General features: G+C 36.0%; 2 protein-coding genes across 2 annotated transcripts; both read right to left on the bottom strand.

Moving 5' to 3' along the window:
* Positions 1 to 33,275: 33,275 nt before the first annotated feature.
* On the bottom strand, positions 33,276 to 115,650 carry LOC149578435 (uncharacterized). Its single transcript, XM_089829090.1, has 4 exons — positions 115,176 to 115,650; positions 110,962 to 111,032; positions 110,620 to 110,758; positions 33,276 to 33,844 (listed from the first exon to the last, which is right to left on the bottom strand). The coding sequence occupies exons 1-4, from the start codon at positions 115,342 to 115,344 to the stop codon at positions 33,741 to 33,743; spliced, it is 483 nt and encodes a 160-aa protein (XP_089685216.1). The 5' UTR covers positions 115,345 to 115,650; the 3' UTR covers positions 33,276 to 33,740.
* Positions 65,558 to 69,577, bottom strand: LOC149578436 (uncharacterized). Its single transcript, XM_089815345.1, has 3 exons — positions 69,498 to 69,577; positions 65,928 to 66,157; positions 65,558 to 65,793 (listed from the first exon to the last, which is right to left on the bottom strand). Exons 1-3 carry the CDS (start codon positions 69,575 to 69,577, stop codon positions 65,567 to 65,569), a joined length of 537 nt encoding a protein of 178 aa, XP_089671471.1. The 3' UTR covers positions 65,558 to 65,566.
* Positions 115,651 to 144,179: the final 28,529 nt, after the last annotated feature.

Below are 144,179 nucleotides of genomic sequence, written 5' to 3'. Positions count from 1 at the left end.
CCTAATAGCATTCAACTTGGTGGGTGAGTTTGAATTTGAAAAGAGAGGTAAATTTTTTTGAAGCCAAAAAAAAGGAATGAATCTCATTAATTTAATAAGAGAGAAGGAAGAAGACAAAAGAGAAGTGTAGAGCACAAAGCAAAAAAGGAAGAAGATCAATAGATTAGATCAAAGGAATATTTAGAGTTCAAAGGATAGAAGGAAGGTTTAGAATCATAGTAAATTTTTTAATCTCTCTTTCATTCTATAAGTTTATTTTGGTTTGTCTTGAGAAAAAGTGATTGCTCTTGACATATTGTATGCAGCCCTTAGTGCTGCTATAAGTTTAAGTTTTATTAATTTGAAGTATTTTGTATTTTTTTCTAGTTGAAGCCAAATGCTCCCAAATTTGTAATAATTTTTAACCTAGTTGAATAGAAAGAAAGCAGGCATACTTGGCTTATTTTTATCTCCCTTCTATTCATTGTTACATGTTTAGTATTTGAGAAGTTCATACTTGTAAGTTTTGTCAAGTTGTCCTCTCTATATTTTGATGGTGGAAATTCTCATACTAAAAGTGTATTAAATAGCTCACTCGGTTCACTCCTTAACCAAGCTCTTCCTCTGTCATTTCTACCAAGTTCACTTGATGTCTTTGTTGACTAAGTTCACTTAGTCTAGGTAGTTGGTTGTGTGTAGAGCTTTTTGAGCTCCACCTCCTTTTGGAGACCTAGTTCACTCTACAACCACTATGTCAAGCTCCACCTTCCTTTTAGTGACCAAGCTCAGTTGACATACTCTTATGTTGGGTTGCCCTTTGTTTTCAAGTTCACTAGACTTCTTTGTGTGCTGAGTAACTCAACACCTTCTCTCTACCACTTGGCACCCTCTTGGGCCAACAAAATTTTAATTTTGTGATTTATTTTTCACAAGGCCTACAATAACAACTACCTTCGAATGGATTTTATCTCTAAAGTTATCACAAGAAAAATGGTGTTGAGGAATGTAAATCATTTCCATTATTTATAGCATTGTTAATTTCCTTATGAAGATTACTTTTGATGCTATGTAAAACACACAATAGACAATGCATTTCATGATTACAGGTTTTGTAGTATTTAAAGTGTAGTATTACAGTAGAATTTCTTAAACATATATTTATTGACATGTACCATTTAAATAGGGTTGTGTATATAGGCAAGTGGCTATTAGATGTATTAATTTATTCTAGCAAAAGTATTTCAACTTGTTAACTAATCACACTATTTTTTTATCCACGTTATTAACAATATGTTTAGCTTTCAACATGTTGTGAGGAAGACTTGATTCAATAGTGAACACCTATATTATGAATTGCAATATATTTTTAAAAAGAATGTCCTAATAGTTATATATTCATTACCAAATTTCTTTGAAACTCAATTGATGTCTTTAATGAATTCTTTTTCAAGCCATCAATGTAGATTGAAATGGAGGAATGTAAACTATCACAATTACATTTGGGTTGCTTTTTTTACCTAAATTTTTTATGACGGGCCAATTTGGCTTGTCAAATTCATTTTTTTTAAAAATGTGATCCCGATAATGTTGAAATTTTGATGTCACATATGTTTGTCATCAAAATTTTGACATTTTTGGGGATATAAAAAAATGAAAAATGAAACTTCATTTATTCACATGGAAAAGTGTGGGCAAGAGGGTTCAGTGGTGTGACAAAGATTTTTTCATCATCATTCGAGGTAAAACAAAAATTCATCTATGGTGTGACAATGAGGGGATTAAACCCTCATGCATTTGGTTTCTTGGTAATATTAAACCCTCAATTATTTGGTTTCTAAGCACATTTGGAATGCATATAAGGCTAAGTTTTCAGTTTTTCTAATTTGCATGAGAGCTTTCACTCCTAGAGCCATGGCTCATTTGAATCCCATATTTGTTTTGAATTCCCTAATTCCTTCTAAATATTCTTCCCTACAAATATTGTGTTTTCTTTCCTTTCCATGATTTATATCATATCCCTATAATCATACAAGAATTTTTCACTATACAATTTTCTAGTCACACATGTCTCTCAAGATTGTGAGTAGAGTTTGATGTAGCACACCAATCTCAATTCATAGAGAACTTCATGACAAAACCCAATATAAATTCAAACTCTGAATTTTTCATTACTATAAACTACTTCTACATGGATCTCTAACTCCATTAAATAACAAATGACTCCAAAAAGAGAAAATAGGAAATTTCCAAATTTGGTAGATTTTGACAACTAGAAAAATATGCCATTTTTGGTAACTTCTAAAAAATTTCCAAAATAAAATTTGAAGTTTCCTATATCTACCCTTTAAACCATAAATGAAAATTGCCAACTAATCTTCAAAATTTAGAAATAAATTTTGAAGCTGAAATTCGAAGGTCAAGATGGAATTTTTGGCTCTCAAAAAATAAATCAAATTCAGCCCCAATGGAGTTGGCTAAGTTGGAATCCACCTCAACTATATATTTTGAAAAAAACCTAGAAAAATCTAAGAAAACCTAGATCTGAGTCAAAAACTACAACTCTCCGAACACCCTGCATCAGAATTTCATACACTAACAAAAATCAAGCCAGAGATAGAAATGAAATCTTATTATAGGTCTTTGTTATACTTACAAAGGTTCCCTCAAGAATAATCTATTATAGGTTTCCACTATACTTTAGAAGCACAAAAGAAAAGGAAAGGATGTACAAGCAATGAGCATTTGTCACCCTCCAATTTCATGCTTTACTTAACCATCAAATGGTTAAGCTCATTTGATAGACAATATGTTAGGTTTAAACTCAATATATGGTGCTCACATGAAAAAGAGCTCAACATTCCACAAATCACTCATTTATCCACAGAATACTAAAATTTTACCTTTCACCTATAAATAGTGTCAACATTCAAGCATTCATGTCCTTCCTTTTATTGTTATGAAAAGGCTTCAGACAACTAGAAATGCTACCTCAGATAATGACAACATAAAATCAACCTCACAAAAGACTAAGGACAAAATAAATGAATGAAGTCATAAGCCCTCAGAAATGACAACAAAAAATTGAAGTCATTTTGCTAACAGGCATTAGGCTCTAAATCATTGAAAGCCTAAAGTAAAATAACTTAAGTTTTCTTTAAAAAGATTCAAACATGCTAACTAAACTTAATATGATTTAATCAAGTTGACATACTTTCATTTATAGATAGGAATGTTTGCTAATGCTCAATCAAGTAAAAATGTCTTTTTGGCTATATGTAATCACAAGTTGGTTTCAGTAGAGAAGAGGACATGATGCTTATTATTCATTTTGATATCTTTTCTATATCACAAAAGAGTCTATATTATAATAATTGATTAACTAGTATATATAATGAATAAATTTGCTTCAGTGGCATAATCTAAGGCTTTGATTGCATTTGGTTCACAATTGCAAAGATGGCACTTTGAAAGTAATTGTCCTAGCATATTGCAATGATGGAAACCTATGAATTGAATTGCTAACTGAAATGCCTTGATTTTGTACACTAGTGGACGTTGACATGCTTTTAAGTTTATCCTTTATTACTTTCATCCTAAGTTGCTAGATTCTCCCCAGCAATCCTCAAAGTCTGTTTCAATTATGTACAAAGTCTATTCCTTGTCAAATTCTCTCCAAATTCTCTTGCAGAGCTACAAATTTGCTGCAAATTTTGTCAGAAGAACCTAGGTAGAATTTGTAGCAAGTTTTGAAGAATTTTTTGTCTACACCTAGGCTAAATTTAGTCTCGGAACATTTTTCTCAACCCTATTGTGACCACTAAAAAGACCAAAAAAGATGTTTATATGTCATTTATGGATTTGTGTATGAAAATGAAAGCTTTCTTATAAAGGAAATCCAAATTGACAATAGGTGACATCTAAAATGATGATTATAGAGGAATGCCTTTAAAAAGATATGATAGGTTTTAATCTAGGTCTTCAAATTTATATCTCACTTTTTGATAGAGCCTGGTTAGAAATGCTCTAACCAATACAAAATAAAAATTTAGATAACTGCACTTATCTTTTGATAATTCCTTTCATTCTCAAATTTTCCCCATGATATGGAAATATGCTCCATGCATGTAATCAAGCACATGCATCAAGTAGTATGTAGTGCTAAATGATGCAATTAATGTCCTATTGAACTGAAATATAGATTTGCTAGTGTATTTTGCTATGTTCCTATACTATTAGCAGAATCAAGTATGAATTTATTTTTTGTTCAATATATATATACACACATATACTTTTTTTTTTTTAAATATGTTTTTGTATGGATGAACCCAAAATGAATTTGAACCCAAGCCCCAAAAAAATTAGATGAATCTAGAACCCACATTTGTACTAGAATCTGAACCGACAACTTAGCTTTCATTAATTCCAATATACTTGTTGAACTTTATGTAGATGACCCTTCATTCTCGAGTTTTAATTTACATTTTCCTTCTGCACTTGATATATAGGAAAGTGATCAGAAGATGAAGTTATAGATGTTTTCATTGATAAAAATCTAGATTATTGACATGGTCATTTGGTTAGATAATAACTTTTCAATGGAAGTATGTATATGTATATATGTAGGTGTGTGTGTGTGTGTGTGTGTGTGTGTGTGTGTGTGTGTGTGTGTGTGTGTGTGTGTGTGTGTGTAACTTTATCACTTGTAACTATAATTTTCAAATAGTACAAACCATAATAGTTTCTTATAATTCTATGGTTCTCTTTCTAAGTTTATAAAATTGAAGTTTAAAAATTAATTGCATTTATGTACATCTTTTTCAAGTTTGATATTTCTCTTTTTCCTGACTCACAATCCAAGAATAATTTATCAAAACACATACTAACCAGTTGAAGATTGAGCCAAAAAAAATGTAAGAATGATTGTGCCAAAAGAGCTATAAAAAATGATTGTGCGCGATAATCATCTTTTTAGGATAATCATCTTTTTACATTCTTTTTGGCACAATTGTTCTTACATTTTATGAGTTTTGGTGAGAATGAAATTCCAAACTAATCAAGTAGGTGATCTAAAATTAAATCATAATTGGTTGAGGCATGTTTAAATACCTTATTTCACATGTTACTGAATGTTTCTTGAATGTTCAAGGTAGTAATTCCTTACACTCAACTCTTCAGTGAAGTTATTCTCATTGTCACAATGACATTACCTCTAAACCATGCAAAGGATGTTGAATATTGGAATACTTTAGAATAACTGGGGGGGTGAATTAGTTATCCAAGGTCCAAATGTATAAATAAAACTTTTCACAACTTAGTGAACCCATAAAACATTCATATCTATGCATGCATCCATGAGAATAAAATCACTAAAACTTGTAGGTCACTGTCAAATCAACTTGCAGAAATGTAAAGCATGAAACATAATAGATTCATCAACACAATTGACATAATAATTTAAATGGAAACCCAATTTGAGAAAAACTACCAATAACATGTTACTCCATTTCACTCTTCTGAAGTGATGCCCTATGAAAGGCCAACCCTATTAAAGGTTACAATACACACTATTAAATGTGACCCAATTAAGAGATTTCAATCACCCTATTAGAAGTGAGCCTTGTTAGAGGATTTTAGGTCATTCACTTGGAATGTCACTTGATTAAAGGATTTACAGATGACTATTAGGTCAACCTTACTCCAAAGGATTTACCCTAGACTAATACAATTGTTAAAGAGTAGTAGTAGAGCTTTGATTTGATACAACTTACAACTTCTCTTATACATTATAGATCTCTTTATTCAGTCCTCAATTCTTCTTGGCCTTCATACTTTGTAGCTTTGATAGCTTTTTCACCCTTTGAGCATTCATCTCCTCAAGCCTTCTTGCTAAACATGCCATTCCAGATTATCCTCTTAGGTCACTTGATGAAGCAAAACCCTTGACTCCTCTTCCTTAGGTTCTCGCAAATGAAAAAAAATTCTTCATGACTAAACATTCCTATAAATAGGAAATTAAGATATTTTCTTTCTCATTTTCCATTGTCAAAACTAGGGTTTGGATGGATTAGGTAGGATACAATGTATTTACCCCATCTCTTATATCTCTTTGATATAGTACAAGGTAGGAGAATCCTCGAAGGAGATGTCCAAACCCCTAGCAAATAACTACACAGTGAAAACTCAAAAACAAAACAACAATAATGCAAGATTTGATACCAAATCATAATTCTTTATTCATAGATATAACTAATTACTTGCAATATGTCTAGTTGTAAAGCATTTTAGATTAGGGCTAGCTACAAATAGTAATTACAAAATTAGTTCCGCAAGATCCCACAACATCCAACTTACAAATCCAATCCTAGCTAGTCCAGATACACAACTGGATAAGTACACTAAGAAGAATCCACACTTGTACCCTTAGGCCTAACAAGTAATCCTCTAGTTTTTAAGCCACAGACCTAGCTCTTCAAAATTTACATCTACACTTCATCCCCTTCTCCAAGCTGAAATGATCACTTTCCTAAAGACTCTACAGAACCCCTTACTTATACCCAACTAAGCCACAAGTCAACCTAACTCATTACAAACTAAATTAAATCCTTTACATTAGATATAAGTCGAGCCACAAGTTAGCCACAACACAAATTAAAACTCATACATAAATTAAATGTCAAAAGTTGGCTCCCAAACAACTCAACATGAATAGAACCAAAACCAATACTGGCACTCAGAACATATAGGAACTTGGCATTCACTAAGATCTATAGTAACTCAAAATCCACAAGGAGCTACAATAACTCAGCATCCACTAGATGCTACAGTAACTCGGCATCCACTAGAGCTATAGTAACTTAGCATCCACTAAAGCTACAGTAACTCGGCATCCACTAGAGCTATAGTAACTTGGCATGCATTGAAGTTACAATAACTCAGCATACACTAAAGCTACAATAACTCAACATCCACTAGAGCTACAATAACTTTCCAAGAGTTATCATTCTTTTTTGTGAATATCTATGAAAGCTATAACTTATATTTTTCATCTTGTATTTGATCCTTATTTTTTGGAAACCCTGAATCTAACATCCAAAATATAATATCAAGAGATGAAATTCCTAAACTAAAGTTGGATGATGTTATCTATTGTGTCATTCTGAACAGGTATAGAAAATTATTTATATATATCTTAACATTTTGATCTATCCTCACATTGTTTCCTTTTGTAATTATCTTTCATATCTAACCATCCCTCTGTCCTCTCTATTTGTCTCTTTATGTGTTGTCCTCTGCCTCTCCTACCTTTGATCTAGGTGTATCTGGAGGATCTTAACCACTGGGGTATGGCTCTCGATCTGGAGATGCGTAAATGGTGCAACAACTGCTTCTGGTTCAAGGTCAATGCCTATCATTTTATGGGGGATCCTTGCCCGAATAGTAGGGATTCAGCTAAATAATAAGTTGATCTCGCCTTATAATAGTAGGGCCAAACCTAGCTCCTTAGCCTGCAGATTAGATGATCCAGTCTCGATTTAATAAGTGTATCTACCTACTGACTATCGAACTGCAGGAAGAATCTGCTACTTAGTAAATAGGCTCTGCCTTTTATACCTTTGCTCTTAGTGCTGCTTGCCTACCATTTTATAGGCAACGGGTCTTGATCTTAAGCAGGCTATGGAACTTAAACTAATAAAAGAGGTGTTGGGCGAGGTGCCCCCCTACCATTTTATAGGATCTATAGGTGACCGGATCATCGATTGGATTTGGAACTAGGCGAAGGGATCTTGTTGGCTTTCCCATTGCTCCTGTCTGTGCTGATTCAATGGCTGGTGGATCTGGCCCTAGCCTAAAGAAACAATAGGGCTATGGTAGCTCAGGCAATTTAATAAGAATGCTCATATACATAATATAGACCCTCAGATGGCTAATGTCGGGGGTTAAGGAGCATGCTTTCAAAAACAACTAATCCCCCTACTATTTCTAATAAGGCACCCAACCAGACCTGATATAGAGATAGGGCACCCTGCTGCGGTATAACATCAATCCTAACTGTCAACCCCCACTAACTTGAGGAAGGTGGTGGCACCCCCACCCATCGCAGAGATAGTTACACCCGACTTTGATTCCCAAGAACTAGAATATTTGTCCATCGGGATAATCAAATAATAGCTTCCATCCATCCTTTATAGGGTTCTATATGGGCTAGATGTCGATGGACAAATATTCTAGTTTGGCTGGCTAGGTAGAGAGAGATTTCTCACCCACCCCTATATAGTAAAGGGGAAACTAAACCTACTATTTTAAGGCTCGAACCCCTACCTCTATATTGGCAAGCTAGCAGATAGAAACAAAGCCTACTATTTTAAGGTAAGGCTCGAGCCCCCTATAGAATGGTAGGGCCCGTAATCTTCAATGAAGCCCATTATTCTATAGGCACCCCCTGCATTTTTCGCAGATTATTCACCCAGATGACGGACAATAATAGAATAATAGGGGCTACTGGAGCCCACCTACAATTCTATGGGCTGGTGCAAAAGCATGTTACCCCACATTATATAGGGGAATCTGGCCGGCAACTATAGATATAACCCTCCCGACAATAAGTGGCAATAGATAGATATAACTCGGCAATAGACCATAGAATTTGGATGGGGATGCAGGGGATTAGCAGGTGCGAGAGTCTAGGTTCGAATCCTGGATGGTCTTTTTAGGCATAGAGCAGCCCTTAAAATAGTAGGGTGTGACTCCAATGCAGGCGGGTAGGTGTAAACGCCCCCGTGGCTGGGCGTTGGGGCAACTCTGCTATACCTATGTACATCATGCAAATGTAGGGCCCCTACAGGGCAGTTTTTCACAAGAACCACTGCCGGGCCTACATCATATGGATTGTATAAGGAAGGCCAATTCGGCATGCCCTACTATAGATAGGGAAAGTAGGCTCTTTATCATTCCAGTCAGTTTATTGCTCACCTTCACTCCATGAAGGTGAGGGAGTTGGGGCTATCTTTCTGTAACCCTTCGCCCGGTGAGTTTGGTGCTTGCACTCAGCTCGGACAGAGCTTGATTTTTTAATCTCGAAGTGAAGCCAACGGTGGGTGGACCTATCCTACGATGTCTGACCTAACCTAGTAGAATGTGGACAAGGGATTCTGGTAGTTCTTAATGGTGATAGTTGGGTACAAAAGGACTCTGTTGTTCCATAATCGGGTTCCCAAGCGAGATGGATGGCCCAATGAGGAATAAATGAGGTATGACTGGCCTATCTGGAATATTTTCTATTGGTTCATTTCGGAGCTAAACTTGGCCTATTACAATAACTCAGCATGCACTAAAGTTACAATAACTCGTCTACACTAACTAGCTTAGCAGCAACAAAAAATTGGAAACCACTGGCACTCAGCTTCAACATGCAGGATTGCAAGAAAGCCTAGGATGCTCCTACATGAGACACACTAGGTTCAAAAAGATGTTCTAATAACTGGAAGAACATCTTCTGGGATTCAACACATAAATTTCAAATTGGTTCTCCACATACACATCCTCCAAATCTTCAACTTGAACACTCTTTCTCTTGTTCTTCTTCTATTTCTCCACATCCATCTTAGGTATGCTACATGTCTATTTTCCACATTGATCTCCAACCTTCTCAAAATTTTCCAATTCCACTCAGATGCCAATACTCAAGTTCCTCCTACTGAGCTCTTCATTTTGTAAAGGAATTAGGGAAAACTTCATGCCACCTTTCTCAATAGTAAACACATTCTTGACACAATCATGCACAGCCCTGTAATCATACTGCCAAGGTCTACCAAAAAACACATTAGAACTGTTCATGTCCATAATATCACATAACACTTGATCCTTATATTACCCAATCTGGAAATCAACAAGGCATCACTCCCTCACTTCCAAAGCATGTTCACTTTGCAACCAACCAATCCTATAAGGATAAGGATGTCTTACTCTCTTCAAACCAAGTTTCTGAACCATTTCCTCAGCAATAACGTTATTAGTACTATCACCGCCCATAATCACCTTGTAGACTTTACCACCAGACTTACAATAAGTCCTGAACAAACTAGTCCTCTAACAAGAATCCAATTCTCTCTCACCAACCAATACTCACCAAGCCAACAAACTTTCTCCTTGCTTAGGATGACTATGTTGAACTACAAACTCATTCACAAAAACAATTGTCCTACTAATTAGACATTCAAAAGATCTATGCCTTTTTTTTCCACATCTGAAATAATTACCTCTAAACTCACCTCTACTTGTCCCCCTTTTCTGATTAGAAGGTTTTGGTTCACTTTCAACACTTAGTTTAGCTTATGCCAAGCTATCTTGCTTCTCCTTCCCTCTAGCATTACCTTGACTTTTCCTTTTCAACTTATCCTCTACCTTCAGGGCATACTGATAAGCATCCTCAACTAAAGAAATATTTAACATACCAACCTCATCCTGAATATTGAATCTCAAACCATTAATGTACCGAGCTACCTTTTCTTTTGACAATTCTTTATGACCAAACCAAATAGTCAACTTGTAGAAATCCTTCGCATAATCCTTTATAGACATATCTTTATGTTTTAGGTTCTACAATCTCTTAAACAACTCAAGTTCATAATCAGTAAGAATGAACTTAGCCTTCGACCTAGTCACTATCAGTCTTTATCTAGAGATCTTCATTTCACCTTCCTCTTCTATGTCCCTTTGTAATTCCTCCCACCAAAGAGTAGCATGTCCCTTTAGCCAAGTTTGTGCTAATCTTACTCTGAGTGGATCCTCAATATCCTCAAGCTCAAAGTAGTCTTCCAATTTAGCAATCCAATCAATCAGATCTTCGGATTCAAAGTACATGAAAATTTAGAAACCTCCATCTTATGCTTCAACTTCATCTGAGATCCAGGTCTAGTAAATTGACCATCCCTATTTCCCATAGGTCTCTCCACACAATCAATTCTAGCCTTACCACTCAATCCAACAAATTTGAAGTCTTCAACAACTTTCTCATTACCATCTTTAGTACCCATATGTTGAGGTACACCACCTAAAGCATCACAATTTTAGCAATCATGTCACTCTTCATCAATGCCATCTTAGATCTAAAACTAGCTTTAACCTCCTCTATTTCAGATCTAAAATATTCTTTAACCTTTTCTAAGATCCTTTCTTCCACAACATCACTAAGATCATTAATAGCCCTAGGGTCCAATCTTCTCAGAGGCATCTTCCAAGATCTTTGTAAACCCTAAAAAATCCACTTCACAAAACCCTAGTGTAAACTACCTCAACTTCAATGCTCTATCTACACACTTATAAACAACCTTCACTCTGATACCACCTGACATAGTGTAAAGCAGGAGAATCCCCAAAGCAAATGTCCAAACCCCTAGCAAATAACTACACAGCAAAAACTCAAAAACAAAACAACAATAATGCAAGATCTGATACCAAATCACAACTTATTATTCATAGACATAACTAATTACTTGCAATATTCTTGGTTGTAAGGCCTTCCAAATTAGGGCCAACTACAAATAGTAATTACAAATTAGTTTTGCAAGATCCCACAAGATCCAACTTACAAATCCAATCATAGCTAGTCCAAATACACAGTTGGATAAGTACACCAAGAAGAATCCACACTTGTACCCTTGGGTCTACCAAGTAATCCTCTGGTTTCTAAGCCATAGCCCTAGCTCTTCAAAATTCGCATCTAGACTTCATCCCCTTCTCCAAGCTAGAATGATCACTTTCCTAAAGACTCCACAAATCCTCATACTTATACCCAACTAAATCACAAGTCGGCCAAGCTCATTACAAACAAAATTAAATCCCTTATACATTAAATATAAGTCGAGACACAAGTTAGATACAATACAAATTAAATACCCATACATAAATTAAATGCCAAAAGTTGGCTCCTAGACAGCTCAACATGAACAGAATCAAAACCAATACTAGCACCTAGCACATATAGGAACACTTGGCATCCATTAAGAGGTATAGTAACTCAGCATCCACTAGGAGCTATAGTAACTTGACATCCATTAGAAGCTACAATAACTTAGCATCCACTAGATGCTACAATAACTTGGCATCCACCAGAGCTACAATAACTCAGCATCCACTAGATGCTACAATAACTTGGCATCCACTAGAGCTACAATAACTATGCATCCACTAGAGCTATAATAACTTGGCATCAACTAGAGCTACAATAACATGGCATCCACAAGAGCTATAGTAACTTGGCATGCACTAAAGTTATAGTAACTCGACATCCACTAGAACTACAGTAACTCAACATCCACTAGAGCCACAATAACTCAGCATACACTAACTAACTTGGCAGCAACAAAAAATTAGAAACCACTGGCACTCAGCTCCAACATGTAAGATTGCAAGAAAGCCTAGGATGCTCCCACATCACTCTTATAGAAACTTCTCGTAGAATCCATTTGAATTCACCTCAAAAATGGTTTACTCCAAATTTTGTGCCACCAACTCATCATCTTTATCTTCTACTTGGTTCACAAAATTCAAGAAAACAAACTTGTCAGCTTAGATTCAATGAATCTTTAATCTTTAAAATAATGTAGCAACTTGGCATTATCAACCTTCTGATGCTCGGCACATACTACATTGCTCAGCATCAACTATAGTTTACTAATGTTCAGCATCAACTAAACTTTTCTTAGCATCAACTATCTTGATCGACATCCAGTAGAATTTTCTTTCACTCGACTCTAACTTTTTTCTTGACTTGCACTATCTTTGCTCCGCACCTACTATCCACTCGGTTAAGATTGGCAGAAAAACTTTGTGTAACTTTTTCTTATAAACTTTCTTAGTGTAGCCAACATTTTTAACCTTGAGTAGATTATCAATACATCATGTCATCATTGTCTTAATTGATCCTTGTACTTCATTACATAATCATAACTCAACTTTTCCTCTAGGTGCTTTTGTTACATCTTATTGATCAAATCATCTTCATCAATCAACTAAGTGACAATAATTGAATCTTATAAGTAGTTGTCTTACCAGCAAATACCAAGTTTGACATCAGTGACAAAATAATGATTAGAACACATAGTCTTATACAAAAATCTCACTCTTTCAATAATCTCTCTTCAATAATGATCTTTTCAATCATATCTCAACAATCTCTCTCTTTGGCATTGATGGAAAACCAACTGATCAACTAAGTCAATCAAATGATGAACAACTTGTTCAATCAAACTGACTAGGTTAAAATAGTAAGACAATACCAAAAAGAAAATAATTCCTTGTATTGAAATCTCTCCCTCCATCAGCAACATCTATCTTATGATTAGGTTACAAAACTCCTTCTTATGACTCCCTCTAAGTTCCTACTTGTATCTCCCTCTTTCTAGGTTGCTTAGGATTTCTCCCTCAGCATTTATACTGGTTTAATCAGTAGAATATCTCCTTTTGTGATTAGCGAATCTCTTCCTCTTTTCTAACTCTTGATCAATATCTGCTTATCTATTTTGACTCTTGATCAGTAGAATATCTCCCTCTTTGACAAAAATGCCAAGGATATATCATCTTTTCATCTTAAACATATAGATATAGGATTTCGTAGTTATTTCAGTTTCTCCCTCTATCACCTTGTTTGTGACTGATTTGAAGTTTTAGCTATATGATTACTTTAGGCAATTCCTAAAGTAAGATCCTCTATATCAATGTATAACATATGAAGATCAACTTTTTTAATGCAAGGCACTCCTCTTGTTACTTAGATAGCCTTTGATAGGGGTATCACCCCTAGTTTACCTCTTATATACTCATGAGCATTTTTAGCTAATAGTTTTGTGAAGATATCAGCAATTTGTTCCTTTGTATTAACATATTCCATCTTCACCTCTTTATCTTGAACTAACTCTCTCAAGTAATAATATTTGATTGCAATGTGCTTTGTCTTTCTGTGCATCACTAGATTCTTTGATATATTGATAGCACTTGTATTATCACAATAAAGTATCATAGGTTTTGTGATTTCTTCTTTCATTCCTTTGAGTAGTGCATACAATGTGCAATTTATAGCAGTAGCAACATATTTAGCTTTAGCAATAGATTGTAAAGTACAACTTTGTTTCTTGCTAGTCCATGTAACTAGTCTTTTTCTTAAGCAAAATGCTCCTCCACCGGTGCTCTTTATGTCATCAATGTTTCCAACCCAATCTACATCAGTGTAGGCTCTCAATTCAAACTTTTCATTCTTCTTGTAGTATAGACCAAACTCTTATGTTCCTTTCAGATATCTCATTATTCTGTTCATAGTCATTAAATGATTCTCCCTAGGATTAGTAGAGAATCTTGCAACTATCCCTATAGATAATGCAATGTTAGGTCTACTATGTACTACATTTTTCAATTTGCCAATCATAGACCTATACATCGTTTGGTTCACCTCAGTAGAATCATCATTCTTTGACAAATTATGTCTTGTCATCATAGGTGTACTTACTAATTTGGAATCCTCTAATCCAAAAGTTTTTAGCATCTCCTTGACATACTTTGACTGAGTGATGTATATATCATATTTCATTTGATATACTTGCAAACCCACAAAAAATTTGATATTTCCAAATATGGACATTTCAAATTCTTGCTTCATCTGATTTTCAAAATCCTTACATAAAGTATCCTATCCTCCAAATATAATATCATCAAAAAATATTTCAGATAACAGAATACCTTTGTCTTCCTTTGTCTTTATGTACAGATTGTTGTTATCATCCGTCCTTTCAAATCCAATCTTCATAAGATAATTATGAAGTCTCTCATACCATGCTCTAGGTGCTTGTTTCAAACCATGTAGAGCTTTGTGCAGTCTACATACCATGTTCTTATTATTAATATCAAAAAAAAATTCTAGGTGTTCTATGTAAACTTCTTCTTCTAATATGTCATTTAGAAATGCAAATTTAACATCCATCTAATAAACTTTAAAACCTTTGTATGCAACATAAGCAAGTAGAGTTCTTACTCCTTCCAAACTGGCAACAAGGGAAAATGTCTCCCCATAGTCAATTCCTTCTTCTTGTGCATATCCCTTGCAAACTAATCTTGCTTTATTTCTTATAACTTCATCATTCTCATCTAGCTTGTTTATGAATACCCACTTGGTGCCAATCACATTTTTCTCTTATGGTCTAGGAACTAGTCTCTATGTTTTGTTCTTCTCTATTTGTTCAATCTCATCTTCCATGGCTTTGTACTAGTCAACATCTTCTAGTGCATCTTTCACTATTTTGAGTTCCTTCATGCTCAACAAACATGATTCACTTTTCAATTTGTTTCTTATCATTGGCCTAGCATCTTTATCTTCAATGATTTGAGTAGCAGGATGATGTCTTTTTACTTAAACAATCTTGGTTCAGCTCTTGTTTTTTAATTTTGTCTCTCAACTTTAGAATCACTATGTATATCTTTGTTAGGTATCTCAGCATCTCTTTCATGTGTACTAATCTTAGAATCTGAATATGTATCTTCTTCATTCTATAACTCAACATCTGAATGCAGCTCGGTTCTTGAATGCAAATCGGCATTCACAGGATGTGACTCAAAAGTCACTGAAACTTGTGGTTGGTTTGTAACTTGATTTGCAAGATCTTCTTTAGTAGGCATTCTTTCATAAAAGTATACAAATGATTTATATTCTTCTGGCTTTTTCATAGATTCACCCTCATCTACTTCTGTATATTCATCAAAATTCATATTTACACTTTTCACAATTTTGTTAGTGTTAGTATTCAAACACTTATAAGGTTTACTTCTTGTGGAGTACCCTAGTAATATACCTTCTTCACTTTTTGCATCAAGGTTGCCATTTCTAACATCTTTTAAAATGTAACACTTACTTCCAAATACCTTAAAGTATTTTACATTAGGTGGATATCCATACCATAGTTCAAAAGATGTTGAATGAGTACCTTTCTTGATTTACACACGATTCAAGGTATAGATAGCAGTACTTATAGCTTCTCTCCAATATTTGAGAGCAACATTCTTCTCCATCATGAGTGTTCTACCAAAGTCCATTGTAGATTTGCTTCTCCTTTTAGCTATTCCATTTTGTGGAGGGGTCCTAGGGGTAGATGTCTGTCTTTTGATTCCTCTATTATTACAAAACATCTCAAATTTGTTTGATGTTAATTCTCCTCCTTTGTCAAATCTCAAACATTTCAGACTTTTACCTATTTCCTTTTCAACTCTTGTCAAGTATCATTTAAACATTTGAAAAGCATCAGATTTCTAAGTCAAAAACATAACTATCATCATCCTAGAATAATCATCAACAAATAGCATTATCCACTTATCTCCCTTATAGCTTTTACATCAATTGTTCCACTCAGTATGAACAATCTCTAGTATTCCTTTAAAGGTATAAGTTTTACTCTTAAAACTTGAGAAGAACCTCCTTATAGCAATATCGTGAGAATGCTCGAAATAACAGAATACAAAGTGATAGCAGAACTCAGAATGAATCTACTGATCGCAGGCCACTTCGAGGGGGTAACCTCCTTTCAGCAAGCTCAATACAATAAATTCGTCCGTGCCCATCAAGGGCCTCAACCTATTCTTATATATTGGGTACGATCTAGAAAAGTAATACTACCTATGCATGTGGGATAATAAAATATACTCACGGGACGACTTACAAAGCATATGCGTCCAACAACACTACTCTAACAAAATAAACAGAAGGAACACACAGGTTCCTAACATCCCCTCTCCCTTAGAAAAAAGCTTTGTCCTCAAAGCTTAAGGTGTGGAAATTGTTGTTGAATCTGAAGAAGGGGTTCCCAGGTAGCATCCTCTGGTTGCATGCCATGCCACTGAATCAAGACCTCAGAGATGGAGCGAGAGCAAAGCTGGCGAGTGCGCTGGTCAATGATTGCCACCGGCTCCAGGATAATGGATCCTTCCGTATCCATTTCAGGGAGAGTAGTTTGTGCTCTGACAGTGGTACCCAGAACTTGCTTTAGACAAGAAACATGAAAGACTGGATGAATGCGGGAAGAAGGAGGAAGTTCCAGTTTATAAGCAACTGAACCAATCTTCTGCAGAACCTTATAAGGCCCATAAAATTTTGGGGCCAGCTTATGACGCCCTTTCAGCTTTAGGGAGGATTGTTTGTATGGCTGTAGACGAAGAAAAACCATATCCCCAACTTGAAATGAGCGCTCAGAACGGTGTTGATCTGCTTGCTGTTTCATCCGATTACGGGCCATGTGAAGATTATCCTGTAAGGTACGAAGAATCTGATCCCTGCTGCGGAGAACTATGTCAACTGCCTGGACTGGTGAGCTGTTGGGAGTGTAGGGAAGGAGCACTGGAGGTGCCTGACCATAGACTGCTTCATATGGAGTCATTTTAGAAGTAGTGTGGTAAGAGGTATTGTACCACCATTCAGCTAAAGGGAGCCACTTGGCCCACTGATGTTGCTGTTCGAAAGTGAAGCAACGAAGATAAGTTTCCAAGCATTTATTGACAATTTCAGTTTGACCATCAGTTTGTGGGTGATAGCCCGAACTCATCTTCAGTTTGGTGCCAGTTTTCTGAAACAGTTCAGTCCAAAAATGACTGGTAAAAGTTGCATCACGATCAGAGACAATGGAAGAAGGGAGTCCATGAAGACGAAATATCTGGTCCATGAAGATTTGTGCAACAGAGGAGGCAGTATAGGGGTGGCTGAGGGCACAAAAATGACTATATTTCGAGAGACGATCAACCACAACCAAGATCACTGTCTTGCCATCGGATTTAGGAAGCCCTTCAATGAAATCCATAGAAATATCAGTCCAAATCCGTGTAGGGATGGGCAATGGTTCGAGCAAGCCAGGAAGGAGGGTCGTTTCACCCTTGTGGCGTTGGCAAGTATCACATTCAGCCACCATCTGTTGAATCGTCTATTTCATCCCTTTCCAAAAGAAGTTTCTCCTTGCTCGCTCATAAGTTTTGAGGAAGCCTGAGTGCCCTGCTGAAGGAGAAGCATGGAGTTCATAAAAAATAGCCTGATGTAGAGCTGGGTTCTGAGGAAGCACTAGCCGACCCTTGTATCGAAGAGAAGCACCATCCCAAGAGTAATGTGGTATAGCAGAAGGATTATTGGCTAGCTGGTGAATGATTTGAGATAAAGAAGAGTCACTGTCATAGCCCTGCTGAACAGACGCTAACCAATTGGGAATGGGCATAGAAATAGCGGAAAGGGAAGCTTGATTATCAAATGTGCGAGAAAGAGCATTTGCCACAATATTCTCCTTACCCTTCTTGTAGGTGATCTCATAATCATACCCCATGAGTTTGCTGACCCATTTCTGTTGTGTAGGAGAGGATACCCGTTGTTCCAGGAAGTATTTCAGACTTTGGTGATCGGTTCTGATGCAAAAATGACTCCCTAAGAGGTATGGCCGCCACTTCTGTACAGCATGCAAAATAGCCATCATTTCTTTTTCATAAGTAGAGAGGGCTAGATTCTTACCAGAGAGGGCTTTGCTAGTGAATGCAATAGGATGGTCATCTTGCAGGAGAACAGCACCCAATCCATTGCCGCAAGCATCACTCTCAATAGTGAAGGGTTTGGAAAAATCTGGCATCGCGAGAACAGGTGTACTGCACATAGCCTGTTTCAGTTGTTCAAATGCAGTCTCAGCAACAGGGGTCCAGGAGAAGGCATCCTTTTTTAACAGAGCTGTCAATGGTGCTGCAATTTTCCCGTAATCTTTGACAAACTTGCGGTAGTAGCCAGTCAACCCCAAAAAACCCCGAAGGCTCTTGATGCGGCCAAGTTTTCATGGCATCTATTTTTGTAGGATCCACCCGCACTCCATGGTGTGCAACAATATGCCCGAGATACTCCACTTCCTCCTGGCCAAACACACATTTAGATAGTTTTGCACAGAGTTGATGATCAGAGAAAAGTTGCAAGACAAGCTCCAGATGATGGAGATGCTCAGCCCAAGTTTTGCTATATATGAGGATATCATCAAAGAAGACCAGAATGAATTTCCGGAGGTATGGTCGAAATATGTTATTCATCACTGCCTGAAATGTTGAAGGAGCATTCGTGAGGCCAAAGGGCATGACTAAAAATTCATAGTGACCATCATGTGTGCGGAAGGCAGTTTTAGGTATATCCTCCTCATGAACCCGAATTTGATGATACTCAGAACGAAGATCTAACTTGGAGAAAAAATGAGCCCCATGAAGTTCATCGAGAAGTTCATCAACAACTGGAATGGGAAACGTGTCCTTTATAGTGAGATGATTAAGTGCTCGGAAATCAATGCAGAGTCGCCATGACCCATCTTTTTTGCGAACAAGCAGAACTGGAGAAGAAAAGGAACTGGTACTAGGGCGAATAATACCTTGCTTCAGTAAGTCACGGACAAGTATCTCGATTTCGGTCTTCTGATGAAATGGGTAGCGGTAGGGCCTGATGTTGGGCGGAACACTGCCAGGAAGGAGCTGAATACGGTGGTCCTCTGGACGAGAAGGAGGTAATCCCACAGGTTCAGCAAATATACCAGAATACTTGCCCAAAATGTGTTGGAGATCGGCAGGAGTGCTAGAGACTGCTGATGGCTGCATCTGAATGGAATGGAGCTGAGCGATGACACCATGTGAATTCTTCTTAAGAAGTTTTTCCATACGGTGTGAACTGATGATGCTGAGAGACCCTGGTTGTAAGCCTTTCAAAGTGTGTTGGTGCCTCTCGGCTGAAAACTGCATCCAAAGTTCAGCAAAATCCCAGAGAATGGGGCCAAGAGTGTGTAACCATTGGGCACCCAAAACCACATCACAGCCACCTAAGGGTAAGGCAAACATGTCAGAGCGCATGTTATAATCTCCAATAGAGAGACGCACATTGCGACATTTCCCTTTACAAGGTAAAGTGCCCCCATTGGCAATCATGACTTCAAAGCTAGAGCAGGGATGGATAAAGCAATCAGCCTGTTTGGCTATTCGTGGATCAATGAAGTTATGAGTGCTACCAGAATCAATGAGTATAGTAAGAGGGATCTTCTTGAAGAAACCCTGGACCCGCATGGTTTGTGGAGTAGTGACTCCTGCCAAAGCATGGACAGATATCTCTGGTGGAGCTTCTGGTGAAGGAGGTTCAGGCTGGTGAGGCTCAACCTCATCATCCACTGTTTCCTGAGCATCTACATATTCTTCCAGTTCCGGTGGAGAATCCACATCCAAGAGATAGAGCTTTTGCTGAACACATCTATGGCCCCGAGACCATTTCTCATCACAATTATAACAAAGCCCTTTGTCTCGCCTGACTCGCATCTCTGTTTCAGACAAGTGCTTGATCGGAGTAGTTCTGGGAGCTGGTATGACTGGAGGGTTGTGAGAACCTGTATTTCTGAATGGAACAAAATTAGATCTGGAGCGTTGTAGAGCACTAATCTTGTCTTCCGCTAACTTAGCCAACCCAAGGGCTTCCATCATTGTAGTAGGTCGAAACATTTTGACTTCTGAGCGAAGTGCATCCTTCAGACCACTGACAAAACAACTACGGAAGAATTCATCAGACAAGCCCTCTGTGTGATTAGCTAATTTTTCAAACTCTGTCTGGTATTCTCTTACAGTGCCTGTTTGACGCAGTTTAGTGAGTGCTCCTGTGAAATCATCAAAGGAACTAGGGCCAAAGCGCTCCAAAATGAGGGTGCACAATTCTCTCCACGTTGGGCCTACATTAGCCTTGATGTACCAACGGAACCATTGAAGAGCTTCATGTTCCAAATGAAAAGATGCAAGGGGGACTTTGTGGTTATCCAAAGTATTATGCAAGCTGAAATACTGCTCTGCCCTATAGATCCATCCAGTCGGATCAGAACCATCGAAGCGTGGAAAATCAAGCTTTGGTCCACGGAAATTGCCAGAAGAGGACCCAGTATCTCCTGAATGGTTTCGGCTCATGGCTGACTGCTGAAAGTTAAGATCCAAAATTTTGTCATCCAGATCTTGAAGTTTGGTTTTGAGGGATGCAATTTCCTCTTCCATGATTTTTGCTCCTGTACACGTAACAACCATAAAACAAGGTTTTTTTTTTTTTTTTTTTTTTTTTTTTTGGAATGGGTAGAAGATGAGAAACAAAAACTTTTTTAGTTACGGCAAACTTGGATTTGGGTAAAACTCATATAGGAAATGGGTGTTCGACGGGTGGTGGGAGACTATCTGGGGACAAGGGAAAAAGAAAAATGAGGGTTTCAAGGGTAGGGAGGCGAAATGAGGCGAACAGTCCAAGAGGGATAAGGGAGCAAAATGAGGAATTGAATCTTGTGGCTCAGTTTGGTGGCGATTGGATGAGAGGTGAAAAAGATAGGGCAAACCCTAAAATTAGATAAATGAGGGATTTAGGGCTTTGATATGTAAAATTTGGGGTTGGGTCGCCAAGGAAGGAAGTATGCGAAATGATATTGCAGACGTTCTGCAGAAGTATGAGCAGAAACAGAAAGCAAACAAGGAAGCTACGACTAAAAAACAGAAAAAATTTTACTCTTTTTTTTTTTTTTTTTTTTTTTTGAACAGTCGACTTAGAAAAATTCACTCACAGACAAAACAACTGAAAAGAGTTATTGCAATAACAAGAGATATTAGAAGTGAGAGGAACCTGAAGGCCACGACAGAAAAAAAATTTGATGTAATTTCCACCCAGCGAGCCCAAGAGAGTGCTCTGATACCAGATGAGAAGAACCTCCTTATAGCAATATCGTGAGAATGCTCGAAATAATAGAATACAAAGTGATAGCAGAACTCAGAATGAATCTACTGATCGCAGGCCACTTCGAGGGGGTAACCTCCTTTGAGCAAGCTCAATACAATAAATTCGTCTGTGCCCATCAAGGGCCTCAACCTATTCTTATATATTGGGTACGATCTAGAAAAGTAATACTACCTATGCATGTGGGATAATAAAATATACTCACGGGACGACTTACAAAGCATATGCGTCCAACAACACTACTCTAACAAAATAAACAGAAGGAACACACAGGTTCCTAACAAAACTCGACTTTGTCATTTTTCCTAATTGACATTATCAGGCTTCTTCAACTTAGGTAAACCTCTAACTTTCTTCATGTTGTTGATACTAACCAAGTTATCAAAATTAACATAACATAACCTTTTGTGCCAAAGCCATACATCATCAAATTTTGCAACAAGACAAGTAGCATGATCTATATCAAGATAAAATAGATTGTTTCTAGTTTGATCACCTTTTCCAATTAGTTCCCCATTTATGTCATATATCTTAGCAATCGTGTTTTCAAATTCAACCTTGCATCCCAAATTGTTCAATTGTGACACACTCAACAAGTTATAATTTAATCCTTCAACATAGTAAGCATTGTCACATGAAATCTTATCTCTGAGTTTTCTAGAACCTTTTCTTTTTATCAAACATGGTGTATCATTACCAAGTCTTACACTATTTCCATCATAACAATTTAAGGTAATGAAATTACTTTTGTCTCTAGTTATATGATGTGAGAATCCACTGTGAATGATCCATCTATTATTTTTGTTCACACAAGTCACAAGTGTAGTTGCCTCATCTTCATCAAATTTGTCCTTCATTGCAACATACACCACTTCATCGTCATGTTCATCAAAATCATCCCTTGTTTCCTCTTTAGAAATATAGTATGACTTTTTGCCTTTATCTTTGTAATCTTTGTTGTCATCTTCTCTTTTGATCTTGTACTTGTCACTTCTATAGTTTTTCTTCTATGTACATCTTGCAGCAATATAACCAATCTCATTGCAATTGAAACAAATGATGGGTAACTTACCTTTGAACTTGCCTTTACCGTTATGGAATCTTTTTTTGAATAGTGCCTCTAGTTGTTCAACATCCTCCTCATCTATATCACTATCACTAGATACATATTTTATCTTTATCTTCTTCTTCTACTTCACTTCATCAAAGTCCTTCAATAACAACTTAGCTTTGTAAGTAGATTCAAGACTCTCAAGTTTGTAATTATCAAAAAGATAGCTGAAAAGTAGTGAGTCTACCTACCAGACCTTCAAGAGTTAGATTATTTCCTAGAATACACCTCAATTCTTGAATTACAGAAACTCTAATAGCATAAATAGGCAATAGTGTTCTCAAGACTTTTTTTAACACAATATCATCATCTATCTAACTAGTAGCTCCTTTTATTGCACTAATAACTTCTTTTATTCTAGCAACATATTGAGCAATATTTTCACCTTCTTCCATTCTCATATCATCAAACTTACCTCTGAGACTCTCAGATTTGGCTCTTTGAACATTTTTGTCACCTTCATAGATGGTGGCTAGGGCATTCCACATCTTCTTCGCACTATCAAGACCTTTGATATTGTCAAATTTAGCATAGCTTAGGGCAGATGCAATCTCCAAAATTGCCTAATTGTGTTCTTTCTTTTTCTTCATATCTTCAATAGTTAAAACTCCAACTGGATCAACATGTTCCACAAAAATAATAGATTGCACATGATCTCCAAGTCCTCCAAGGTGTAGCTTCATCAAACTTTGTCATGCAGGAAAGTTATCTCTATTGAGCTTGGGTACTTCTCGTTTAGACATCTCGATCTTTGTGCTTCTAGTACGTTGAAAATAGCTCTAATACCAATTGTTGGAATACTTTAGAATAACTAAGAGGAGGGTGGTGAATTAGTTATCCAAGGTCCAAATGTATAAATAAAACTTTTCACAACTTAGTGAACCTATAAAACATTCATATCCATGCATGCATCCATGAGATTATGCAATCACTAAAATGTGTAGGTTACTAACTATTAACTTACAAAAATGTAAGCATGAAACATAGCAAATTCATCAACACACTTGACACAATGATTTATGTGAAAATCCAATTTGAAAAAAATCACCAATAATATGCTACTCCTTTTCACATTTCTGAAGTGATGCCCTATAAAAGGCCAACCCTATTTAAGGTTACAATACACATTGTTAAATGTGACCCGATTAAGGGATTTCAATCACCCTGTTAGAAGTGGGTCTTGTTAGAGGGCTTCAAGTCATTCGCTTGGAATGCCACCTAGTTAAAGGATTTACAAATGACTATTAGATCAACCTTACTCCAAAGGATTTAACTTAGACTAATACAATTGTTAGAGAGTAGTAGTAGAGCTTTGATCTAATACAATTTACAACTTCTCTTGCAGATTACAGATCTCTTTATTCAGTCCTCAATTCTACTTGGCCTTCATACTTTGCAAGTATGATAGCTTATTCACCTTTCAAGCATTCATCTTCCTTAGCCTTCTTGCTTAACATGTCATTGCAAATTCTCCTCTTAGGTCATTTGATGAAGCAAAACCCTTGACTCCTTCTCTTCCTTAGGTTCTTGCACATGAAAACTTTTGCTTCATGACCAAACATTCCTATAAATACGAAATTATGCTATTTTCTTGCTCATTTTCTATTATCAAAATTAGAGTTTGGATGGATTAGGTAGGATACAATGTATCAACTCCATATCTTATATCTTTTCTAGAAACTTCTCCTAGAATTCATTTGAATTAGCCTAAAAAATGGTTTACCTCAAATTCTATGCCAGGAGTTCATCATCCTTATCTTCTACCTGGTTCACAAAATTCAAGAAAATAAACTTGTTGGCTCAGATTCAATAAATCTTAGATCTTTAAAATAATGCAGTAGCTCAACATTATCAACCTTTTGATGCTCAACACATACTGCATTGTTGGGCATCCAATGTGAATTCACTCAGCATCAACTAAAGTTTACTGATGCTCAGCATCAACTATCTTTCTCGGCATCTACTGGAATTCGCTTTCACTTGGCTCCAACTAACTTTCTACTTGGTTGGTACTGTCTTTGCTCGACACCTACTATCCACTTGGTCAAGCTTGGCAAACAAACTTTGTGTAACTTATTCTTCTAAACTTTCTTAGTGTAGCCAACATTTGTAACCTTAAGTAGATTATCAATACATCACGGTGTCACTGTCTTAATTGATCCTTGTACTTCATTTCATAATCATAACTCAACCTTTCCTTTAGGTGCTTTTGTTACATCTTATTGATCAAATCATCTTCATCAATCAACTAAGTGATAGTACTTGAATCTTATAAGCAATTGTCTTACCAGCAAATAGCAGGTTTAACATTAGTGACAAAACAATGATTGAAACACATAGTCTTCTACAATAATCTCACTCTTTTAATAATCTCTCTTCAATAATGATCTTTTCAATCAGATCTCAACAGTTGAAGTGGTTCCCAACCTTGAAACACTCTTATAACTTAAGAAATGGCAAAGCAAATGGCTATGCAATACATGACAAAATGCACAACTTGTAGTCTTTATATAAATAGAGAGATCTTTTTTAAGTTGCTTATTACATATTAGCACAACAACAAAATTGTTCCACCTGCATACATATTCTAGAATCTAAATAATAAAACAATAAAACTCACTCAACCTGTGCTAAGTAACAAGCCATAACCTAGTTCAATTGATGTAGTTGTTGATTAGTTGTGTTAATTACAAATTCCTGTAGAACTGTCATCAAATTACGTACAATAAAATGAACAATCAGTTGTTCCCAACTAGCATTAACTTGACTAGTCTATTTAGACCCATTGGTTATTCTCACAAGCTTTTAAACATAACTATATAAGGAGTGAGTTAGGATGTATATAGGTTAATCTTACATTAACTATAAACTACAACACAAAGGTTGCACCAAGGTTTTAAAGGATTGTAATTATAGAAAACTGTCTGATTTGTCCGAGTGGGTGTATGATGGTGAAGAGTTGTATTAGGTGAGAAAATCTCACCAGTGGTTATAGGAATACAGCTACATCAAAATAATTAGAAACCATAACTACATATTCGTTAGAGTGAGTAATTCAAGGGTCTGGATCCTATGTATATGTTATGTAGGCAGCCTAGTAGGCAGACTATGCACCTTGGACATAGTTAGGTAGCCTTCGACATAGTTACGTAGAACTTAACCATGTATGTATGTATGTATGTATGTAACTATTCTCTACTTAATAGTGTCATCCACATGGGGGGGGCAATTGAGCTTGCACCTTCAACAATACTTCATTTCCATTATTTGTGCTCTCTAAATCAAAGGTATATAACTTTATCACTTGTAACTATAATTTTCAAATAGTACAAACCACAATAGTTTCTTATAATTGTAATGTTCTCTTTTTAAGTTTATAAAATTTAAATTTAAAAATTAATTACATTTATGTATATCTTTTTCAAGTTTGATATTTCTCTTTTTCCTAATTCATAGTCCAAGAATAATTTTTCAAAACACATACTGACCAGTTGGAGATTGAGCCAAAAACACATAACCTTCTTCATTCTCTTTTATTGTTCTTCCTCTAAATACAATTAACATCTTCACAATTCTACTCTATCCTATTTGGTATAGCCAATACATTTCAATTGATTTTGTATGCTTATCATGACTTATTGCTGACATAGTTGATCTGAATTTTTATTGTTCCCTTTGTTTATATATTTATTATCCCATAATAACTTCATTACAGTTGACTCTAATATTGCTCCAACAACAAATCTTTTGTGTACCCCATTAATATGTATACTTTATTTGTTTCTGCATTTGTCATCAGCTATCTTGGAGAAATAGAAACTATGATGTTGATGTGTTGACTAGAGTATTGAATGCTCTCTCAAATTATCATTCAGATGTTGACTTAGAAACTCTTTCTTGTGTAGCCTTAGTTCATCCTTTATTTCCAACTTCATAAGTGCTAAGCTTTATGCTTAGTCGCATACATGTTCAAATTTATTATAATGCCTTAGTTTCTATCACTTGTATTTATTCCTAGTGAAGGTAGCAACATCATACTAGTTGTAATGGATGGTAATTATTTATTCTCTTGTTTGAAAGCATTCTTGTGTGCTTAATCCTTTCTTTGTCATTCCTTGTCTTTTGTAGTTGTCTTATACTTAGTTTTCTCTAATACTTTTACTTAGTAGCATATGTTTGTTATATCTTGTGATTAACCAAGTACAACTCATATTATATCTTTATCTTTTAAAGGATATATAAGATATATGAAAGTGCAAATAATTCATCGTTCTCTACTCTTTACTTAAACTCATCTCTTGAGCTAATGGGAACATGTTTTGTTTAATTGTTTGTGAAATTAACTACGTTTATGCAGAGTTATCATTGTTCTGTTTATATGACAACTTTTTGTCATCTCATTATTGTGCAATTCAATGCATTTCAGATAAATAACGAGAGATTGACATGCACTACGTACTTAAATTATTTTTCTTCCTTTCTCTATCATGTGATGTGAATAAAGTTCTATAAATTTCTACAGATGAAGAAAATAAAGAGCTAGGGTATGTTGCACTGAATATTTTGTAATGAATTTGTGGCAAGTGGTGTCAAATTGATCTTGTGTTTAGTACGTTTATATGACATTGGATTCTTTTTTTGTGAAGTAATTATCAAGTTACAATTTTCAAGTTTTTCTCCCCTTGAGCTCCACAATGGTTTGGCAAAGAATGATTTCTCATTTTGTTTAAAAGATAATACATAATGAATAGTACAGGTAATAGATGATACACATGATAAGAATAAATTTAGCAAATCAAGACCAACGATGTTGTCAAAATAATAAATTTAAATTATTAAAGACATCCATTTTTAGCAAAAGATTGTGTGATGGACTGGGGATATGGGATTTTCTAAAAAATGCATATAAGTTTCGAACAACCCAATCCATGTCAATGTCACTAGTCAAAACCTCTTCAACCAAATCAGCATGCCCCAACTTCTCCTCCCTAAAGTGTTCAATATTAGCAATGGGTAAACAATTGGGCAAATAATGCAACAAAAGATCAGTGATGACATATGGTAGAATATTCTTTTGGATAAATAGCATGTTGCATTCACTGGCTTTGATCTTCTTTATCATACCCAAAATACAATTTCTCTCCTCCTTCAAAATTCTATCCATTATTGTATAATCAGAGACTATAATGTTCTGCTCAATGTCTGTCTTGGGAGGTAATATATGGAACTGTATTATGCCAATCTTTGCATTCTCAATCCTAGTGGGGCCTCTAGCCATATGGCTTGCCTTCTTATTAAACACCAAACCCTTAACCATCTTTGTATCATCAACAATCCCGCCCAATTTTTGTAAAACTTTGATGTCCCTCAAATCTAGAATGTCAGGGTTTGCAGGGTTGACAACATTTAGGATGGCATCAATAGCAAGCAGGGCCAATAAGGTAGAATATTGTCTAACAACCTTACAATTTAACAGGAATAGTCATGGAAGTTAAAACCTTGACGGCCTTCTCAGAGGCCTTGTGAAAGGCCCAAGGCCTCTGACATAATGGTAGGATAAACACCCTTAGCCAACAAATTCACGCATTGTTTAAGAATTGCACCAACAATGACAATAATTTTTGTTGTCCCATCACCAACAACAATATCCTGAGATTTTGAAAACTATACAACCATTTTAGCTCACTGGCACTACCCACGGGTGTTGCACTGCGGTTGCCATTTTTAACTTCTTCCCAAACTTCTCTGTGTTGTTTGCTTCGCCTTTCAAACCCCAGCAGCAAATCAATAAATCAAATACCCTCTAATGAAACTTTGAGTGTCAGATTGAATCCCTCTCACTCGAACAAGTTCAATCTTACTTCTCGCTGCAGTCAGTGGAAAATCCAAAGATTACATGATGAGCTCAATGTGTTGAAGGCGTATTGCAACCCAATCATTATGCTAAAGGATTCAATATGCACTGAAGGCATATTGCAACACAATCATTCTTTTTAAACTCTAACTCTTGTGAAAATTTTGACATAGTTTATCATCGATGGTATAACAAACTCATTGAATCATCTTTGGCTGGCATCAATAGTTCAACAAGGTTTTTCGTTGATGGTATAACATACCCATCAAATCATCTTTGGCTAGCGTCGATAGTTCAATGTTTTGAATAAGTTTTCTGGCGCTAGCATGTGACATAAATGGGGATGATTTTCAATAGAACTTCCCATTGATACATTGACGCTTGTGGAATGCGTCAAACTTTCGATGCAATTATAGTGATGATGACTTTCGATGTTTTACTATCAAAATTTTGACCAGAATTACGTCGAACAATAGGTCGAAATTTACTAGTTTGTGAATTTGCACAACCATTTTGCTATCTAAGCTTAACTATTGTCATCTCACCTCATCATTATCTTATTTGACTATGGGACTTGTCGTATATCATACTTTCCAGTTCAAGCACACATGACAACATTATCAAATGCATATTTTTCAAATATTAAAATTTAGATGTATTTTTACAAGTTGTTGCTATCTACAACTACAACTCCACTCTAGTGATCTATTTGGCATTGTTCATTCTAAAAATGACATCTATCTAATAGTGAAGATGTGTAAGAACCAAAATCCACTAGCATTGCCACATATGGAAAAAAACCATAAAAGAAGTCGTCTAAAAGTTGAAAAGTCAAATTTTGACTACATATGCATAAGCACTTGTTCCCACTTTATCAAAGTTGAATTTAAATTACAGCAACATTCAAATGAGTTACAAAGATGAAACATGTCATCATAAATATCATAATTTGAACATATTTAATGTCATTTGAATCTAATACAAAGCCGGCCACATGGTGGTACTACAAATATATAAAAATGAAGAAATATACATATAACATGTCGATCTTATGTCACAAACTATGTTGACCTGCACACCGAACATAAGCATAGCTTTAGTACATCATATGGTATAAAACTTATGATAACATAAAACACATAAAATAACATGCTATCGGATCTACGAGTCCATCTACATATAGTCATGTCTCCAAGCCATCGGAACACTGTCCATTTGCTATCATGAGATGGAAGAGTGGCTCAGGTGATTTTACTACCCAACCATGGAATGGTTAGCTCCCTGAGGTTCTCTAGTTAAGAAGAACTCCCCAACCCTAGCATGAAAAATTTAGCAACTCGGCACAATTGGATCAAAAGGATCTGGTGTAGCCAAGTGATCTAATTCTACTTTACACATATGCCTAGTAGAAAATATACACATGGATGTGGAAGAGGGAAAACATAAATTAACCACGCATCTCAAACTTATGCAAAAAGTTTTCATGAGCTTGGCCAAGCATCAAAACCAGATAAATATAAAAGCCTATCGGGTAGCAAATGAGGAAAAACATTACAAGTTTTCTTATTAGTTTTACCCTCCCTTTTATGCAAACATTTAGCACCCCTCCTATTCAACATGTTTTTTTTTATTAAAAAGAAATTAGTTGTAAAGTCAAAGCATCACTACTTCCATATTTCCTTACATTCAAAGTTAAGATCCTATTCAAAAGATATTTAAACATAAATCATCAAAATTTGTATCTCGTTAATGTCTCGATTTGACTGTAAGATGATACACCATAACTTAGATATTATTTAAATCTTGTGAAAACATGAATCCATTTCTTAGATTTCCTCTTTTCCTACAACACTATTTTCAGCCAACTTCCAAATATAAATATACAACCTTTCTAAAGAGAAATTCACTTTTCCTTGGTCATTAAAAAAAAACACAATGTCATTTGTAGTTCATCAAAAAAAAATTAGCTATGAGTCTGTTTTGCAGATATAACTTATTCAAAACAGAATTATCAATATAAAAATTCCTTATGTATTTAAATGGCAACAATACTATTGTACAGAATTTGTTTCATATCATTTCCAGACAATGTGAAGGTTATGAATAAAATAGAAAGCAAATTTTTTTTTATCTATATTGTTATTAACTTGCAACATTTCTCACTTGTTTGGTTAGGATCTACTACTTTAATTTCACAGGCATACACGACTCCCGCAAAGTCACTATGGTTTGGTTGATTAAAATTTAACTCTGAATTTTTCTATCTCTTGGTCAAGATGAGACGGTTTAATGGTCAAGAAATATTGGAAACTGCATGCAACAACAACAAATATTTCTCCACTTGATAATCAAAACTCACCCTTTTGGTCCTTTTGGAGATTTCCATTTATTTGTTAATTATTGATTTCTGCACCACCCAGAAACTCTAAAGTAATTCAGAGAATATACCAAAATGAAAACTAATCCCAAGCATGCAGATTTTGCTGCTACTCTTCAAAAATAGCAATACTCAAATACGCATTCGATAATCACAATGAGGAAAAACAAATATACTCTCTAATCTATATGGATCCAAAACATCTGCACTATCAAAAGGATTATTCGTGGAAACAATTCATGTTGCTCCTTCATAACATTGATTTAGTAGTTCTGAGTTTATACGACATAGCAAAGAAAAACCAAGCTAAGGAATATTATTTATCCAAAATAATGAAAAAGCAATTTGTAACAGACAACAAGACCATTTCTGATCAACACACTATCAAATAAATAATCTCTTGGAGTAATATAACGTTAAGAAGCTGGAATGTTTGTGGAAAATGCAAGGTCTCTTCAGGAGTCAATTCACCCACACGAGCCTACTCTTCTTTTTCCCCCCCTTCCTTCCAAACCTTTAACACTTCTCTTCCACTAAAATTTTAGAGATTACCTTGCCAAGGAAAACGTCTTCCACCCCTCCCATTTGATAAGAAGCTCGATTTCATAATTGTGTCATTCCTTCCATTTCACCGACATTTGTAAAATTTCCACTGATTTTTGAGAGCAACTCCAGTTAAGATTTTGTATGACAAATTCACTCTTTGTTCTATTAATTGACAATAAATTTCTTCAACTAATAACTCTCATTTCAAATTAAGCATGTAATTACTACTTGAAAAATTAGGAGCATAATATTTTATTTAAAAGTCTAATCTATAATAATTCAAAAACAAATAGACAAATCTACTATTTTTTGTTTATTACTCTATAAATGTAAAAATCTGAAGAAAAATCATAACAAATGACTTATTCAAAATAAAATAAATTAAGAGTGTGTGCATACACCAATCAATCTCATACCAACCCTACCAAAGAGCCAAACTCCTCTACCTCAACACCCTTCGGCCTTCAGTACCTGCACACTCACAAACTTGCACAGGCCAAAGCACCAGTTCTGCCAACATAATAATAAGATTACATCATAAAATCAAATATGATATCTTATAACAAAATTCATGATCTCAATAACATTTAATAACATGAATTTTAAAATTCATCATTCGTTAACACCAAATTTGCACATGATTTAAAAAATCAATCATTTTCATAATCTAACCACAAGATATAAACATGTAAAATACAACCAAAACATTAACCAACATGTCACTAACTCATAATCAAATATATAATGACTATCATAATGAAAAGTAAATTAAATTACCCATTTAATAACATCGACAATAAAAGTCTAATCAGAGTCTAAAGCATTTGACTCAAGTCAAGTTATACATAGTCAAACATAGTCTAAGAGTCAAACTCATAACATATCCTAATAAATAGCATGTTGAAAAATGAGTCATGACAAGATGATAAAAAATAGTTCCATTTTTTGTTTTTTTTTTTTTTTTGGTAATTAACAGATCCACAAACATAAATCTTATCACTATGCATGTTAACAATGGCTACTTCTTCCCAAAAAACAATAAAAAATCCCCTTCCATTAATAGGACTAGTCATACCCTCAATTCATTCAGAAATCCACATTTTGTTCCCCTTCCACAAAAAAATCAATGTACCTATTGCATTCCAAGGTGCAATTGCTAATTTAATTGTAGCTAATTTTTTAGTTGTGTATTGAGAATGATTAAATTGTTTTGATAAGTTTGAAAGAATTAAATTAAATCAATGCATAAAAGTTGTATACAAATTGTTGACTTTTACTAATCTCTTTGGCTGATTCATTCATGCACTTGTGGTTTATCATATTCAAACATTTTATAGACTTGTTTTTTTCAATCTCTTGTTTTGTAACTAAACAATATAAAAACATGATTGTATAATTATTTTAAATCTAAAAATATCTATTATATTTTCTTATGCTGAAGAACATCTCAAAATCTTGGTAAGTGAATCTAAAAAGTTTTAGATTTAATGTAATATATTCATCATAAGATAAGCTAACCTCAAAAAATATTGAAAAGATTTTTAGTTTTTCTTTTACAAAGAAATTTCCTCATCCAAGAACAATTCACACAATTGTTCTATTTTGCGTCATATCAGAAAGTTTTACATCAAAAGACTTAATCGCAACAAGAGACCTTTATTTTTTTTACAGTAGTTATTACTATATGTTTATCTAACAAATGGACAAGCACACCCTTCAATTAGACATTGAAAAGACAATTAAGATGTAGTGCCATATGATGTCCACAAATAGGATTTCCCAACAAAACAAAAAAGCCTCGCCAATGGCAAAGCAGAATAAAATGGATAGCAGCACAGCACTCAACTTTCACCCCAAAAGAAAACAATATTGTATGCTCAAAAAAATATACGTACAAATAAAAATATATATGCCTCAAAAGTTCCAAAACAAACAAAAACAGCTGTTGTTTCCAAGAATACCACTAAGAAGTAATGTATCGAGCTGACAGCTATAATCAGGAATATGCTTTCGAATTCAACTGCTGAAGTGAAATCCTTTTACTAGGCTGCTAAACAAATCATCCTCTTAAACAAGAACTCAAATGGAAATTTTTCATGTGCTAGTGCTTCTCCCTTATTATGCCTGTATTAGTACTCGTAGCATTTTTCCCCATTTCTCGTTTCTTTGCCCGTTCCATTTTCCTTTTGCGCCATTCCTCCAGAGCTGCAAAGAAACGAAAATCATTTTAACACGTGCTACCATAAATCTAACTGAAAGGCATTCACATATCTTGCAAAACTAGCAAGATAAATTCGTCAATTTCGCAAATTTCCAAAACCGTTATTTAACGTAGAGATGCTAAGCTTTGCCATTTGAAAACTGAAGAAGTTTTAAACATTGAAGAAAAATACAAATTAACTCTTTTCAGACAGTATGGCAACCAAAAAATAAGGCTAAAAGCCACATATGTTCCACTGAATGGAAATCGAACATGTTCACAATACAGACTAAATTATCAAGTCTGCATTGTGAAGGACCGAGGGCTGACAAATTGGTGAAACCAAACGCTCCCAGCCTGCACTGAAGCAGCTGCTTTTAAAATGTAACTTTCTTGTACCTAACAAAATGAAACAATGTAACACGATTCACAAACTTCTAGTATCCAAAAAGAAAAGAAAGTGAAAATGTTTGGAGATGTTATAAGGGAGTTGTCCCAAATCCAATTATGACAGCTGTAAAGTACTGTGCATGGTTACCCTAATCCTCAACCTCTCTCATGTCCCCACCATGAAAAGCACAAGAAAAATTGTATTATTTTTAAGACGGCACAATTTTCGGTAACCCAAGCGATGAATCCTCTTCATAATATCATTTATCAATAATACTCTAAGCCAAGAAATAAATACAAGGAATCAACGTAACATTGACGAGCAATCCCCTTATGCATTGTTTGATTAACAAACATGGTGATTAGAATCGTTTAAGGAATTAGACTGGTGATTAAACTTAATGCTATCCAAGGAATAACAGCAATTCTATTTTAAGATGAAGCGATGGTTAATATAAAGGAAACAACATTCTCATCATGCTAAAACCAATCAATAACTAACAATGATTAAGAGAATTAAAGAAGTGATTGGGTTGGGTTACGAAGAAGCATGGTTAAGAAAGGTTATGACCACTCTAAATGGTGAGCAACTTCCAAAGGCCACCTTTCTTCAAAGAGTCAGAAAGATATAAAATAAAAGCCATTGAAGAAGAACAAGGAAGATTGAATCCGACAAGCAACCTTACATGTAATCTGCAGACATCTGAAAACAGTTAGATCAAATCATCAGAAATCCTATATAGTCTCTGTTATGGGAATTACCTTTTTGGTATGCAGCATGATAATGTTTCTGAACATAATTATCACATAATATGTATACATAGGCAATAATATATACTATCTACTTCCAGTATTGCTGCAATCTATCATGACAAGGTTAGTAAGGGAGACTCGCAAGAGGAAGAGAAGAGATGAACTTCCTTAATTGACCACCCCATGTCGGATGTCCAATGTGCCTGCCTCTTGGGTTTGGATGAAATGTTTTGGGCACCCTATTACGGCTTCCTCTCCAATCCATGCATTTATTGATGGTTGACAAACTTACATGTGGGTTGATGGATCAGCACGAATAGGAAAGGCAGAGATGGGCTCCACCACTGAGTAGACCACCCCATGCTGCATGTCCAAAGTGTCCGCTACTTGGGGCCGGTGCAAACTCACACCCTTGGGCTTAGATGAGGGATGTAATGGGTGCCCTATTGTGTTGCCTCATTCAACCCTCCAAATGATTGATTAGTATATTTAAGTATGTTGTTTATTAATTAAGTTCAGTATATTCTAATGTTATTACAAATGACCACTAATGCAACTGATTATATATGCAGTTATTGTGTATTAAGCCCTAACCCTAATAAAATAAAAGGAGTGATGTTTTTTAAAGAAAAAAATTGTGAGGGGCAGGTGAATTGCCAAAGTCCTCCTAGAAGTGAAATCATTATTTTGGGTCCTGAAAATAATGTCCATGTTATAATAGACAATGCTAAAAATTGTAGGGTAATATCTTTATTAGTGAAGGCAACATGTCATAGCACCTTTTTTTGGGTGCAACTAGAAAGTACTGGCATTGCTATTTAAGTTTCATGCTCATATATATGTGCATGTTATATAACGCAATTGTAACATCATGATCTGACATGTAAGTTTATAAAATGAGAGAGAACCCTTGTCAGTTTGATCGGTCAATAACATATATTTGTTTGCATTACTTAATTAGTGTTTGGAATTATAGTGGGAGGCATTCACTCTCCTCTGCCATAACAGCTATAGGAAGTACTAGTCTTCAATGTGCTTGGTTTTTGGGGATTTGTGGAGGAAAAGCAAGGACTGAAGAGCTATTTTAGGGGGGAATCCTTTGTTTGTACTTGGGGTCAAGGAAGGTTGATGGTTGGACTGCAAGTGATTTAGAGGAAGGGAAACTTAGGGTGTAGTCATCATGTTGGCGAAGTGTGTTTGTGTTGGTGACGAAGAACCAAATTGCCAAGTGGTCTTCTATCATTAATCTAAGCCTTATTTGAAGTAAAGCTCCTTGCTGCCCTAGTCTTATAAAATTAAACTGACCATTTTAGTGAAATATTCCATTTTAACATTTGTTAACCGTGTGTAGTCTTCTGAAAGCCTATGCTAAACATGTTGGATGAGGAAAATGTTGTTAAACTGTGATACTTTGTGTTAAGATTATGAGACTTATGAACAAAGACTCTGTATTGATAGTGCTCTCTTACAGGACCAAACCCGTTATAAGTCCTGTCTTTTCACACTGTCCATGCAGTTTATGTAAGTTTTTAACTTAATTCTACTTCTGTTCAAACCAGTTTGTTGCCCTGTTCGGGATTTCTATGATGAATGAAGTTAGCTTTTGACTTCCTTTTGTGGCTAGCTGTTAATTATTCTGTTCTGGATTTCAACATTAAAGGAATTAAGTTAATTTGGTCACAGTTTGATGTGGCATTTCAAACTCTAGCTAGACCTGGTCCGATTTGTCAATATTTTTTCCAACACAGGTATAACCCATGATTGTATGTTGGTATCTTCACCTACAATTTCTCTATCTTAAATGTAGTTGTTGAGGTTGTCAAGAGTTTGATAATTCCACTCTTAGGTGCGGCTTTTGGCTGGTTGTGCATCATTACTCATGGTCAACTTAGCCCCTCACACTCCCTTTAAAGATTATTCCATGGTTTCTTCAGTGTTGCAAACCTCATAACCTTGGAGGGAGTGTGGGGGGCTAAGTTGACCCTGAGTAACAATGCACAACCAGCCAAAAGCCGCACCTAAGAGTGGAATTATCAAACCCTTGATAACCTCAACAACTACGTTTAAGATAGAGAATGCACAAACACATCCCACTGTCCCCTGCCATCCCCATCCTGGAAACTTGTAGGAGAAAACCCATCCTTCTGAAGCGTCAGCTGGTAATCAAAATGTCATCTACTGCTCTTTCAAAATAGTATTAGGTTTGCATCACTGAAGCAACCATGGAATACTATTTTGAAAGAGTAGTAGATGATTATTTGATTACCAGCTGACACTTCAGAAGGATGGGTTTTCTCCTACAAGTTTCTGGGATGGGGCCGGCAGGGGACAATGGGATGTGCTTGTGCTACGAGGATACTTTTGGACCATTGTTTAGGGTATAGCTGTTAACATATAGGGATTATTTTTAAAATATAGAGAAATTTCAAATATGCACATCATAACATCGATAAAGCATTCATCGTGGATATTGAAGAAGCTTAATACATTCAGAAGTATTTGGAAAAGTAATTATGATTCATCGTTGTAGAAATTTCATTTTTTTCTATTAGAAATAGTTTATGAATAACATCATGGATTTCCACATATTTATCTAAAAAGCTGTCAAAATATATTATCTACGAATTGTATCAACTATGCTACTCATTCTACACTAGCAACACCATATTACATTACATCAAAAAATGGTAATTATTAAGCAAGTTCTAATTATAGCTAAATAAAAGGAGCTCTGGTCATCATCAGCCCCATGATCCCAGTATATTATTGCTTTCTTCAGAATGATCAGTGTCAAATGTGCCCAAAGGTGGAACAATATCTGGTGCAGCACCTTTATCCCAACTTGGTGCATCCTTTTGCTTTGGTTCTTTATTCTTAGCCTCAATCTCTGGAGATTTTGTCATCTTGTAGCACCTGTTCAGATGCTTCTATTTCCTCTTGGTCTCGTGTGTTTTTACAGGCATTGAAGAAATGAATCGATTTGACATCGGACTTATATATCAGCATCACTCCCTGTTGGGAAAGAATCGTAAATCTTCTTTTTGTAATTCAATAACTACAGATCCCTGTGTCATAATGAAAAGATGGCTGAGTTTATAATTAAACTTGGTAAGCCTTCTCTTATTCTGAAAGATTTCCTCGTTCCTTTTGGATCACACAAACAAAAGTATCTCACAAAATAAAGCAGTTTAAACCATGTTAAGAATGTCATAAAAAATGTGTACAAACCCAGCCAAAACATAAACCTATTGGTTTCCAAAACCGCAGATTGGAAATCTAAGAACTTGCCACTTCTCCAATAGGATTGCACAATCAATTTTGGCCAACGAATGAGAATCACCTTGATTCTCCTGCACTTTAGGCTCCATTACACCCAGGCGAGTAGACCTTCACCTTGAACACTGACTAGTTCAAAGCATTTCTATAGCGAGTTTAAGCTTTTTGAGTTCTCTAGTTGGCTAAGTCCTTGAACTCAATCAAAATGAATTTATGTGCTCGCTTGAAATGAATGTTTTGTATAAGGTTTTTAACAATAGATTTGATGCTTGTAAGAAGGAAATTATAGATTTTCTAACTTCAGTAATAAAAAGACCAATGCCTCTGCTCATTTGGGCAATAGAGTCAACTCCAATGAAAATTATCACATACAACTTTATAAAAGTTCTATGCACTAATACTGTCAACAACTTAATAATCAGGATGCAACAGACCAAATATGTATGCAATCTTAAATTAGTCCAGATTGAACTTTAACTCCTCTGGTAGGGAGACAAACTGGACACAAATATGGAAACAATTTGATATTTCATTACATCTATGCTGATCGCTTTCAAGATGCTAAATGACATTTAAATTTAGATTTAGATTTTATGAAATTTAAAGATAAATATAAAGGATGAATCAATTGCAGTTTAAGTCTCCATGCCTTGAATAAAAAAAACAAAGGACCATTTATTTTATTATTAAAATAAAATAAATGAATTTATGTTATTGTAATGTCCCTTTCTCTGCGCTAGGCCTTTCTGGAGCCTTGTTGGTCTATCTTTCCATCCGGATAGGCTAAGGGCATTAGCCTACAAGATGCCAACCAATAACAAGAATTTATTTGGTTTCGTTTAGAAAAATATTTAAGTTGAGGAGCTTTCTATAGTTAAGTCACTTAATTTTATAAAATGGATTTATAAAGTTACTTTATGACTTAAAGTCATTTTTATAACAAAAGTAACTTAAGTGACTAGAAGACAAAAATGGTTTTTATCCCACATTGCCTAGTTGTTAGTACTTCCCCTCATATTGAGGTTATAAAAGCAATGAGCTTCCTTGAGATTGACACCATGAAATATATCAACATATTGAAAGATGAAATTGGTTGCTTAAATGTGACTGGTTTTCTTAAGGACGAAACCCCTTAAGAAGAGTTGAGAGGTTGGATGTAGTCCCAGCACCTCATTTTACTTCACTCAAGCTCGAAATTGGAGGCAACATATTGAAGTCGACAAGGATCACTCTTAAGATTGTGGTAAGTTTTGCGTTTAGTTATTTGGCAAGTGCAATTTATACTATACAAATGCAACATTCCAAGCAAGTTGAACATTCAAATACGAGGAGGGATATGGAGAGGTTTACTTCATCAAAGCACCACAGGCAGATTGGGGAAGTCGACACGGCACTCGAACAGGGAGTTCCTTTGGCAAGCATTGGGGAGTTGGCATCATATCAAGTCCACGAGTTAACAGGACGTGAAAGTGAGGGACTGGTTGTAAATGGTGTAAGCCCGGACATGAGAGTGGATAGCATGTTCGAAGCCAAGAAACCCATGGTTCACAAGGCTTAGCTTCGAATCGAAATTCAAGGGAATGAATGTGATGTTAAAGTAGTTATTGCGTGGAGCAGTGTCCGAGGTTTATCGCACCTTTAGAGCAGACCATGGGAAGTGTGAACAAGCAGTCAACCTTGTGCGAGGAGTATATACAGATGTTCACCATCCCTCCGGAAGGGATCCAGAGTAGTTGGCAGCTTGAGCAAGGGAAAGAAACGAACGAGTTTGTTTGACGAACTTCTCTCTCAACAAAACCATTCCAGGTAGACCCAGCTACATACAAGAGTGGTTTGCCGGCATGATTAAGTTGGAGGAATCTCCTAAATCGCATGTTGTAACTCCAAAATGACTCCAACCCATAGATGAGGCAATACACATCCTATCTGTGCTCATATTGTACTTACTCTAGATGTTCGAAACCGATTTTGTGGTAAACCAAATTGCATTTCCGAACATATTATATACTATCGCATGTGTCTATTATTAAAAACATTGGAGATTTGAATATATGGTTGAATCATTGGCAATAACTGGCAAAAGAAAACAATGAGTTGCACCCACTGTTTGACAAAATACAAAATTGACACCAATTCATAACTCAAAATTATTAAAAATATAAAGTAGAACAGCAAAGAATAGTATAATGGTATCAGAGCCACAAGACTTGCCAACTTGTGGGTAAACCATTGGAATTGCAAGCTGGATGAAATAGGAAAAATGTCAAACTAGGTATGAATAGGGAGCTAAGTTTAGACATATCCAACCTAAACAAATAGAATCTTCAGACTAGATTGATATTGAGGATAGTTATACAGTTGATGAGGAGTCAACCCTTAAGACAAGCATACAGAGTTAACAGGTTGAACAAGCTGAACAGGTACAAGTCACTCAAATGGCTCAAGATGCTAATGATTAGGAACGGGAAATGAGGGAAACCTTGCACGCTATTAGAGATGGACAGAATAATATCGCTATTGTACTTCAGAAGCTTCTAGGTACTATGCAGCAGCTAGCATTGATACACAAGAGAGCACCAAGTCATCATAGTGGAGGTGGTAGTGTGGCAGGATCACCTTGGGCTGCTAAGGCCTCCACAGAGAACACTAACAGGCCATTGATGCCCATTTTCACTGAGAATAATGCCAAGGAAGAGGTAGCCCAACTTGCGGCAATAGACTTACTTCTAGATAATGTTATGGCTATGTATTGTGAGTGGGATCTGTTCCTTGATTCAGTTAAGTAGGATTTGACCTTTATTCAATACATGAATAAAAAAAGAGAGTCAGAAAGGACACAACAAGACAAGAGGCCTAGGGCACCAAATAGAGACTTGAAGCACGCCATGAACAAGTTACCCTCCCCAATTTTGATGGCAGCTGTAAGACGTCAGCTAGGGCCTGGATTCACAAGTTAGATACACTCCTAACACTCAAACCCATGTCGGAAACAGAAGCTATTAAATTTGCCACAAATGAATTTAGAAGGAGCAGCATATGATTGGTGGCATCATGGACTAGTCACCCAAGATCATGGTCTCATTACATCTTACGAGACTCTTTTAGCTCTAAGTTGATCAGTCATTTTGAGAGGAAGGAAATTGAGGTTTACTACAGGGATTTAGTGCAGTTGCGACAGAGTGGATCTTTAGATGACTTCATTGATGTGTTTCAGCGGATCTTTGTTATGGTTCTGGATATGACAGAAATGCGTAAGGTAATGTTGTTCACAAAGGGTTTATAGGATAGATTGCGAGGTTTGGTAAAGGTATTTAAACCAGATACTTTGGATGATGTTATTAAGATGGCACGTGATCCAAACTCACCTTATTCAATACTATAGCCTCCTAAGAAACCTTATAAGGGGTCCACTTCGATCTAGAGGAACAAGAATCAGAATAAGACTTTCCCCCCAAGGTTGGATTTTGAGACATGGAATGAACTGAGGAGAAAGAAGTTATGTTTCACTTGTAGGGAACCATGGACACCGGATCATAGGTGACTTGGCAAAGGTAAGATACATTATCTTGAAGTTCTCTTGAAAGAGGAGGATGAGCAGCAAGGAGGCAGCGATATTGATGGCAGCGATGAGGAAGGAAGTGAGGAGCAACCTCTTAAAGAGAGGAAGGAGTCCACTCCTGGGCAGTCCCCTTTTATGACCTCCCTTTCTAGTGATTTTACTAGTCACCCCTTTCGTTTGAAGGGCATAGTTAGGGGGCAATGTATTGTGTGTTTTTTAGATACAGGTGCATCATATAATTTCATAAGCACATGCTGGATATCAAAGAGAAGGTTACAGGTTGATGATATACCTGAATTTGAAGTTAGGGTAACAGGAAATGATAGATAAAGGTGCACAGGGAAAGTGCCAGGGCTTTCAATTCACTTTGATATCTTCTAGAGGCAGATTTTTATGTTGTTGATTTGGATGGTTTAGATGCCATGTTGGGTAGGTAGTGGTTATAGACTATCGGCAAGTATACAGTTGATCATGGTAAGATGCAGCTGGAATTCTTACATGATGGTCGACAAGTGATTCTCAAGGCCATGCCAGAGGGTGAACCCAGAGTGATTTCAGCTCACAGGATGAAGACTATTATGAGGCATGATGACATTGAATGTGCGGCACATTGTTTCATCTCCTCTAAGGCTACATTAGATTCAGGACAGCAGTTTCACTGTGATATTTAGCCGGTGCTTGATAAGCACAAGAGGGTTTTTGAAGACATGCCCCCAGGTATTCCCCCAAATAGAGGGTTTGAGGCTTGAGCATATCATCGAGTTAGAGGAGGGCGCCAACCCCATCATTACCACCCTTATCATCACCCCAGGCACTATAAAGAAGAAATATAGAAAGGACAATTAAGGAACTCTTAGACATGGGACATATCAGAACCAACTCCAACCCTTTTGCTTCTTTGGTAGTTTTGGTGAAGAAGGATGGTACTCTTTGCATGTGTATTGATTACTGTGCTCTCAACAAGAGGGCCATTAAGAATAAGTACCCTATTCCTCGCATTGATGAGTTATTAGATGAGCTACAAGGAGTAGTCTATTTCTCGGAGATAGATCTTCGATTTGGACACCATCAAATACGTGTTCGTGAGGAGGAAGTGCATAAAACAGCCTTCCGATGCCACTACGGACACTATGAGTTCTTGGTTATGCCATTTTAGCTCACTAATGTGCCGGCCACATTTCAGTCATGTATGAACCATATTTTTAAAAAGCAGTTGCACAAGAGCGTGTTAGTATTCTTTGATGATATCCTGATTTTTAGCAAGACTTGGGAGGAGCATTTGTAGCACCTAAATGAGGTACTTAATATTATGGAGGAGCATTTATTGTTTGCGAAGGAATCAAAGTGTGAGTTTTGATTCACTAAGATTCTTTACCTTGGACACGTGATTGGTGCAAATGGGGTTAAGGTAACCAGGAAAAGATACAAGCAATCCTAAATTAGCCGCCTCCGAGGAATGTATCAAATTTGAGAGGCTTCCTTAGTCTTCGCTCTCATTATTGGAGGTTCGCTAGAGACTTCTCTCAGACAGCAGCTCTCCTCACCTATCTTACACGAAAAGGGGCACTCAAGTGGATGGATGATGCAGAGGTAGTCTTTGATAAGCTCAAGAAAGTGATGAGCACATGCCCAAATTTGGCACTTCCCGACTCCTCTCGCCCTTTTGTCTTAGAGTGTGATGCTTCAAGGAACGAAATTGGTGCAGTTTTGATGCAGGATACGCATTTGATAGCTTATAAGAATCGGATGCTCAAGGATAGTGAGAGATTGTACTCCACCTATGACAAGGAAATGTGAGCCATTATGCACACTTTAACTAAGTTTAGACAGTACTTGGTGGGTGGAAAATTCACAATTAAGACAGACCACAACAACCTACGATATTTCTTAGCATAGAAGGACTAGAATGAAAGACAACAAAAGTGGGTCAGCAAGATTCAGGCCTATGATTTTGATATCGAGAATGTTAAGGGTAAGAACAATATAGTTGCTAACGCTCTTTCCAGGAGACCTTTAGTAATAGAGTGTTGTGTCATTTCAGAGATATCAACAGATTGGAAGTCCCAATTATTGGTTAAGTATTCTAGGAATACTCAAGCTTGTCAGATCATGGATGGGCAACTTCAGGACAGAAGGTGCAAGGTACTTGATGATATGATTTTTTCTAAGGATAGAATTTACCTCATGCCAAAGTCTAAGCTCAAGGTAAAAATTATGAATGCCCTTCGTGACGTGCCATCAGCTAGACTTCTAGGTTTTTTCAAAACCTATAGACAGGTCAGAGAAAGGTTTTCATGGAAGGGCCTCAAGGACAATGTCCTTCAACATGTTAAAGAATGTCAAACTTGTCAGCAGAACAAGTCAGAGCATGAGTTTCCAGTCAGATTATTACAACCTCTTCCTATTCCAGCATAGAAATGGGAGGGTATCTCCATGGACCTTATTATAGGATTGTTGAGAGTCCAGGGCAGAGATTCCATTTTTGTGGTTGTGGACAAATTGACTAAGTTTTCTCATTTCTATGCTATAGCGGCAAACTGGTCAACCTCTCAGGTAGCCAAGTTTTTTCGGGAGGTTTTCCATCTACATGGTCTACCTCGAACCATTGTGAACGACAAGGATAGAAAAATTCTCAACACTTTTTGGCAAGAATTATTCAGATTGGCAGGTACGAAATTGACACCCAACACAAGTTACCACCCACAAACGGACGGGCAAACTGAGATAGTAAATAAATGGGTGGAGGGTTATCTCCAAAACTATGTAGTGGGGCAAAAGAGAGCCTGGGTTAAATGGTTGTATTTAGGAGAGTACTGCTACAACTCCTACTACATGTCCATCTCGATGACACCATTTCGAGCTCTCTATGGTAGCAAGCCACTATCATTCGTAGATCTAGCCTTATAGGACAGCAGAGCACCGCTAGCAACAGATTGGATACAGGCCCAGCAAGACATTCTCAGAGCTCTTCAGGAGAACATCTTACAAGCTTAGAATCAACAGAAGATGTACGTTGATCACCACCGGACAAAGTGGAGTTCTCAGTCAGGGGACATGGTTTATCTTCGCCTCCAACCTTACATGCAGAGCTCCTTGAAGAAGAGTGGATCCAAAAAGCTTCACCCTAGATTTTATGGTCCCTATTGCATTACAAGGAGGGTTGGCGAGGTTTCTTATGAGATGGAATTGCCAAATGACAACATAATCCATAATGTTTTTCGCGTGTCTTGCCTCAAGAAGGCAATTGGTCAACATGTAGTGCCTTCCATTGGATTGCCCCCACTTGAGGTGGAAGTGAAACTAGTTTTGGTTCCAGTCGAGGTGATTGACATTAGAGAAAGGAAGTTGCGTAATAGATCCATCAGGGAGTATTTAATTTGTTGGAAAGATTTGTCATATGAAGATGCCACTTGGGAGGGTGAACCAATCTTGCAACATCCGGCACTGAGATTGCTTGAGGCCAAGCAATCCCAAGAAGGGAGGACTATAATGTCCCCTTCTCCGCACCAGGCTTTTTTGGTGCCTTGTTGGTCTATCTTTCCATCCAGATAGGCTAACGACATCAATCTAGAGGATGTCAGCCAATCACAGGAATTTATTTGGATTTGTTTGGGGAAATATTTAAGTTGAGTTTTTCTATAGTTAAGTCACTTTATTTTATAAAGTGTATTTATAAAGTTACTTTATGACTTAAAGTCATTTTTATAACAAAAGTAACTTAAGTGACTAGAAGATGAAAATGACTTTTATCTCACATTGCCTAGTTGTTTGTATTTCCCCTCATATCGAGGTTATAAAAGCAATGACCTTCCTTGGGATTGACACCATAAAATATATCAACATATTGAAAGATGAAATTGGTTTCTTAAATGTGACTGATTTTCTTAAGGATGAAACCCCTTAAGAAGAGTTGAGAGGCTGGACATAGACCCAACACCTCATTTCACTGCACTCAGGCACAAAACTGGAGGCAGCATATTGAAGTCAGCAAGGATCACTCTTAAGATTGTGGTAAGTTTTGCATTTAGTTATCTGGCAAGTGAAATTTATACTGTACAAATACAACATTCCAAGCAGGTTGAACATTCAACTATGGGGAGAGATATTGGGAGGTTTACTTCATCATACCACTGCAAGCAGATTGAGGAAGGAGACACGGCACTTGAACAAGGAGTTCCTTTGGCAAGCATTGGGGAGTTGGCATCAGATTAGGTCCATGAGTTGACAAGACATGGAAGTGAGGGACTGGTTCTAAACAGTGTAAGCCCAGACAGGAGAGTGGATAGCATGTTCGAAGCCAAGAAACCCATGGTTCACAAGGCTTAGCATCGGATTGAAATTTGAGGGAATGAATGTGTTGTTGAAGTAGTTATTGCGTGGAGCAGTGTTTGAGATTTATTGCACCTCTAGAGTAGACCACGCGAAGTGTGAACAGGGAATCAACCTTGTGCAAGGAGTATATATAGAGGTTCACCATCCCTCCAGAAGGTGTCCAGAGTAGTAGGCACCCTGAGCAAGGGAAAGAAACGAACAATTCTGGTTGACGAACTACTCTCCCGACAGAGCCATTCTGGCTAGACCCAGCTACATCCAAGAGTGGTTTGCCGGCACAATTAAGTTGGAGGAATCTCATGAATCGCATGTTGTAACTCCAAAACGATTCCAACCCATAGATGAGGTAATACACATCCTGTCTATGTTCATATTGTATTTACTCTAGATATTCTAAATCGAGTTTGTGGTAAATCAATTACATTTCCAAACATATTATATACTGTCGCATGTGTCTATTGTGAAAAAAATTGGAGATTTGAATATATGGTTGATTTATTGGCAATAATCGGCAAAAGAAGAAAACAATGATTTGCACCCACTGTTTGACAAAATACCAAATTGACACCAATTCATAACTCAATTATTAAAAATATGAAGTAGAATAGCAAAGAATAGTACAATTATAGTCATATTTAAGCTTTTCATTCCTCCTTACAAGTAAGATATTTCTTCTAATTGCTTATTTTCGAATATTCTCTTTTTGGAATGTCTTGTATTTTTTTTTGTCTTCTCCCCATTTTATATTTTAAATATAAAGGGACATGACCTTTTACATTCAAAATCATACCTCTTTGAAAATAAATCGCACCTCTTCTTATTTAATCAGTTTCTCAAAATCATTCCTTATTGACCTTAATAGATTTATTTGAATACTTCATAACTTTGATTTTGAATTAATCTTGATATTTTCTTGCTTCATATCGCCTCTTTACTAAAATAGCTTCTCTCATGGAGATCATTGGCAACACATTCTGTATTCATTTTCTTTTCTGCAATTCCTATAGACGACACATTAGAAATATAGGATGTCTTCGAAATACTTTTGATGATATTTTCCAGTACATATTGTTGCCTTATAAAGTGGTCTATGCTTGGACAGTAATCATCGCTTCACTTTTATCGTAATTGTTACTGAGAACTAATCCCTTTTCAACTCTTAACGATATATGCCCTCTGTTCAGATTATCGGGAATCCATCACAGTACACTCGCTAATCCCAGATTTGATGAATTGTCCTCTGAGGTTTCTTCAAGAATGACGTGTGCTTGAAGTTCAGACAGATAGAATTTGACGGTTTAAAGTCTCTAGTTGTGTATCATATGTTTCTTGGCTACATCTCGAATACATGTCTTGAATCGTATGTATGTCTTCATATAACCTCCTCATCAAAAATCAGGGACGTCGCAATTCCATTTCTTCTCACTGGTGTGTCTCCCTCTTAGATTGGACATTTTGGTTTAGGGCATGGACACTAATCAAAGTATGGTGCCTAGGATTTACAAAATTATGATTTGTTGAAAAGACTTAATACATTCAAACAAATATAACTGGTGGGTGTGGATTCATTCCTCTATGCCATTTTGAGATCGTTGCTTTGACCACTCTCCATCATTGTCTGGGACTGTTCTGCTAATTCTTGTTTGTTGTTTAATACTGAATTTCTTTTCCTATTAAAATACAATGACCATACTCCTTTTATTTGTTGGATGTAGACAAATATATGCTACTTCAATTCATACATTCTGACGGCATCATTGTTCTCGTCTCATACTAATGAATATAGATGAGGTATCTCATCATATATAGCATTCTCATGTATAACTATATCCAGCTCTATAGACTTGAACTCTTCATAATTTCACCAATTTCAATCATCTATATTAATATCTGACTTCAGTGATAAGATTTCTAATAGTCTCCTACATTATCTCTCAAATGGAGGTCCCAAATTTTGCATAACTTTAGAGCTCCATCACAAACCATGACAACCCAGGAGATATGTTCCAAACCACTAGCTGACCAAGGAAGAGAGATGACATCTGAGAAGCAAAGGAACACTCAATAAAAAAGATGACTCATAGTCCCAAGTACATTACACAAAGAACATGTTCACAATCCAAGGAATTTAAAACATCACACATAACAACCTTTTTAAGTAGAATCTGACACCTAAGACAGGGTTCTTTTGGTTCACACAAACTCTTCCACATCCTGCTCAGAACAAAATTTCACTTAGGCTCAGACCAGTGACGACCCCAAGATGCATTGATCCATGCAATAATCTGGGCTCCATCTCTTTACATCTAGTAAATCCCATTCACCCTGATCTCAGTAAAAGCCTAAAAGGAGTCTTATTCATCCACTTCAACTGATCCAGAAATTGCTAAGTACTAAGAATTTTCCCAGGAAAAAAGGAACCAATGGCTTTTCTAATCAAAGAAAAGGTCTCATTGTGGTATGGTGAGATGCCATTCTTACAACACAATTCCTCCCAAAAACACAGCTGATTGTTTACCATGATATCCCTAATGGATTTGACACCCAAAGAGTACCAAACTTTTGCAAAACAACACTGAGTGCAAGAGGTTTATTATTAAGCTCCACCTCCCACCAAATAGATATATACACAACTGAATAAGTAGGAGAGTGGCTAATGGCCTCTTTGTGAATCAATAGGTGTCTAACTTTAGTCCATGCCCAATAAGGAAGCAAAAAATTGGAGACACAAAAATTTTTAGTTCAAAACTGCCCAATAACATAAGATGTATGCCAATGTCTTTCCAAAATTCACCGTTCTTAAGTCTTGATAGACAAATGTTAGTTCTAGTTATGATTTTCCATGGTTCATTTCCAATCAAAGCTTTGTAAATCCATTTACAAGCCAAGGAAATGTCATGAGCTTTCAAAACTCACAGCTCAAGACCACCCATATGCTTTGGACACAACACCAATCCCAAGAGATACTGTCTCTTTTGATTCCCTTGATCATCTCTGACCACTAAATATCACTAAGAATTCTTTCCAACTTATTGACCTATTGGTTGGAGAAGAACCAGGTAGATGTGAAATATATAGCATGTGAAGAAAGAACCTTTTGCACCACTTGTATCCTTTGTAAGACCCCTCCTTGTATGTACTTATTTAAATATAAATTTCTTTATTAAATCCTTTATAGGAGATTTGAATGGATATATGAGCACAAGAAGGCAATGGTATGGGCAAATGTTGTTTTTCTTGTTGGAAACCATGTAGAGGACATCATGATAAATTATGGCTATCTTATCTATAATAATTATGATGATGGATATGAATTAACGTTTTATGGTTTAGGTGTCCTAATGGAAATTGAGCTCAATTGATATGCTCATATTTTGATACCCCTTAATTCGATACTTACTACATTGTTCGACTATTTAAGTATTTGATTTGTACTAACGATGATATGAGCCGCTTCATCTTGGGATGATAATGTTAATTATGGTACTTGATGATTAGATTATATGTATTCAGATAGTTCAATACGCTCTATTGATGATGTTATGATGTTTTGAGTATATGTATGCATCATGATGATTATTTCAGCATTTTTAATTTAAATTGATGAATATGCTATAATGATTTAATTATGAGATTAGTGATGATTAAATATGCATGTAGAAATGAGAAAAGGTTAATTAAAAAGAAAGTTTTTTTAATATTTTGATCAATGTAATTATGCAAATTTGGTTTAAATATATGAATGTGATGTTATCGAACTACTGATATTCAAATTGAGTGTGCAGGATAATTAACCATGGAATTAAACGTAAAATTAGTAATTGACCCTATGTGCAAACTGTAAGACTAAAGTTGAGTCCAATAAAATTATTTGAACCTCATTGTCAAGTGTCTAATTTGTATCATAATCTGAATGTGTGTATCATTATGTATTTTGTGACATGTTGAATGTTTTGTAAAAATAAATCTTATAGTGTCACTTGACACTCGTTATATGCATGTGTGCCGACATGTCAAATTAGGGTTAGCAGAGTAACCCATTAACTTGAGATTGATTAGTTACTAACCTAGATTAGCAGAAAGGTTACATCCTTAGGGTTTTTTAAGATCAAATATTTCAAGCTACTTGTATAGGTCCTAAAATGATCCTAGAGGCCAAATCTAATGTTATTCAAGTGCCCAAGTGGTATGCATATGGCTTGGGGACATTTTCCACCCTTCTAGACCTTCCTAATAGCATTTATGACACCTAAATATCTCAATTTTCCCTTTGTGCGAAAATGGATTGTCCATGAGGCTAGTCAAGTACACTTCTCCTGAAAGGTTGTCTTGATGGTAGGAACAAGTGGGAAGACCATTGAAGGCTTAAGTCAAGTTTGGAGTTATTGTCATTTTGAGTAGATGGGTTTAGAAGTTATTTAGTGATCATTTTGAGAGTTGAAGGTTGTTCACCCATTCTCTACATTTAGAGAAGTCAAGTTTGGAATTGAAGAGGAAGAAGAATTTAGCTCATCTCAAAACTCCATTGCCATAACCTTTGCGAAGGTAGGATTCTCCATTGTCATGTTCTTCATGCATTGTTCATTGCTTGTTTATGTAAATCTCTTGCATGTATGTGTTTTGTATTTGTGTTGTAACAAGTAAGGGATGGGTATTTGTGGGTTTTTTGTTTGTTTTCCTTTCATGTTTTACTTTTGGTTTTGTTGGAAAATCTATGAAGGGTGTGTTGGCATTACTCACCCTCGGATAGGGCAAAAGTGGTCATGTACACGAGATGGGCTTTAGTTGGACTCCATGTCAGTGCAGAGTCTCTCCTCGTGTTGAGAAGAGGAAGAAAGTAAGGTGTCATGGGCCCTTACTTGTTAATACAAACTGATTTTGTTTTGGAAAAACAAAGAGAGATGGAAATAGAAGTTTATTCTTATTTGGTAGCCTTGGAAGAGGCATATGATTTGTGTACGTGATTGACATTTCCTACTTGGAAAAATCCACCTTCTCCCTAGTCATAGGTTCATTACGAAACCTATTGTGCAAACCTTGGATGGAAACTATATGTTTAGTATGTCAATGCGATTGTTTCTGAATGTCACCCAGTCAATTGTTGATTCTCCTAGCTCAGGCAAATGTGGCCTCACATCAAGGCCTTGGTTGGGAGGTGAGCTCTCCATAGTTGCCTTTGCTTGTATGCAAATTGTTTGGAGTAGAACTTGTAGTGGAGCAAAACTAGATTTAGAGTCTTCTTAGTGTTCTTGAGTTCATTCTCATGGAGACTTCTCCTTGTGGTGATTCCATTGAATCTTGTTATATGCTATAAGAAGAAAGTTGGATTTCTATTGGATCTATTGGATTTCAATCTTCCTCATGTAGTTGTTATTGTAATAAGGGGAATTATGATCTTGATGCATAAAATTTGATAGTAGAAATGAAAACATGTTAAACGGATTTTATTGTAAATCTCTTGTAATTGATTGGTATAGGATGAATGCAAAAATGTAGTTGTTTCACAATTCACTTCTTGAAACACTTGTTGTAACCTTGGAATTCAATTCTGAATGCAGAATGATTGATTGTGTTATAAGTATGATGTTATATGAAGAAATTCAAATTACATTATGATAATGTTCCATAAGAAATTGAAATCAAATTTGATGATCAAATAGTGTGCTTACTTTGGTTGCATTTAAATTTATAAATTTGATATAATGAAATTATCAAAATATGGTTAAATCCAAAAAGAAAAGAAAAAGAAAAAAACATAAGCTAGCACACTATTAATATACTCTAAACACATGAATAAGGTTACTAATATCACTTAGCTATGTTGAAACTTTACCCACAAAATCATCTTGAAAAGTTCTCATAAAAAAATAAGTCTTCAAAAAAAAAAACCCTAATGAGCATCTACAGGATGCTCGATAATACATGGGGGCATTTTAAATTCAAAACAGTAACAGGGAATATTCCCTAGATACCTTCATCTTGTTTTCAAATTAGCTTATTTCAATAAATTATAATATCAAATACACACACACACACACACACAAGATTTGTAAATACTAAATACTTTGGAATTCCTAAACTTGCCTACTTTACTTTATTCTTAACTACTCTGCCCCCCCCCCCAAAGTCTCCATCTACCCCTTCCCACTTGGTTTCAAAGCTTCATTGCATTCATCTCCCCTTAGGCCTTGGGATTCCCACGCATTTATCTATGGAAAAAGTCTTGATTTGCACGTTCACTTGGAGGAGGGTAAATATGGCACATTTGGAAAAAAACATTAAGTTAAAAAAAAGACCTTATTCTTAAAGGCTATGTTCCTTGCTACAATATGTTTCAAACCTTGCATTTAAGTATTCCATGCATACCATTAAGAGGAGACAGGTCCAAGCCGTGGGCCACACACTCACTCCCCTCCCAATCTCCCACGTGTCAGGCTGGCCGATGAAGACTTAGGAAGGAGGCCATAAGTGGTTTGCAATTCTCTTATCCCTCCCTTGTTTTATTTCATTGGATCTTGTGTTCTAAGCAAGTGGGCGGGGGACAAAACAGCTGCCTTGGGCAGCCAGATATGCCTTGGTCAGAAAACCGCAGGTTTGGGACTGCGTGTAAGACTTGGGGACCACCCATGTCATGGGAGAGGGGTTAGTGGCCAAGTGGCCTTAGGTGATAGGGGTGGTAATAAGGGGTTAGTAGGTGTTAGTGCGTTAGTTAGGTGTTTGGTTAGGATTAAGATATTTTAGTTATTTTATCATTTAATTTAATTATTATTGCTTTGGTTTAATTCAATTTTGATAAATTGTGGTCATGTCATTTTTTTTAAAAGGGTAATAATTAGGTGTGTTTTCATAAAAGAGAAGGGATAGGTTTAGATATGTTTGGGAAATGGTTAGAAGTGACATGTTAGAGTTTATTTTTAATTTAAATGTTTTATTAGGGCTTTTGAAAATTAAATTTCTCCTTTATAATAGATTACAATAAGATTTTAATAAAATTGATAATTACGAACATTAGTCTTAGGTTTAATGTTAGGGTAGAATCAAGATAGTGCTATAAGTCAGAAGTTATGCTAGGTATTTATGTTTAAAGTTTGATTCGTTATTAAACGTTGAATTAACATATGAAATGATATTATATTGTTTAAAAAGTAATTAAATATTATTTTAATGTTTTTATTCTTCTACTCCAAAGTTCATTTAATTTGTATTGCAAGGGTTATAGGATCAACGGGTCATTAAAAGGACCTTAGGTTGATAGCCTGATAATGATTAGGGACATGATCTAAGTATGAAATGAATGTTGTGGATAACGTAATAATCAATATTTAATGATTTCAATTAGTATAATAGTATATTTTAATAATGGGAGTTAAGGATTAAGGTATTTGATAAACTTGTCGAAGATGCAAAACTGGTTCACATAGGAGATTGAACTAACTTACTGAAAACAAATAGAAGATGAAATAATAACCTAATGTATCTTATGAAATTTAATGAACACAATATTTTGAAATGCTAAGTAGTCAAGAAAGGTTGACCTGATCAACAATTAGGGTTTAACGAACCTGAACTCGGTGTTCCTATAGCACCTTGACTTAAATGTTCTGAACCCGTACAGTATGGTTGAAATGTCAACTCTGCATCTTATTGAAAAATAACCGAAACTCACTTTTAATCCTTTGTCAACTTTCCATAACCTATTCTTTGTAGCATGTATTTATTACAGAAGTAATTGGTAAATACTTGCTTGTTATTAACAAAAACTGAAAGGTAAATTTATACAAAAGAATAAAGCGATGTTTTCTTAGGAAACTATCAAAATGAATAGAAATATTCTATTCTAACAGATAAAGCTAAAAAAGCAAAAGCTAACTAAATATTTACAATAGATAACCATTAACTAATAATAGACGACTTATCTATTATTGTAATACCCTCCCTTAATGGTTAATCTATCTAGAACACCAAGTTATCCTCTGAATTTGACAAACTTATCAGGACCAAGAGGCTTGATGAGAATGTCTACAGTTTGATCTGTGGTACGAACATACTAAAAATCTATAGCCCCATCTTCAACCAGCTATCATATGTAATGACAGTGAACATCCACATGCTTGGTTCATTCATGGAAGACTAGATTTTGTGTGCCTCTGTAGAGGAGAGAGAAATTGCATGTTGCTTCTTACTAGTCCATGGGACTGCACCGGATCCCAAACTGAACACATATCCAGAAGTTGACTTTTTATTGTCGACAGAGCCTGCCCAATCTAAATCTATGAACACACTGAGTTTAGGATTAGAACTTTGCGAGTACGTAAGTCCATAATTTGAAGTGCCCTTCACATAACGCAGCACACACTTTGCTGCCATCCAATGATCAGCCTTAGGAGCTGTCATAAAACGTGAAATATAGCTAACTGCAAAGCTAATATCAGGCCTAATAGCAAAGAGGTAAATGAGGCTGCCTACTAGTTGCTTGTATATAGTATCATCAACAAAAGAAGAATCAAACTTTGCTGATAACTTGAGACCTTTCTCCATAGGTGTAGATGCAGGCTTACAATCCTGCATACAGAATTTGTCTAACAAGACCCTGGCATATTTGGACTGAGAGATGAATATACTAGAAGATTGTTGCCAAACTTCAACACCTAGGCACTAATGCATGAGCCAAAGGTCAGTCATATCAAAAGACTAGCATAAAAGTTCTGTTTGATTCCTTGAATCAAAGATGCTGAGATGATGTCACTGTCAGTAGTCTTGATATATAGATTTGAGTTTGAAGAACTCCTCTTGAAGCCTTGATTACTGAGGTACTTACCAATTTTTATGTACCATGCCCGAGAGGCCTGCTTCAAGCCATAGAGGGTTTTTACCAATCTAAGGACATGATGGTCTTTACCAGCAACCTTGAAACCAAGAGGCTACGTCATGTAGACCTCTTCATGGAGATCATCATTCAGGAAAGCACTCTTGACATCCATCTGATGGACCTTTCAGCCAAACTATGCTGCCATGGCTAGGACTAATCTGATGGTGCTCATCTTTGCAGTAGGAGCAAAGGTCTCAAAATCAATGCCTTGATGCTAAGAAAAGCTATTTGCCACTAAACGAGCTTTGCACTTATCCAAAGTACCATCTGATTTGTATTTGATTTTGTAGACCCATTTGCAGCCAATGGGTTTCTTCCTTGGTGGAAGATCAGAAAGTACCCAAGTGTTGTTCTTTAGCGTGTTCAAATGTCATGGCCTATCCCCACTCTGGAATTTCTTTAGCCTCAAAATATGTTTGAGGTTCAAACACACTGTGAATGTTGGCCATGAGAAAAAATTTAACAGAATCTATAGTTTTTCTCTTTTTTCGAGTAGTTCTCCCATCAATGAGCTCATCATCAAGTGTCTTAACCCACCACTTAGGCCGGATAGGAGAATGACCAACATTAGTAGCAGGAGATCCTGCAGGAGAAGCTAGAGGTGTCTGTACAGGTATCACTAGTATAACTAGAGCCGCAAGAGCTATTGGAGCCCTCCCATCAGGTGGACCTCATAGAAGCCAAACTCCCAAATCATGATCCATCATAGGCTGGTCTGTTGGATCAGGAACAGGAGAAACAGGCATGAATGGTCCTCGCTGCTCATCAAAGACTACATCTTGACTATAGATGAGACGAGATGTCTCAACATCGATCGGGCAGTAGGCTTTGTGAAGACTACTATATCCAGCAAGCATCAGTTTCTGACTCTTGGCATCCAACTTGGTGCATGATACATCAAGGATCCAAACAAAAGCAAGGGAGCCAAAAACCTTCAGGTGACAGATTCTGGGCTTACGACTTGACCAAGCCTCTTCTGGAGTTTTACCTTTGACTACCACTGTGGGTGACCAGTTCAACAGACAAACTACAATGTTAACTGCTTCTACCCAAAACTGCTTCGGAACATGTCTGTATTCGAGCATGGATCGAGCCATCTTGGTGACTGTCATGTTTCAATGTTCAACTACACTCTTTTGTTGTGGCGTATGGGGTGTGTTAACTAGCATTTGATGTCATGTGTATCCAAGAAATTGGAGAAAACATTAGAACAAAATTCCCCCCCGCCCCCCCCCCCCCCCACCATTGTCTAATCTAAGAGTAATAATAGATTTCCCAGACTCTTTTTCAACTAAAGATTTAAATTTCTGAAATACAGAAAATGCATCTAATTTCTTTTTAAGGAAATACACCCACATTTTTCTACTGAAATCATCAACAAACAACAAAAAATACCTGGACCCAAGAACAGAAGGAGTGGCCATAGGGCCGCAGATATCAGCATGTACAAGCTGAAGTACCTAAGAAGCTCGCCATGAGTCGCCACTCGTAAAAGGTGTGCAATATTGCTTCCCAGCTTGGCATGCGTCACAAACTCCAAGTTGTTAAGTCTGAATCTCTGGCAATCCAAGAACAAGCTCATCTTGAGCAAGCTATGAGAGATGATGCACATTTAAGTGCCCATATCGCTGATGCCAAAGTGTGCTAACAGAAGACCGCCAAGCAGCCATAGCTAAGTCCTGAGAATCACCAGAATCAGTAAGTCTGGAAAGACCATGATCCTCAAGACCCACTGCAATAGTAGACTTTGTCGCCCAATCAGTGATGGTGCACTGATGTGAACTAAAGGTGACTGCCAAGTGTGGAGAATATCGCGACAATTGACTGACTGAGAGTAGATTTAGTTCCATCCCTAGAACATAGTACACATCAAGGAATATGAGATTCCTCCCAATAGACTGAATATGAATGTTGCTTTTACCGACAACCATGTACTCTTCTCCACCACCAAAAATAACAGAATATGAATAAGGTTGGTAGTCAGTAAACCAGTCTTTGCGGTGAATGAAATGACGAGAGGCACTTGAATCAATGTACCAAACAGATGACTTCACATGATCTCCAGGTCTTTTAGCCATGAAGGCATAAAAGGCAGATTTCGCTTGCTCAGTGTGCTCTGCACTGTTTGCTTTGGGTTGCGAACCTGATTGCTTAGACTATGCAGCTAAGCATTTTCAAAATTCGACCTTCATGTGCCCAAACTTATGGCAATAGTTGCATTGAATGTTCTTCTTTCAAGAACCATCTGATGCTAGAGCAGAAGACTTCTGTTGAGATGGTTGTTGAAACTTGCTTTTATCCTTCTGAAAGGATTTCACAACAAAGGCTTGCTCTGTGGAGGTGGAACTGGAATTGCTACCGAATTGTTGTTTCCACCAATCTTGCTGAAGCAACAGTATACAGAGATCAGTGAAATTCAAATTAACACCAGAAGATATGATGTTGAGAGTCTCGATAAAATGCTCATAGGATTTTGGTAAACTCCGAAAAGTGATAACCACAATATCCTCTTCCTCCATCTTGCAACCAAAGGCAAGTAATTGATCACGAATTTCCTGAATCCGATTCAGGTGTGCCTGGAGCGAGGTGCGCTCATCCATGACAATAGAAAACAAAGTGTTTTTCATAAAGAAGGCTCTGCTTTTGTCAGAAGTTTCATGAAGACTTTTGAGATGTGTCTAGATAATATATGTTGTTTTACATCTCTTGCTCTATTTTCATCCTGATGATGGATCACGCAGTGTGATTCGAAACATTGATGGTAAAAATCTCTACACAATCAAATCCAAAAACAAATATATTATGCAATGGATTGTGGAAATCTGATCTCTTTAATGTGTCTAGATCTCAGCAGTTGTCTTGTCGGATGGAATCTAAGAAAGTTGATCATCAACCACGGATAATTTGAGAAGCATCACTGCCTCTCAATTATTCAGATCCCATGTATCTTGATTATTACCCGAAGAAGTCGGATGCTTCATAACACCTAGAACAAGTTGATTGGTGTTCCGATATTCAAAAATTGAGATGATCCGCTGCTTCCAGATGCCATAATTTCAACCATTGAATTTGGAGTTATGCTTGAGCAGAATGTTTCTCAGAGATGCCATGGCACGTTTTCCAATGGAAATCTATTAAGGCACGTTCTTTGAGGCAAAAATCGGAACACCCAGAAAAATTAGAGAGGAAGAGAGCTCGAAAAACCCAAAAGGAATATGTTGTCATTTTCTAGATCCGTTGGCTCGAAAATTAAGGCACACAAAAAAACAAACGACAACCTAGTTGAGCTCTCGAAAAACCAATCAAGAATCTGAAATCAAAATATTTTTTCAAGCTTAGAATTTAGGGTTTTGAAAAAAATACAATCGGCAGCCATGGAGGTAAAAATGGCTGAAAAAGGACATTTGCAGGCAAAAAGATGCCTGATTTGTTCCAGAACAAAGGTGTTTTTGCAGGGACAGCACAGACCAAAATGCCCAAGAAAATAAGCCTTTTTCTTCAAATGAATTCGCAGATTTTTGTCTCTGAAACCCTAACCGTGACTAGGTATTACAAAGCACGTAAAAGACATCAGAAAGAATTTTGAAAAACAAATTTGAAGCAAATAATTTCTAAAGAAATTATTAAAAAATTGAAGTCTAGGCTCTGATACCATATTACGGAAGTCTAGGCTCTGATACCATATTAGGCTCTGATACAAAAGAATTAAGCAATATTTCCTTAAGAAACTATCAAAAAGAATAGAAATATTCTATTCTAACATATAAAGCTAAAAAAGCGAAAGCTAACTAGATATTTACAATAGATAACCATTAATTAATAATAGACGACTTATCTATTATTGTAATAGTATTAACATGGTGGATTAATTAACTTTAAAAAAAAATCATGTGTTTTTGCCCCGATATTTTGGGCATGACATTTTGGCATCAGAGCCCAGTTTTGTGACACTTGGGCAACAATGGGTCCATGATTAAGTATGGAAGTTTAAATGTTACTATACGAAGTAGGGATTTCTCATTGTAGAATTTTAATAATCAAATGTATCCTTTTTAAACTGTGACACTGAGGAATAAACCTAAGCAAAACTTGAAATTTGTATCAAACAATTGTAAATGATCATCCATAGCAAATAACCAAGTCTTATTGACTTGAAACAAATGATTAGATGCAAGAATGTTGTAGTTATATTAAGGCAAAGTATGATCTCATAAAGTATTCAAAATGATATTGAACATGATCACCTTGGGAGAAAACTAAGCTAAGAGCCCTAAAACATTTTTCAATCATGTAACTGGAAGTGAGCAAATAACCTAGAAATAAAAGAGAAAGTGTTTCTCATTATCTTTTAGTAGAAGTCAGACTAAACCTGACCATTACACTCATAAAAGTACGGTAGTTCGTATCAAGTATGGAAGTGACCAAGTGGACTAGTATTGATTTAGACATTGCCACATAAGTAAAGGAAACCTACAATCTTCATAATTTAATTTTGTACCTTCGGATTAAAATTTTGAATAGATAAAATGAATGGTGAGTAAATAAGAGGGTAGCACTTGAAAAGTATATCATGTTATCAAGTTGTTGGGATACCTCTAACCTATTACGAATTAAAATGTATTGTTCTAGTAATTCTTTGGAAAGAAAATAGGAGCTTAATTTAGATCTGCAAGTAACCTTTGGAAACCTCAAACGACAGGATTATTAATGCGAAAAGCTATTCAACAAGCGGAGTTAGCTAGGAACACACAAATAATGGGAGCATCTCAATCTACTATGAAGAATAGAACCCTAAACGGGGAATAAATCTATCTAAATATGATGGTAAGAACGTAATTAAATGGTGAGAAATACGTAACATATAGTATTAAACCGGTAAGATAGAAAACATAAACTTCTAAGTCAGGGTTATGTGCATCGATTATGTTAGCAGGCTTATTGTATAAGCATTTGCGATACTAAATTATAACTACTAAGTGAATACTCTTAGACACTAGTGTTGAAATTATTGGATCAATTATAACCCTATAATATAAAGAACGTAAAGTCACAATGAGATTATCAACCTAATATGTAATAAAGGTTCAAGTTTCTGAATTAAGTGATAGGATGATTCGAGCCATGAGGCACGATGGTAAAAGTGATGACGACCTATACCTTTGGTGAGGAGAAAGTTAAAAGAGTGGATAAGTAAACATTGACAACATCCTAATAATGGTTTTATACCTATCTAGTTGCAAACCTACAACCTAAGGATGAATTCATAAGTCATTTATGACTAGGAGAACATGAAGTATGGATTACTAATAAGCGCAACAACATTCAGTGCATTCTCGAATGATAATTAGAACTTGCGTAACCAATGAAATAAATACAGGATAGTGATATATATACAGGATCAGACCAACTTTGGTGAATTTGACCTAAGAAAGATTGTGCGTAGATGCCCAACATGTAATTATAGTGAATTGAAGATAAGGGATTGGTATTATAACTACAACTCACAGTACAACTCTATTGTCACTAATGTCCCCACATGTTTAGATTCTTCGAAAGGAGACCCCTGTAACAACAAAAAGAATGAAAGGAAACTCATTTTGGTTATCCTTGCATTTGCACTATCGGTTTGGTTCTGGTCTAGACACACCTCTTAGTACAGCAAACCCTAACCATAGGGTGATGTCAATATAGATAGTTGTATAGTTAGTATGTGGGATCAATCATAATTTGAGAAAAATGGTCTTTAGACCATCATCTAATTTCAATTCAAGATCCCTACAATGTATTTGGAAGAGTATAGCCGCATTATGTCAAAAATGTAAATTTTGTATAATTGGATTTATTTCCTTATTGTCTAATTTCAAATTTCAGTATTTTAATATTCTTTTCTTCTAGCCAACAGTGTGACACGGGGCTGCTTAGCCAAATGTATTATTGATGATTCTATTTTGCCTCTAGGACATACCTTCATTTCTTGATTAAAATTTTACTATTGTGGCCACTCATGATTTCTTTTGTTTCATATTTTTGCGATGAATATTTCATCTTTGATTTCTGAGTTTAAATTTTGAGGCACCTTCTTGTCAATTATGTTGGCAAAGTGACATATGGTAGGCCTACCAAATGGATTCCTAACAATCAAGTGGATGTATAGCATTAGGGCATGGGATTATTAGTGAGAGTATTTGTGCTGGCCTCTCCTAGGGCTTCGAGTATAGGACTAGTGATTATCTGTTGACTGCTATGAGCAATGGAATTGCACCCCAATATAAACTAGTTAAGGTTACGAGTTAACCTAATGGACTTTTAGATGCAAAAGTTGCATGTGTAGCAATGGACTATTTAGTGTCCTATCAAGGAATCAGTACGCAGTGGAAACCCTAAGGTAAAAGTGTTTAACCTTTAATAAAGATCCAACTTGCATTATTAGAAACCTCATTTGAGGGAGTCTCGTACAACTATTACCCCAATGAGTGAGTATATGGAGAATTTAGAACACCTTACGGTATTATTATTATTAGACTCTATAAGTATATTCATACCAATTTAGAATGTTACATATATATGTGACCTGTATGTTTTAGGAAGATTTTGACCCTGGGAAACGTACCCACATCGAAGTATGGGCTGAACTTGCTTTTCATAGGGATAATTAGATAATTATGTTATCATCCCTGAGTATGTATATGAATTATTAATCATTCTTTTTATAGGAGTAAATTTTGGGTATAAGTTTAAACAAGGTCTATCTTGGGATGAACATCTCACTTTGTGTGAACCCCAAGAGGAAGTCAAAGGCTAGTGGGGGAGGATGGAAGACCCCTCCTTGTATGCACTTATTTAATATGAATCTCTCTATTAAATCCTTTATAGGAGATTTCAATGGATATATGAGCACGACAAGGCAATGGTATGGGAAATGTTGTTGTTCATGCTAGAAACCATGTAGAGGACATCATAATAAATTATAGCTATCTTATGTATAATAATTATAAAGATGGATATGAATTAATGTTTTATGGTTTGGGTAAACTAATGGAAATTGGGATCAGTTGATACGCACATATTTTGATACCCCTTGATTCGATACTACATTTTTCAACTATTTAAACATTGATTTGTACTAATGATGATATGAGGTGTTTCATTTTGTGATGATGATGTTAATTATGGTTACTTGATGACTAGGTTATATGTATTCAAATAGTTCAGTACGCTCTATTGATGATATTATGATCTCTTGGGTATACGTATGCATTATGATGATTATTTCAATATTTTAATTCGAACTAATGAATATGCTATGATGATTCAATTATGAGATTAGTGATGATTAAATATGCGTGCAGAAATGAGAAAGGTTATTTAAAATGAAAGTTTTAATATTTTGATCAATGTGATTATGCAAATTTGGTTTAAATATATGAATATGATGTTATTAAAATATTGATATTCAAATTGAGTGTGCAAGATAATTAACCATGAAATTAATCGGATAATTGGTAATTGACCCTATGTGCAAACTGTAAGACTAAGGTTGAATCCAATAAAGTAATTCAAACCTCATTGTCAAGTGTTTAATTTGTATTGTAATCTGAATGTATGTATCATTTTGTATTTTGTGACATGTCGAATGTTGAGTAACAAATAAATCGTATAGTGTCACTTGACACTCGTTATATGCATGGGTGTTGACATGTCAAATAGGGTTAGCAGAGTAACCTGTTAGTCTGAGACTAATTAGTTAGTAACTTAGATTAATCACCTTAATTAAGGTTTAGTGGAAAGGTTACATCTTTAGGGTTTTTTAAGATCAAATATTTCAAGCCACTTGTATAGGTCCTAAAATGATCCTAGAGGCCAAATCTAATGTTATTCATGCCCAAGTGGTATGTATATGAGTTGGGGACCTTTTTTGACCTCCTAGAACTTCCTAATAGCATTTATGACCCCTAAAATTTCTCAATTTTCCCTTTGTGCGAAAATAGACCATCTCCATGAGGTTAGTGAAGTTTAAACTTCACCTAAAAGGTTGTCTTGATGGTAGGAACAAGTGGGAAGACCATAGAAGACTTAAGTCAAGTTTGGAATTATTGTCATTTTGGGTAGGTGGGTTTAGAAGCTATTTAGTGGCCATTTTGAGAGTTGAAGGTTGTTCACTCATTCTCTACATTTAGAGAAGTCAAGCTTGGAATTGAAGAGGAAGAAGAATTTAGCTCATCTCAAAACTTCATTGCCATGACCTTTGTGAATGTAGGATTATCCAGTGCCATGCTCTTCATGCATTGTTCATTGCTTGCTTATGTCAATCTCTTATATGTGTGTATTTTGTGTTTGTGTTGTAACCATAGTTATGGGACTCGAACTCACCTCTGACTTGGAAAGTCAAAATCTGACTTAGACTCGGACTCAGACTCAACAACCAAACTCGGCAAAGACTTAGCAAGGACTCGAAAATTTGAAAAACCCATGAAATTCAAAGATTTTTAAAGATTTTAAGATTGTTTCATGCATCTTTCAGTCAATTAACATCAAATACACATTAATTGAGATAAATAGAAGCTACTTAATACACACACAATTTTACATTAGTATAAAAGCGAATTTCTAAAAGAAAAAAATTGAATAACACAATATAAAGTTATAAACTATAAAGTATAAACTTAAAATAATAAACATAGTATCACTCCAATGTCAAAGACTCAAATGTCTACAATATTCATGGATTACGAAATCCATGGTATCAAAAGTTCAAAACATGTATCAAAATAACAACTAGAAGACAAAGGCTCATAGTAGTCTATGTCCTCCTACAAGTGTGCCTAAAATAAGTCATGGAAGACTGTAGAGCCATCCTCTCTCCCTGTGTCTGAGGCTAAACCTCATCCTCATCCTCATCATCATCCTCATCCTCACCCACATAATCCTCATCATCAAACTCGGATCCATCACTCCTAGCCTCAGGGTCCTGCACTCTGTCTCCTCGCACTCTAGCCTCCTTGACTGCCATCGCTACTGCCTTAGCCTCCCGATCCACCTGATCTACCCACTCCACATCTTCATCACTGAAGACAGGATCAACAATCCTGTGTTCCACTCTACATGTGGATCAGCATTCTCTAATACAATCGGTGATGTATTAGTGCCAAGGATCTATCTATGGCGAACGCGAAGGTTGTAGTGAACAAAGACAATCATTCAATTTTTTCACTGCCAACCTATTACGCTTCTTCAAGTGTATGTGCTCAAATAGACTCCAATTACGTTTGCATCCTAATGCACTAGATGGCTGGCTCAAGATGCAAATTGCAATGCTCTATAAATTTGGCACCTTTGTGCCAAACATCTCCCACCATACATTTGAAACAAGAAAATTTTAAATCATATCAATAACTTTGACTTTATCAAATTAAAATGGTAATAGAATTAGAAATCAGAATGTAGAATCAAAGATTTTTACCAAGCATCAATTCTATCCTATTTTTCCTGCACAACATCCTTGCAAATAAGTCCCCTTGAGCTTTCTTAAACAACTCAATCTCACAAACTCCAATTGTTCCAACTCTTGAATCAGGTGACATTCTCTCTACAACATCGTAGAGGCCGCTCCACACCTCTTCATCAACTTTGAAATGTGGACTGAATTGGTATGTTGCATTAAGGAAGTAGGTCGTTGCATGTATAGGCCTATAAAGTAGATTGTGCCAATGTCTATCAATGACATCTCATATAGGCCCATACCTATCTGGATTCCCTATAAAAAAAGAGTGAATGGCCTCCTTCACCCTAACCATGCCCTCATAAATGTAGCCCCTTGAGGGCTTATCTCCATTAGCAGTTCGTAGGAGAACAAGCGGCTTTACAAACTGCAATCATTATGAAAGTTGGAAGAGAAATAATCAGCTTTAAGTTTTTCTTGTTAAAAATGAACAATAATTTATAAGATCTATCAGATTTCCACAATCTATGAAAATGAGTTTTACTTTCTGGATTTGATTGTGTAGAGTTTTTTTACCATCAACGTTTTGAATCATACTACATGATCCATCATCAGGATGCAGGAGAACATGAAGAACATAAAATGATGGATCGTGTAGTATGATCTGAAACGTTGATAGTAAAAAAACTCTACACAATCAAATCCAGAAAGTAAAACTCAATAATTTATAACATAATTTCATAAACAAAATAAAATTGAAATGAGGACAAAAAAGAAAATTATCATCACAATATCAGCAATCAATGTCCAAAAGGAAGCCTCATCAAAAACATGATCAGCTGCATCAATCCTTGCAGCGGTCTTTGCATATGATGATGCAATCCACTCTTCACTAACAAACATGCATATCAAACCTCCCTTTGAATCAAACAAAGATTTCAATGTGAAAAAATTGGTTGCAAATCTAGTTACCCCTACACGAGACAACTCCTTTTGCTCATTGTGTTTTCTCATGAGGTTGAGGACCCATGTATGATTATATATGAATTTGCATTAACTCATTCCTTGCTCTATAATTGTTTTTATCCAAGGGAGTTTACCAAGATTCTCTAACATGGGGTCAATGCAATGAGTAGCCAAGGGGTCCAAAATATGTGAAGGTGTCTCTCCATAAGAAGTTTTCCTGCAGTAACATAATTTGTTGCATTATCTATAACTATCTGGACCACATTCTCCTCACCCACGTCCTTTATCACTTCATCCATTACTTCACAAAAAAATTCAGCATTCTTTGTTTTTCCTGAGGCATCAATTGATTTCAAAAAAATCGTGGCACCTGAAAAAAAAGAAACAAATAAGTATAATGATTAATGATGAATCATAAATTATAAATTCATAATTTATAAACTTAATCACTTAAATACAAGTTCTACAATTAAATTTTTGATGTCTAAGACTAAGTACAATTACCTAATAAGGAGACAAGAAAGTTGAAGAGTGTTCTACTCCTATTAGTCCAACCATCAGTCATGATGGTGCAACCCTTTGTCTTCCACACCTCACACTGCTCCTTAATTGCACCTTCTACATCAGCCATCCTTTGAGTCAAAATAGGGCCTCCTAACTCGTCAGCACTAGGGGCTTTGAACCCTAGACCACAAACACTAACAGCATCGATTGCAATTTGCCAATAAGGGGACCTAAAACAAATTAAATAAAATTTAAAGTTAAACAAATTAGTATATTATAAATAAATTTAAAAACAAAATACAAATTTAAATAAACAAAATAAGCATATTATTGTCTCTTGAAAGTTGAAACTTGAAACTTGAAAGCAAGAGAAGTAAGACATAAATTTAAATTTAGATAAATAAGTACCTTGCTGCATTGAATGAAATGTTGGTGTAGATGAAGAAGTCTCCAAGTGACAATTTTGCATAATCATACTTCTCCTAATTCCAACCCATGCTCTCAAGCGATGGTTTTGCACCTGGAGCCATGTGTGGAACAAACATGGAATCAAGTGTCGATATTTGCTTACAAATGTGAGACCTAATTTTCACACTCATAGAAGCAGTGGCATCCGTTAGGTAGAGTAGGGGATAATGGAGAGCAAAAACTAGAAGATCCCTGTTGAGCTAGTTGTGTCATTTCTTCTTGTTGCTTCTTTTTCAATTCTTTTTTCTCCATTTTTACTTCTAGAAGAGTTTGCATGTCTCGCATAACATCTTGGGTACATCTTTGCATTTTTTAGCATCATGCCTAGGTATATGTGCTAGGTGATACTTCAATCTATTTGTTCCTCCCCCATTATATACTACACCACAATGCCAACATGTAACAACTCCCTTTATGTGCCCTGGGATGGCATGTTTCCAAGCCCTATCCCTTGCTATTGCACTTGGGTCTATATCAAGGTTAAATGTAGGCCTAGTTCCACTTTGCCCACCCTGAGGTATTATGTCAAATTTCAATGTGTTTGCTGCTAGCCTACTGCAATGTGAATATATTATAAATAGAAAAAACTTAGCATCAAATCAGATTTTTAAACTTTAGGGCCTTCTTACTTTGTTATCAACATAAATTAAAATAAATCTAGATTCTAAATAATAAATAGTAAAAGTAGAGAGTAAACAAATGTAAACAAAATGGGAAGTGAAAAATATGAATGTAAAACATATTACAAAACAACACAAAGAAATGCAACTTGTTGCTTACCTCTTAAAATTTGCACAAAGTCAAGCAAAGGAAATGCAAGCAAGTTTGTAGAAGCCTCCTCCAAATGTTTCCTTAAGCTCTTCTCATTGCTTAAGTACAAGCTACAAAGTTGCACAAACCATCAACAATCGATACAGGAGAGCCAACCAATTTGTTGATTTCTCTCTCAAAAACCCAATATTCTTCTCTAACCCTTTCCTCTCTCTCACAAGCATAAGCAAATGGTGGAATGATCTTTGTAGGTCAATTAGATGTTATAACAACTAGAAAAATGCAACTTAAGTCAATTTTTTTTATGTTTTTTGCACTTTGTGTTTGTTGTTGGCGAGAGTCCTAGGCTCGGGACTCGACGAATCTGGCAAGTCCCTGGACTCGGCAAGTCCACGTGGACTTTGCCAGAACTTGACCGAGTCTGAGTCCAGAGGCCAATTACCTTGGAAAGTGGGACTCTGCCTCAAACTCAAAGAGTCCTGGTCAGACTCGTAGAGCCCTATTACACTAACATGTGAGGGATGGGTATTTGTGGGTTTTCTATTTTCTTTCCTTTTATGTTTTCTTGTTTGTTTTGTTGGAAAATCTGTGAAGAGTGTGTTAGCATTACTCACCCTCAAATAGGGTAGAAGTGGCCATGTATGGGAGAAGGGCTTTAGTTGGACTCCAGGCTAGTGCAGAGTCTCTCCTCATGTTGAGGAGAGGGAGAAAGTAAGGTGTTATAGGCCCTTGTCAATACAAACTGATTTTGTTTTGGGAAAATAAGAAGAGATGATTTGTATTCGTGATTGACATCTCCTACCTAGAAAAATCCACCATCTCCCTAGTCACAAGTTCATTACAAAACTTGTTGTGCAAATCTTAGATGGGAACAGTATGTCAATGTGATTGTTTATGAATGTCACCTGATGGATTGCTAGTTCTCCTAGCTTGGGGTGTGGCCTCACATCGAGACCTTGGTTGGGAGGTGAGGTCTCCATGGTTGTGTATAAATTGTAGTGGAGCAAATCTAAATTCAAAGTCTTCTTGGTGTTCCTCAGTTCATTGTCATGGAGACTTCTCCTTGTGGTGATTCCATTGAATCTTGTTATATGCTATAAAAAAAAAAGTTGGATTTCTATTGGATATATTGGATTTCAATCTTCCTAATGTAGTTGTTATTGTAATAAGGGGAATTATGATCCTAATGTATAAAATTTAATAGTAGAAATGAGAACATGTTAAACGGATTTCATTGTAAATCTCTTGTAATTGATTGGTATAGGATGAATGCAGAAATGTAATTGTTTCATAATTCACTTCTTGAAACACTTGTTGTAACCTTAGAATTCAACTATGAATGCAAAATGATCGATTGTATTAGAAGTATGATGTTATATGAAGAAATTCAAATTAGATTATGATTATGTTCCATAAGAAATTGAAATCAAATTTGATGATCAAATAGTGTGGTTACTTTGGTTGCATTTAAAATTGTAAATTTGATATAATGAAATTATCAAGCTATGGTTAAATAAATAAATAAAAAATTTAAAAAACATAAGCTAGCACACTATTAATATACTCTAAAAACATGAATAAGGTCCCTAATATCACTAAGCTATGTTGAAACTTTACCCACAAAATCATCTTGAAAAGTTCTCACAAACAAATAAGTTTTCAAAAAAATACCCTAATGAGCATCTACAGGATGCTGGATAATGCATGGGGGCATTTTAAATTCAAAAAGGTAACAGGGAATATTCCATAGATAACTTGACCTTGTTTTCAAATTACTTATTTCAATAAATTATAATATCAAATATATATATATATATATATATATATATATATATATATATATATTAGATTTGTAAATACTAAATACTTTGGAATTCCTAAACTTACCTACTTTACTTTATCCTTAATACCCCACCCCCTCTACCCCTTCCCCCTTGGTTTCAAAGCTTCATCGCATGCATCTCCCCTCAGGCCTTGGGATTCCCACACATTTATCTATGCAAAAAGTCTTGACTTGCACATTGACATGGAGGAGGGTAAATATGGCACATTTGGAAAAAATTAAGTTCAAAAGAAAAACTTTTTCTTAAAGGCTATGTTCCTTGCTACAATATGTTTCAAACCTTGCATTTAAGTATTCCATGTGTACCATCTAGAGGAGACAGGTCCAGACCTTGGGCCACGCACTCAGTCCCCCCCCAATCTCCCACGTGTCAGGCTGGCCGATGAAGACTTAGGAAGGAGGCCTTAAGTGGTTTGCCATTCCCTTATCCCTCCCTTGTTTTATTTCATGGGATCTTGCATTCTAAGCAAGTGGGTGGGGGACAAAACAGCTGCCTTGGGCAGCCAGATATGCCTTCAGCAGCAAACTGCAGGTTTGGGACTGCATGTAAGACTTGGGGACCACCCATGTCATGGGAGAGGGGTTAGTAGCCAAGTGACCTTAGGTGATAGGGGTGGTAATAAGGGGTTAGTAGGTGTTAGTGCGTTAGTTAGGTGTTTACTTAGGATTAAGATATTTTAGTTATTTTATCATTTAATTTAATCATTATTGTTTTGGTTTAATTCAATTTTGATAAATTGTAGTCATGACATTTTTTTTTAAAGGGTAATTATTGAGTGTGTTTTCATAAAAGAGAAGGGATAGGTTTAGTTATCTTAGGGAAATGGTTAGAAGTTATATGTTAGAGTTTAATATTAATTTAAATGTTTAATTGGGGCTTTTGAAAATTAAATCTCTCCTTTATAATAGATTACAATAAGATTTTAATAAAATTGATAATTACGAACATTAGTCTTAGGTGTAATGTTAGAGTAGAATCGAGATAGTGCTATAAGTCGGAAATTATGCTAGGTGTTTATGTTTAAAGTTTGATTCGATATTAAACGTTGAATTAACATATGAAATGATATTATATTGTTCAAAAAGTAATTAAATATTTATTTTAATGTTTTTATTCTTCTACTCCAAAGTTCAGTTAATTTGAATTGCGAGGGTTATAGGATCAAAGGGTCATTAAAAGGACCTTAGGTTGATAACTTGATAGTGATTAGGGATATGATCTAAGGATGAAACGAATGTCGTGGATAACTTAAAAATCAATATTTAATGATTTCAATTAGTATAAAAGTTTATTTTAATGATGGGAGTTAAGGATTAAGGTATTTGATAAACTTGTCGAAAATGCAAAACTAGTTCACCTAGGAGATTCAACTAACTTACTGAAAACAAATAGAAGATGAAATAATAACCTAATGTATCTTATGAAATTTAATGAACATAATATTTTGAAATGTTAAGTAGTCAAGAAAAGTTGATCTGATCAACAATTAGGGTTTAATCAACCCAAACTTGGTGTTCCTATAGCACCTTGACTTAAATGTTCCGAACCCATACAGTATGGTTGAAATGTCAACTCTGCACCTTATTGAAAAATAACCGAAACTCACTTTTAATCCTTTGTCAACTTTCCATAACCTATTTCGTGTAGCATGTATTAACATAGTGGATTAATTAACTTTTCAAAAGAAAAAAAATCCGTGTGTTTTTGCCCCAATATTTTGGGTATGACATCAGCCAAGGAAAGTAAATGAGTTTGTCATTTTTGGTGTTTCTTCTCAATTTTTGCATATAATCACTCCCACATATGTTTAGTAGATGGACTGAGAGAAAAAGGAATCCCCAAATATCTGATTATACTTTAGGTCCAGCCCATCCCCACCTTTTAGAAGCCAACCACAATGGAGGTACCTCAAACCATCCAATCACTATTAATCTATGAGGGTCAATGTTAGCACCAAAAGATTTGCAAAAAAAATGGATTCTATCCACTGCAAGATCAAAATTTCCTTCACTAAGTTCTATAAACAGAGCAGTATCATCAGCAAATTTTCATTGTCAATGTGCATACATATTATATTCAAATTATAACAAAAATGCCTAAAGGCTCCAAGTTTCAACCATGAAATGACATAAATTGCAAGCAATAAACATAGTGCTACAAAAATATAATAATATATTGCTGCCCATAATCAAGTAGATTTGATGCCCTACCCTCCTCTTTCAACTGTTGTTCACTCCTTGACCAGGGGCTTCTTCTGTTGCTATTCTTCTCCTTCTTTTCAATGTGAATATGATTTTTTTTCCTTCTTATTGATTATTTTATGCTTAGATTAGGCTTTGGTATTCTGTAATTTGGTATGGGTGTCCTTCTAGACATGACCAGCCTTTTATTCAAATTAAAAAATGTTTTATTTCAGAAGTGGCCTGCCAAAAGTGGCTAGGGTTGTAGAGGGCAGATAGAAGTCCCTGAGATGGCTAGGGAATGCCTAGGAGTCCCTAGCCATCTTGTAGACTTCTGTCCATCCTCTATGTCTCCAATCACTCACATAATCATCACGAAAATGTTTCCAGAATTCTGAACAAATTGGGAAAGGCAAAATACTTCAAATTTCAAAATGTTGTCCTTCCATCCCCATATCATCCCTAGTACAGGAATGAGGGTAAAAGCACAGGGGATTGATCTTCATGGAGCATAGCTTTTTGTCAGATTGAATACAGTTGTGTAACATTGCAATAGTTGTATTGTACTTGTAACTAGATGTCTACAACAACCTATTGTGAAAGCAATGGTTTGACAAGAATCACCTTTGAATTCATCATGATGGCTTGAACTAAATTAGCAACGTGATTTAAATCTAGTATTTATTAAACTGGAGATTGTGAACAAACCTGTCCTAGTATGGACTTCCCTGTGTTTGAATTACAGTAGGTATTTGCCCATGGAATGGTAGATATTATGTACTTGTGATCAAAATGTATTTGGACAGAGGACTCGTAAATGGAATTGAGACTCTCTTTCATTGTGCAAAAAACCTTAACAGTTGATTAAGTTATTGTAAATGGCAATTTTAAATTTTCAGAAGGTGGACTTATTGTTTGCAAGCCAATATATAATTTATATAATGGCCTCCACCAATGATTCCTGCCTTCTGAAATGATATATTGGACCATATTCCTGCCTTCCAAAATGATTTATTCAATGGCCTCCAGCCTCCAACTCGACCATGTTATGATCTATCCATTTGATTTCATGTGTGAGCCTTTGAAAGTATCGTAAAGTGTATTATAGATAGCATCATAGCACCAAGTATGCAAGAATCATGAGAAGAAGCCATGTGATATGTGGTCATATGCATGATTTAAACCACTAATACACCCTTCCAAATATTTTCTTTGAAATTTAAACCCCTCCAATCTTTAATATGCAGTCAAATCTAAACTCTTGCTTCCCTAATATCTCCGAAGAAAACTAAAACCCACCTTCAACAAAATTTTGATCTCTTAAGCCTTCATACACCCTAATTACAGTGTTCACTAATCCAAGGGATTCAAACTAACACCTCTATATTCCAAATAATAACTAAAATCCATAAACTGCAAAACCTAAATGTCTACTCACCAAACATGTCTTTCTTGACCAAGCAAATGCCAAGGGTTGTTGGGCATAGTATGATATTGGCTGCAACAATTTAGTATTATCTTCTCAAATGCATACAGTTTAATAAAACAGAAAAGAATAGTATGATCCAGGTCTTTGCTATCACACCACTTCACAGGAACAAAGATCAATCAATCAAATCTGCAGCACTCATTTCCCCATGCGCAGCATACACAATTTTTTCAACACCACAGTGAATGTAATGGATGCAGATAGACTTCTGATGTCTGGTCATAAACATCTCCTCATGCTCAAAAGCTAAGTCACAAGGTTCGAATTCGAATTCGAGTTCGGGAACTATAAAATTCGAATGAAGTTCGGGAAAGAGTAAAAATTCGAGGAAAAATTCGAATTAAATTTGCCTTGTACAATTTTAATTATTTTCTAGATGTATGTAATATATCTTATCAATTATCAAAAATAGTAAAAATTGCTAAATAGATCTCACAACTTCATAAGCTTGATGAGACATTTATTAAGTACAAAACATGAGAAACATGTGAAATCACAATAGCAAAGATATTATTTTGTTACGAAGGTACAATCAAAAGTCAAGACTTCATAGCTTCAAGAAAGCTCGAAGTCATCAAGAGCACTTGGCTCAGATGGTGTAGCATCATCATCAGTATCACTACTTAATTCTTCCTCAAAAAAATCAGGCTCATCTGCGTCTAGTACTACTGTGTCTTCTAAAGTTTGTTGTTGTGAAGATGACTCATTTGTTGATTTGTTCATAAGCAATTTTAAATTGCTGCGAACATAGACAAGATCTCCCAACTTTCCAGACAACAACTTGTTCCTCTTTTTGGAATGGATGTGGTCAAAGCAACTCCAATTTCTCTCACAAGCTGATGAACTTGCTCCTTGACTCAAAATTCGAATGGCAAATCGCTGAAGTTCAAGAGTTTCTGCCCCATAGCTCATCCACCATCTATAACTAGGTACCTCATCTCGTGCCATATCATATTTGGCTGCTCCTATTCCAAACATCCCTTCCGCTTTTCTGTATTTCCAACATTGTTCTCTAATTAGAGATGCAATTGCTGGATCTGGTTCAAATCTACTAATGGCTTTATAAAAACCTGCCATAATTTCAGCATCACCTTGTCTATTAATGTAAAACAGTTTAGGCTCCAAATAGCAAGCTGCTGCATGTAAAGGAGTGTGCATCATTTTCCATCTTGAATCAACAGTCTCCCATATTTCTATGTACTCTGCTTCCACATTATTTAGTGCTCTCTGAATTGCGTCCTTGCAACAGTCCATGCTTTCATAAAGCATTCCAAGACAAGGAGTGTCACCATCAACCATGCGAAGCACGTCGACAATTGGACCGCATATATTTAAAACCTTTGCCCCACTTTCCCAAAAGCTACTATTTAAAACAATTTGCTCTATAATCTTCCCCTTACCACTTTTTGAGAGAGTTGAATTTTCCCACTCATTGGAACAAATTACAAATCTTAACGCTGCTTTCTCTTCAACCACTCTTCTCAAAGTGATATAAAATGAAGCAAATCTTGTATCAGAAGGCCTCAACAACTCTCTAGATGCATGTTGCCTGTAAAGGCTCAATGTGAGAAGATGATTTCGTATGAAATTCACAACTTCTCTTCCTCTATGAATTACTTCATGTATCCAAGGGAATTTTGCCAAATCATGAAGCAATAAATCCAAACAATAAGCTGTACATGGACTCCAATAAATTTTTGGGTACTTCTCTACAATCAACTTGCCAGCTCCCACACAATTTGTTGCACTATCAATAACCACTTGAACCACATTTGCAACCCCTACTTTAAGAATTGCTTCCTCTAATATCTGAAATATATATTCAGAAGTTTTTTTATGATTCATAGTGTCAATAACCTTCAAAAATACAACACCTTCCGGACAAGCCACTAAAACATTAATCAATGGTCTTTGACAGATATCTGACCATCCATCACTCAATATAGTGCACCCCGTTGCCTTCCAAGAGGCTTTGACCACAGCTAATTTATCAGTCACTCTTTCTTTTGACCTCTCTAAGAGAGTTGTTCTCAAAGCCTCAGAAGAAGGAGGCATGTACCCTTTGCCAAACTCTCCAGCCTTTTGAAATACAACACGATAAAGTGGATTTCTAGCTACATTGAATGGAATTGCACTAGTATAGAATAAATCAGCTAGTAAATCATCAACTACTTTTTTCTCACATGGTTTCCAAAAGCTATTTAGAGTTCCGCTCTCTTTTGTTGGCTTTACAACATGAGGTAGACATGAAGATGAAGGTATAGTGGAAGTGAATCTAGGGACATCTTCAATTCTTTGTTTCTTTTGTGCCGTCTTCATCTTTTGAGAAATAGAAGATGAATGCTCTTTCTCCAAAATCACTCTAAGCTCTTGGGTCACACCTAGGCATGCAGTAACACCTCCACCTTTACCTGCCGTAATACCAAGCAAGTGATCCATGACCCTTGTTAAACTTCCAGTAATAACTTTTGGACACAGGTTACACTGAGCTTTATTAGGACCATTTTTAGTCACACGTTTCCACGCCTCTGAAGTTGATTTGTTGGGGGGCCATATTACAATCTGTAGAATTAAAAATAAAATAATATATTATTATTTCAAACTTTAAAACAAAATAATTCAATAAATAATTTAAAAATGTTAATTTAAAATTAAACATATTAAAGGTCAACTTTTTACAGTAATAATTATATCATTTAAAAATTGAAATATAAATTTATAATTTATTAAACATAACAAATATATCTATTTATTTATTAAATTATAATAAAAATTATAAACTTACAACGCAAAATAAAGTAAACATATTAATATATATTTGATTGACTCTAAACTCTAATATTTTAAAAGATTTCGGAATTATGTTAATTAAAAATTAATATATCAATATTTTAAATCAATTTTTAAAAATAAATCAAATATTAAATTAACTATTTTTTTTAATCGGTAAATATTAAATTAACTAAGTCTATTACAAAATAGATTACAAAGAATTAAAAAAAAATTTAAATTGATTACAAAAATTATATAAATTGAAATAAAAATTTCATACAAATTACATTATGTAAAAAACTATATACTAATTATATGCAAAAATTTTATAAACAATCAAAACAAAATATAAAATTAATAACTATATGAAAAATTAAAACTCTATACATATTAGAAAATACAAACTATGTAATTTGTAATACAAACTATACGATTAAACTTAATACATATTACAACCAAATAACTATACAAATACATAATAATAATACATAATACATTACGTGTAATACATATTAAACTTAATATGTAATCCCCTACAGTTCTGAAACTATCCAAATGCGAAAAATGAATCTGTGGCGTGCATTTAAAATGAAACTATACAAATCAGAAAAATGAATGTGCGGCGCCGCTTTACACAGTCATTGTCGCTTCACACAGACGTTGCCGACGTTGCCACTTCGAGCAGGACAAAGGGCCAGGAGAGGGATTTGCAAGGCAGAAAAACGCTGAAACTTTGCTCATTCACACTCGCAGGGTGGATTCTTTGAGAGTTCGAAGAACATTTTATAGAGTTTTCTACACAACAAAACCCTAAAACCTGTGCAAACGGCAATTTCTAAATACATTCGACTCTGAATAGAAAGTCCATTTTTTACGGCCGAACCAACAGCGGATTTTGGCAATTTTTTTAGGCAAGTTTCATATTCGGCAATATCCGAATATCAAGCTTGATATTCGCCGAACCTTGTGACTTAGCTCAAAAGAATTCATGCTCCTTTACACACTCATCCTCATTCATTAACATTTCACATAGTCAGCTCAAATAATCACACCATTTTTAGTTGCTTAATGTCTCCTGTTAGGACATTAAGAAATTGCAAGTCAATTAATAAAAATATTAAATGTGACTTAATTAGAAGCTGGATGCAAACTATTAAAGAGTCGTTATAATATTAAAAGGGGAAAAGGTGACGAAAGAGGAAGAGGACAAAAGATAGAAAGGGGGAAGTTGAAGAATCATGTCTTGGGCATTAAAAGAAGAAGACTTGATTCCAATCAGCATGCATGGATATTGGATTGGATTTCAATTTTCTTTTGGGGAAACTAGGGAAGTTTTCAGCTTTCATTTTCAAATACTTGAGAATGGAAACCTTCAAGCTTCTAGGTGGATTGGACGGAAACCCAGTTCATCTTCTGTGGTGGACTTGCAACGGAATTCATAGTTGTATTTCAGATTCCTTTCTAGTTTTTACTTTTTACCAATCTGACTGTATTGTTGTTTTAAGACTGGATGATATTATGTTATTGTATTTCTGGTTATCATGAAGGAATAACGATTATGATGGTGTTTATCTGGTCATTTTCTGGTTTATTACTAGTTATTTTGAAATTTGTCACATATGTTTTATCTATTAATATATCTGAAAATTATTTGGGAGTTTTGGGGCTAAATATCTGATAGGGGATATTAAAGTGGTATCAGAGCAAGATATTCCTCCAACCTGTGAGGTAAGAAAAGATAATATTGATACTTTCTTTTCCAAAAGCATTATTTGTGAATTCATATAGCATTTGATTTTATCGAAGGTTTTATTTAGTAAGGACGTTGACTTATAATCCAGAAAGAAGTGACCTATTTTGATGTTTACTATTCTTGTTTGAAGATTTAATAAGAAAATGGTGGATTGTATCGAAATACATTATAGATGCTTATGTTTGGCAGAGATTCATATTTGCGGCAATGTTTTGATGCCAAAAACTTAATTGGAACCAAAGAATATTTTGACAAAAAATCATGGGTGTTTCAAATCAAGTGATTAATGCTGTATTTGTTGGGTTTGATTAAAATCTTATATTTTCTTGAAGATATTTAAGAGCATCGGTTGCTGTATTTGGGAATCATCCTGGAGGCCATTGAATAAATATATATTTCTTGTGCGTCACTTTGGAGTCTTAGCGGATTTTTTCAATGCTGGCTATATTTAAAGGAATGAATATTTTATTCTCTTGCTGATGCAAAATGAAATTTTCACTACCTGAAAGATTATTGAGAGGCGAAAATGTATAATTCATCGGCATCCTTTAGATAATATGTATTGCAACATCCTCTTTTTAGGAGAGAAAGCTTTATTATTTTTCTACCATTACTATTGAACGTTGTGGGTCCCAATATTTAATCTTTCCTTATGCCACGACATAAGTAGTTAAGAATAAATTTTCACATTAAGGCCAAAGCCAACTATATGGTTTTTGGTCATATATACATTGATATGACGCCACAAAAATAAGGTAAAGTTTGATTAAAAACGTTGAGTGCTTAAGTTTGGAAACACTATTCAATATGGGTGGACATTTATTAAAATCCAAATAATTTCAACAAGACTACAGTGACCCATCAATTAAGGAATTTTTTTGTAATATATATATATACATTGGAGGACATATGTTTTTGAAATATAAAGCGACCAAAACAAGGAGGTCATCCCTTACAAACAAAATGTTGGCAACCAGCACACTACCAGCAAAAACAAGGAGGCATCACTACAATAGAGAACTACACAAACAACCAAGAAACTACTAGCTAGCAGAGAATTAACCAAACTAAATTAACAGCTATAGCACTGACCATACTATGATTGTTCAAAGCATAAACCATTGGCATAAGCAAACCAACCCATCCCAGAACTAGCACACTACCACTTACATCTATCAGAGTAACATCTATTCTAATGCTGAAATCTATATTAATAATCATACTATTAAAGTTCAGAATATAAAACTGTTGGCATAAACAAGCCAACCCAAGTCTAAGTAACAATTGTAAACCAGCAAACCAGATAGCAGCCAAAAACAACAAACAACTAGGGTCATAATACCCTTAAAAGCTACCACGTTATATTTCATCCTTTTCCTTTCCTTTCCCAGCCAAAAGCACCCTAGCCCAATCCTCAACTAGAAACTTATAGAGGAGCTTGTTATCCTCCATGTACAGCCCCATATCGTCCTTCTCCTACGCCAACAATTGGAGGGTGGTAGCAACAGCATGAGTAACCTTCAGTGCAGATTTAGTGGATTAGAACCCCTCCTCTAAGGATTTGACCATTTTTTCCAACTGTGCCTTCTCATTCAGTTCCTCCTCTTTCTCCTTGTTTTCTTTTTCATCATTTTTATAAACCTCTTTAGTCATTGTCAAGGGCTGGTTCTCATCCTGCAAAACTTGAGGGTTAGTAAAAACATTGATTTTTTCCTTTACCAGAGAGGAGATGGTGATAGGGGAGGTGTCCACTTTGTTGCTGTCCTTACAGAAGGTAATAGGCTGCAAGGTAACACTCGCTGACACATGTGTGGTCTCAGTGGTATTGACATTACTAGCAAACACTTGGGTATTACCAACAGACACCTAGATATTATCAACAGAGTTTTCACTTTTTCTTTCTCCTCATTCCCCTTTTCTCTCTTGGAGTCAGAATGTTTCTCCTCCTCTAGTTCTCTTTCATTATTTTCAGAACTCACCTCCTCCGCCTCATCAACCCTATATCTATTAGCCTTTTGTTTATGCCTTGCCTGTGTTTTTGCAAGCCTTCCTGACCTTCTCCTACCCTTTCCACCTCCTTCCTCTTCCGACTCCTCAATTTCCACCTCCACTAGTTTTTCAATTTTGATTTTTTTTACTACCCTTTTGTTCAATAACCAGTTCTGGGTTTTTCTTTTTCTTATTTTCTCTACTAGGGGAAGGGCATGGAGTGTGGATTCTGGTACCAGTGCTGGTACTCGGCGGGGAATTCTGGTGGTGGCACTGATGTTCAACCACAACAACCCTAATAGGGGGGCAAAGGGCAAGATGGAACTGGTAGAGTCTAAAAATCAGGCCCTGGTGGATGATGGTAAAATTATTACCCTTACTTCTCTTCTCCCTAACATCATTAATAATATCCTCAAGGGAATGTAACAAAAAGAATGGAATAGAAATGAAGTCTCTATTTCTAAAATGGTTCATGAGGGGGAAGTGATAATAATAATAAACTCCAAACCTACCTTCGAGCGTGAGGTACTTCATTAATACCAAACAGACATCTTCCCATGGAGCTGGTAGCTTATCCCTTCAGAAACCTCCTCTATAGCAAACATGTTCATCTTCTGCAAAAAAACTATTCATGTTGGCCTCGTCTACCATTTTCATAACCTTTTTCCATTTCTTCCCCTTCATGGACAACCCAGTAGCCATTGCAATAACATCCTCATTAACTTGAAACGTAATACCATTTATGGTAACCCTACGATCATTCCACCTGTTCACAAACTGAAGAGAACAATTTTCATCACACCCTGCCATTGCCTACAGATAAGGAAGAAATCCCCCTTCTTTTAACAGGAACCAAGTTGCCATCCTATCTTTGAAATTTTTTATCTTTGTTGTCTCCAGTCGATTCAAATCTCCACCCATTTCTTCCCCGCTAACCCCCGATCCACCAACTTTAGTAATTTGCATTTGAACCTTCTTGTCGTCAATCTTTCTGTCAACAATGATATTATTAAACATCAACAGCACAGCAATGATGCAAATAACCTCTATAGGGTCTTTAAACTTCCCGCAAGCAAGTTTTCGGGGTGCTTCAAAATCCCATTCATTTTCATTATGGGATTCATGCGTACTCAGCATCATTACTCTACCATCGCTGAAATCTCTGACAGCATCCATAATTATATCTTTCGTACTTCTGAAAAGGAAATAATTTAAGTTTCACAACATGTTACCATAATGGCGAAGTAACTCATATCTCAAATTGCAACTATTTATTATCCAATCTGTACGACGATGTCTCATCATCTTTCCCTTATTCTTTTTATTAAATTTAGCAAATTTCGCCTTCCTAGATATAATACTGCCAAAATTGGCACTAATCTTTATTTGTCTAGCCATGCTTAATTTTTGTTCCCCCCTCTTTCCTTGCAAATCAGGGTCTTAATTTCCTCCTTTAGGATATCCATGCTTCTCCAACACGTCATTTCCTTTAATTCAACCCCCATGGCAGCTGCAGCATCTGCCACCATATTACCTTCCCTATATGTGCTGCAACTAGACTTTTTCCATCCCATCTATGATATATCTGATATCCATAATGATATTTTGGATATTCCAACTAGGCTGAGAAGTTTCCTTCACCATATCAATTATTAATTTGGAGTCTCCTTCTATAGTTATTTCCTTTATTTGCATGTCACTAATCAATTGTAGACCCCAAAGTAGAGCCATCGCTTCAGCCAAATTATTACTTCCTCCACCAACATTCCCAGAGTAGACTGGAGGACATATGTTGCTATAGAGGTAATTTGTAGAATTTGAAGGAATCACTGGCTACTAGTATAAGCAACAAAAACAGTCGTCTATGAATTATCATGTAGCCATTCCTGAATACGGCTATCATTTCTTCATGTAACACCTTGCATTGAAACGCCTTTGTCATATTTGAAGCGGCAATATTCCTATGAATCTTGCTTGTTGAGAAATTACTGAGCATTGGTCAAAATGAGGCCATAACCAAGATGTTTATTTCATGCAAAACAAATCTCTGGAAGGACTGTAATGCCCCATCGTGAGTCATCTATGAGTAAATGACTAATTGAGAAATAATCTAGAATTGATCTACTGGAGAATGAGAGAATTTAAGCTATTTCAATTATGTTACTCAATTAGGAGGAATGTCGAGATATAGTGGATTGTGTGAAATCAACATTAATAGCCTTCATCAAGGTTTTTAAGGATCCAAGCCCTTAATCCCATCTTGGTTAATCCTCAAGGCATCTTATAGGGATGTTGATCCTTACCCATCTCAAAATGTCCTATCAGTTGGATTAAACAGTCCTACACTATATCCTAGTTCTTCCAATTCAGAATTGTAATGAGTATGAAGTTATTCATCAAATTAAAATTGGTGTTAGAGGGTGTGTGTGGGGCACTTACCTCAATGTATCCAATTCAAATGGGCGAACAGTGCATCTGTTATGTGTTCTTGTGTTCTTGTGTTCGTTTGGTTATACCAGACAAAGATAATTGTTTTGGAATTTACTTAAACCTATTAACTGCAGTCTTATTGATCTGCACCACATGAAGTTCCTCTTGTTTTCTGGGGAATCTACCTACTAAGCACAATAGTATATGTTGTTCCTTGTCTATGCCTTTTCTCTTCATTTTCTATTCGATTGATAAACACATTATTGTCTCTTGTTTTTTCATGCGATGCTAATGTTATAGATATATCAATATCTGATGGTTACCAATTATACTTAGCATGCAGGTTGAACATATATGTGTTGTTATTGGTTAATCTGTATTAAGATTCGTTTTTGTATGTTTCTTCATTATTCCACTAATTATCCTTTGACTCCCCTCCATTTGCTATCTTTATATTTATTTCAAAAGGCATGTTTGTGCATTCATAGCACATAGCATTTTATGGTGTCTTCTCGATTATTCTCATCATTGTTCAAACCTTGTGCTCATCGTAACTTTTCATCTTTTCGTTGTGTGGTGGATTTGTTTTTGTGTGGGACTCAGCAGCCATATTTAGGGTGGATGAATCTGTCTTAGCATATGTCAGCCACGGCAGTTGTTCTGTTGGTTATCGATTCCATAGTTTTACTTCAGAATAATCATCATATAAGAATGGATACAATTTATAAAATAATGAATATTTTATGGTATTAAAATTGTGATTATTAGTGAATTTTAGTTTATTTATTAATTAGCAATAATATAGATGAATAGTATATTAACGTATTTTACTAAATGATAGAAAAAGCTTATTACAAGTTGGGGGATCTCATAAGGACTTAGAGTATTCATACCAATGGATTTATTGAAGAGCTAGAATTCGCATGATCTAGTGTGTGATGTGAAAAAAGGGTGGAAGTCTTCAAGAATGTTGAGATTGTTTAATTGCATGTTGGGGTCTTTGTAAAGTATCATTAGCAGTTGGAGTTTAGGAGAGAGTTTGACGTCTGATTGTGGGAGATTAATGTGTTAGAGGTTTTCAGGTTTCCAAAGGCTTTTCTCGGACATGGTCAGGACTTTCCAGTATCATCAGTTGTTTCCTAAAGGGAGAGATATGATAATATATGTAAAAACAGTTCAAGGCAGCAGAAAATCAACGAGCTTCTACTTTCATTTTGTATACTAGTAAGCCGTCCATTCTGAGAAGAGGGTATCATCTGGAAAAGTTAAGATAATATTTGGAATTGAATATTGTATATGAACTTGGCAACCGAGTAAAGGAGAGATAAATTACTAGTTGTTGTGAATGAGAGCACCTTAGTAGCATTGTGCCTTGTGCAGCATATCAGATTTAGCGTGGAAACGTGAAGTGAAAGCAACTGAAGGTACTCTTATTATTGTACATTGAAGCGGTTCATTCTGAGCAGAGGATATCATCTGGAAAAGTTAAGATAATATTTGGAATTGAATATTGTATCTGAACTTGGCAACCAAGTAAAGGAGAGATAAATTACTAGTTGTTGTGAATGAGAGCACCTTAGTAGCACTGTGCATCATGCAGCATATCAGATTTAGCATGGAAAGTTAAAGTGAAAGCAACTGAAGGTACTCTTACTATTGTACATTGAACCTATGATATTATTGTGAAAATGCTAAACTTCATATTGAGTCTTGATGGAGTTACTGTTACATCAAACTAGTTCAAATAAGCCCGGTTCTTATTTTGTTAATAGTCTTACTTGTAATCATGAATGTTTCCAATGAGTTCATTTACCAATTGTAAAACAAAACAAAAAACACCAGGTTCAACTAAACTCAGAAAAAATCAGATTGTATGTAAATTGTTCAACAAATTTTCTGTCAGAAGGACAAAATAAAGGAATATTAGTACATAAATTTCAGTGGGAACAAAGGTAAATCCATCGGTGCATCAGTTTGGGTGGAAACAAATCAAAATTCGTACAATGGAAAATTTAAAAAGCAATGCCTTTTCCAAGGAATTTAATGACACATTTGACGGTGAACAATTAAGAAACTTGCAAAAAGAAGTGGTAGGGAATGAATTGTACATCATTGGATTGCAATTGAAGTCTATGAAAGTATGGATGGTAATCTTACCAAGCTGGAAGAATTGAATTCATATCTACCCAAAATGGATCAGTCTGATTGAAGGCTTTTGAATTGGGCTTTGTAGCCCTCAATAGTTGCCTTAGTGAAATTATCAAGATAACAGCCCCTATTACCCCTTACAATGATAGCATTTTGAAGCTTCTGCAGTTGATTGTGGATAGCCTAGGTGGACTACATGACATCAAGAGCTCTACTTTGGTAAGAAGGTCAAGATTTTGGAACATATGGCAAAATATAGATTTCTTATCATCATATTGGATCTCGGTTGTGAAAAATGATTCAAAATTGTTTCAATGTATCCTAAGGTAATTTAGGAAGCGACATCTAGACCATGTAAAAGCTTGCATAAAAACAATCATTCCATTAATCTTGGATGAGGATGATGAAGTATGCTAACAGTTGCGAGATTTGTTGGCATTTTGGAGATGGGAATATAAAATATCACTCATGGCTTGTGATCTCACGTAGGAATTGATTGAGCATAAGATTGAGAGGTTCAAGGATCACATGACGAAAAGTGAGCTGATAGGAATGGGAATACAAGTTTCAGGATCTTTCAAGAGTAGAAACCAAATGAGAGAAGAACAATTATTTTTTACATGCCAAGAGTCTTGGTCACTTGAACATGTTTGTGGTGTTAAAATATGGATCAGATTATAGGTAGAGGTATTTTTAAAATTTTAATATAATATATACTATGACAGTTATGATATCTTTTCAATCCGGTATAATTCTTTCTTTCGTTGCAGAGATATACAAGAAGATAAGAATGCAGATCTGTAAGTATATTTTGTAGATCTGATATTATATATATATAATGGCACTCAATGTGTATTGTATGTTTTTTTCAAGAACACTTTAGTCAATATATATCTGCATATAGAGGCATGTCTTAATGTACACACGTCTCTACATGAATCCAATTCATGTAGGGACATGTCTCTACATTGAGACATGCCCCTACACATAATACTGCCATTTCATTACAAGCATTAATGGTAACCATTAATCGGCTAATATGTCGCTAAACTCAATGAAAAACATATTGGAATATGTATATGCAATCAGAATATGTGCCATGATCTGCAATGTAATATATTCAAACACTCACACACATATATTTATTTATTTATTTATTCGAACAGCAATATGTTCGATCACATATAATTGGCTTCTTAAAACAGCAATGTTATTTTATCATATATATATATATATATATATATATATATATATATATATATATATATATATATATATACATACATATATATATATACATATATATATATATATTTTTTATTTTTTATTTTTTTTGATCATATATAATCTACTTCTAAATCAGTCAATCATTATGTTTATTCAGATCGATACTCAGAGTTTAATATGATTGGCTAACCTCATCATTAATGATATTATTATATAATTAATATTAATTGGATTAACAAGAACACATAATTAAGACATATCTATATGTATGTGTATATGTCAGTCCAATAAACATTGATTATTAATAATATACATAACAATATAACAAAAAATGGATAGAGATCAAATGTATAAGTGTTGTAGATCATGTAATGATTTGATTTTAACGATTGGACTTATCCGAAAGAAGCTATAAATCAATAACACCCCCTCTTAGCTAGGGAGGATAATTTCTATCATCTCAATATTATATACAAAGAACATCACCAAATTTCTATCATCTCAACATTATATACAAAGAACATCAATCCATTATAATAGATGTTACCTCACAATATCATTAGGAGTATGGTATGACCCTGAATATCAACCATATGATATTCATCATACTCTTTTCCAATATGTGCACTGGCATCAAGTCTTATGATGCCTACCGAAGAAGATATTTGTTCATGGCATATACACAAATACTATATCTCATAGCATCCACCATGACATATATCAGTAATACAGCATATTGTAGTTTCATTCTACTTAGTCAGTATTAAGTAAGAGATATGGATTATCATGATATATGCATAGATATCAACCATATGATATCCATCATGATAGTAGGTTAAACTATTGTTAAAGTTGTCACTTTACAATACTAACCACAAATAAGCATTGAAGAAAGACCACCACCTTTCATAATGTTTCTACAAGATCATGTAGTAACATGCATGATAAAAGAGTTTATTAGTATAAAATCTTTTAAATATTTTTACAATAGATTTATAGACTCAACCTCAAATAATACTTACAATTTTACTATACCAAACTTACCTTTGAAGTGATCCACTTTTATCTTAGAGAGAGGATTGGTTAGAATATTTGTGGTTTGCTCATTAGTGCTAATGTATCTCATTTGTATAGCATTTTTATCCATCATGTCTCTAATATAATTGTAGGAATTCAATGTGATTGAATCTATCATGAAATACTGGATTCACAGAAAGCTTTATACAGCTCTGGTTATCACAATGTATAATTATGAGATCCATGGTTTGTCCAAACAACCCCACCAATAGTTTTCTCAACCATGCGGCTTTTCAAACTCCCATGGATGTTGCAATGTACTCAACTTCTTTAGCACTTTGTGTAACTGAGGATTGCTTCCTGCTAAACTAGGAGATCATGGTTGATCCCAAGCTAAAACAACATTTTAAAGTACTTTTGCAATCAACAACATTTCCAGCCTTGTTTGAGTTGGAATATCCATACAGATATGTGATGATTCTTACTTTAATGTATACTTAAAAGAAAATACTAAACTGAGACAATTTATTAGAACCTTGTCTTGTAGTCTGAAATGCACTATAGGAAGATAAAGTACTATGAATTTTATCGAAATTGGATATGCAAAGAATAAATTCACCAAGTAAAGTGGATGGAACGAATGCAATGGATAATGATAGTGCCAATAATATTCAGGAAAACTCTTATTGTAATTTTCATTTGTTACAGGTCCTAATTCGATTTAACCAATTGTGGATAAACAGAGTCTAAATTTTAACATATACAACTAAAACAACATTCAGAACCTGGAATAGCCGTCTCCGTGGGTAGTTTGAATGCATGCAAATTGACCACTGATTAGGGTATGTTCCCAATCAATCCGAAAATAGGGATGCCGATGCTGCTAGAAAATTTCCGTACGGGACTAAGCCAGGTTGTGATCGGGATTGAGTCGGAATGCTGTTTTTAAAGACGGAATCTAAGCTGCAGATCTTGCCGATTCGAAAAGGAGTTCGAATGAAGTTTCGGGACTGACATAGCCTTCTTCCTGCATGGATATTGATATCGCTGAAGTAATGTCGCTGCCGTATGGGGTCTGCGCTAATTATAATCAGAATCCGTCTGCTCTTGCTGTCGAATTCATACAACTTGTGAGATTTTCAATTTATTATTTCCAGCTTGCGTTACTGCGGCCCTTTGAGGTAGAGTTGATCCGCCTGGTTTGTAGGATGATATCACATTGATTGGCATGTAACTTGGAGACGGATATGAGGGACTAGTATCCAAAAAAAGCTTTCCTGCTTCTCTTTAAATTCTTCAGTTCCAGGACTCCAAGAAATCGTCACCCTTCAAAAATTCCGAATATGCAAATAAGCCCAACATGAAATGGCTAAAGACCACCTCCAATGTGCAACCCTTCGGGGGATATTTCACCTCCTCAGTTATGCAGATCCAAGGGAGTTTTCGTTCCCAGAGACCTAATGGAAATTTGCAGACCAATGACTACAAATTGCCCAATTGAAAGAGAAATCGAATCCACAAAACCGCTTGTCCAAATGGGTGCCTCTTGTCCTCTATTTATTCACTTTTTTGAGAAGTCGCTGGAAGCTTCCAGAACAACTTATTATAATAACTTATTATAATGTATTTTATTATTAATTAACTTTATAAAAGTAAATAAATAACTTTATAAAGTTAAAGTACAATCTCAATTCGACATTAAGACAAGTAGGCCCCACTTACTGGATAATAACTTTCTGAGAGCAAGAATGTAATCATCTGTCAACAGAATGACTCTCTCTTCCAAAATTATTTGCCTACGAGAGTCAATGAGAGCCAAATCCCTGGTAGAAGTTATGTCGCTAGAAAGGGGACATGACAGTCCGCCCTTCCTGAAATTGCTTGTCCTCAAGCAATCTTAAAGCTGGATGCTGCAAAATTGTTTCATTTTCCCAAGTGGCATCTTCAACTGGTAGATCTTCCCATTTAACCAAATATTCTCTGATTACCCTTCTGCGGAGCTGTTTTTCCCTACTTTCCAAAATGAATTCCGGTACTAAGATCAATTTCCCTTCATCATCCAAAGGGGGTAATACTGTAGAAGGTACCACATTCTGTCCCAGCGCCTTTTGAGACGCGACACATGGAACACATTATACACTTTGCTATCTGCTGGAAGCTCAAGCTCATAAGCTAATTCCCCTATTCGTCTGGTGATTCTGAAAGGCCCATAATATCTAGGCTTAAGTTTTTCTAACCCACTTCTTTTAAGAGTAGATTGCCGAAAGGGCTGAAGCATGAGATAAACCATGTCACCAACCTCAAAGCTTCTCTCAGTTCTCTTCTGATCTGCATACTGCTTATATTGATTTTGGGCCCAAGCAATGTTATCCCGAAGAGTGCTAATAATGTCTTTACTCTCTTGAATCAAATCCCCGGCACGTGGAACCCGGATATCCCCCATCAACAAATCAATAAAGCTCAGTGCATCATACCCATATAATGCTCGGAAGGGTGTCATCTGAATTGACATGTGAAAAGTAGTATTGTAACAATATTCACACAAATAAATCCATCTTACCCATGCCTTCTGCTGATCAGCCACGTAGTTCCTCAAGTAGCCTTCCACCCACTTGTTTACTATCTCCCTCTGTCCATCAATCTGTGGGTGATAACTAGTACTGGGTGTGAGCTCAGTCCCACATAATCGAAACACCTCCTTCCAGAAATGACTCAAGAATCTGCTATCCCTGTCACTGACAATACTGCGGGGTATCCCATGTAACCTGAGAACTTCTCTGAAGAATACCTCAACTACCTGTACTGTTGTATAAGTTGTGGTGATGGGAAAGAAATGAGCATATTTCGTTAGTCTATCTACCACCACATAAATGCAATCACGTCCCTGAGCCTTGGGCAAACCTGTAATGAAATCCATGGATATGCATTCCCACTTTTGCCTCGGAATGGGAAGTGGCTGTAAGAGTCCTGCTGGGAAGGTGTGCTCCTATTTATTCTGTTGACAAACAAAACACTCACGAACATACTGCAACACATCCTTCTTGAGTCCTTTCCATGTAAACTGTTCCCGCACCTGTCTATATGTTTTAAAGTACCTGGGATGACCAGCTATGGGTGAATCATGAAGAGCCCGCATAATAGACCGTTTCACCTTCGATCCTGGGACTAAAAAGATCCTGCTTTTGTAAATGATCAAGTCATCCACAAGTGAAAACCTAGTGTCAACAATTGTCCCATCAACTATCCCAGATGCCCAAGAGTCTCTAACATACTCTGCAATAATCAGATGCTTCCAATCCTCAGAGATCTCAATCATCGAACTAAGGTGTGGCCTGCGTGACAAGGCGTCTACTACCACATTCTGAGTGCCCTTAACATATGATATATCAAAGTCATATGCCTGTAGCTTACTCACCCATTTCTGCTGTCTATCATTGAGATCTCTCTGCCCAAGGAAATGCCTCAGACTGTTGTGGTCAGTTTTTATACAAAACTTACCACCTACTAAATACTGCCTGAACTTAGCTAATGCATGCATGATAGCTAACATCTCCTTGTCGAAATGCTGAATGTTTTCTCTGGCCCACGGAGTTTCCTGCTCTCATATGCAATAAGGTGTTTGTCCTGCATCAAAACAGCCCCAATACCATCTCCTGAGGCATCACACTGAAGTTCAAATGGCTTCGAAAAATCGGGCAATGTTAGTACCGGGCATGAAGTCATGATCTCCTTAAATCTGTCAAAACAAGCCTGTGCCTTTGCTGTCCAAACAAAAGCTCCCTTTTTAAGCAAATCTGTCATAGGAGCCGCATGTCGCGAATATCCGCAAACAAATCTACGATAGAAGCCACATAAACCAAGGAATCCTCTCAGCTGGGTCAGGTTTTCAAGAATAGGCCACTCCACAATAGCACGGATCTTATCAGGATCCATCTGTACTCCTTCTCTACTGATAATATGACCTAAGTATAACAACTCGGTCATACCCAAATCACATTTGGATTCTTTGGCATACAAAGATTCTGCCTGCAAGATCTTCAATACTGTCTCTAAATGCTCCATGTGCTCATGCCATGTCCGACTGAATACCAAGATATCATCAAAGGAAACCAACACAAATTTCCTCAGCTGATGATGGAAGACCTTATTCATGGTGGACTGGAAAGTAGCTAGTGCATTGGTCAACCCGAATGGCATCACTACAAACTCGAAATGTCCACAATGACATCTGAAGGAAGTCTTCTCTATGTCCTATTCTCTGACTCTAATCTAGTGGTAACCGGATCTCAGGTCTATTTTACTAAAGTAGCATGCCCCATGTAGTTCATCGATCAACTCATCAATTCGTGGAATAGGATATCTATTCTTAATAGTCTTCTTATTCAGCATTCTGTAATCAATGCACATCCGAAGAGAACCATCTTTCTTTTTTACCAAAACTACTGAAGAAGCGAAAGGAGACTTACTGGGTCTAATGTGTCCCATTGCGAGAAGCTCCTTGATGTTTTTTTCTATTTCATCTTTGAGCCTCTTTGGATGCCTGTATGGAGTGATCATAACTGGTTTAGCACCTTCTTCTAATTCGATGATGTGCTCAATCCCTCTATCAGGTGGTGTACCAGGCAGAATATCGCTGAATACCTTACTATACTTTTCCCTCAATATCTAGATATCTGGATGATATTCTGTCTTTTGTTGTTCCTCCTTTGTGGGCATGAGGGTACACGCGGCTGCCCATTCAATATCATTATGCCTCACCAATCTTTCCAATCGCCTGAGAGAAATGGTTCGTATGTCACTATTCCTGATAGCTCTCAACACATGTTGCCTCCCATTTACCTCAAACTTGATCTCCATGTCCTTGAGACCGAAAGTGACTTCGCCCAATAAACGTAACCATGCCATGTGACCACCAGTCATGAGCTACGCCTTCCAAATGCAAGGTGGCGTACCTGATGGCATCTATCTCAGACATAGGCCTTAATGCTAGGAAAGTATCCAACTTATGAACCCAAGCTTGCGCTGTCATATGACCACTACCATCGAAAGATGGTAAAGTGAGTTTGCTAACAGCTCGCTGCAACTCACTATCATGACCTCCTCTAGACCTCCTAATCTGACGGCTGCTCCTCATGTGCTCTCTCCTTTGGTTTAGATAGCGGTCAAAGTTCAATAGTTCACGCACATGCAAGGGTAATGCTTGCCATTCAGCAGTAGCAGCTCTGAGATCATCCTGAAAATCATCTGGCAATTCGTCTTCTTCTATTTCCTGAGCCTCCTCCCTTAGGAAAGTGGGACGAGTAGGCCTATTTGCTGTCCATGATTTGCACCTAGGAGCACCCTGTGAGCCTGCCACACTTCTATTATCATGATCAGGTGTACCCCTACCTTATTCCTGAATCCTGGGCTGAACAACTCTCTCCATTATGGTAGTCAAAGCTTGTAATGAATGAGCTATTTCTTGCTGTCCGATAGTCATGATTCTATAAAACTCTCTGGTTTCATCGTCATCAACTCTGGGAAATCTAGGGGGACTCTGTGACTATCTCTCACCCATATCTCTGCCTTTAAATATTGTTCTCCTGCGAATATAATATCTGGAATAGGGTTGCATAAAATATTTCTACCCAACAGGATGGCAGGTCAATGGCTCTGATACTACTGTGATGATTCTTACTTTAACGTATACTTAAAAGACAATACTAAACTGAGACAATTTATTAGAACCCTGTCTTGTAGTCTGAAATGCACTATAGGAAGATAAAGTACTATGAATTTTATCGAAAATGGATATGCAAAGAATAAATTCACCAAGTAAAGTGGATGGAACGAATGCAATGGATAATGATAGTGCCAATAATATTCAGGAAAACTCTTATTGTAATTTTCATTTGTTACAGGTCCTAATTCGATTTAACCAATTGTGGATAAACAGAGTCTGAATTTTAACATATACAACTAAAACAACATTCAGAACCTGGAATAGCCGTCTCCGTGGGTAGTTTGAATGCATGTGAATTGACAACTAATTAGGGTATGTTCCCAATCAATCCGAAAATAGGGATGTCGATGCTGCTGGAAAATTTCCGTACGAGACTAGGCCAGGTTGTGATCGGGATTGAGTCGGAATGCTGTTTTTAAAGACGGAATCTAAGCTGCAGATCCTGCCGATTTGAAAATAAGGAGTTCGAATGAAGTTTCGGGACTGACATAGCCTTCTTCCTGCGTGGATATTGATATCGCTGAAGTAATGCCGCTGCCGTATGGGGTCTACGCTAATTATAATCAGAATCCATCTGCTCTTGCTGTCGAATTCATACAACTTGTGCAATTTTCAATTTATTATTTCCAGCTTGCGTTACTGCGGCCCTTTGAGGTAGAGTTGATCCGCCTGGTTTGTAGGATGATATCACATTGATTGGCATGTAATTTGGAGACGGATATGAGTGACTGGTATCCAGAAAAAGCTTTCCTGCTTCTCTTTAAATTCTTCAGTTCCAGGACTCCAAGAAATCGTCACCCTTCAAAAATTCCGAATACGCAAATAAGCCCAACATGAAATGGCTAAAGACCACCTCCAATGTGCAACCCTTCGGGGGATATTTCACCTCCTCAGTTATGCAGATCCAAAGGAGTTCTCATTCCTAGAGACCTAATGGAAATTTGCAGACCAATGACTACAAATTGCCCAATTGAAAGAGAAATCGAATCCACAAAACCGCTTGTCCAAATGGGTGCCTCTTGTCCTCTATTTATTCACTTTTTTGAGAAGTCGCTGGAAGCTTCCAGAACAACTTATTATAATAACTTATTATAATGTATTTTATTATTAATTAACTTTATAAAATTAAATAAATAACTTTATAAAGTTAAAGTACAATCTCAATTCGACATTAAGACAAGTAGGCCCCAATTATTGGATAATAACTTTCTGAGAGCAAGAATGTAATCATCTGTCAACAGAATGACTCTCTCTTCCAAAATTATTTGCCTATGAGAGTCAATGATAGGCAAATCCCTGGTAGAAGTTATGTCGCTAGAAAGGGGACATGACAAGATATTTTTATCCATAACCAATAGTCCCTCGTAGGTATCTCATATGTTTTCTTGCAATAAGATGTGTTTTTCTATGTTTACACACGAATTGGCTAAGTGCATTTGTCTAGTCTAGTGTTTACCAAATACATCAAGGATTCAATTATCTGTCAACCAAGAGTACAATCAGTAGGCTCTGATTCTTATGTTACTTCTTTTAGCTTATGTAGATTTGTCTCCATGGGTGTAGACATAGGCTTGTAGTCCATCATTTTGAATCTATTTAAAACATCAATGGTATATTTACCTTGACTTAGGACAATACAATTTTCTTCTTGACATACTTCTAAGCCAAGAAAATAGTGTAGGGTACCCAAATCCTTCATGTCAAATTCAAAAGCTAGTACTTGTTTATGGTAATTGTATATTCTTTCATACCAAGCTTGAGGAGCTTGTCCAAGCCATAAAGTGTCTTCCTTAACTTACAAACATAAGAGGCGGTATCAGGGCAACAAATCCTTCTGGTTGTTCTAACTATACTTCCTCTTCTATGATATCATTGAGAAATGCGGTCTTTAGATCCATTTGGTGAATTTTTCACCATTTTGATGCAGCAATAGCAATTACTGCCTTGAATGGGGTGTAATGAGCAACCAGGGTAAATGTCTCTCCATAGTCAATTCCTTCCTTTTGTGAGAACCCTCTGGCAACAAATCTTGCTTTATGTTTTCAATACTTTTGTTTATTGCTTGCTCGATTTTAAAGAGTCATTTGGATGAGACAATTGACTTTCCTTTAGGTCTAGGTATTACGAAGTAATTGGTAAAATACTTGCTTGTTATTAACAGAGACCGAGAGGTCTATGTATACAAAAGAATAAAGCAGTGTTTACTTAGGAAACGATCGTAAAGAATAGAAATATTCTATTCTAGCTAAAAAAGCTACAGCTAACTAAATATTAGAAACATCCTAATATTTACAATAGATTACAAATAGATTACCATTAACTAATAATAGACGATTACCTATTATCGTAATACCCTCCCTTAATGCTTAATCTATCTACAACACCAAGTTGTCTTCTAAATTTGACAAACTTATCAAGACCAAGAGGCTTGGTGAGAATGTTTGCAGTCTGCTCTGTGGTAGGAACACACTACAAATCTATTGTCCCGTCTTCAAACAATTGTCGTATGTAGTGACAATGAACATCCACGTGCTTGGTTCATTCATGGAAGATTGGTTTTCGGGCTAACTTAATAATGCCTTCGTTATCAACAAACAGAGTAATCGGTCCTGCTAGGGACATCTACATATCCCCAAGCATCCGACAAAGCCAAACAGCTTCACATCCTGCCTTAATAGTCCCTCTGTATTCAGCCTCTATAGAGGAGAGAGAATTTGCCTACCGCTTCTTACTGGTCCATGTGATGGCATTGGATCCCAAACTGTACACATATCTAGAAGTTTATTTTTTATCATCAACAAAGTCTACCCTTTACATAACGAAGCAAACACTTTGCTGCCATCCGATGATCAGCCTTAGGAGCTGTCATAAAGCGGGAGATGTAGCTGACATCAAAGTTGATGCCAGGCCGAGTAGTAGAGAGGTAAATAAGGCTACCTACTAGTTGCCTGTATGTACTATCATCAATGGGAGGATAAGCAAATTTGGCTGATAAATTGAGGCCTTTCTCCATGGTGAAGATGTAGGCTTGCAATCCTGCATACTAAATTTTTCTAACGGAGCCTTGGCATATTTGGACTAAGAGATGAATATGTCAGAAGACTGTTGCCAAACCTCAACACCTAGGCAATAATACATGAGCCCAAGGTCAGTCATATCAAAAGATTGGGACAAATCTTGTTTGATTCTCTACATCAAAGATGTTGAACTACAAGTGATGATAAAATCATCTAAATATATAACCAAAAGGATGATGTCACTATCAGTAGTCTTGATGTACAAATTTGAGTCTGAAGAACTCCTCTTGAAGCCTTGATCACTAAGGTACTTATCAATTTTTATGCACCATGCCCGAGGGGCTTGCTTCAAGCCATAGAGAGATTTTACCAATTTGAGAACCTGATGATCTTTACCAGTAACCTTGAAACCAGGAGGCTGCACCATGTAGACCTCTTCATGTTCGGGAAAGCACTCTTGACGTCCATCTAATGGACCTTCCAGCCAAACTATGCTACTATGGCTAGGACTAATCTAATTGTGCTCATCTTTGTAGTAGGAGCAAAGGTCTCCTCATAATCAATGCTCTAACGCTGAGAAAATCCCTTCGCAACTAAACAAGCTTTGCACTTATCCAAAGTACCAGCAGATTTGTGTTTGATTTTGTAAACCCATTTGCAACCAATGGGTTTCTTCCCTAGTGGAAGATCAAAAAGAACCCAGATGTTATTCTTCATTAGGCTCTGGTGTTCAGATGTCATGGCATGTTCCCACTTTGGAATTCCTTTTGCCTCGGAATGTGTTTGAGGTTCAAACATACTGTGAATGTTAGCCATGAGAGAAAAGGTAACAAACTTTGTAGGTTTGCTCTATTTCCGAGCAGTTCTCCCATCAATGAGTCCATCATCACAAAGATCAGCAAGTGTCTTAGCCCACCACTTAGGCCAGAGAGGAGAACGACCAACATTAGTATCAGAAGATGCTTGGTAATCAGGTTCCTCATCAGAAGAATCTGGATTGAACTCAGGTGAAGCATCTATAAATAGAGGTGATCCTGCAAGAGAAGCTAGAGTTTTTCGTAAAGAGATCATTGGTATAACTGGAGCTGTAGGAGCTACTGGAGCCCTCTCATCAGGTGGACCTAATGGAAGCCTAACTCCCAAATCATGAGCCTTCAAAGGCTGGTCTATTGATCAGAAACTGGAGAAACAGGCATGAATGGTCCTCACTGCTCATCAAAGACTACATCGCGACTATACAAGAGACAAGATGTCTCAGTGTCGATCAAGTGTTAGGCTTTGTGAAGAATACTGTATCCAACAAGCATGAGTTTATGACTCTTGGCATCCAACTTGGTGCGTGATGCATCAAGGTCCAAACAAAAGCAAGGGAGCCAAAAACCTTCAAGTGACTAATTCTGGGCTTGCGACTTGACCAAGCCTCTTCCGGAGTTTTACCTTTGAGTGTCACTGTGGGTGACCGGTTCAAAAGATAACCTGCAGTGTATACTCCTTTTACCCATAACTTTTTTGGAACATGTCTGTGTTCGAGCATGGATCGAGCCATCTCGGTGATTGTTATGTTCCAATGTTCAACTACATCATACTATTGTGGTGTGTGGGGTGTGGTTAACTAGCGTTTGATGCCATGACTATCCAAGAAGCTACAATCATCAGAACAAAATTCCTCCCCATTGTCTGATCTAAGAATAATAATAGATTTACCAGTCTTTTTCAACTAAAGGTTTAAACTTTTGAAATACAAGAAATGCATCGGATTTCTTTTTAAGAAAATACACCCACATTTTTCTTCTGAAATCATCAACAAACAACAGAAATTACCTGGACCCAATAACAGAAAGAGTGGCCATAGGGCTACAAATATCGGCATGAACAAGCTAAAGTAACTGAGAAGCATGCCATAAATCGCCACTTGTAAAAGGTGCACAATGTTGCTTCTTAACCTGGCGTGCATCACAAACTCCAAGCTGCTGAGTCTAAATCTCTGGCAATCCAAGGACAAGCTCATCCCGAGCAAGCTGGGAGAGATAATGCACATTTATGCACCCATATCACTGATGCCAAAGTGTGCTAACAGAAGACTGCCGAGCAACCATAGCTAAGTCCCGAGAATCATCAGAAAAGACCATGATCCTCAAGGCCCACTCCAATAGTAGACTAAGTCACCCGATAAATGATGGTACCCTTGATGTGAACTAAAGGTGGCATCCAACAATGGAGAATGTTGCAGTAACTAACTGACTGAGAGTAGATTTAGTTCTATCCCTAGAACGTAGTACACATCAAGGAAAATAAGATTCCTCCTAACAGACTGAATCTGAATGTTGTGTTTGCTGACAATGTTGTACTCTTCTCTACCACCAAAAATAACAGAATCTTAATAAGGATGGTAGTCAATAAAATAATCTTTGCAATGAGTGAAATGACGAAAGGCACCTGAATCAATGTACTAGGCAGACGACTTTCCATGATCAATGTACTAGGCAGCTAAGCGTTTGCAACATTCAACATTCATGTGCCCAAACTTGTGGCAATAGTCGCATTGAATGTTTTTCTTCAAGGAGCCACCTAAAGCTAGCGCAGGAGACTTCTGCTGAGACGATTGCTGAGACTTGCCTTTATCCTTCTGAAAGGATTTAGCAACAAAGGCTTGCTCTGTGGAACTAGAGCTGGAGCTACTACCGAACTATTGTTTCCACGGATCTTGCTCAAGTAGAAGAGTGCAGAGATCAATGAACTTCAAATCAACACCAAAAGATGTGATGTTGAGTCTCAAAAAAAAGCTTGTACAACTTTGGTAAACTCCGAAGAGTGATAACCACAATGTCCTCTTCCTCCATCTTGCGACCAATGGCAAGCAACTAATCACGGATTTCCTAGATCCTATTCACATGTGCCTAGAGTGAGGTTTGCTCATCCATGATAATAGAAAACAAAGTGTTCTTCAAGAAGAAAGTTCTGCTTTTGTCAAAAGTCTCATGAAGACCTTTGAGATGTGTCCATATCTGGGTAGTTGTCTTGCCGGATGGAATCTGAAAGAGCTAATCATTAGCCACAGATAATTTGAGAAGCATCACCACCTCTCAATTATTCAAATCCCATGTGTCCTGATCAGTACCAAGAGCAGTCAGATGCTTCGTAACATCCAAAACAATTTGATTAGTATTTTGATATTAAAAAATTGTGATGATTAGCTGCTTCCAAGTGTCATAATTTCGACCATTGAATATTGAGTTGTACTCGAGCATAATGTTTTTCAGAGATGCCATGACACGTTTTTCAATGAAAAATGTGAAAATTTGTGAAGGCATGTTCTTCGAGACAAAAAAAAATGGAAGACCTAGAAAATTTGAAAGATAACCCAGAAAGGGAGCTCAAAAAACCCAAAAATAATATGTTAGCAGTTTCGGGTTCCGCTGGCTTGAAAATCAAGGCACCCAAAAGAAAGAAACGACAACCCAGTTGAGCTCTCGAAAAACCCACCAAGAATCTCGAATCAAAAAAATCTCCCAACTCAAAATTAGGGCTTTGAAGAAAACACTAGTTGACAGCCATGGAGGAAAAAAATTGTAGAAAAATGGCGATTTCTTGGGAAAAATTGTCGATTTTTGTCACAGATTGCAGCTACAAGCAAAGGCAGCGTGGAAGATTGGTGTTTTAACTCCAAACAATGGCGGATTTTGTAGTCGTGGGCATTTTAAAAAAGGACAAAGCCGTCTGTGATAAAATGCGAGTATACACAAAAATCCACAATTGAGGTCACGATTTGCTAGAAAAAATACCAGTGGTAGAAGTTTCTAGTTCCAAGCTTGTAAGGAAGAGAGAAACCTGATTTTTGAGACAAGAAATGACCAAAAACTGATGCCATTTGTGCAGACGCAATTTGGAGTTGTGATTTGCAGTCATTTCCAACTTGCGATTTTGCTCTTGCTTGGAGAAAATTGTGATTTTTGGATCCTCAAACCTTGGACGGTACGTAATAAACTCAAATAATTCCAAAAATTTTGTAGAAGATAATTTTGAAAGAAATTATAATATTTTCAAAAAATATTGAAGTATTGGCTTTGATACCATATTACAAAGTAATTGATAAAATACTTGCTTATTATTAACAGAGACCGAGAAGTCTATATATACAAAAAAATAAAGCAATGTTTCTTTAGGAAACGATCGTAAAGAATAAAAATATTCTATTCTAGCTAAAAGGGCTAACATATAACTACAGCTAACTAAATAGTAGAAACATTCTAATATTTACAATAGATTACCATTAACTAATAATAGACGTTTATCTATTATCGCAATACAAAGAAAGAGGCATAAAGTTGAAATAGAAAAGGTCATTAAAGAGTTGTTGGAGATGGGTCACATAAGGCCAAGAAAGAATCCTTTTGCTTCTTTTGTGGTCTTAGTGAAAAACAAAATGGGACCATACACATGTGTATTGACTATAGAGCCTTAAACAAGAAAACAATTAAGAATAGGCACCCCATTCCTCGCATTGATGAGTTGGTCGATGAGCTACATGGAGCTTGCTTCTTTTCAAAAATAGACTTGAAATCCAGGTACCATCAAATCAGAGAAAGAGAAAGAGACATGGAAAAGACAACATTTAGCTATCATTATGGGCACTATGAGTTTCTAGTCATGCCTTTTGGGCTGACTAATGCACTAGCCACCTTTCAATCTTGCATGAAACGAATTTTCATCAAGCAGCTCTGTAAGTTTGTTTCGATAATTTTTTATGACAATTTGATATATAGTAAAACATGGAAAGAGCACTTGAAACATTTAGAGGAAGTATTCCATATTTTGGAGAAAGAATCTTTGTTTGGTAAGGAGTCTAAGAGTGAATTTGGCTTAAGGGAACTGTTGTATCTTAGTTCCATAGGAGTTAGTGTTGATCCTAAAAAGATTAAGGCAATCATGGATTGACCTCCTCCTACAAATTTATCTCAGCTGAAAGAATTCTCTGGTTTGTGTGGCTTTTATAGAAGGTTTGTTAAAGGGTTTTCACAAGCGGCTGCTTTATTAACTGATTTGACTAAAAAGAGGGCCTTTGCATGGTCCAATGTGGCACAAAAATGTTTTGACCAGTTCAAGAATTTAGTGAGTTCATACCCCGTGTTAGCAATCTCTGATTTCACTAAACCATTTGAGCTAGAGTGTGATGCATCAGATGAGGGGATAGGTGTTGTCCTAACACAAAATAAACATCCTATTACTTTTTAAAGCAAAAGGTTGAGAGGAGCTGAAAAGAGTTATTCGTTTTATGGAAAAGACATGCTAGCAATAATTCATGCCCTTGCCAAGTTTAGGAAATATTTAGATGGGAGTAAGTTCACCGTTAAAACTGATCATAACAACCTTAAATATTTCTTAAACCAACAAGATTTAAGTGTGAGAGAACAAAAGTGGGTGCATAAACTGCAAGCATATGAATTTGACACTGTTTATGTGAAGGGAAAAGGAAATGTCATGGCTAATGCCTTGTCAAGAAGACCTCATTTCAGTTCCTTGGTAGAGGTGACAACTGATTGGGAGGACATTAGAGCTGAATAGGCCAAAGATGCTTGGGCTTCAAACCTACTTGAAGGTAAAATTCATGATGAAAGTTATAAGGTGCAAAATGAGTTGATACTTTTTATAAGGCTAGAATTTTCTTATTGCCTAATTCCAAGTTCAAATTTAAGGTTTTTGAGGTCATTTCATAATGCCCCTATGGCTAGTCATCCTGGTTTCTATAAAGCATACGAGCAAATTAAAGAAAGATTCAGTTGGAAAGGACAAAAGCTTGAGGATCAGAGGTTTGTACAAGAATGCCCCACATATTAACAATAAAAACACAAAAACGCATACCCAGCTGGTCTATTACAGCCCCTTGCCCATACCAAATCAAAAATGGGAGAGCATTTCTATGGACTTCATAACAGGCCTACCAGCTGCGCAAGGTAAAAATAGCATCTATGTTGTGGTTGATAGATTGACTAAATTTGCACATTTTTTGGCCACATTAGCTACATATACAGCAGTAAAGTAGAAGATCTTTTTTTTTTTTTAAATTCAGACTTCATGGGCTGCCTAGGAACATAGTTAGTGACAGGGATAGAAAGTTTGAGTTTGTTTTGGCAAGAGTTATTCAAGTTGTGTGAAACTGAGCTCACTCTCAGCACTAGTTATCATCCACAAACTGATGGTCAAATTGAAATTGTAAACAAATGGTTGGAAGGTTACTTGAGGAATTTTGTTTTAGGACAGCAAAAAGTGTAGGTGAGATGGTTGCACATGAGCAAGTATTGTTATAACTCCACGTATCATATGTCCATCAAGATGACACTACACATGGCCCTATATGTTTACGAGCCACCAAACATCTTGGATCTGGTTCGAATGGACAGTAGAGTACCCAACATTGCAGATTTATTACAACAGAGCCAAGACATAGTGAAATCGCTGAAAGAGAACATTCAGCAAACTCAAAACCAACAAAAACAGTTTATTGATTAGCACCGAGTGGGGAGAGAATTTGAAGTAAATGTAGTGTGTTTATGTTTGCAACCTTCTAAACAATCCACTCTAAAAAAAGAAAAGCTGAGAAACTGAAGCCAAGATTCTACAGACCTTATCAAATTGTTAGGAAGGTTGTCGAAGTAGCCTATGAGTTGGAGCTTCCTGCAAGCAGCAAGGTACACAATGCCTTTCATGTGTCCTAGCTCAAGAAGGCACTCGGGCATAATGTTACTCCATCAACCATCCTACCACCATTATATGAAGAAGGGAAACTGAATTTGATTCCAGAGGCAATCAGTGACACTAGGGAGAGGACTTTCAAGAAACGGGTGATTAAAGAGTACTTGGTGAAATGGAAGGATTTACCAAGGAAGATGCAACTTGGGAGGATGAGCAGATTTAGCTTCATCCAACTCTGAAATTGCTTGAAGGCAAGAAATTCTTGGGGAGGGAGGACTGTAATGTCCCTCCCTACTTCCGAAGTATCTAGGAAGAATTTATTGAATTCTTCTTTTTTTTTTGCCTCTTTTCTTTGCCTTTAATATATTAAATATTAACATATATATTTATATGTGCTCCAAGTTAAGTGTTTAAAATTTTATATATATATATATATATATATATATATATATATATATATATATATATATTGAGAAAAACACAAAACAAGAAGAATAAGGAGCGCTAGCCAATATGGCTACGTGGCTCAGGAAGTCAAGGAGGTCTGAGCATTACATAGACTAAGGTATTTGAGCTGTCATAGTGCTTTTTACTAGAGGAGGGAAAAAATTGGGAGTTACAGAATACAGAATTGCAAGGAATACTACAAACGTGTTCGCCAGAGAGGTTGTTTGCAAGGCTAAGAGATGCTCTCTAAATAGCCAAGGCACAATGTGATAGTCTATAGGCATCCAATTTGCCGAGCTACTGTGATAACAAGGTCTCGCTAGGGGAAGCCACTATCTTATCTTCAGAATTGTAACACATACACAAGATAGTTTCGAGTCATTCAAACAAAAATGAGCAAATAACTCGTCGTGGTAGGAGTACTAAGAATGAGAGTTAATCACCAAAGCAATTAACCAAAAAGGTTACCAATTGGGCATCCTACAGGTTTGAGCAAGATGGTCACCATTAGGATGCATAGTCAAGTGGAGAGAGTGTAGCATGTAGAGTGTTCAACATAGTAAGGGCATGTTCACCTGCACGAACAGTGAGCAATCAACAAAAGGGATGATAATTAATAATAATTATAGGCAAAGGAGCAATGATATATATAGAGGTATAACAAAGACAAGAATGCGAAGGAGCTAAAGATTAAGATTGTGAATGCTATTGTATCAGGTAATTCTTTTGCATTGCGATTACAAAAAGTTATCTCAATTATAAGGTAGAAATTGCTATCATTTCAAAATTTTGCATATTTATCGAGAGGGTAAGTAACGCAGTGGCTGATTCTTTGTCCAAGTTGGCATAATCCACGTGATAGGATGAGGTGGACAACACCATCGTGGGGTGAGGTGGTTAACATCATCACAACTAGGTTGGTGGATGTGACATGATGGGTGAAAGCAGGCAATATTTCATTTGATGTTAGAGGTGGCATAATGTAGTGTCCTTTGATGTTGTCTTTGTACATGCTTTGTGCTTTGCATTCAATGCAAGGGAATTATGGTACCCCATACATTCCCCGATTCACAATACCACATGCACATTGTTGTGGGTGATAAGAGAAGCATGTGGTCTGAGAGGAGTGGAGAGAAGAGAGGTGTTGTGGAAGCAATTTCCTTCCTTTGAAGCCACGAAACAACAAATGGCCTTCAAGGGGTTGGTGCTAGAGGAAAGATTGATAAGGGTCTTCAACTCTACTCACCTTTTTTTTTTATGTGTGCAGGGCTTTGTTGGGCCTTGAGTATGTGGTTCAAATTTTTGATGGTGTACCAACAAAGATATTCAAGCTCTATTCTATGTGTGGGGTTGCATTTTGGGACAAAGGATTGGGTGAAGCAAATCATGGAGAGATGTGTGCACCCCATGTGGAGGGTGGCTTTGAATGAGATCTTGTAATGTGTTGTTCTTGGCAGGTTTTGTGACAGCGCAAAGTGACTAATTTGGTTTTCTTAGAGTTCCTACAATGTGCATCCTTTTTTGATGCACAGAGCCTTGGGGATATCCCAAAAAGAAAGGAGGATGCTTGGAAAGCTTGGGTTTTTCTAGTAGATTTCATGCATGAATAGTAGTTGGAGTTGGCAATTAGGGTTCCCAAAAACCAAATGGGCCCTTCCCTTTTCAAATTGAAGTTGACACAAGCTTGGTTGGACATGGAGGATCAAAGGAGGGCAAGAAGATGGAATGTCCAAAGCAGAAGTCATGGTCATGCTAGGAGTGCTCATGGGCATAGTCATGAAGGAGCACATGGAAGAGGTTGCTCGTACCACACGAAGAGGGCACAACCAAACTTGTGATGCTTTTGCTGAGGTGGGTGCTTTGTGAGATGAAGGAGCTAGTAGTGACATGGGTCGTCTCCCTCGTCGTGTTTATGGTGAAGCATCTAGTCGTAGTGGTGTTGATAACAAGGGTGATTCCTCACCCCTAGGTCATGCTGCTTTGCCAAGTTCTCAAATTTCATCAGGATGTTTTTTTGTTGGTTGTGTAAGTGTAATATGCCTTTTCAAAGGCAATGGTGCAGTCTTTTTTGTATAATTTTGGTCTGAAGCAGTTGGTAAATCTGCAGGGATGATAGTTTGTATATGGATTCCATCCAATTGGTCACTTTGGGTATGTATGGTTTGTAATCAGGTAGTTGGGTCTGGTGGTTTTTTGGGTTTTTACAGGCAGAAAATATCAAGGTATACATGTAATGATCATCATATATTAAATAATAAAATAACCTTCTACCAACTTCTAAAATAAATTTAATAAATTGATTTATTTTATCAGAATTTGGGGACATTACAAAAAAGGTATCCCTTTGCTGAATGTGGATTTTGGAGGCTGCTGAGGAAGTCTTTTGAGCTCATTTTATCATGCTTGAAGTTGATGATTTGGAGATTTCTCATGTTGGAAGAATTTGCTCACCTTGTGGCTTTGTGAGGATGAACATTCCTGCAAGCAGCATCTTCTACATTGATGAAAGGCCCAATCTAGAAGATTAGTGATGGTTTCATTCAGAGATCACAATTTGGCTTCATTATTGGATTGAAATAATCCCTTGGATTTGCAGAGAATTAATGGCAGATTGGAAGGAGACTACTTGGAGCACATCGAAGGAGTTTTTATCAGTGTTTAATAGCATATTGTGCTCCTTTTTCTGACCTTACCCGTCTATGGAGGCATGAGAGTTCGCTCGTTATTGGTTGCTAAGGTTTGGAGGAGAATTATTGCTGCATTTGAGGCGTCTATGGCTGGAAAGCATATTTATGTCAGTTTTGTGAATTCCAGTTCAGTTCTAGAAGTCGGCATGCATCCTAAAGGCCACTGTAGCTGGTCTTTATTGTTGACTCCAACATTGTATTTTGAGGGTATTTCAAGGAAAAACAAAATTGAAAGGTATTTTGATGCTTTGGGTTGTCTTTGTTTTAAAAATATATTGTACCTTTAATTCAGAAATCACATCTGAATTATTTCTGGTTGTGAATTTACCTCGATTTTGTACTTTGGGAAGTTGTTTATTTACTTTATTGCTACCAGTACTGCTATTGCAGAAGTCATCTTCTGTATCTCCATCTTCTTCTATTAAACACCTCAAATCAGAAAAAAATACAATAAAAAACAAGGGAGTACGTTACAGTGGTATCAAAGCAATATCTTGCCATTGTAAGGGGTCCAAAATGATATAGCAGTTATATGTGAGGGTTGGAGCAAGCAAATTTCACGCATTACTATAACACTTGTGGGCCAGGTCATTTACTAATTTGTAGTATAAGAACAAAAAGCAATAGAAGAAAAGAGAACAGCCAACATGGGTAATAGGAATCCAGACGGACAATGACTCTGAACATGCTAAACGCTCTTCTTAGAGGGCAACAGTGTGCAAAACAGAGAGCACAAGAATAAAACTAGTGTCTTGGACGGCTAGTTCAAAACTAATGGCTCAATAAATGGGACTGAATAGTAATAGAGGCAATAATGGACATTGGGGTGGCAGCAATGGTTACAATGGATAAGGGGATAACTCAATCAATAAAAAAGAATGCAAATCAACGGGCAAGAACAGTTAATTCCAGACCCCTAATGACAATTTTCCCACCCAGGGTTCAACCATGGGCTGAAAATGAACATCAAGTTGCAATTTGCAGAATAAATTTATGCAATACTGGATGGATGGAGGTCCATATTTTCAAGTTGTTAGATCGCTCAGAGTCTACCTTGATCTTAGAATGAAGCATAGACCACATTCCGGAAAGAGAACAGATAATTACGACTTGCAGAAAAAGATTGGGAAACTAAGTCTTGACTCTTTCCTAATATGATGGTATAAAGAAGACATCAGCTACAGCTTGGTAAAGAAGGTAAATACCTATTTTTAGCTCAATGTTGTGGATGTATAGCATCAGTAGAAGTAATGATCATCTGTGATGTCCTATGTGAATCCTATTCTTCATAAGGCCCCCAATAATAATCACAGTTATTACAATGTCTGCCAATAACAATACTGAATGTTATGATAATAATCCAAATGTATACTTATTATATGTAATATACATTTGGATTATTATTATTATATATATATATATAATCCAAATGTATACTTATTATATATAATATACATTTGGATTATTATTATTATTATTATTATTATAATATTTATATATATATATATATAAAATCCAAATGTATACTTATTATATATAATATACATTTGGATTATATATATATATAATAAGTATATTTATTATATATATATAATAAGTATACATTTGGATTTTATATATATATATATATATATATAAAATCCAAATCTATATTATATATAATAAGTATATATTTGGATTATTATCATAACATTCAGTATTGTTATCGGCAGACATTGTGATAACAGTGATTATTATCGAGGGCCTTATGGTCTGGCACCGATTGCATAAATTATGATATTGTATAATGTTGTTTACATAAACTAATAGTTAGTTATGCCTCCATAGAGGCATGAACCTACCTAGCCAAAGGCCACGTAGAGTCATGACATGACTCTATGTAGGCATGGCCCTTCACAAGTATGATAAATATGTATGCAGATTGCTGGAGACAATAATCAATACACGGCATTACAAGTCCCAGCAATCTGCATATTCCCCTTGCAAGATTAAGTGATCTTCATTGAAGGACGGTCTGCATATTCCATCTGCAGGATAATTCTCTGCAATCTTCATTGAAGGATTTTCTATCTTCATTGAAGTTTAAAGATAAAGACTCACTGATCACCATTCGAAGAACAAATTTTGCATCACTGGTTCAGCAATTATTCAAGTCAGGATATCCATTATTGTTCTCATCTACTGTAATAGTTTTGTCTATCAGAGATCACTAAAACTAACATGGTATCAGAGCCATTTTGATAAAAAACTCTATTACTCAGAATTAAAATCTAAAGTCTCAGATTTATAAATTTTAAATTATATGCTTAAATCAAAATAGTGAATCATGTAAGACTAGAGGATAGACTTGAGGGAGCATAAAAATTTTCATCATGGAAAATTTGAGTCATGATAATATTAAGAGAAATGGAATTAGAGGAGTATATAGAAACAAACAAATCCATGCCTAAAATGATCCAAATAAAACGACATGGAAAAGACACATTAACAAGGCAATGAAAATTATAATAGATTTTGTTAAAGATCATATTCTTCCATCCATATCTAGTCTCAAGATTGCATTTGAGAGGTTTTTTACTATCAGAGATACATTTGAAATCAACAATACTAGTAGATTGTTAACCCTAAAACAAGATCTACTATATATAAAGATGAAAAATGGAGAATCTATTACATCCTATTTTCTAAGGATTTCTGAATTAAAAGATCAACTTGCAACAATGGAAAATTGAGTTGATGACAAAGAACTTAGCATGATAGCGTTAAGAGGACTTCCTCTATTTTGGAAAACATTTATTCGAGGCCTAAGCTCCCAATCCAAGCTTCCTAAATTTGATTTACTAAAAAATGAATGCACACAAGAAGAATCAAGATTAGTCTCAGGAGGACTAAGTATAAATCAAGAGGGAAACATTCAAGCTCTTCATGCAAATTCAAACATAATAGAAGGAAAACTAACAAATCATATAAGAAACATGATTGGTCCAAAGTTAGATGTTTCAAATGTGATAAAATTGGTCACTCGCATAACTTCTGCCCTGAACAAAAGAGAATTCAAGCAGCACTAGCAAAAATCAAAGGAGAGTAAGTAGAGAAAGAAGAAAAAAAAAACTAGGCATTTTATTTAGCGCTTTCAAGTGAATTAAACTCAAACAAGAACACTTGGATTATAGATAGTGGAGCATCTCGGCACATAACTGGTTTTAGAAACAAATTTGAAACCTTCTCAGAACACTCCTCAGAAGAAGTTAATATTGGAGATAAAACCACTCATCCTATCATAGGTATTGGTTCCTACTCAATTTACTTAAATTCAGGAATTACTCGCCAACTCAAAGATGTTTTATATGTACATGGAATAAAAAGAAATCTGGTCTCTATTTCTGGTCTTGCTGATCAAGGATTCAAAAAAACTTTTCAAGAGGACAAAGTCCTATCTTGGCCAAAGAACTCTAATATCAAGAAAGTCATTTCTATTGGATTTAGAGACGGAAGTCTATATAAACTTTGTAACAATCAAAACTTAGCTCTAAGTCATGAAACATCAAATTCTACCAAAATTTGGCATAGGAGGCTAAGTCACCTTCACTATCATGCATTATCATCTATAGGAAAAATTGTAAAAAGTTTACCTAGTCTCAAGTTGAACCTAATGAAGTGATATTGTTGTTTAGTTGCATCAGATATGTAATGAAAGGTGAAGATCTTTCATAGACATATATATTCAAAAGGTAATCATTTGTAAGGTGACGATCTTGCAAATGATAGGCCTATTATCATGAAAACAACTCTAGATATTGTTTCGGACAATTAGAGATCATAATATATGTTATGATAATGTTCATTGCACGGTGATTTTAATTATTTGACTAGTCACTATTTCAAAGTGTTAAGATCACATAATGTGCTTAGATATTCTATTCTAAAATCTATAAAAAGGTGTATTACTTCTCCCTTGCTAAGAGGGAGTGTTGATGTATAGCATCAGTAGAAGCAATGATCATTTGTGATGTCCTATGTGAATCCCATTCTTCAGTTGTGTGTATATATACACACACACACACACACACATTTGGATTATTATCATAACATTCAATATTGTTATCGGCAGACATTGTGATAATTGTGATTATTATCGAGGGCCTTATGGTCTGGTGCTGATTGCATAAACTGTGATATTGTATAATGTTGTTTACATTAACTAACTAATAGTTAGTTATGCCTCGTATATAAATGTTTATGCAGATCGCTGGGGACAATAATCAATACACGGCATTATAAGTCCCAGCGATCTACATATTCCCCTTGCAGGATAACTCTCAGCGATCTTCATTGAAGGACGGTCTGCATATTCCATCTATAGGATACTTCTCTACAATCTTCATTGAAGGATTTTCTATCTTCATTGAAGTCTAAAGATAAAGACTCAGTGATCACCATTCGAAGAACAAATTCTGCATCACTGGTTCAGCGATTATTCAAGTAAGGATATCCATTATTGTTCTTATCTACTGTAATAGTTTTGTCTATCAAAGATCACTAAAACTAACAAATGTCATCCTAGAAGAAGCAATCAAGTATACAGTGATACACATAGATGATTTGCTCATGAGCGATGGGACCATACGATAATCACTATGCATTATGATTAGATCACCTCTTGCATTGAGTTCACACAGAGGCTCATTGAGAGATTTGACAAAAAAACTCTATCCTGAAAAATTTGTGATGGCCCAGAGTTGCACTGCAAGAAATTGGCTTAGCTGAAACAATGGAGTTCAAAGATGCTTATGTGGCTGGTTTTTAGAGACTTTTTGTGTTAATCACAGATGTTTCATAGAGGAGGCTTATGGTTCTTTTTATGAATGTCCTCATAGACCCTTAGTGAGACCGAGCACTCAATCCACCTACTTTGCGGGAAGCCATCGAGAAGGCTAGAGACATTGAGGCTGCTACTTCTAGAAGCAAGTTTCAGTCTAAGGAATTCCCTAACAAGAAGGTTGAGGATAAGAAACATATTCATACAGAATCAAATCAGTTATGGAAAGAGTATAATAGGTTGGTTGGTAATTATTTCTTGTAGAAATAGATAGCTTTAAAAGTAGATTTATTTTTTCTTTGGCAATGGATAGAGATAGGCCTATTTTTTTTCAAACATCCTTATGCAATTATTATATTAATATTTTATCCCTTAAAAGTTAAAACAGCCTCTCTAATACATATAAATATTAATTAAGTGTCTTGGGCACACAGATGAAAAGATATTAAATCGTCAACCTCTATTTGTCATTGTATCTAATGACAACACTTAGAACTTTTGACATATGAAATGAGAATTATAGTTACCTATTAGTAAACACATTTGCACAACTTCTTTAAATACCAAGGCTTTCAAAACAAAGTGCCATACCCAATCCCTAAAATTCATGTCTCAACAAATTTATAATGGCAGGATCAGAAATTGGCATGATGATACCATGATACTTTACACAATTACAACAAGGTAATATAAGTATTTTTTTAGTCTTATTTGGCATCTTGGAAGAGCAAATGTTCTACTTGAGCCCAAACTTATTGTTGTAGTTTTGCATTTGTTATCTTCTATTGCATTTCTCTGAAAAAGATATGTATGTCTCAGAGTAAAAGTGTATTTAACATATAGATAGTCCACATTCAAACAAAAAAGAAAAAAAGAAAATTTGTTCTCTCAATAATTAACAGTTCAATATTTAATAAACTGCTCTTAAATATTTTAATCTGCAAAGATGTTCTCAAAGACACAAATTGAATAAACTTGAGGAAAATCCAAACAATGAATGTCCACAATTAGCCTAGAAAGTCAAAAACAGATCACAAACTAGAAAAGACATCGACATTTTAAAGCATAGAATACACACTGGCTTGAATAAGCCAAATCTACATATTATGTCAGATTTCTGCTATAAAAAATTATTCTGATTCAGAAAAGTGTTGATGAAATATCAAAAAGATCGACAAATTTTGTAAAAAATGATACTTCCAAGTATTACCCAGCTAATCACCTTTTTGACTATTTTGGTCAGTAGATGATCGCAAATCATTAAGACGCTTGGAGATCTCAGCAGCACTGTTTTGCCTTGATACTTTCCTTTGTATTTGGTTACCTGATGTAGATTCTGACTCTAGTTGAAGTTCTTTGATCTGAAAACTAAAATTGTGACCTTTAAGTCTACCATATTGTTTCTGACTGCAACTATTTACAAGTTTATATCAAAAAACATAAGTAATTCTAAGACTTTAATGACTAGAGATGCTAGTATTCACTTACAAATAGAAGCAATAACACACTCTTTTGAACCAATTCACTATGAAAAACTAATGAATAGTGGTTACGGTGTTCTCACTCTTTTAATTAGATCCACAGGTTCCATAACTCGACGCATTTCTTCACCTGCTGTTACAAACTTTGCATGCTCTGGGATTTTGTATCGAAACATCAAAAGAAAATCTAGTCAAGATAGGATGCTCGGTAAATGTTCTTTTTCCTTTACAAACTAGTTTTTGCAGCTACAAATAATTGTTAGAACAAAAACACATTCTGATGTTTGAAATGAATGCAGATAAATCCCCAATCCGCATCATATATTGCTTTATTCCTGATCAATTGTAAGCATAAAACAAAGTAAAATGAATAATTCAATGTCTATAAAATTAATATTCTAAACTCCCTGATTTATTGTCTATTGTACAAATTCAGGCACAAATTAGTGTCAAATCAATAGTTCATTGTCAGTGCAATACATATTATAACTTCCCAACTTACAATTATGAAAACATCAAATCAGGGCTTTCTTACCAAAATTACCGCTGATTTATTTCTACCAAAGAAGCAACTAACAAATATAAACAATTTTTGAACCTAAACAGATAGCTATATGAGTAAGCTTTATTCCTTTTATTACAAAGGTACTTCATGATCATTGATGAAACAAATTGAAAAAAAATCCACTCACGCAAATCCAGCGGAAGCACTGAGAAAAATGCAGTGGATGGCAAACAGCTTTCAGAATTCATTTCATGGACTTATCAGTTTTCAGGAAAGAAACATAATAGAAAGGTGCAAAGAATTTCCATTTAGCGTTTTAAAAGGTACAAAAGCACGCAATTGCTTACAATTAATAACGTTTAAACTAAAATCAAAGCAATAAAGGTCACATTGTGGAAGAGAAAACCAATAGAGGTGTGTAGCAGGCAGGTACTTGTGGTTGACTGCTCTCATTCGCTCTGGTCAGAATAGTAGCATCAGAAGCATAGTACCAAATAAAGGGACTTTCAGAAAGAAGAAATAAAAGAAAAACTGTAGTTACCAGTATATGGCCGTATGGACACAGTTGCAGCTATTGGTCCTGATATAGCAGTTTTTCAGGGGATTTCCTATATTATATTACACAGACACAAACACATATATAGAAAAAGGAGGTTTGAAAAAGAAAATTAACAAACCAAAGTTACCAGTATACAGGGGTATGAACACAGAAACAGCTATTGCTACTGATATAGCAGTTTTCTGGGCAACTTGCCAAACGATATTTCATAACTTATATGTAGCAAGAAAACATGTTTTTAAAAGAATAAAATTTTAAAATGATATTAGTAAATTAGGAGACAATAATTAAAAGCATTACTTTTTCAAAGGAAGCTTATGATTGTTCTCTTCTAGTTCCAACCCATCTTAATCTGAGATGCAAGTCTACCTATAATTATTAATAAAAATTATCATGAGCTTTGGTGTCCTTAATTTTAAAATGGTTGATGCCATGCTCATAAACATTCAAAAGATCTGCCAATAGTGGTATGTTGTGATGGTTAAGTTGTTGTGTTGTTCTTCTCATTAGGGTTCAAATCCCATTGGAGATGAGGTTCCACATTTGTGGTCTCACTAGTTCATAGCTCTGGTCAAAGCATTTTACCTACCTTTTAAAAATAGAAACTACTTTCCTTTACATGAAGACAACTTCTTCAAGTAGTTTTCTTAGTCTCCAGAATCTCTTTAAACCTAAGTTACTGATGCTAGTTCTGATGCTGATGCGAGTGCAGGGTGCTGATGTGCGGATGTGCAAATTTCATTTTTGGGAGATTTTGGATGCGTTTAGGTGCGTCACTATATATATGTGTGTGTGTGTGTGTGTGTGTGTGTGTGTGTGTGTGTGTGTGTGTGTGTGTGTGTGGAGATATATGTAGATATATATATCTATGTGTACATGTGTATATATATATTTACATATATATGTATATGTAAATATAGATGTATATGTACATATATATTTACATATAATATATATGTACATATACATCTATATTTACATATACATATATATGTAAATATATATATACACATGTACATATATGTGTATATGTAGATATATGTGTGTGTGTGTGTGTGTGTGTAGATATAGATGTGTGTGTGTGTGTGTGTGTGTAGATATAGATATGTGTGTGTGTGTGTGTAAGCTATTGTCTGAAACATGTAGGCTGTTCAATATATAAGGTATCGTCTTCATCAAACACCCAGAATTGACCATTTGCTGCTTGTTAAGGTCAGACAATTAATTGCAGATTTATCTCTGATTTTAGCTCTGTGAATCGGTACTGAAGTCATCTATAAAATAGATAAAGGTCACTTCAGAATTCTTATACATAGCTATTTTGTTATGAATAATCTGCCCTCAATCAAAAGAAACATTATAGATTTTGTGATACAGATGCTCTCTAGTTGCACCCGGATGCAGTATGGGTTCCCTCCGGATGCTTTCGGACGCATCCCGCACACATCCACAGATGCTGGAAGAGCTTCCCGTGTGCATCAGTGCAGCACCCAAACGCATCTGCCCATCCTTAAGCACCTATCTTTTAAAAATAGAAGCCATATATATATGTACATATATATATCTATATGTACATATATATATATATGTAGATATATATGTATATGTAGATATATATATACATATACATATATATCTACATATACATATATATCTACATATATATATGTGTGTGTGTATACACACACATATATGTATACATACACACACACATATGTAAGCTATTGTCTGAAACATGTAGGCTGTTCAATATATAAGATATCGTCTTCATCAAGCACCCAGAATTGACAGTTTGCTGCTCGTTAAGGTCAGACAATTAATTGCAGATTTATCTCTGATTTAGCTCTGTGAATCGGTACTGAAGTCATCTATAAAATAGATAAAGGTTGCTTCAGAATTCTTGTACATAGCTATTTTGTTATGAATAATCTGCCCTCAATCGAAAGAAACATTATAGATTTTGTTATACAGATGCTCTCTAGTTGCGCCCGGATGCAGTATGGGTTCCCTCCAGATGCTTTCAGACACATCCACAGGCGCTGGAAGAGCTTCCCGTGTGCATCAGTGCAGCACCCAAACGCATCTGCGCATCCTTAAGCACCCGCACCAGCATCCAAGGAATTCCTGAATGCACTGTATCTAAGCTTTAAACAATAAGATCATCCGTAGTAACTAGCTGACTAAAACCTATAGATTGAGATATGTTTGGATTTCCTTTCATGTCAGACATGGAAATTAAATTAAATTCCCTGCATTCAACTGTTAGAGCAACTGTAGAAAATATCCAACCTACATTAGAAATTCTCAGTATGTACTTAAATTTTAGTGGGATTAGTATTCCTTGAAGCATTTATTTTCCATACACTATAAACAGTATTCATATTATCTATGAATTAGTTAAGCATCACCTACCTTTTTGCAACAGCCGTCATCTAGTTTTTCTCATTGTGCTGTTCTCCAGTAAAATAAACACATTGAAAATCTACTTGTGGTTTTTTCAATCCATTGTGTTTCTTCTCTATAATAGTACTCAGATTAGAAAGTAGTGGCCGGAATTCCTAACACAAACATATCACCGTCATTAAGATTGACAAGGGGCTAAACTCGGTTAAAACCAGAACGTTGTACTTGAATTGCCAAATATGAGATGCCGCATTTTCTCTACAAATGTAGCACAGTTCTTCTAAAAGGTCTTGTCTTTTCCACGTTCCTGGCTCTATTAATAGTGGTTTATTTGAGTGAGTTCGCTTCTGAATCAATTCTGTAAGTTACGTTAACAACAACGTTTCACCAGGATGAGGAAAATAATTAATGGATCGAGTAGAGTAATTCAAATACTAAGCAAACAAAACTCAGACAGTTGTTTTCGGAAGCGTATTGAATCGATTTCATGAACTTCGGAACCCTCGTACTGGTAGCGGTTTTTTTTAAATTATTTGTTTACTTTCTTAGTATTGTAATGTTTATTGGACCTAAGCCTCTTTGTGTGGAGATCATTCTTGATGGTTGAAATAAGCGTGCCTGTGTGTATAACTCAATAGAAAGAAAATTTCTAATTTCGAAAAATTAAGGAAAGGAATTTAAATTCGATCTTTTGCATTATATCCGAAGAATTTCTTTCATTTGATTTCCCAAAAATACAAAATGTAGTAATCAAAATACAATATTTCCAGACTTGAATTCAAAAAACTGGTGATGGGATTATACATTTCTAATCTTGGGTGGGAAAGTACCTGGAATGCCCTGGCGCATCTGAGATTTTGTGTAGAAAGGAGCCAGCAACGCCTGTAGCAAGAAAATGAGTGTGACCACATTTAAACAACAGATAACGAGCGTAGCATGCTTATAAGAGCACCTCGTCCGCGATCCGCACGCATTGCAGACCCCCAGCGCGTCTGTCATTTCCCCTTTGAATCGTCTGTTGTTTAGAAAATCTTCTCCACCTCCCGGCAGGAAGAATTCCTTGTTAATATTGATAGATTAGTTGCCCCTTCACCTCACTTCCGCGCTCAATGTTGTCTGTATAGGTTGATGAAGATTGACTCAACGACTTCAGTTCTACCATCGTAAAACTGCGAAGGACTTCCGTTTTGCGAGTGTGATTTTAATTACGTCTACGAGTATGGGAACCACAACGTGCTAAACAGATTTTCTATTTCTTTTCTTTTCTTTAAGGGAGGGTTCATATCTGCGAGGCATGCAAGTTATCAATCAGCTAAGGCCATCACAAAACAGTTATAAGAACCTGATTTGAGCCCACACGTGCCTAAAATCTTTTTGGCTTAGAGCCAAGGAGAGGAGCATCCACACCGTCAAAATCATCAAGGGCACGATCTCGGCCTCATCCCTTATGATGTCGGAGCCTTGCACTCAACAAGACGTGATCCTTGGTGGGCTCTTTGTGAACCATTCAACCTATTTTCAATCTTCTATATGGATATTAATCAAGAAATATGTTGTTTGCTTGATCTAGTCAACCTCAAACAAACTATACATGTTGACCACCTTATGTATGAAATCATAATAAGTTTGGATGTTGTCATAAGTTGTCCACTCAGAGAGAAAATGTCATTTTGTTTCAATAGCTCCTGTCCTACAAAACATGCATATCCTCTCCTCCCAAACCTCATTGGGCCTCTTCCATCTAGTCGTCTCGTATCTGAGGTGATGGGATTCAGTTCTCAACTGAGCCAATAACAACCTTACCTTACCTTTAATAGCAACCCCAAGGTACGCTTTCTTGTTGTGATCCCCTATTGGGTTGAATTATTTAATGTAATAAGCTTTTTTTTGAAACTTTTCCCCAACAAACTTTTTTATGTCTATATTATCGTTCCGACACTCCTGCACCTTGATGTTCCATTGATCCATCCATTTAATGTTTCGTTCCATCCATGTTTTCTTCCTACTGTTAACATCTTCACAATTTGGAATATGAATTTTTATAGTGCTAAAAATTTGTGTGTTTAGATTCTCTATTTTATTTTATTTTTTGCTAAAATATATAAATTATGAAGTTTGCATTTAGTGTGTTGATTAAGGGTAACATCTATGTGAGAATCTAGATACAAAATACAAATATAAAGCATTTTGATACATATACAATAGATGCAAAATAATTATTGCAATTTGTAAATTATCTTTTTTAATTATTTTAAAATATTAATAATTAAGTGATCCTATATAGCGGGCTACATTTGACTCAACAACATATAAAGATGTATAATGATGAGTCAATGACTATTACATTAAAGCTAAGACAATAATCTTCATATACCACATAGCCTACATACACTACAACAACCAAACATCTCAAGTTCAAATATTGGTTGAAATAATAAGCCATATTCAAAACGAAGGATAATGGTTATCTAAAACTAGGAATATCATTCACTTCTTATGTGACATACCAAATATAATCAAACTCCAACTTGTAGTTTGATATGTCATAATAAAGATTGTATTATTGTAATTGCTCATATACTATATAGAGATGAGGGAGTTCCTCTTGAAACGTTGAAAACCCCTTTAACTCATTGAAATGTAGAAGTAGATAAAAACCCTAATCAACTTGATGAGACACACAAGAATGAAAGACAATCTCGATATAGATGGACCCAATCTCTCTCATCCTTAATGGTTCTATTGAGACAAGAAGGCCTTAATTGACATCTATATTTCAATAGGAGAAGAGTATATATGCATAGTAGCATATGTGTATGTCATAAATTATGAGTGATATCTTCCTAAAATCAAATAAAGATAATATATTATGCTAGTCAAATGAAAGAAAATTCCCTTGGGACACAATTTCAATCATTCAATCAACAAACTGGACTAATGTCATTCTTTAATACTAAACTTGTGCTCAAGAGGTTATCGTGGCCTAAATAATGCCTCTATTGTGATTATAGTTGTTAGCCTGTAATGCCCACCCGATGTTGCTTTTATGTTTGATTTGCCAACTCTTTTAGGCTTAATTCATGTATTGTTAGTTTTAGAGATATATGATTTATAGTTATATATATTGTTCATAACTTTGATTACGTCTATCTTAGAGATGATTACTTAGTTGATTATATTTCACACGTTGATTAATGATTATGACTACTTGTGCATTAATGATGTTTCAATGATTCTTAGATAGAGAATGTGATTGCTTTCATGAGGATGTCGAATAATATGACTTTAATGATGATTATTTTATATTTGTAATGATGCATTGTTATATCTAAGCATTGGATGATTTGACTCGTGATTTATTATGGTACTTACCCCATACTTGCATGTGTGTATGGCCTGTGTGCCTGTTTTACTTTTTTGTCTAATGTGGTTAAGGAAGGGAGTCATAGTCACCTGTTAGTCAGGATCTACATGATGTACCACTCCCTGCCATTACTTGTTTAGTTTATATATATATATATATATATATATATATATATATATATATTCATATGTACATGTTTGTCTTTTATGTAGGATGTCAGTACCAGGCATCGACTTCCCTGAATTGCCAGGATGAGTGTATCATATCGCAATAACTCAATGGTGAAAATGAGAAGATAATGATTAGGTCCAATCCCAGCTATAGCCTAAATATTGTCCTACAAGGAGGACTCGTAATTGACTGTCTACCCCTTTTGAACCCATGAGTCTTTCAATGTGTGTGTTTGCTTGATTTTTGCTTTGGTTAATTTCCTTATGCAATTCACGTTATTTGACTTTTGTGATTTGCTTAGTAGAATGCTTGCTATGATTCTTGGATTAATTGCTGATTTTTTAATCATTAAATGTTATTTAATTAAAGAGGAAAAAATATTAAATAATATTTTATATAAAAAATCAATAATTTATCCAAGAATCCTTGTTGAAATAAAATGAATATTTGGACTTAAAGTCTTAAATTTAGAAAATTAAATCAAAAGAATTAAATATTGCTCTAGGGTGAATATTTAATTATTATTGCTTAAAATTAGAGGTGTATTTAAAAAATGCACTTTTATTACTTTTGTTGATTAAAATAATAAATAATTATTTATAACAAGTTTGCATTAAATAATAAAGTGGGAAAAAATAATAATAAATAAAAGAGATTTTTAATTTGAAAAGTAAGTTTTAGATTCAGGTAAAAACGGGTTTTGAAGGGGCCTCGAAACCCTTTACAAAAAAGAAAAAGACAAACCATGAAGCACTACCAGGTTTTACAAGGACCTGAAATCAACTGAAAAAACACATCAAAACCAAGTTTTACAGGGACCTGAAACTAAAAGATTAGACTAAAAAAAGAAACCAGGTTTTACAAGAACCTAGAATCTAGAGATTAAACAAACTGGAAAGCAAAAGATAAAAACCAGAAAAATTGCCTAGACCAGCAACCAGTACACCAGTACCATAACCAACACACCTACTTAGCAAACAACACCTCACCAAAAAAGCCAATCACAACAACAGAACTTATGATTTTCCTTTTAATTTAGTGCCTCCCTTGCACGATCAGAGGTTCATATCTAAGAGGGAGCAGAAGGCTTGGTCTTCTTTCTTTTTATCGCAATCCAACTGTCCTCCACCTTTGCTGCCTCAGCAACCCAAACTCCAAAAGAAATAGAATAGTGGAACCTAGGGGAAGCAGAAGCCACGAAAGCAGAAGCCGCAACAATCTCCCTAGGAGAGCCAGAAGATGACTGACCCCTAGGAAAAGCATCTGATACAGGGGTAGGGGAAAGAGAGGGAATAGGGTCTAGACCTGAAGTCCGAACATCCTCCTCTACCACCGGCACTGAATGATTGCCAGAAGCATCTGCAGGGGGAGAGTCACCCACAGGTTCCAAGGGCGCATCCAAGAACTTTAGCACCGTATAGTGCTTAGAAGAGGCCCCTGACCACCAAGAAGGTGGTCGCCTTGATTTGGTCATCACAGCAACACGACGAGTAGCAATGTGACCTATCATGTGACATTTTCTGTAGCGAAAAGGGATACCTTCGAAATCCAACATTTGAGTCCACGAACCCCTCAAGGATTCCAAGCAAATCTTCTCAAGAAGGCCCTTTGAAACATCCAACTCTACAAGAATTCATGCACATGTCAAATGGAAAATATCAGAAGTGTTAGAATCCACATATAAAAAATCACCAATAGCATTCCCAATAGTTTCAAAAACAGAATCTTGCCAAAGATGCATTGGGAGATTCGAAAGTTAGACCCAAATAGGGAACCTGTTAAAGGATTCAATAAGTGGTCAAAATCTATATGCCACAGTTTAACTGTAAGTGGATATCTGCCCTACCATGAAAAATTGTTATCACACATAATAGTCTTCCTATCTTTAGCACTTTCAAACTTAGCTATAAAGAATCCTTTTACATTCAGAAAGATGTGAACATTATTATCTAAAATTGGTTCCCAATGCTTGAAGATCCAAGCATAAAGATCAGCAAGAGAGGGTCAAAAACCCCGAAAGCAAAAAATAGCAGCAAAAGAGGAGAGCTCTTCTACAGTATGGAAAATATCTTCAACTATTTTTGAGTCTAAAGAAACCCTAATAGGGTTTATGACACTTATAGGGGAAACTTCACAAGGATGAGAAGGTCCAAAAAAATTGGCATGAGGGACAACACCATGCAATATAGGTTCAAAGGCAGCCACGTTTGCAAAAGTCCTACCCCCAGAACCAGGAGACCCTACAATACCAGGACGAGCACCTAGAGGAAAAGGGGCGGAAGGAGACGAACGAGCGAAAAAAGTGAGTGAGCAAACCCTACCCCCCCCCCCCCCCCCCCCCAAATGGACACTGCAACTGAGGAAAGAGAAACAAGGTCGACAACAGCATTGGCAGGAGCTTGCCCACCACCACCAACAATCTTACGTGCATCGCCCCCATCAGTAGCAGGACGATAATCGGGAGACGCAATTTCAAATGTGGGAGCAGCAGGAGCAGAAGGGGTGGGAGCCATCCCCTTGGTTCAATTATCCCATGTAATAATTTGAAAAGTAAGTTAAATGTGCATGAAAAGAATAATTAAATAAAATAATTATATTTTAGGGCTTTTAGAAATAGAAACCCTTAAAGGAGTCAGGGCTCTATATTAGAGGTTTTTCAGGTCATTATTTCACACACATGTTTTTGGGGATCAACTTTCAATTTGGATCAAAAGGAATTTTTGGTAGCTTGAAGGGTATCATTTTAGCTAGAGTTTCACATAGTTGTCAAATTGTCAACATTAGCCTGAGGCAGGGTTTGAAACTCTTAATAGTATGTTTCATTTGAAAAGATATGTCTACTTCGTGACTTCTAGGTGATTGAATCTTGATTTGTCATTATGATTTATTAGCCTAGATCTATGTGAATGAAGTTTGCTTCCTTCTTTTTATAGAAGAAACATTTAGGAAGAAAACAAATTTGTTGAGCTAGGGTTTGATTGAAATCTAATTATATTGAATAATTTGTTTTAAAAAAATTATCATTTTATTCTTTTACAAAAAATGGGGATTGGCAGGAAAATTTGTCCATCAAAGTACTGTACAAAACAAGTAATATATTTAAAACTAAAAATTAATATTTTTTATTTTTTATAAAAAAATATATCTGGAAAGGGGTTTTAACCCACACCTCCCCCCCTCCTTTCATGTCATGGCACTACTTAGTAGCATGTGATTGTTGTAGTAGTTCACAGTTGTTAAGGGAGTCTATCGTTACTTAAATAGCCACCTCCTTTTTTAGGAGGGTCGTGTAAGCCTAATGGGCTTTGAATGCAGCTCCCAACCCAAAAGGGGTTTTTTAACTATATATATATATATTTTATATTTTAATTTTTTTTTAAATTATATATATATATATATATATATATATATATATATATATAAAATTTATATTTTAATTTTTTTTTTAATTAAATATTAAACTAGTTTAAAATTAAATATTATTTTTAATAAAAAATTAATTATTATTAAATTATGATTTAAATTTTAAGATATATTTGTACAATTGTTATAAATATAATTAGTTTTAAGAATTATTTTAATATTTTTTAAATTAATTTTATGGTGAATTTAGTTTTAATTTATAAATTGTTACAATTAAAATTATTAAATTTGAGTATCGGTACAATTTGGATTTTGGATTTTAAACAGATTGATAAAACATGATAGCCTTAACAACTTACAATTATTGCCTTGTCACACTGAAACAATTAGATATAGGGGCAACATTTGACTTTTTAAAATTTAAAATTTATAACTTAATGATTACTAAATGAAGTTCTATTGTCTGAACTAGACTTCATAAAACAAGTAATTTTGACCATGTGATTTGGATGTGTAGTTCTTCCTAATGTTTTACTTGGACTCATATGTTCATTTTGTGATTGTTCATTTCCTACGAGTGCCTAGTTGGCCAATTAGGATGTACATCAGGGGTTTTTTTTCATGGTTTCTTTTATGATGGTTGTCCATTCTAGATATTATGATGGGCCTTGTATTTTAAACTAGAAGTGGTATTTATGAGTTTTTCCTTGTGATGCATTTATGTTTACTTGGGTTGGGAAACCAACTTGTTTTTGGGTTGCTTGTTAAGGAACTGAGTTGATCAATATAGGTGTTGTGGTATGGGACACAATTGTGATTTGTATGCTTAGGAGTGGCTTGCATTACTGGTTCGAGATCCAAAGTGGTCAGTGCTAGGGTAACCTATTGTAAGTTATGTAATAAGTGATAATCTAGTAATGAATATTTGGGAAACATGTTAAATAGATAAGTTAGAATTTTTGCCTCGTTTATGCCTTGAATGCTTGTATAGGCTAAGGATGGGAATGGGAAGATACCTAGTGAGAGGTATGATTGGTTTTTCTTGTCTTCATGAGAGGGTATTTTGGTTCTGCATGTGTCACATTGAGAGTCTGAGGTCTAGAGTAACTAGTCCAAGGTAACTCAACACTCGAGGGTCTGGGATCTAATGAGAAACCAGTCCAAGGTAAGTCAAGTAGTTTTACCATGTGATGACACTCTCTAGTATGTACTAAGTCTCCTCCATAGATTTTGTTTGTGCTTTTGGCAGTGTACTTATTGTTAGTGATTTTTTTCATTGGTTGTTTCTGATGTTTGGACTGTTATTATACTTTAAGATGTGGTTTTGATTTGAAGTGGACATATTTCATTGATTTTGTTTATTGATTTTGGTACTCGATTTACACTTGGTGTTTGTATGTTGATTTGGTATAGGGTGTTGGTATTGGAATGAGTGTATTTTGATTATGAATGTCTCTTCTTCTTAAGTAGTTTGTGTTACCCTTGAGGTATTTTTGGATATTAGTTCATTTCCTAGGAATGTTTTACAATTGTTTATCCATATGCAAATCTTTCATTATCTTCCCTACACAGTGGGAGTGGAAACCTAACTAGGTAACCACGGGATTAGAAGGTGGTGTCTTCTCATCATTTGAGTCCCCCACAGTTAGACAGATGTTGGATATGTTGGAAGCATGAATGATGATGATATTTCTATGGGGGAGTACTATAGATATGTTACTATGATGATATGTTACATTCATGACTGAGTTTTTTATTGATGTCAACATAACAGTTTTTTGTGGTATCTGACAGAAGAATGACAGAAAGATCTAGTTGGTACGGATGACTACTTGAGTATTCTTACTATTTGAAGTTATGAGAGACACTTTTGAGTATCTAGTATATGTAGTTAATGTTGGATGAAGAAATAATAAGTTTGGAAGAAGTTATGTAAGTTTTGGTGATGTCTGTTCTGAGATAGAGTTTACAGAGGCATGTTCTGGTAAACTTGTTATATCTCTTAGTGGAGTTGTTATTTTGAAAATTTAGGTTGAGGATGTGTAGAAGACATGTTGATGATGATGTGGTCAAGCTTTCTCATCATAATATTGCTTGTACAAAAAGTTATTCAAGTTGCAAGGAAAAAGATTAATGTTATCGCTAAGTGTAACGTGTTCTTAATATGATCCTATAATGATTAATTGAGAAGGTCTAACAGCTGACTTAGGGAATTATTTTATGGACTTGGTATAAAGGAAGTACATTTTCCTTTATCATGATGTATGTGGATAATATGAAGAAGTAATTTGTAAGCAGCACAAAAGCAGAATGCAAAGTTGAGCAGAGTAGGGTGGAAGTGAAGGAAACTTCATTACTGAGGTTCTATTGTGTGATCTGAGGTTTGATATTTGGATCCAAGGTTCGTGACCCGGTCTAAAAGATCTTATAGTGTTTGGTTTAGTTGACAGAACAAAGGAAAGAAGAACATAATAATTGCATGTTTGAGCATTGAGCTCTTCTTGTAGTTGAAATTGCATGTTCGAACAATGGGCTCTTCTTGCATACATTGTACTACAACTCCTAACAAGGTTGGAATCTCCTAACAGGAATTCAAAGTTTCCTAACAGGGACTCTATGTACTAAATGTTATAATAGACTCCTAAGACGGTCCATCCTCTAACAAGGAATATTTTTATAAGTACATCATCTTGTGGGCATCATTCCCACCAGGGTTTTACCTCTAATTAAGGGTTTCCCTAGTTAACATATATGGTGGAAGTGTCTATGTGCATATTATTATGGTTTTTGTTTACTTTGGTTGAATGGTTAAGTTTGTTTAAAGAATATAAATGCTTTAATTGTTCGAGAACAGATTAACCCACCCCCCCCCCCCCCCCCCCCCCCCTCCCGCGTCAATTATCTTGGTGGACTATTATTTCTAATAGGATACTCATTGATGTTGTTGTATCATTATCATTCTTATTTCTAACTCAAAGACTTCTATTCATTGATGTATATATGTTATCATGTATCTTGTATTTTGATATACTTGTATCTATTTTTGCATACCATGCAACATGTGCAGTGGATGTTATTCATTAGACACATTTCATTATATCAGTTGTATTTATACATTTTCTTATGAGATGTTGTTTTTTTTATCTTTTTATGGTCATGAACATGTTTTTAAAAGAAAAATTAATTAATATAAGCTTCTTCTTTTTTTTCTTTTTTCTTTTTTTGGAAAAAGGAGGGGTAAAAATTTATTCAATCAAATTTAAGTTACACAACAAAGGCCAAAGGCCCAAATCAACACTACATACTCCTGTCCTCCAGTAACAACTTTTCAATAATCTCACAATACTCAAAAGGTAACTCATCCCTACCATTAATATCCCATCTACCCACATTCTTTGAAGCCCACTTTGCCAAACAATTTGCCACTCTATTCCATTTGCAAGGGATATGACGAAAGGAAACAGAGTCCAAGGAACTGCAAAGACTAAGAATTTGTGTGGCCAAAGAGGCAAGTTGCCAACTAACATCCTCCAACTTTTGGTTATTCAACATATCCACAACAATTTGAGAGTTAGACTCACAGATGATCTTCTGCCACCCTAAAGAGCAACCGTGCTCAATAGCAACCTAAATAGCCAGGGCCTCCATCAAATTGTTAGAATGTTAACCCTTGTAAATAGAGAAGAGAAAAACTACACCACCATCATTGCCTCTACCAATAGCCCCAATACCAGCATGACCAGGGTTCCCCAAGAAGAACCATCCATATTGAGCTTCAAGATCCTAATTGGGGGAGGAGACCACCTCCCATCCCGACAAACCCACTGCTTAACATGGCTAGGTCTTTTTCCAAGAGTGCATCCTCAACTGTTATCTCCTAGGTTCAAATTCCTCACAATGACTTGATCCCCAAGATCTATTGTATCAGACATATCACACTTTGCATAAATAGTCTCCTAGAGCCTATTAAGAATCATCTTCCACAGTTGAAAGCAGGTCCTAATTTGGAATCACAAAAAAATTTGCGGTTCCTTTCCAGCCAAAGGTTCCAGAGAATGAAGATCAGTCCAACCATCCAGGAAACATGTAAGAAAGAAGTTTTCGTTGGAGGTCTGCCCAAGCTTTTCCAAAAATCAATAAGAGAAGTAGCATGAATACAACTATGACACCAAGATTCCCACCATCTATGCCATATCTCTCTTGAAAAAGGACAAAGAAAAAACAAGTGGGAAACACACTTCTCATTGTGCAAACAAAGAAAGAAAACCTAAGGTCCTTGAAAACCTTGTTTGCAAAGATTCCCCCAAGTGAGGCATTTCTTTTGAGCCAACAACCATAAGAAAAAGTTATATTTGGGTCAAGAAAAGTTGCTCCAAACCTTCTTCCACCAGTGCACTTCAACTAGACTGTGTAAGTTGCTATTAAGTATAGCATAGCCTTGAGCCACACGAAATTTACCTTTTAGACTAGGAGTCCAAGCCAAGATGTCCCTCCCATTAAGGGAGCTACAAAACTTGTTCTCCAAAACTTTAGAAAGGAGGGCACAATCCTCATCAAAGCCACTAACTAGCCACTTCTAAGAATCCTTCCAGCAGGTTACCTCAACCTGACCTAGGTGTTTGATAGTCTTAAAATGCTCCACCTTAAGCCATCCAACATTAGTAAAAGTATGGGAAAGGGGTAGAAGTTGGGGGAAGCTAGAGAGAATGGGAGGGTGGCCATCCCAAGAGTCCTACCAAAATAGAGCATCTGAGCCTCTGTTACAAATCCAGAAGAGACCCTCCTTAACAAGTTGCATTCCCTTCTTAAGAGTATCCCAAATATAGGAGCCTTTACCCACCAAAGGAAGATGTGGCACCTCAGAGAAATCTACACCAGGAAAGTACTTATGGGTAAGAATCTTTGCCCAATCTTGATCTTGATTTTTACACCATTGCTAGTACAACTTGGCAGCCAAGGCTGTGACAACAAGAGCCATCGATCTAAGCCCAAGGCCTCTAGCATGTTTCAGTCTACACACAGAGTCCCACTTAACCAAGCTGCACTTCAAGGATAGAAGGCTACCAGACCAAAAGAATTGCTGAGATAAAGCATCAAAATCCCTCACAAAATTAGAGGGGGGGACTTGAACTCAACACCTGTAAATGGGGAGAGACTATACCACAATCTTTAGCAGAATCACTCTACCAATAGAAGACAGCCATCTGTAAGTCTAGTGACTAGCCTTACTCTTGAATTTATCCAAAATCCCCTACCAATAGTCCCTCCACTGAGCACCAAAGGACAAAGGGACCCTAAGGTACATCAAAGGAAGGGAACCAATTTGAAATCTAAGAATTCTAGCAATCCTATTTTGAATAAGCTGAGGAGTATTAAAGAAATAAATAGAAGACTTATCATCATTAATTCTTTGACATGAGGCTTTCAAATAGGTATCCAAAGCTTTCCTAATATTCACTGCCTTACTAATTCTAGCCATGCCCATCAATCTGGTATCATCCACAAACTGAAGATGAGAATAAGGATGGTCATTTTTCTAGCTCCAACCTTGGGTAAGACCTTGCTGCACCTGAATTTTTAGAAATTTGCCAAGACCCTCCACCATGATAATGAACAAGTAGGGAGATAAAGGGTCCCCTTGCCAAAGTCCCCGAGAGGTACCAAACAAATATGAAGGTTCTCCATCAATAAGGACTGAGAAGGAGGATGAGGTTGCACAACTAAGAACCCACTCCACCCAATCCTCAGCAAACCCAAAAGTCAAAAGAATTTTCTATAAGAACTCCCAACTCACCTGATCATAAGCTTTAGCCATGTCTAGTTTAATGAACATAGCTTTCTCCTTAGAAGTAGCCATAGAGTGGAATGCCTCCATTGCTATCACAACCCCATCCAAAATTTTTCTTCCATCAACAAAGCCACCCTGTTCAGTAGAGATCAAAGAACCAAGGAGTGGCTTGAGTCTCTTAGCAATCAATTTGGTGATGATCTTGTAGACAACATTACATAACGCTATAGGCCTAAATTGATCTAGCCAATTAGCCCCTTCCTTCTTAGGTATGAGAGCCAAGAAGGTAGAATTCAAAGACTTCAACATCTATTTATTCCTATGTGATTCCTGGACCACATCTAGGAGATCATACTTTATTATCTCCCAGAATTCTTGGAAAAACTCAATTAGAAAACCATCTGGGCCAAGGGCCTTACCTTTCTTCATATTAAACACAACTTTCTCCAATTCAGGAAGCAAGATGAGGCTTAAGAGGGTGTCATTCATCTCTGTAGAGATAAGGTGAGGGACACAATCCAAGATGTCTCGCTCCTCTAGCCCAGCAGATAGATCATCCCAAGTAAAGAGATCAGAGAAGTAATTGGTCCGCCTCACAATAGGTGTATAATAATCATGCTTAGGGCCATGCTTAGGAATAGCATATTCAACCTAAGGATTATTTTCCCACTATGAGGTGCATTTAATCTTGTCAATCCAGGGACATATACTTGAAATGGTTGAGATAGTATGTGCACTAGGTCTCTTAATGAGTCATTATGCTTATGCCAGAGGAAAGTAAAATGCAAGGAAAAGAACCTACATTAGTGCTATGAGAAACTAACACACTTAACTCTTTACTAAAACAAATATTGGAAATGTAATGAAATGCTAACATCTATTCCAACTTAGTTCATCTACTATAACTATTCTCATAGATGCTATAGGAACATTCACAAAGTATGATGCTACAGGAAGGAACTTATAACTTCTACTTGCAATACTAAAAATGCTTGAAAATAAATCCATACTACTCTAATCTAATCCACCTCCCAAGTGGGCCCCCTTGGTTGGCTTCTGCTAATCTACTAACACAGGATATAAGCCAAAAACTATTTCATTACATTTCAAAAATTCATTATATGGGAACAATACATAGAACTGTAAAAACAATTCACTGTAAGAGTTAACAGTTTGTTTTCATAAACTTTCTTCTTCTAACCTCTAACACAATTGGTATGATCCCTATAAATAGAAGATTGAAGCTTATTCTAAAATAGAAAAGCAAACAAACTAGCTATAAATCCATAGGATAAAAAGAAGGAAAGATAACAACTCAAGGTGGGAAGAAAAGATAACGGCTCAAGGCGGGAATAATAAAGTCTAGACAATTGTTTTGACATAATAATAAATGCAAAGAATGTAGTAAGTCTTCATAGCTCCTCCGTACTCATAGTCATGTCCTTTGATACCATTATAATTTTTCCACCATAGCTAAACCTCAATGTCTTTTCTCTTTGAATGCTATTGGTTATCTTCAACATTCATCTTTGAATTCTTCCAATCATCTTCAACTTCATTTCTAATAGATTAGTTATACTGCAGAGACATTTGCAAATAAGCATTATCAAAGTAAATTCAAATATAAGAACACACATTCTGATGATTATATGAAATACTGCATCATGTATATAATATTGGTAAACGATGACATACTATCTACCCATAGGTTAATCATTGGTTTAGGTAAACATAAGTTCACAAATGTCTTGATGAAAATAAAATAGAGTGTTCAACAAAGTGTTTAAAACTATCATAAAATAGAGGCAATAATTAGCCTCATCATCTACCCCCTAGTAAATTGATGCTTGTCCTCAAGCATTGCGTTTCCTAGTCAGTGACCTAAATTCCCTAACCTCAATCCTTCCTTTCCTGTTGCTCTTGAAGGTATAGTAGAATCCTTGTGTTCTTTCCCAAACTTCCCTTCTGTTGTCCTCCTACAACTTGTCAAGTCTGTCAACATTAATATCATATAGGGGCCACATGAGCATTGGAGGTTGCATAGTGAGTGACCACCATAGTTCTGGTCTAGCCTATTTCCCTAACTCTATATACTTGGAGCTCAATGAAGGGCAGCCTCCAAATTTATGGGACTATGTGGCTTTGACCTTTTAAGTGTCTCAGATAATCTAGCCCATCTACTTTTGACACTAGCCATGGCTCTTTGGAAGGAAAAGTAGGGTAAGTTCTCATAATCTGCATAGGCCTTGGTTCTGGCAATGAAGATTCTATCCCTTATTCCCTTGTTCGTATCCCCATAAGTTAATCTAAACTAGTCCCTAAGAACTTCTTCTGGTTTACTACTCTTAGCTCTTAATGGCAGGGGCTCTATTCTTTCCTCGTCTCTGTAATTATTCAGTTTCCTATCATAGTTTGCATCATTATACATCCAGGACATCAAAGCCCTTAGATGTATATCCCCTATATAGAGGAAAGGATTCCATTGGGTTTCTAATGGGATAATAAAATTGTGCACATATAATTCACAGAGAAAATTCTGCTGCCAAGATGGTAAAGTCTGGTATAAACCATAGAATTCTTGGGTTGATTTGAATTCTACATTTATATTCTTAAGGGTTATCATAAGTTGGAATAAAAGAAACTGTTCCTTTAAACACAAAGCATAAATCGGTGGTGGTGGTGGTCTACAGGCAAGTGTTTGATCAGCCAATTTGAGGGCATGATCCATCCTTTGTTTTTGATTTGCTAATTGCTCTTTCAAATTTGTAATTTCTACACCTAGAGACACTATGTCTTTCTTCATTCTCTTCCTCTCTTCTTCCCATAGGGCTGCAATAAACATATGTTGTCAAAACAACTAGAAAAGGAGTTTCTGTAGGGTAATGGAACCACTATCCTCTTTATAGTTTCTTTTCCTCTTTCTCTATTCCCTCCATAACTATTCTACAAAATCAATAAGCCATGTTGATATATAGGGAACTAGGCCAGTGTTTGGATAAAATTTCTCAGGAACTATTTCATCTTTATAGCTTGAAGTACCTACTTGACTTGTTGAGGTATCATTTTGATTTTTATTGACTTCAACCCTACATTCCTTATTAGGGTTTTTAGGAATGTTTACAGTTTCAAGGTGAGGAGGAGAGTTATCAAGAACAATTTGTACTTGGGATTCTTCAGTAGATGGCTTGGATGAAGTGGATTCTTTAGAAAAATTTCCTCTCATTCTAGTACTTCTTCTTACAAGGGTTTCTCCCGGTATCACAACCTTCTACCTACTTCTTCCTTTTGGTGTCTCTACTGTAGGAGTAACTGCTGTAGGACCCATCTTAGTTCTCTTTTGCCTCACGACTGTAGGGTTTGGCTTTTCTTTTACTAGAGTAGAGATCTCTTCTTGCAATTTCTATTTTCTCTTTGCTCAACTAAAGGTAGGTTTTTGAGTTTCTTGAACAAGTAAAGGCACAGTTTCTTGCACATTGTTGGCTTAAGCATTTTGAGTGCTTTACTCAGTAGGTTCATTAGTGGGAACTACATTCTCCTCATTGGACTATTCATTAAGGGCAGCCTAGGGTTGTAGGGTTTTGGCTTAGACAAATTCTTCCCATGACATGGGAGAAACATCACTAAGTGATCTATCTATGAGTAATTTAATTAAGGCATGATGGGTGATGGAATTGTTCTTTCCCTTTTGGGTTTCTTCAGCACTAATACATAGCATATTGTACAAGAAATTAGGAACATTTACTGGATGATTATGCCTTATACAACTAAGAAATTTAAAATGATGTGCATGTAAATATGAAAATCTTCATTCACATGTGAGGTACCTAATAATGTGCATGGCCAACTCATTGTATGGCAGAAGAAGAGACATTCTTTTACAACCTTTCTTGGTAATATCCAACTGAGGATCAGTTGGTATGACAAACTAAGCCCTAACTGATTTTGCATCATGCGTATTAGGATAATGTTCTCCTATTGCCAGTAACCCAGTTACTTTTGCTATTCACTCCTCTGTAGCAGCCACTGTTAAACCCCATACATAAGCTTCTTCTTCATCAAATATCCTTGTGAATTATATGGTTACTTCTTCATCAAATGTAGTTAAACTTAAGAAATACCCTAACTGGCCACACACATTAAATCTCCTCATTGCCTCTACATCTAAGAGCAAAATGGTATGCTCTGTTGGTTCTCGTTGCTGCAATTGTCCATCCATTTCTACTTAAGACTTTCACTATCTATACTACTTGCACTATTTTCCCCCAATGAATTTAGGCTTCTTTTGTTGTTATTTTACAGACCCATTTCACATTTCATTTGATAGGTAATTAATGTCATAACAATTTTTTATGAGCAAGAATATGGCTTTAATGAGAGTAAATCATGCATGTGTGTGAAAATCGTCCAAAAATGGGATTTAGATCACTTGAAATTTAAATACAAGTCACATCACAACTTGACAATAAGGAAGCATTCAAGAATAAGGGGTATGACACCTAGACACTTGTGTACTTATGACAATTGAATTCCATCAATAAAGGAAATATGAAGATTTGGAAAAAAATCTTTACGAATAAATAGGAATGTCATTGGGTTTTAGTAACCTTCCCTACCCCCTACGAAATATGGACAAGTGTCCACACTTGTCAGACTTAGTACAAGGTATGGAACTGGCATAACGACATCATAATATAAAGAATGCAGTATTAGATATAAGCAACGAAATTTGCATATTATAAATGAATAATAATTTGAAAATCTTATACCTATTAATTGATCATCGCACATACCAAAAGGTGGCAGAAATTACATCAATAGTGACAAAATCCATCAACAAACTTGCGATGTTTATTGAAAGCATTAAAAAATGAAGATGTGGAAGGTGGGTGGGTGGAAGGTAATGAAATTAGATGAGGTGGATAAAGAATAAATAAGAAAGTGAATGAAGAAATTTGGAACTTTATGTGGGCATAAAGTTTTTATTATGGGCATGCACAAAGAAATTAGTGTTGAAGAGTTGTAGGTGAAAGGTTAACACCTTTAGTTGCAAGAAGAGTTACTTGGTTTGTATTTGAATTTGGTTGTTGAATCTACTACAGGAAGTCCTTCTTTTGTTTGGGGTTGTTTATATAACTTGAGTCTGTGACCATTGACTAATAATTTAAAAGGCAACGGATCAATGGTAGTTAATTGGATAGCTCCATTTTCAAAGACATGATTAATTTCATATGGACCCAGCCATCTTATTTACAGCATGCCTAACATATTTTTAAATCTGGAATCATATAGTAGTGCCCAGTCACCAACTTGAAATTGTTTATTGCTAATGTGGGAGTCATGCCATTGTTTTCTTTGCTTCTGTATAATTTTAGTACGCTCCAAAGCAGCTTTGTGCATTTCATCCAAGGAGTTAAGATGTAGAAGATGTTTTCTTTGTACTGCAGGAAGTTCAATGTGCAACTCTAGTGCAGTTCTTAAAGTTTTATGTTCAAATTCAATAGGGAGCATTGCTACTTTTCCATATAGGAGCTCAAATGGTGTGAACCCTATAGTAGTCTTCCATGTTGTTCTCTAGGCCCAAACAACTTCTGGTAATCTATTGTTCCAATCCCTTCGGTGCAAATGAACTTTTTTTGTTAGGATGTTCTCTATCTCCCAATTTGTGATTTTTGCTTGCCCATTAGCTTGAGGGCGATAAGGACTTGATTTCCAGTGCCTGATGTTATATTGTTTCATCAGTTCTAAGATTAGATTAGAAGTAAATTGCACACGTTGGTCAGTGACAAGTTCTTTGGGTACACCATAGTGAGTAAAAATTTCTTCATACAAAAATTCTGCAACTTTGTGATCATGAGCATGCTTCATGACTTTGACTTCAACCCATTGTGTCAGGTAATCAATGCACACAAGGATATATGATTTCCCATTGGATGGAGGATCAATTGAACCAATGAAGTCCATGCCCCATTTGTCAAATGGTGTTAATGTCATCTGTGGATTAAGAGGCATTTTATCTATTCTTGTTGGTTGGCTCATCCTTTGACACTTATCACACTCCCATGTATAGTTGGTTGCATCATTGTGAAGTGTAGGCCAATAGTAACCAATTGTCAAGATTTTCAAGGCTATTTTTTTTTTTTTTTTTGTAAGTGCCCTCCACATGGTTCATTATGACATGCATGTAGAATGTCATATGTCTCATCCTCTCTCACACATCTTCTCATAACTTGATCAGGTCCAGTGTAAAACAAGAGATTATCGATCCAAGAGAAATGGAAACTTTTTTTTACAAGCAACTTCTTTTCCTTGTAAGAAAAATGTTTTGGCATTTTATTAGCTACAATGTAGTTAGCAATGTCTACATACCATGGAGTTTGAACAACAATATAAAATAAATGCTCATCTAGAAATGCATCATCTACCAGAGTAGTGTCATTCTCATCATGATGGATTCCTAATAAATAATCAGCTACCACATTGGCTCTTCCAAGCTTATCAATAATAGTTATATCAAATTCTTGCAACACTAGTAACCATCTTGCTAACCTGCCTATAATAGTACATTTGTTTATGAGATATTTAATTGTTGCATGATTAGTATGAACAAATATGGGATAGCTAGTTATGTAATGCTAGAATTTGTTCAAGGCATAAACTACTGCTAATAGTTCTTTTTTAGTCACTATATAGTTTAATTCTAGTCCATGAAGGCTCTTGCTAATATAATATATTGCATTTTCAAGATTTTGAGATTGTTGTCCTAGAACTGCACCTATGGCATAGTCAGAAGCATTTGTATATATATGAAAAGGTAAATTCCAATTAGGGTCTTGTAATACTGGGGCTGTAGCGAGAAGTTTCTTAAGCTGCAGGAAGGCTTCATTACATTCAGATGTCCAACTGAATTCAACTTCCTTTGTCAGTAATTTATACAAGGGATTAGTTTTTTTTTTGAAATCTCTTATGAAACATCTATAATATCCAGCATGACCTAGAAAAGATCTTACATATTTCCATTTTGTAGGTATGGCCAATGTTTGAATTACCTCTATCTTAGCTAGATCCACTTGTATTCTTGTAGCTAATATGAAATGACCAAGTACCGCACCTTCCTACATGAGCATGAAACATTTTTCACTATTAATGCCAAATTATGTTCTAGACACCTTACCAAAACATTTTCAAGATTCATCATTGCTTCCTTAAAGGTGACTCCAAATATTGTGAAATCATCCATATATATTTCCATACAATCATGTGATATATCAACAAAGATGCTAATAACAGCTCATTGGAATGTTGCAGGAGCATTACATAGACCAAATGGCAAAACAAAGTATGCAAAAGTACCCCACAGGTATGTGAATGTGGTTTTGTCTTGGTCTTCAGGGGCAATACTAATTTGGTTATAACCACTATATCCATCTAGAAAAGAGAAATATTTCTTTCCAGCTTGAGTGTTTAGAACGTGATCTATAAATGGTAAAGGAAAGTGATCCTTTTTGGTGGCCTTGTTCAATTCTCTATAATCTACAAAAATTCTCCATTTTCCTCCCTTTTTGGGAACTATGACTAGGGGTGACACCCATCTACTATTAGATATAGGATAAATAAAACTAGCACCAAACAATTTTTGTAATTCAGTTTTAACTATTTCTCTAAGGCTTGGATATATCCTTCTCTAGGGTTGATGGAGTGGTAGACACCCTTCATTGATGTATATCCTATGGGTGCACAATGTAGGACTCAACCCTTTCTTATCACCATAGTCCCATGCAAAAGTCTTTTCATGCTTTTGAAGCAGCTTTGTTAACTATTCCATTTGTGTGGATGTTAATTTGGGGTTGACATGGAGATTATGACCTGTGGAGAACTCAACAATAGTGGTAGACTCTATCATAGCAGCTTTAGAGATTGGACTTACTTCTAATTCACACGGTAAGAGTGGATGAAGAATGTTAGGTTCTTTGAGTAGAGTACAATTCTCATCACATTCCTCATATGTGATTATTTCCAAAACGAAGCTTTTAGATACATCTTTTTCTACTACACAATTGTTAGTAAGAATACTCTAAAGTACTGAATCTTCCTCCTACAGCTTTAGAAATGATTGTTTGTTTATCATGAGTGTGTTATAGAATTTAATTCTTCTTCTTCATCCCCTAAATTTGGCCAAACAAATGTGCTCAAATTTGGTAATGGTTGTGCTAGAGGATATAAATCAATTTTTTTTGTTGCTTGGCCATTGGATATGGTCATATTCTGACCTAAAACTTATATTTACATTAGTTGTAGCTAACTATGGTTGACCTAGGATGACAAGGTAACCAGATAGATTAACTTTGGGGGATAGAATCATGAAGGTTGTAGGATACTCTAGAGAGTCTAAGGTTACAGCTATGTTTTCTACCATCCCATCAGGGGTGATAGTAGAACTATCTGCAAGTTGCAAAATTGCTGAAGTAGCCCATAATCCTTCTATTTTCAACTTCTTCATAATGTCCTTGGTCATGACATTTATAGTAGCATCGAGATCTATTAAAGCATTTTTAATAGATTGACCATTTATACTCACATCCACAACTAGACTACCTGGATCAGAATATTTTGGGGTGATCAATTTTCCTAACATAATGTTAGCCAATTGTCCCACAACATGGACTATGGTGGGGTCCTTATTCTTCCTTCCAGGGTTCTTCAGGCAGGCATCTCTAATGGCTTTTCCATGGATTGGAACATCTTTAATAGCTTAGAATAGGGGTATTTGGACATGCATGTTCTTTAATTGATCAACAATATCAAAAGGCTGTTCCTTTATTTGTACAAGTTTATTTCATATAAGCTTTTCTAGAAAAGGAGGTTCCACCACTAGTTGAGCTTGGGTTGAGATAATGAAATTAGTAGGGTCAACCTCTTTAGAGACTGGGGGGTCTGATGCTACAAGAGTATCTAGTATTTCAATTATAAGAGGCAATTTAGGTGATGGTAAAGTTGTATTAGATCTCAGATGTATATTTGCATAACTCAGAGCATAAGTAGGATATTGTTGAGCATCGGCAATATACATGGGTTGTTGTGGCTATTAGCTATTTCGATTTGGCTAAGGTTGTGCAGGTACCTGTGTCTACTTTTGAGGTCCAAGATTTGTAGGTGGTGGGATTAGAGCAGGTTGTTGAACTAGGAGTGGTAATTGTGGAGTACTGGTATTTTGGTTAGGCCATTGTTGAGGTCCCCTCCATTGGGTTGTAGACTACCAATTCCCTTGGGGTGGTCACCATTGGTTCTGCTAGTAGTTCTATTGATTCTGCCATTGGTTGTTCTATTGGTTGGACCAAGATGGTTGGGAATTCTAAGGCCATTGGGGCTGTTGCAGATTATTTTTCCTAGCATTATTCCAATTAGGTTGATGATATTGTGGAGGACCTTGGGAATTACAGTTTTGCCATTGATTACCATATGAATTTGAATTTTACAAAGGGTCTTGAGGCATACCTTGATGTTGGGCCCATGGTTGGTGTTGAGCAACAAAAAATACTTTCTCATCATCTCCATCTATCTTGAGGTACTTAGTTGGAAAATGTTGGTTCTCCATACTTGCAACTAGTTTGCATTGGCAATCCTTGTTTTGCTTCTGGCAATGAGGATAGTATTCAACTAATTGTAACTTAGCTTCTGCATACTTCTTCTTTGCAATCATTTTGTTGAGATGTGTAGCAACATCATTTATGATATCCTGCTTGAAATCTGACAATAGGTTAGATATCTGAAGCTTTGAAATACCTTGGTTGATTCCTTTAGTGACTGTTGAATGAGGTCCTTGGCCTTTCTTCATAGTTGAACTTGAATAGTTTTGACAGATCTTTTTGAGGTCATCCTAGGATGCTTGATATACATCACCACTAGCCATCAGGTGTAGTGCTTCTAGATAGTTATTATTCACACCTCTCAGAAAGACTAGCTTTTTTGAATCCTCAGACAACACATGCTAAGGGTTCTTCTGTAGTGTACACAAGAAACGTGAAACATAGTCTTCCAATATTTTTTCCTCCTTTTGTGATATCCTGAAGACATCATCTCCTCTTAAACCAGATGCTTTGCAATACTCTTTATATTTATCCAGAAACAAAGTTTGCATTTCATCCCAAGTTCCTACTGCATTGGCTCCTAAACCCATGAAACATCATAGAGCTAACTCTTTCAATGTTGGAAATAATTTGAGCTTATGGGCATTAGTGTTGTAGTCAAAACTACGATAGAGTATGTCAAATTCAAACAAGAAAGTATCGAGGTCTTCGGTTGTAAGGTCATAGAACTTTGGAAGAGCAACTGTAGGTATATTCTTGAGATTATCAGTATTTATGAGGCTTGCGAGAGGAAATAGAAAAGTAGGTTGTGCCATTACTTGAGGTATTAGATTATGAGGTTACTATTGAAAATGAACATTGGGTACTGGGTTATTAACAGCTGGTAGATTTAAAGCAGTATTATCAAGGAAACTGGCCAAAATTTTAGCAAAAGGTTGAAGACCACTTGTATCTATAGGTTCTGCTCTTGAGGATGATTTTATAGGTAAAATAGGACTTGCATCTTCAAAAGGAAACTTCTTCTTCTTCAATTTCTTCATTCAAATTAACAGACTCCGTGGAAGAATCTGCCATATTCATCTTGTTGTCTTCCTCTTCAATGCATGCAATTGAATTCTTCACACTGGTGAAGAAATTTTTAAAACTAGAAATTTCCAAAAAATTTATCTAAGAACTATGACTCAAGAATGCTCCTAGCTTGACACCATCCTCAACAACGATGCCAAAAATTGTCTGTCTCACAATAGGTGTATAATAATCATTCTCTAGGCCATGCTTAAGAATAGTGTATTCAATCTAAGGATTATTTTCTCACTATGAGGTGCATTTAATCCTTTCAACCTAGGGATGTATACTTGAATTGGTTAGCACAATATGTGCACTAGGTCTCTTAATGAGTCATTATGCTTATGCTGGAGGAAATTAAAATGCAAGGAAAAGAACCTACACTAGTGTTGTAGGAAACTAACACACTTAACTCTTTACTGAAATGAATATTGGAAATGCAATGAAATGCTAACATCTATTCCAACTTAGTTCATCTACTATAACTATTCTCATAGATGTTGCAGGAACATTCACAAAGTATGATGCTACAGGAAGGAACTTATAACTTCTACTTGCAATACTAAAAATGCTTGAAAATAAATCTATACTATTCTAATCTAATCCACCTCCCAAGTGGGCCCCCTTGGTTGGCTTCTGCTAATTTACTAACATAGGATATAAGTTAAAAACTATTTCATTACATTTCAAAAATTCATTACATGGGAACAATACATAGAACTGTAAAAATAATTCACTATAAGAGTTAACAGTTTGTTTTCATAAACTTTCTTCTTCTAACCCTTAACACAATTGGTCTGATCCCTATAAATAGAAGATCAACGCTTATTCTAAAACTGAAAAGCAAACAAACTAGCTATAAATCCATAGGAGAAAAAGAAGGAAAGATAACAACTCAAGGTAGGAAGAAAAGATAATGGCCCAAGGCGGGAATAATAAAGCCTAGACAACTGCCTTGACATAATAATAAATGTAGAGAATGTAGTAAGTCTTCATAGCTCCTCCATACTCACAGCTATGTCTTTTGGTATCATTATAATTTTTCCACCATGGCTAAACCTCAATGTCTTTTCTCCTTGAATGCTATTGGTTATCTTCAACATTCATCTTTGAATTCTTCCAATCATCTTCAACTTCATTGCTAACAAGTTATAATGTAGAGATATTTGCAAATAAGCATTATCAAATTAAATTCAAATATAAGAACACACATTCTGATGATTATATGAAATATTGAATCATATATATAATATTGGCAAAAGATGACATACTATCTACCCATAGGTTAATCATTGGTTTAGGTAAACATAAGTTCACAAATGTCTTGATGAAAATAAAGTAAAGTGTTCAACAAAGTGTTTAAAACTATCATAAAATAGAGGCAATAATTAGCCTCATAAGTAATTGACTACTTCCCTAGAAATATCTTCACAAGAAAAGATCTAAGCTCCATCAATTAAGACAAGAGAGGAGAGAGAGTTCCCATGCCTTCATGCCTTAATAGAGTTGTGAAAGAAAGTAGTGTTCCTATCCCCCTCCTAAAGCCAATCAACATGAGATTTTTGCTTCCAAAAAATTTCCTCCTGAAGCTCCCATTCTTCTAGATCCTTAAGAGCTGAGGACTCAGCTTTACGCAACTCAAAGTTCAACCCATGGTCATGAATCTAGTAGGTAATATTATCTAGCTTGGTTTGAGCAGTAGTCTTCTGAACATGAAGATTCCTGAAACACTGTTTATTCCATCTCTTAAGCCTGTACTTCACACGTTGAAGCCTCTTACTAAAAGTATACATGGTTGTACCATGGGCAGGCATCCCCTCATACCGCCAATCCACCATAAGATCAAGTAAAGACAAGTCTCTGAGCCACATCAATTGGAATTTGAAAGAGGGATTCTTGGTGACTTTGTGTGAAGTGATGGAAAGCTTAATGGGTTAGTGATCCGAGCCCTTCTAGTCAAGAATTTTAGAATTGGTGATCCACTTGTTGCCCATCCAATAGTAGGAAACCAAAAATCTATCAAGCCTTTCTGAGATAGCCTCACCACCGCATCTCTAATTATTCCATGTAAAGACACCATTGGTTGGCTTCACATTAATGAGAATCAATGAGCCAATCATATCTCTGAGCAGATTTGAAGATGGGTCCAGCCTAGCTAGCCCACCTCATTTTTCCTCCAAACTAGTAACTGCATTAAAATCTCCAACCATAATCTATGGAAGAAAAGGGTCAAGGGACTAGATGAAGCTAATATGAGCCCATAACTAGGATTTACCTAAAAAATCAGCAGGAGCATAAATATTAGATGAAAGGCACCTTTCTCCAATCTCAAAGCTAGTGGCAACCAAAGAAATGGAAGACTACTAGAGATTCGCTATAAGGGGGAAACTTTCCTTGGGTCCCAAAAGCAAGCCACCCTCCTAAACTATTCAAGGCACCCACCCCCTGCCAAGAGCCCTAGGGTTAGATACACGTAGCACAATTAGCCAATCCATCCAATGAAAGTTTAGTTTCCTGAATAAAGACCATATTAAGAGATAGAGACTCAATTAATTTGCAAACAACCTTTTGTTTAGGGATGCTATTCGACCTCCTTACATTCCATGACAACACAATCATTTATGGGGGTGGGAGAAATGAGAATCAATGGGTTTCATAGACCTAGACTCAACCAAATTTTTACCCATTATTCACCTTCTCCCGATCAATCTTCCTACCACTCTTTGACGACTTATCTAAAGGCCCTTTTTTGAATGATTTTTGTTGTATGCCTAAGACAAGAGGAGCCTTATTACTCTTTGTAGAATCAAAGGTCCCCTTGGGCATAAGGGGGTCAGGAACCACCAAGATTGGGCCCTTTAAACACTGTGACCCATAAAGATCTCCAATATCTTGAACAAGAGGAGGCAAATCAACATCCAGCTATCCGGCTTGTTGGTCCCCTGTAAATAAAATCTGATCCTCCCTCTGCACATCCCCAACTTTAATCTCATGCCGACCTTTTGCCCCAAAAGAGAGCTCAACTAGGATATCTTCCTCTTGGACCATTTCTCCAAGAGCATCAAACCTGTTGAAAGTGTTATCAGTCTACTTGTCCATCCAGGTTCTCTTCTTACCTTTGCCTTTGTTATGAGATTTAACTTGAGTAAATCCCTCACTATCAATAGGTCCATTAGATAAAGTAGTCTTCCCCTTGTCCTCCCTAGGGGGTCTGGGAGCATCCAAGGTAGGGGTCTTATTCCTGGGACATTTTTGATGTAAATGTCCATATTCATGGCATATTCTACATCTAAATGGTAGGGTCTCGTAATCCAACTACTGGATCTAGGAAATTAAGCCCATACAAATCTCCTTAGAATTTGGCAACAAATTATTTAAATCAACTTCTACACAAATATGAGCAAAAGAGATTATCTTATGATCTTGAGTCTATGTAGCAGATCCCACAGGTTTTCCTAGAAGTAGCGAGGTTGAGTGAAGAATATCTTGCCTCCAGAATTCGAAAGGAAGTCTCAACAAGAGAACCCACACCAGAACTCAAGAGGGGATTTCCTTAATAGAGTTAAAGCCCATGTGCCAAGGTTTGATGAAGAGCTCCACCTAATTAAAGAAATAAGGGCCACCTTCAAAAGCCTTATTCTTGCTCGACATGATTGAAAAAATAACCATAAAATAATTATTAGTTGCTAGCAGAATCTCCATATCTCCTTTTGGGTTCCACACCTGACAAGCCTAGGAATCCAACACAGGTAATGAAAGGAGAAGGCCCAAAATTTTTCAAATAAGAGCATAATTGCTCTAGTACTCGACATCCTTCAAAACTTGTTCAGGTTGAATATCCAAAATTGGTCAGACCTTAGCTTTCTGCAAACATCCATTAATTTTCTGTAATCAAAGCTTGCTATTTGGAGAGGATTCTCCTTCCCTTGATTGGGATTTACCATTTAGATCCTTACTACTGGCATGCAACAACGAAGCCAACTCACCTATGTCCAAATCTCCACTAGAAGGCAGGGAGGAGGTGATACCATGATCCCCCATTCACCCCAAACCTAGACTCGAAAAAAGAGAGAGGGAAAGATGGGGTAGAAACCCCACAACCACACACCACCGCAGACCCCCACCAAAGATGCGGCAATGGTAAACTTTGGGTTGCAGACGACCACCCATGACCAAAGGAGGACCAAACCACCCGTACTAACAGTGCCCACCCAAGCTCTTAATATACGCTTCTTAATGTGACTCAACATGAATGAATACTTGAGGAATGGAAACCATGTCTATAATTACATATGTGTACTTGATGTGTTTGTGTATATTGCTTCCGTATTGTTACTTTGATCTTATTTTTACTTTTTTTTAAAAGGTTCAATAAACATTGAAAACATTTTAGGTTATTTCTCTTGGCTTCTTGAATAGGGCATTACATCTAGTATCAGAGCCTGAGATTCAACATTGGGAACTCTAGGTATATTGTACACCATTACTTGAACAATTAATAAACTTGCAATGAGATTAAAATAAAAGCATACATTGACATCAACTTGAATCTAAGAAATTGAATAACAAACTTTAACATGATAAAATTCCTTAACATGAAACCAAAAACCTTATAACACTTTGAATCTAGATTTTTGCTTTATGTCTATGAGTTATTTCCTTATTTTTTTCAATGAATGCTAAGGTGTCATTGTCATGTTTGGGTGTTGTAGGAGAGATAGCTTCTAGTTCTAGATTTGTGACTAAGGGTCATAGCTCAAGCTATAGTAGAGGGCACGAGAGAGGTAGTCATTGTAGCCCTCCCTTGGTTCATATAGAGGACCCTATTTATGAAGAGGCTAGAGGGGGCAATAGCATTAAGTGTCATGTTGAGTTAGAAGAGCCAGACACTAGAGAATTGGTTAAAGAGATCCTAGAGTGCTTACCTTTGTAGGAAAAAGTTCATCTCAAGGTGTCACATCATTTAGAGCATGGAGAGAGAGATAGGTCCATGAGTCATAGAAGAGGGGACCTAGAGAGTAGAATAGAGTCCATCCAATCCAGCTAGATGAAGAACCTACTATAAGTCAAACTAAATCCTTCTCATAGAGAAGGTGTCGGATATGATGTTGAGAATTGGCTAATCATGCTAGACAAGTGTTTGGTAATGCAAGACATTGACTCCAATGCCAAAGAAATATATGTCATCACCACTTAGAGGTCTTTCCATTTGTTGAAAGATAGAGGAGAAGAAAATTGGGATAAATATGCATGCTATCATGTGGGAGTTGTTCCTCAAACACTTATGTGAGAAATTCATATCAAATGAGTGGCAATAACAAAGGGCAGATGAGTTTCACGACTTGAGATAGGGTACCATGACCATGGTGGAGTATGAGCAAAATTTCTTTGAGCTTATGCCTTATGTAGGAATCAGTGATAGCTCATCTTTGATGGTTCAACATTTCATTAGAGGACTTAATGATAACATCATTGGGAGTGTGAATTTTTTCAAACCTAAGACCCTTAAGAATGCAATTTTGTGAGCTGCTTTGGTTGAGACGAGTGCGACTATGGGTCAAAGTGGTCTACTAGGTGTTCAAGCTAGAGGATCTTCTTATTCAAGATTGCCTAAGGGAAACTAGCCCTAGGAAGTTGGAAGCTTTAAGAACCCTCCCATATTCTCCAAAGGTAATCAAGATCAACAAGGTAGAAAGCAGTGGTGGTTCACCTTCAGGGAACTATCATAATTGGCATCGTAGCATGAACAAAAGATTGGATCAAGCTTTTCAGGTTCATAGTTAGGATATCAGTGTTGGTAGTTTCTATCAGTATCATGCACTTGGATCTTAAAGAAACCAATTATCCCAAGTGTGCACCTTAGTTTTTCAATTAGAAGCATGCAACTTTAGAGCCTACATTTGGGGAAGCAAGTAGATCTCAGAGGGTGTTTATAGTGGGGTCTCATCCTCCTATAGTGGGAAAGGGTCCAAGAGGACCCACACATTGATTTTTAATTTTAGTTTGGATTTTTATATCTTTGTAGTAGGTTTCCATGAGTAATCCTACTTTTAGGTGAGGTGGATGTAATTCCCACCCGTATATTGCTTTTTTGTTGGATTTGCCAAAATCTTTTAGGCCTAATTCCTATATTGTTAGTTTTAGAGATATCTAATTTATAATTATATGATATTATTTCATAACTTGGATTACACCTATATTAGAGATGATTACATAGTTGATTATATTTCATAGGTTGATTAATAATTATGATTACTTGTGCACTAATGATGTTTCAATTATTCTTGGTTAGTGAATGTGATTGCTTCACGGTGATGTTAGAAGATATATTTTTAATGATGATTATTTTATATTTTTAATGATGCATTGTTATATATGAGCATTCAATGATTTGACTCGTGATTTATTATGGTACTTACCCCATACTTGTATGTGTATGGCATGCTTGTCTATTTTACTTTTCTGTTTGACATGTCAGATGTGGTTAAGGGAGGGAATC

Source organism: Cupressus sempervirens, chromosome 1 (genome assembly GCF_028749045.1).
Source record: "Cupressus sempervirens isolate cs-2001-9-10 chromosome 1, ASM2874904v1, whole genome shotgun sequence".
In the NCBI taxonomy this organism is placed as follows: Eukaryota; Viridiplantae; Streptophyta; class Pinopsida; order Cupressales; family Cupressaceae; genus Cupressus; species Cupressus sempervirens.
This window is presented reverse-complemented; position numbering and strand designations above follow the sequence as displayed.

Excerpts from the sequence above, each read along its gene's own strand:
- LOC149578436 (XM_089815345.1), bottom strand. The coding sequence starts at position 69,577 with ATGGGTGGTCCCCAAGTCTTACATGCAGTCCCAAACCTGCAGTTTGCT. Across the intron at positions 66,158-69,497 it reads TCTGGCTGCCCAAGGCAGCT|GTCCCCTTATTGGCAAATTG; the intron begins GTTTTGTCCCCC and ends AATTTGTTTTAG. Across the intron at positions 65,794-65,927 it reads CTTTCTTGTCTCCTTATTAG|GTGCCACGATTTTTTTGAAA; the intron begins GTAATTGTACTT and ends CTTTTTTTTCAG.
- LOC149578435 (XM_089829090.1), bottom strand. The coding sequence starts at position 115,344 with ATGACAGACGCGCTGGGGGTCTGCAATGCGTGCGGATCGCGGACGAGG. Across the intron at positions 110,759-110,961 it reads CTGTGGATCTAATTAAAAGA|ATCAAAGAACTTCAACTAGA; the intron begins GTGAGAACACCG and ends TTTAGTTTTCAG. Across the intron at positions 33,845-110,619 it reads TGACCAAAATAGTCAAAAAG|CTCTGGAGGAATGGCGCAAA; the intron begins GTGATTAGCTGG and ends GTTTCTTTGCAG.